Source organism: Salmo trutta, chromosome 12 (assembly GCF_901001165.1).
Source record: "Salmo trutta chromosome 12, fSalTru1.1, whole genome shotgun sequence".
NCBI classification, from domain to species: domain Eukaryota; kingdom Metazoa; phylum Chordata; class Actinopteri; order Salmoniformes; family Salmonidae; genus Salmo; species Salmo trutta.
In genome coordinates this window covers 83,084,348-83,206,243 of record NC_042968.1, presented here as the reverse complement: position 1 = coordinate 83,206,243, position 121,896 = coordinate 83,084,348, and the positions used below count along the sequence as shown (strand labels likewise).

Below are 121,896 nucleotides of genomic sequence, written 5' to 3'. Positions count from 1 at the left end.
ACTGAGCCTAGCTAGAGGAGAATAAATGAATGTATTAGTGTGTTCTGGACAAGACAGCGTGGGGGGGAACTGAGTCTAGCTAGAGGAGAATAAATTAATGTATTAGTGTGTTCTGGTCAAGACAGCATGGGGGGGATCTGAGTCTAGCTAGAGGAGAATAAATGAATGTATTAGTGTGTTCTGGTCAAGACAGCGTGGGGGGGAACTGAGTCTAGAGAATAAATGAATGTATTAGTGTGTTCTGGTCAAGACAGCATGGGGGGGAACTGAGTCTAGCTAGAGGAGAATAAATGAATGTATTAGTGTGTTCTGGTCAAGACAGCGTGGGGGGGAACTGAGCCTAGCTAGAGGAGAATAAATGAATGTATTAGTGTGTTCTGGACAAGACAGCGTGGGGGGGAACTGAGTCTAGAGGAGAATAAATGAATGTATTAGTGTGTTCTGGTCAAGACAGCGTGGGGGGGAACTGAGCCTAGCTAGAGGAGAATAAATTAATGTATTAGTGTGTTCTGGTCAAGACAGCGTGGGGGGGAACTGAGCCTAGCTAGAGGAGAATAAATGAATGTATTAGTGTGTTCTGGTCAAGACAGCGTGGGGGGGAACTGAGTCTAGCTAGAGGAGAATAAATGAATGTATTAGTGTGTTCTGGACAAGACAGCGTGGGGGGGAACTGAGTCTAGCTAAAGGAGAATAAATGAATGTATTAGTGTGTTCTGGTCAAGACAGCGTGGGGGGGATCTGAGTCTACAGGAGAATAAATGAATGTATTAGTGTGTTCTGGTCAAGACAGCGTGGGGGGGAACTGAGTCTAGCTAGAGGAGAATAAATGAATGTATTAGTGTGCTCTGGTCAAGACACAGAAAAAAATGTATGAAATTGTATGAAATGTATGCATTCACTACTGTAAGTCGCTCTGGATAAGAGCGTCTGCTAAATGACTAAAATGTAAAATGTAAGACAGCGTGGGGGGGAACTGAGCCTAGCTAGAGGAGAATAAATGAATGTATTAGTGTGTTCTGGTCAAGACAGCGTGGGGGGGAACTGAGTCTAGCTAGAGGAGAATAAATGAATGTATTAGTGTGTTCTGGTCAAGACAGCGTGGGGGGAACTGAGTCTAGAGGAGAATAAATGAATGTATTAGTGTGTTCTGGTCAAGTCAGCGTGGGGGGGAACTGAGTCTAGCTAGAGGAGAATAAATGAATGTATTAGTGTGTTCTGGTCAAGACAGCGTGGGGGGGAACTGAGTCTAGCTAGAGGAGAATAAATGAATGTATTAGTGTGTTCTGGTCAAGACAGCGTGGGGGGGAACTGAGTCTAGCTAGAGGAGAATAAATGAATGTATTAGTGTGTTCTGGTCAAGACAGCGTGGGGGGGAACTGAGTCTAGCTAGAGGAGAATAAATGAATGTATTAGTGTGTTCTGGTCAAGACAGCGTGGGGGGGACTGAGCCTAGCTAGAGGAGAATAAATGAATGTATTAGTGTGTTCTGGTCAAGACAGCGTGGGGGGGAACTGAGTCTAGAGGAGAATAAATGAATGTATTAGTGTGTTCTGGTCAAGACAGCGTGGGGGGGAACTGAGTCTAGAGGAGAATAAATGAATGTATTAGTGTGTTCTGGTCAAGACAGCGTGGGGGGGGTACTGAGTCTAGCTAGAGGAGAATAAATGAATGTATTAGTGTGTTCTGGACAAGACAGCGTGGGGGGGAACAGTCTAGCTAGAGGAGAATAAATGAATGTATTAGTGTGTTCTGGTCAAGACAGCGTGGGGGGGATCTGAGTCTACAGGAGAATAAATGAATGTATTAGTGTGTTCTGGTCAAGACAGCGTGGGGGGGGGGGGTACTGAGTCTAGCTAGAGGAGAATAAATGAATGTATTAGTGTGTTCTGGTCAAGACAGTGTGGGGGGGAACTGAGCCTAGCTAGAGGAGAATAAATGAATGTATTAGTGTGTTCTGGTCAAGACAGCGTGGGGGGGAACTGAGTCTAGCTAGAGGAGAATAAATGAATGTATTAGTGTGTTCTGGTCAAGACAGCGTGGGGGGGAACTGAGTCTAGCTAGAGGAGAATAAATGAATGTATTAGTGTGTTCTGGTCAAGACAGCGTGGGGGGGAACTGAGTCTAGAGGAGAATAAATGAATGTATTAGTGTGTTCTGGTCAAGACAGCGTGGGGGGGAACTGAGTCTAGAGAATAAATGAATGTATTAGTGTGTTCTGGTCAAGACAGCGTGGGGGGGAACTGAGTCTAGCTAGAGGAGAATAAATGAATGTATTAGTGTGTTCTGGTCAAGACAGCGTGGGGGGGAACTGAGTCTAGCTAGAGGAGAATAAATGAATGTATTAGTGTGTTCTGGTCAAGACAGCGTGGGGGGGAACTGAGTCTAGAGGAGAATAAAGGATGAAGTTCTACATTAGATATTGTTCTTCCTGGTCAAGTCCAACTGTGGAGAAGAATAGAGTAGGCTGTAGGAGAGGTTCAACATCCAGTAGAACATTACCTTATTAGGACATATGGGATATAGAGCGACAATTAGAAAAAGCTCAATCCATCACGTTAGTGTCATATGCATGCCAAGTAGCATGTGGAATATATGCTCTGGTTGTGAGGAGCAGGAAGTTGGAGAAATGTACAGATGGATACTAGACAGGCATCTCAACTGTCCTCATGTTCTCCTGGTTCTGAGTTGATGTCCTTATTGTTAGTTGTGGTCATCCTATGCTTGCCCATAATCTCCCACCTATACAATAGCTTCCATTTTCCCAACCCATGCATCGTACACACTTCTCTACCTCTTTTGCAGTACTCATTCCTCTTTAACAGATACTTGACATTGATCCTTGGTGGTAGTTTGAATCTTTGGTACAACAGGTTACCAGTTTTTAAAATAAATGAAAAAACGAGCCCACCCCCTTAGTCTTCTGAAGATAACGTGGGAAGGAAAGGTAATGGGATTGCCTCTGGTGCAAGGCTTCAACAAGAGCATGAAGTGTTTGGCTCTGAAGATATCATCCGACCCCATCCGTGTCCTCGACCCACAGTGTAAGACTCACTTGTCACCAGACACGTTTTCGACTAGTAGATACAAGGATGCATTTCATTTATTGACGTGATTAGTCATAATTCCTTGTCTTGAACTTCTTGCAAGTTTCCGTCTTGTACGCTTTAAATGATTAGACAGTCTTCCATCTCTAACAATGAGTCATCGTTAAACAATAATCCATTAGTCCAAGAAACAATAGGAAAACAAGTGTATAAGTCGTGATAATTTATTTCTTCAGGTCAAAAGGACAATTATTTTTTAAAGATTACCTCAAAATGATGGACATTTACATTTACATTTAAGTCATTTAGCAGACGCTCTTATCCAGAGCGACTTACAAATTGGACGACACCAAAGCTCCATTTCAAGCATATCAGTAACAAAAGGACATCTGCAGTGCTCACACTATAGTACATGTACCATTATAAAAATACATGTTTGCCCACCACAAGCTTTGATGTAGACAATTCTGCAAATATTTTAGATTTCTGTAGTGTTTATTTCTATGACAACCCATGCCTATATGCACACAAATTCACAAGAGTTTGGGGTTCTCACACACACGCTTGTGCCACACACACAAACACACAAAAGTATCAGTATCTCACAGAAAAAATATGAATCAATGTAGAAAGTAAGGCTTTCTGAAAACAGGTCCAACTATTAGGATCATGGCAAGAGGAAGAAGAGAAACTCCTCATCCCTCCAGTATCAAATAAATAACAGAGATTATGGCTTCTTCTTAGTGGCGTCAATCCATGTCGTCATGTAACAACTCTCCGTGGTCATGTAACAACTCTCCGTGGTCATGTAACAACTCTCCGTGGTCATGTAACAACTCTCCGTGGTCATGTAACAACTCTCCGTGGTCATGTAACAACTCTCCGTGGTCATGTAACAACTCTCCGTGGTCATGTAACAACTCTCCGTGGTCATGTAACAACTCTCCGTAGTCATGTAACAACTCTCCGTAGTCATGTAACAACTCTCCGTAGTCATGTAACAACTCTCCGTAGTCATGGAACAACTCTCCGTAGTCATGGAACAACTCTCCGTAGTCATGTAACAACTCTCCGTAGTCATGTAACAACTCTCCGTAGTCATGTAACAACTCTCCGTAGTCATGTAACAACTCTCCGTAGTCATGTAACAACTCTCCGTAGTCATGTAACGACTCTCCGTAGTCATGTAACAACTCTCCTTAGTCAATGGCTTTCTGTCCAGCGCCCTCCAGTTTAGACAGCTGATAATATGATGCCCAGGAAGAATAAGTGTCTGGCCTCCAGGTGGAGGAGGTCTTGTCTGGGTTGGCCTCCAGGTGGAGGAGGTCTTGTCTGGGTTGGCCTCCAGGTGGAGGAGGTCTTGTCTGGGTTGGCCTCCAGGTGGAGGAGGTCTTGTCTGGGTTGGCCTCCAGGTGGAGGAGGTCTTGTCTGGGTTGGCCTCCAGGTGGTGGAGGTCTTGTCTGGGTTGGCCTCCAGGTGGAGGTCTTGTCTGGGTTGGCCTCCAGGTGGAGATCTTGTCTGGGTTGGCCTCCAGGTGGAGGTCTTGTCTGGGTTGGCCTCCAGGTGGAGGTCTTGTCTGGGTTGGCCTCCAGGTGGAGGTCTTGTCTGGGTTGGCCTCCAGGTGGAGGTCTTGTCTGGGTTGGCCTCCAGGTGGAGGTCTTGTCTGGGTTGGCCTCTAGTTGGATGTCTTGTTGTAGCCAAACAGCCCCACTGGTAGGTACTTCACATGGGTGGGCCACTGGGCAGCCAGCTGGAAGAACTTGACATCAGTCCACTCCACACCGTCAACAGACACTGAAAAATAACCAATAGTTCCACGACTCCCATCTACAAGCACCTAAAAACAACCAATCATGTTGAAGCTGACTCTAGACGGGTTCAGCGTACCTTTTAGGCTGGTCTGCTGCTGCTTGGTAGAACAGATGAGTCTGGTGATGCCCTCAACCACCTGGCTTTTACAGTCTACATCCCTCTCTTTGGGCTTCTTGCCCAGGAATATGGTGGAGACTGTGGATATGGAAGAGATTAACACACAGTGGGTGGGTGGGGGGGGGGTCAAACCAAAACATTTAACAGCATGTATCAATTGCAAGGTTCTCATTGTAGTTAGTTATTACATTTTCTACACTACATAAGGTGCTGGACAAACTGCTATATTCCTTCTCCTAGTCCAGCCGTTCTCATCACCTTTCTTGTTCTTCTCCTTGGTGACCATGGTCATGGCCATGGTGTTGGCCTGGGGCGGGTTCTCAGTGGAGCCCCATCCTGGTAGCCTGCTGACCTGTAGGGAGCAGAAGGCACTCTTCAGCGTGTTCTTGGAGCCCTTGTCACACCGCTCCCCATCCTTCTTCCGCTCTGAGCATGTCGCTACCCAATAATCCACCGTCAGCCCAATGGTGTCCACCCCATGGGACATATTAGGGCTCCTGGTTGAGAGAGAGCGAGAGGCAGAGAGTGGGGAAGAGTGTAAGAAACAACTCTTGTTAAACCCACGTTTTTAGTACATTGTTGAACTGCAGGGATGGTAATGAACTGTTCATGTCTGACTGTTGTACGCTGTGGTTGTCTTACACCAGTCCGCTGCTCAGGGAGGGAGATGGGGGTGGGGTGACAGCCCCTCTGGTCATCCCTGTGGGAGATCCATGAGATTGTGGGGAGGTGGAGGGAACAGCCAAGCTAACACTAACAGCCTCCTCAGTGTCTCCACCTGTAGGCCCAAATCAATACGGTCCTTAAAACTGCCCAGGGACAGTCTGGGGAGAGAAAGTTAAACATTAACAGACATAAACTGGGTGGTTCGAGCCCTGAGTGCTGATTGGCTGACAGCTGTGGTATATCAGACTGTATACCACGGGTATGACAAAACATGTATTTTGCTCTAATTACATTGGTAACCAGTTTATAATAGCAATAAGGCACCTCGGGGGTTTGTGGTATATGGCCAATATACCACGGCTAAGGACTGTATCCAGGGACGACGCATTGTGTTGTGTGTAAGAACAGCTCTTAGCCGTGGTATATTGGCCCTCAAGCCTTTTTACTTAAATAGGTAGTCCAGAAATATGAACCCACCTGAATACGCCAGAGTCAGTTCAATCAACCCTACTTTCACCACCTGTCTCACACACAGGGACCAGTTAGTTAGTTAGTTAGTTAGTTGGTATCAGTCTAACACTCCAGGGATGACTTGGGAATAGTTTGGATATCCATTATCTGTTGCTTTACATTGCTTCAAAAAAAGAATAAATCAGGCCACAGGCATTATTTGCCAAATAGACTGTCTCACAACATCAGTATCGATGAAAACCCATCAGTACTGATTTACTTACCCCAACGAAGGGAACAAACTTCTGGTAAGAGTCTTCGTCATATCTGGTAGGGTGAAAATAATGGCCAATAAAAGATGTTATTCCTGGTTAACATTAAGGTCATTTAAATACGCAGGACAGTCCACCCACCTCTTGTACTCGCAGGTGAGCATGGCCTCAGCGATAGGCAACAGGTGTGTGACAGAGACGCTGCTGATGTACTGCCTGATCCTTGCTGCCACGTCCACTCCGCCTGCAGCTGGAGCCGACGGGAGGAGAACAGACAGTAAGGCTGAGTCAATCTGTAGGGAGAGCAAGCCTGACTGGACCTCAACTGTCCCCAAGCTAAAGGAGATATGGGGCAGCTTGCACTTGTTTTCTAGTCTAATTTATATGTTGATCAAGATCCCAAAGGCACATGCTTGAATACTACCAGCTCAGTAGGACAAGTGTTGTACACAGAGAGAGAGAGAGACAGAGAGAGAGATTTACTGGAGTGAGGGGGCTCCAGGCCGCTGAACAGATCTTTCCAGGCATTGTCCAGGAACACAGAGCTGTAGCGAGGATCCAGGGAGGCCAGGTGCTTGGCTACAGGGTGACAGCCTGGAGGCAGAGTAGAGGTAGCCACACAGTGAGTCACGGTTCATACATCCAACCCTCTCAGTACTGCAGCACTGAGCAGCCCACTGTACTGCAGCACTGAGCAGCCCACTGTACTGCAGCACTGTACTGCAGCACTGAGCAGCCCACTGTACTGCAGCACTGAGCAGCCCACTGTACTGCAGCACTGAGCAGCCCACTGTACTGCAGCACTGTACTGCAGCACTGAGCAGCCCACTGTACTGCAGCACTGAGCAGCCCACTGTACTGCAGCACTGAGCAGCCCACTGTACTGCAGCACTGAGCAGCCCACTGTACTGCAGCACTGTACTGCAGCACTGAGCAGCCCACTGTACTGCAGCACTGAGCAGCCCACTGTACTGCAGCACTGTACTGCAGCACTGAGCAGCCCACTGTACTGCAGCACTGAGCAGCCCACTGTACTGCGCTTCAGCTGCATGGGGCATAATGAGTGAAGCAACTCACTGTCAGGAGGAGTTATCAGAACATGAGAGTGGGTGTTTTTGTAAATCTTTGTTTATGCGTCAGCTGAATAGGCTTATAAATAAGCATTACATAAACATAACTCTAGATATGTACCATACGGTGTCTCACAGCAGTCACATTGTATATCTTCAAGACCCAAGCAATGTGTTAAATGGTATATATTGCTCCTCTCAGGAGATGAACACGTCTCTCTCTCTTACCAAGGGGGACAACCAGGAAGTGGATGAGGCTGAGCCAATCGGATGTTTTGTTGGCCAGCTGACTGACAAAGAAGTGTAGGATGGCCCCCAGGTAGCTCTGTCCCCCTGCCACCACCACCTTGACCGGCGGCGGCGTGGACGAGTTACAGTTACAGCTGCAGGAAGGGGTCAGGTTACTGGAGAACATGTATAGAAGAGGCTCATCATAGGTCACCATTACTACACAATGAATTCAACACACAAAAAGTGTGTTGAAATTGAACCAGCGAGTATTGATTCTTTGGCTACTCACAACTTCTGGATGCGTGTGAGGAGGGTGGTGAGGGCAGCCTGAATCTCCACCCCACAGCAGGTACACACTACTGGCTGCTTCTGGGCCAGTAGCACCTCGGACACATACTGCACACGTTTACCACAGGACACAGACATACAGACACACATTAACACACATGTGCAAGTAAATATGTCCACAGGGAGTGGAGAAGTGAGGGACAATGCTGAAGATAGAAATGAAGGAGTGAATGGAGAATACCTGTCCCTGCCAATCGCTGGTGTTGACCAGGACCAGGCTGTCTGGGAGGGCAGTGTCTGAGGAGAAGACCTGATTCAGCTGGTCATACACAGCCTTCCTGGGCACCTACCAACACACATGCACACAAGTCAAATACTGGGCGCACACATGCTTCAATGAAATAGATCAACACAACAGAATCACTATCAGTCAGAATCACCCCCTGCAAACAGAGAATCTCCATTTAAAGACTTAGCTCCAGGGTGAGTATGGGTACGGACTAGTGGACTGGCTCTGATTAGGAGTCACCTGTGGGGTGCGACTGAGCTCTGGTGACCTCTCGCTGTCAGAGCTGTTGGTGCGTTCGCTCAGTGGTTTGGACAGCGCTCGCCTCTCCTTCATTGGTGTCCCACGTCTCTGCTTGGGTGTGTGCCTACCATCCAACCTGGAACGAACACACACACACACACACACACACACACGTGAAATGCACATGAACAGTCAGTGCCCACAGACACTATGACAGAAAGTGCATGTGTGGCACTGACAGGTAGTGTGTGTGTGTCTCCACATGCTTCCCATCCAAAACAGTTTGGTGCATATATTAAGATGACATTTTGTGACGTTGTTTGTTTGTTTTGGTCTTCGGCAAGGGTTTTTTCAGTAACCAAAGTCTACGCCCCTCCATCAGTCATTGGTCAACAGTAGGGATTCTTCAATAAAGTCTTTGTTGTCATTCAACGAGAGACGACTCGTTTCCATGCACATTTTTAAGAAATACTGCACCAAACATCTTAGATGTAAAATTGTGCGACTACGATCTCCTCTGCAAAAACTTCAAAATGAATGACAGATTTCTTGATGGACAAACAGTACTATTGACACTTTTTTCACATTTTTCAAGCGAAGGTCTTTTAAGGGAGTATGCGAGCCCACTCGTTGTGTTTTAGGCGCCAGCGAACCGAAGCATGTGGAAGCTTTTAGACTGACCTGGGGGAGGGCATGGTGGTGTGGCTCTCACTGGTGCTGCTCCTCAGTTCCCTCGTCGGGGTCCTGGGCAGCTTCTCTGGGACGGAGACAGTGATGCAGGCGGTTGTCTCCAGTAACTCCTTCGGATCAATCAGCTCCTAAACAAACCAACAGACTAGTGATGGGAAGTTCGGCTCTCGTTACTGACTCAGGTCTTTTCGACTCATTTCGTTTATTTGAGTCATTAACATCCAGAGCATGTAGGACCCCTACCGGCGAACGATGAACTACGAGCCTCTCGTTCACATGTTGTTCACCATAGGGGGCTTTATCGAAGCTGTCATTTGTGACAGAGACTTTAAACAATGTACATTTGTTGATTGTAAGGCATTCAGATCAGATTATCTCTAGATGCATTTAAAACAAGGTCTAGACTCTTGGTGGAATGCAAATTGCAGCCCCCAAAAGATTTGTTCTCGTGTTCTCGTTGAGCAGAGGCTGTGTATGTTTCGGTTTTACAAAGCTGTGTCCATCATAACATTCAATAATCAATTCTTTGAAGTCATTCTTGCACCATGCGATCAATGATCAGTTCTAAACATGGATTTTTCTTCTCTATGCTCATGATCTCTTTTCCTGCGCGTCTATGACAGACAGCTGGTGGTATGAGCAGGTCTCTGGAGCCACTGCCGGAGGAGCGTGTATTAACCCTGCTGTACGACTAGAAAATCAAACTACTATAATGAAAGTCACTCCAAAAAAATGAATCATGACAAGAGTCCAGTAAAAAAATAAAAATAATAAGTTGTTTGCGAACTGCACATCACTACAACAGATAGCCAGACAGACAACCAATAGACAGACAGCCAGACAGACAACCAGCAACACATAACACTGAAATGCACAGGACACCAATGAGAGAGGGAGAATAAGAGAGCAGAGAAAAAGAGTGTGTGTGGGGGGAGTTGGAGGGTCTCACCTGGGTGTCTGTCTTAGAGTCATCCAGGTTGCGGGAGCGAGTGCGGTTCATCCTGCCTGATTGGGGCTGATCTCCCTGCTGCAAGTCAGACAGCAGGAAAACAGTGGTCAGACAGCAGGAAAACAGTGGTCAGACAGCAGGAAAACAGTGGTCAGACAGCAGGGAAACAGTGGTCAGACAGCAGGGAAACAGTGGTCAGACAGCAGGGAAACAGTGGTCAGACAGCAGGGAAACAGTGGTCAGACAGCAGGGAAACAGTGGTCAGACAGCAGGGAAACAGTGGTCAGACAGCAGGAAAACAGTGGACAGACAGCAGGAAAACAGTGGTCAGACAGCAGGAAAACAGTGGTCAGACAGCAGGAAAACAGTGGTCAGACAGCAGGAAAACAGTGGTCAGACAGCAGGAAAACAGTGGTCAGACAGCAGGAAAACAGTGGTCATTGGGAGTGGACTTAGATGGCCAGCTAACTGTACTCCACTCCAACTGTACTCTACTCTACTCGTACTCTACCTGTACTCCGCTCCAACTCTACTCTACCTGTACTCTACTCGTACTCTACCTGTACTCCAACTCTAACTGTACTCTAACTACCTGTACTCTACCCTACTCTGCTCCAACTAACTGTGCTCTACTCTACCTGTACTCTACTCTACTCGTACTCTACCTGTACTCCAACTCTAACTGTACTCTAACTACCTGTACTCTACTCTACTCGTACTCTACCTGTACTCCAACTGTACTCTAACTACCTGTACTCTACCCTACTCTGCTCCAACTAACTGTGCTCTACTCTACCTGTACTCTACTCTACTCGTACTCTACCTGTACTCCAACTCTAACTGTACTCTAACTACCTGTACTCTACTCGTACTCTACCTGTACTCCAACTCTAACTGTACTCTAACTACCTGTACTCCAACTGTGCTCTACTCTACCTGTACTCTACTCCGCTCCAACTCTACCTGTACTCTACTCTACCTGTACTCTACCCTACTCCGCTCCAACTATACTGTACTCGTGCTCCAACTGTGCTCCAACTCTACCTGTGCTCATGCTCTGCTCCAACTGTGCTCATGCTCTGCTCCAACTGTGCTCATGCTCTGCTCCAACTGTGCTCATGCTCTGCTCCAACTGTGCTCATGCTCTGCTCCAACTGTGCTCATGCTCTGCTCCAACTGTGCTCATGCTCTGCTCCAACTGTGCTCTGCTCCAACTGTGCTCATGCTCTGCTCCAACTGTGCTCATGCTCTGCTCCAACTGTGCTCATGCTCTGCTCCAACTGTGCTCCTGCTCTGCTCCAACTGTGCTCCTGCTCTGCTCCAACTGTGCTCATGCTCTGCTCCAACTGTGCTCATGCTCTGCTCCAACTGTGCTCATGCTCTGCTCCAACTGTGCTCATGCTCTGCTCCAACTGTGCTCATGCTCTGCTCCAACTGTACTCACTGGGCTCAGGGTGTCTTTGGGCAGACTGCACCTGCTGTTCAGACTGCCAAACTCGGTCTGCGAGCTGGACTGGGATATGCCCTCAAAGAAGGGCCTGGACAGTCAGAGAGAGTAGAGGTCACCAGAGTTCTGTTAGGTGGATGTTTGTGAGAACATACATCTGTTAGCTACAGATAAGTCCAGTGTATCATGACCTGAGCTTGGGTTTGGGTGTGCTGAGGATGCTGTCTGTCTCCTCCATCTCTGGGCCGCTGTCACTGGGGTTGTACATCTCTAGACTGTCATAGAGCTCATCCAGGTCCTCCTCCACATCACGGATGTGCTCTTGGGACACGTGCTTCAGGCCAAAGTCCACCTCATCAGACACTTTAAACCTCTTCAACAAGGCCACAAACTTCTGCTTGATGTTGGGCTGCCGGGTTAAAGGAACACGTAGATATGAAACGGTGTGACTAGAAGAGTGCCAGGTAGTCACATCAGCAGAGACAGACAGATCAGTAGACTGAATGCTTACATGACCTCTGGTGATGGAGGCTGCAGAGGTGAGTTTGCGTCTGTGCTTCTTCTTCCTCATGTCATCATCTTCATCGAACAGATACTGAAACAGAGGGAGGATCAACTTAGTGGTCAAACTGGACAGACCATCAAACTGGACAGACACCCCATCCAAACCCGTCCCCGCCCTCTCCTTCGCTTCCTCCTCTCCCTCCTCCTCACCTGGATGTGAGCAGGGTCATCACTCCCGTCCTGCTCTGATGAATAGCTCTCTTCCTCCGAGTAGTTGTCAATGTCAGGGGAGCGGTCTGTGAGTTACAGGGAGCCAGAGAAGAGATACGTAATGTATAGGTGTAGGATAAGGAAATGAGGGGAAGGGGGAGAGGAAGAAGGGGGGAGGAGAAAAAGGAGGAGGGGGAGGGGACGTGTATACATTATGATGAGAATAGTATGTAAACCTGGTGTTACGCGGGTAAGGCAGTGGCTGATTGGATGGTTAAACCTGGTGTTACGTGAGTAAGGCAGTGGCTGATTGGATGGTTAAACCTGGTGTTACGCGGGTAAGGCAGTGGCTGATTGGATGGTTAAACCTGGTGTTACGTGAGTAAGGCAGTGGCTGATTGGATGGTTAAACCTGGTGTTACGCGGGTAAGGCAGTGGCTGACTGGATGGTTAAACCTGGTGTTACGCGGGTAAGGCAGTGGCTGACTGGATGGTTAAACCTGGTGTTACGCGGGTAAGGCAGTGGCTGATTGGATGGTTAAACCTGGTGTTACGCGGGTAAGGCAGTGGCTGATTGGATGGTTAAACCTGGTGTTACGCGGGTAAGGCAGTGGCTGATTGGATGGTTAAACCTGGTGTTACGCGGGTAAGGCAGTGGCTGATTGGATGGTTAAACCTGGTGTTACGCGGGTAAGGCAGTGGCTGATTGGATGGTTAAACCTGGTGTTACGCGGGTAAGGCAGTGGCTGATTGGATGGTTAAACCTGGTGTTACGCGGGTAAGGCAGTGGCTGATTGGATGGTTAAACCTGGTGTTACGCGGGTAAGGCAGTGGCTGATTGGATGATTAAACCTGGTGTTACGTGGGTAAGGCAGTGGCTGATTGGATGGTTAAACCTGGTGTTACGTGGGTAAGGCAGTGGCTGATTGGATGGTTAAACCTGGTGTTACGCGGGTAAGGCAGTGGCTGATTGGATGGTTAAACCTGGTGTTACGCGGGTAAGGCAGTGGCTGATTGGATGGTTAAACCTGGTGTTACGCGGGTAAGGCAGTAGCTGATTGGATGGTTAAACCTGGTGTTACGCGGGTAAGGCAGTAGCTGATTGGATGGTTAAACCTGGTGTTACGTGGGTAAGGCAGTGGCTGATTGGATGATTCCACTGACTGTCCATGGTGTGGTACTGGTACCTACATGTTGAACTGTTCAATACACTGACATTGTGGATACAAACAATTCTATACAAGCACATTGCCCAATGTTAAAAACATCTCTGGGTCCATGTTGAAGGCCTTACTTCCCTACAGTTTGTCCCCTATGCTCTCTTTGGGTCTCCCTTACCTTACCTGACAGTTTGGCCTTGGACACCTCGTGGTCGATGGGCTGGCTGGAGAGCGAGTAGACCCTTATCTCAGCCACAGTCACAGCCGTGTCCTTCACTGTGGTGTGGAGAGCCAACACACGGGCTCCCTCACTGGGATGCTGCATCACCTGGGGAGGAGGTGGGGGGAGAAGAGAGAGAGACAATGGGGGGTAACAATTGCAAAAGAGGGGGAGAGAGGGAAACGACAGGAGATGAAAGAGACAGTGGCGTAGATGCAGGATGGCGTTTTATACAAACAAAAGCCTGAATGATCATAATCATGGCAGCTAACAGCTGGGGTGAAGCCCTCTTACCTCTGCCATGTTGATGAGGCCCAGTGCCAGTGTCTTATAGCCCAGGATGGTGCGGTTCTTGTACCTCTTCCTCCTCTGCAACATGATCTGCAGTCTGTTGGCATCTCGTTTCAAAAAATGTGGATACTGGAGGAAGTAAAGATGGTGAGGTTGACAGAATCAGAGAGGCACTGGAAATATAGTCTTTGGAAATTTTAAAAAGCATCTGCCTCTCGTCCACACACCATTTGCATAACTGTCTGTGCAAAACCCCCAGGGTAACTCACTTGCAAGGAGAACGTCAGCTGAAGATCAGTCTCAGTAAGTCCAGCCGATGCCAACAGGATCTCATTGGAACGTAAAATGCGCTTTGATCCCTAAGAGGATATTCCATACACGTTACACATCTCCTGCATATATTACCCATGGATCAACAAGTTCTGACTAGTCACTTGTGTAGAGTGATAAACACTAAAGAAAGTACTTCTGCTAAACATCCTACTACTGTACATCTATGTATACTTTGTGGAAGGAAAGGAAATGTGAAGAGCGTCACCTGGAGTTTCACTGCTATGACAACAGAGGTTAGGTCTCTGTCCAGCTCCTGAAGCATCAGCAGCTTCTTCAGGGTAACAGTGAAGAGCCTGGGTTTGGAGAAAAGGGGATATTCATCTTTATCTGTTTAGTCTGAACCAACTACATGAGGGAAGAATGTATCAGTCTTTGACAATGAAACATGTATTTTTTTACTTGGGTCCTAGGTGCAGAACTTGACCGGACTTCACACAGATTGGGATTAGATAATAGGAGCGGGTGACTTGTGCTAAAAATAGACTACGCTTTGACCCTTCATCAAAACCCTTACAGGATCTGCTGTTCCTCCCTAATTATATTTTAAATGCATTAGAAGCCCAGGCCTATCCACTCCCTAAAACATTAGAGAGAGAGACAGACGAGAGAGACAGACAGACGAGAGACAGACCGAGAGACTGGTGAGTTACCAGTGAACAGCTGATTGGGTTAGGAGATGTCTGGGTAATAATTGTTATATTAACTAAAAACTATGCCAAAGACATGGCACTAGAGGCTAAATAGAAATAGCTAAAGTGATAAGCCACCCAGGCTCCTTCTTAATTGCATTTGTACAAATAGATAACATATGATGAGGTGCATTCTCCTTTAAATTCGGACTTTACTGAGAATCAGAACTAGGGAGGAAACAAGAGTTACCCCAGCATCAAGTCAAGGCCAAAAGCCCAGCTTCAAGGTTCTATACATGAAAGAAAGAAAAACATTTCAACATACTATACAAAGTGTATGGACCACTTTAAGAGAAACAAATAATTTTCATCCAGCTCTTCTTCAAATCCACCCACATCCTCTCTCAATTTTCCCTGCCAGAGAGCAACCCCGCAGGCAGCCTTGACCCTTCAGAGGGGTCCTTCTACAATCCACACACCACCCCCACTCCTACCCCCTCTTCTCTATTGCTACAAGACAAAAAGCAGTATCAGAGAAATGTGTAGCATTGGTAACATTTAAATAATCTGTTAGACGTCGTAATGGACGCGTAGGCCCTGCTTAGCAACAGTCCGTAGGCGTATACATGTAGGCAGAAGTAATAATTAGCCAATCGTTTATGTTGCTTCTACTCAGTATGTGCTGTATAATTATTTATTCTGACAGCATGTTGTCTTCCTGTGGGGTTTAGGAGCAGCTGTCTATGGCACCCTGCCTGCCCAACTGCTCAGGGATATGTTGATTTGGAGCCTTTACATCCTGGTCAGTTACGATCTTGGACTCCTTCTTCACGGTCCTCCAAACATTGTTTTTCATTAATCAGTTGAATGTTCTCTTCCTTTAAAAAGGGTTGATCTGCCATTTCTATATACACTTCTAGCCTTTTAAATCAACGATATACAGTGCATTCAGACCCCTTGACCTTTTCCACATTTGGTTACGTTACAGCCTTACTCTAAAATGGATTACCATGCCAAAGACAAATTCTCAATCGGTTTTTTTCTCTCATCAATCTACACACAATAGCCCACAAGGACAAAGCAAAAACAGGTTTAGAAATGTTTGCTAATTTATTACAAATAAATCACATTTACATAAGTATTCAGACCATTTACTCAGTACTTTGTTGAAGCACATTTGGCAGCGATTACAGCCTCAAGTGTTCTTGGGTATTGTGGTGGATGAATCAGAATTAGTTGGGTAACATAGATAATTAAGATGTCTTATCTGCATAATATGCTTATGTGAAAAACTTGTTATTAGAATGTATCCCTTTGGACTCTGTTGTTGGCAGTTGTACTTCTTCCCTCAGCTGGGGCTCAGTCAACTGGGGCCCAGAGAGGGGAGAGGTCAGGCTTGTCTTTTACATGTCTCTGGTGCTATGCAGAATATCAGAAAGGGAAGAGGACAGGATGGAACATTGTCTTCATATGTGAATGTGTCTTTACCTATTCTTAAACCATGTGTAGGGATGGCGTGATCAATGGGAAACCAATTACTTGTCTCCACAATGTCTGTGCGCAAGTCACTCCCTCCTTTGGCATTGGGGGAAGGTGTATGGCAGTGTCTGGAACCATTGTATGTCCTCTCTGATGTTGCACTTATCCTGGGATAGTGTATGACCTACGGGCTCACTCCCCTCAGTGAGCTTGTCCAGGAGAGGGGTCAAGAAGGGGTTTTACTTGAAATGGGAGTATCTAGAGTTGACAATTTAGTTATGCCATTGGATGAGTTGGTGTTTTTGTGCTATGAAGTACAAGGAACGAGATTAGAACCTCGTCTTAGGGACCAAACTGAACGATAATTTATAGTGAATGCTATCTGGCTACGAGATACTCCTTTCTCATTTATAAAGTCTCACTTTGTGAACTGTTCCTAATATCTGTGGTTTGTTATGTCGACTAGGGGGTGGATCTTTGCTATATAAGATCTCAGTAGCCATTGTGTTGTCACTCTCAACAGATCATTAGAAAATGGTGAGTCGTTGACAAGTCATTGCTATTGTAAAGCTCTTATTATTAAAGATTTAGTTTAAGTATAACTCTGACTGGTGTGATAAGTTTGTCTCTCCTCATTTGATAATTTCTTTACTAACAACCACAGTATGAAGCTTAGAACACCTGCTTTTGGGGAGTTTCTCCCATTCTTCTCTGCAGATCCTCTCAAGTTCTGTCAGGTTGGATGGGGAGCGTCGCTGCACAGCTATTTTCAGGTCTTTCCAGAGATGTCTGGGCTAGGGTTAGGGCCACTCAAGGACATTCAGAGACTTGTCCCGAAGCCACTCCTGTGTTGTCTTGCTGTGTGCTTAGGGTCATAACTCCTATTGGAAGGTGAACCTTCACCCCAGTCTGAGGTCCTGGGCACTCTGGAGCAGATTTTCATCAAGTATCTCTCTGTACTTTGCTCCGTTCATCTTTCCCTCTATCCTGACTAGTATACCAGTCCCTCCCGCTGAAAAACATCCCCACAGCATGATGCTGCCACTACCATACTTCACAGTAGGGATGGTGCCAGGTTTCCTCCAGACGTGACACTTGGCATTCAGGCCAAAGAGTTCAATCTTGGTTTCATCCGACCAGAGAATCTTGTTTCTCATGGTCTGAGAGTCCTTTAGGTGCCTTTTGGCAAACTCCAAGCGGGCTGTCATGTGCCTTTTACTGAGGAGTGGCTTCCGTCTGACCACTCTACCATAAAGTCCTGATTGGTGGAGTGCTGCAGAGATGGTTGTCCTTCTGGAAGGTTCTCCCATCTCCACAGAGGAACTCTGGAGCTCTGTCGGAGTGACCATTGGGTTCTTGGTCACCTCCCTGACCAAGGCCTTTCTCCCCCAATTGCTCAATTTGGCCAGGCGCCAGCTCTAGGAAGAGTCTCGGTGGGTCCAAACTTCTTCCATTTAACAATGATGGAGGCTAATGTTCTTGAAGACATTAGCCTCCATCTAATGTTCTTGAAGACATTCAATGCTGCATAAATGTTTTGGTACCTTTTCCCAGATCTATGCCTTGACACAATCCTGTCTAGCATTTCCTTCGACCTCATGGCTTGGTTTTTGCTCTGACATGCACTGTCAACTGCAGGGACCTTATATAGACAGGTGTGTGCCTTTCCAAATCATATCCAATCAATTGAATTTACCACAGATGGACTCCAATCAAGTTGTAAAAACATCAAGGATGATCAATGGAAACAGGATGCACCTGAGCTCAATTTCGAGTCTCATACCAAAGGGTCTGAATACTTATGTAAGGAAGGTATTTTTTTTGTAACAAAATTTGCAAACATTTCAAAAAAATACATTTTTGCTATGTCATTATGGGGTATTGTGTGTAGATTGATAAAAAAAATCCCTCATCAATTTTAGAATAAGGCTGTAAGAGAAACAAAATGTGAAAAAAGTCAAGGGGTCTGAATACTTTCCAAATGCACTGTACAGTATATACCCATTGATTCTTGTATTGAAGAATATAACTTAAATGCCTCATGAGCTTATCTCAACTGTCATATTCTATCAGAACCCAAAATATAAGCCTGTTTATTCTATTGTTTGTAAACAATGTAATTGTGAACAAACACTGTATAGCCTCAAAACATAGTTAAACCTATAATTGTGTTCTCATGGATGATAAGTCCTTGCATCCATAGCGGTCTATGAATCCGAGCCCCATCCCTCTGCTGTTTTCCAAAACAATGGTGGGGTGTTCACTTTGTTATGGTTTCAACTTCAGATTTCCCCTTTAAAAACACTCCCTAATATTCACTACCAGCAGCCTACCACTACAGGCTAATTGTATCAATGTGACTACTACACTTTGCAGTCATTTTTATTTATCCAGGCAAGTCACCCGAATATTCATATTTACAGTCAATTGCAGCACTGCAAGTTGCATTATTCAAAAGCAAATACAGAAATAAGCCTCGGCTGTTACTTAAACTTGAATAATATTATTATTTGATGTTATTTTCATTAACTCATTAATTAGTTTTACTTGTATTCTACCTAGGTCTACATAACTTCTCTGGTGGTGGGGAAACAGGTGACCTCGTCTCACTGATTCAACAGTAAACCTAAACCTAGACTACATCTGACTGCAGAAGCCGATACTATGTAGCAACTTCTTCATAATAATGTCATCTGATTACGATTGAAAACCTTGACTGTCAGAATCAGATGTTATCAGGGCACTTCAAAACGTCAAGCCATAGTTTTTAGGCGACCATACCTGGGCACACAGCTTGGAGATGAGCGATCAATTTCCCAGGTCGCATACAGGTTCATTTGAACCGGACGGTTCGGGGAGATCGTTACTGTCTTGGACGGCTGCATATGTGGAGATGGTGTGCCCCCAGTCCGCGGGAGACCCCCTCTCTCCGACATACTGAAGGTGTTTTAGATGTGGAAGAAAAATACCTGCTTTCATTCAGCTTCCCGACTTGTGCATACCGATATTTTCAGCACACTCGGATGCTTTAAATTGCGCTTTCAAACACAGAATTCCATTACTCCTTGCTTGCTTCTCTGTTCTGCAGCCCACATTTGATGCGATTAGGTCACAAGTTCGATGTTTTTCATAGCAGGAAGCGGAAAATTGTCCTCCAGGGAGCACAACTGAATAGCTACGCCTCTCGTTAAAGATGCACTCCAGTCCTGACAACAGTTCCTCTCAAGAATAATAATGTGAGAGTTAGGGCGTCAGAGCAGGTGCAAATGGTTTGCGTGCGTGCGTTCTCTCTCTCTCACACGCCCGCACAGAGAACTATTATTGTAACGCCAGCGTCTCAGAGCAGCCACCCAAACTAGGGAAAGGAGAGGAGAGGAGGCATGATGCCAGCAGAGTCATCCCATTGGAACATCAGTGTATCCTACTCGTTAATTATAGCCTACATCTTACAATGCTCATTATGACCCCGTAGACATCTTGTTGTCTCATGTTTCATGTCATTTTAATAAAACATGGTTTCACCCAATAGACTGAATAAATATGCATACAGAAAGCTACAAATCTGATTAGGATATTTATTGGTTATAAGGTTGAGATAGCCAACATGTGATTGTGGAACTTTAAAGCAGTGGCTGTGTTAGATTAAGAAAATGAATGATCCGGAAACGCAAAACTTACTTTATCTGATCAGAATCACCTTTATTTGCCAAACACATTTGCATATATGAATTTGACTTGTTGAAATGGTGCTGCCACAATAAACAGAATATACAGATGGACGATAAACAGGATATACAGACAATAAACAGGATGTACAGATGATAAATAGGATATACAGACAGACGATAAACAAGATATACAGATGATAAACTGGATATACAGACGATAAACAGGATATACAGACGATAAACAGGATATACAGACGATAAACAGGATATACAGACGATAAATAGGATATACAGACGATAAATAGGATATACAGATGATAAATAGGATATACAGACGATAAACAGGATATACAGATGATAAACTGGATATACAGACGATAAACAGGATATACAGACGATAAACAGGATATACAGACGATAAACAGGATATACAGACGATAAACAGGATATACAGACGATAAATATGATATACAGACAGATGATAAACAGGATATACTGATGATAAACAGGATATACTGACAATAGGATGTACAGATGATAAACATGATATAAATACAGACAATAAACAGGATATACAGATGATAAAAAGGATATACAGACGATAAACAGGATATACAGACGATAAACAGGATATACAGACAGACGATAAACAGGATATGCAGACGATAAACAGGATACACAGACGATAAACAGGATATACAGACAGACGACAAATAGGATATACAGACAGATGAAAAACAGGATATACAGACGATAACAAGGATATACAGATGATAAAAAGGATATTCAGACAGACGATAAACAGGATATACAGACGATAAATAGTATACACAGACAGACGATAAACAGGATATACAGACAATAAACAGGATATACAGACAGACGATAAACAGTATATACAAACGATAAACAGGATATACCGACGATAAACAGAATATACAGACAGACGATAAACAGGATATACCGACGTTAAACAGAATATACAGACGATAAACAGGATATCCAGACGATAAACAGGATATGCAGACTGTGTGATCACGCTCTCCTCAGCCAATGTGAGTAAGACCTTTAAACAGGTCAACATTCACAAGGCCGCAGGGCCAGACAGATTACCGGGACGTGTACTGTAAGCATGCGCTGACCAACTGGCAAGTGTCTTCACTGACATTTTCAACCTCTCCCTGTCCAAGTCTGTAATACCAACATGTTTTAAGCAGACCACCATAGTCCTTGTGCCCAAGAACACTAAGGTAACCTGCCTAAATGACTACCGACCCGTAGCACCCACATCTGCTTTGAAAGGCTGGTCATGGCTCACATCAACACCATTATCCCAGAAACCCTAGACCCACTCCAATTTGCATACCGCCCTAACAGATCCACAGATGATGCAATCTCTATTGCACTCCACACTGCCCTTTCCCACCTTGACAAAAGGAACACCTACGTGAGAATGCTATTTATTGACTACAGCTCAGCATTCATCACCATTGTGCCGTCAAAACTCATCAATAAGCTAAAGACCCTGGGACTAAACACCTCCCTCTGCAACTGGATCCTGGACTTCCGGATGGGCCGCCCCCAGGTGGTAAGGGTAGGCAACCACACATCCGCCACGTGGATCCTCAACACAGGGGCCCCTCAGGGGTGCGTGCTCAGTCCCCTCCTGTACTCCCTGTTCACTCATGACTGCACAGCCAGGCATGACTCCAACACCATCATTAAGTTTGCTGATGACACAACAGTGGTAGGCCTGATCACAAACAAAGACGAGACAGCCTATAGGGAGGAGGTCAGAGACCTGGCCGTGTGGTGCCAGGACAAGAACAAAGCCTCAGCGTAATCAAGACAAAGAAGATGATTGTGGACTACAGGAAAAGGAAGACCGAGCACACCCCCATTCTCATCGACGGGCTGTAGTGGAGCAGGTTGAGAGCTTCAAGTTCGTTGGTGTCCACATCACCAACAAACTAACGTGGTCCAAGTACACCAAGACAGTCGTCAAGAGAGCACAACAAAACCTATTCCCTCTCGGGAGATTGAAAAGATTTGGCATGGATCCTCAGATCCTCAAAAGGTTCTACAGCTGCACCATTGAGAGCATCCTGCCTGGTATGGCAACTGCTCGGCCTCTGACCGCAAGGTACTACAGAAGGTAGTGCGAACGGCCCAGTACATCACTGGGGCCAAGCTTCCTGCCATCCAGGACCTCCATACCAGGCGGTGTCAGAGGAAGGCTCTAAAAATTGTCAAAGACTCCAGCCACCCTAGTCTTAGACTGTTCTCTCTGCTACTGCATGGCAAGCGGTATCGGAGCGCCAAGTCTAGATCCAAGAGGCTTCTAAACAGCTTCTACCCCCATCTAATCAAATGGCTACCCAGACTATTTGCATTACCCCCCCCCCCCCTTTTACTTTTACGCCGCTGCTACTCTCTGTTATCTAGGTAGAGTCACTTTAATAACTCTACCTACATGTACATATTACCTCAATTACCCCGACTAACCGGTGCCCCCGCACATTGACTCTGTACCGGTACCCCCTGTATATAGTCTCGCTACTGTTATTTTACTGCTGCACTTTAATTACTTGTTCCTTTAATTTGTTATTCTTATTTGTATTTTTTAAACTACATTGTTGGTTAGGGGCTTGTAAGTAAGCATTTCACTGTTGTATTCGGCGCATGTGATTAATACAATTTGAGTTGATAAACAGAATATACAGACGATAAACATGATATACAGACGATAAATAGGATATACAGACAATAAACAGAATATAAAGACGATAAACAGGATATACAGACAGACGATACATAGGATATACAGATGATAAATAGGATATACAAACGATAAATAGGATATACAGACGATAAACAGGATATACAGACAGACAATAAATAGGATATACAGACGATAAATAGGATATACAGACGATAAATAGGATAGACAGACGATAAATAGGATATACCGACGATAAATAGGATATACAGACTATAAATAGAATATACAGACGATAAAAAGAATATAATGTGAGCTAAGAACTACAAGCTTCTACAAGCACCGACAGAATAAGCTGTAGCATGTTCAGAGTGACAGGGATGAATGTGGTAGTAACCTGGATTGTAATGAACTGCCACCAAGAGTAGCCTAGCTTCTATTGAGTTACATGCCTTTTGTTCTACTTGGTTCTCATTGTGCATCCGATGATAGGTCTCTGTTACATTCAGTGTAACCTGATACTGGGAGATGCAAGAGAACACATCTGCAGACAATATGTACTGGAATGACAAACCTGATTACTCTGGGTTCCTTCAGCTATTGCTTACCTTAAACTTGTAATGGATCTTACAGTGTAGTAAGAGAGATTTAACTAGATGGTAAAGTAATCTTTAGTTTGACAGGCTAGCTATGTGACAGTCACACTAGTGTTGTTTGTAGCACTGTAGTGAATACATCAGGAGGCTTAGTAGGTATCAGCAGAGGATGTATCCCTGAGTACATCATGTCTTGGTATAGGAGGTTACACAAGGTCAAGGTTTTAGAATAGTGAATTCACCCAAATCAATACAAACTGCTATTTTAAAAAGAAGAGTAATACATTTAACAATATTCATAAATGTAACATTGCCATAATCTGTTATTCATAATGGAAGTGTAGGCCCGGCTCAGCAGCAGTCCGTACTCCGTAGGCGTACGTAGGCAGAAGTAATAATTAGCCAATCGTTTATGTTGCTTCTACTCAGTATGTGCTGTATAATTATTTATTCTGACATAGACAGCTGCTCCTAAACCTGTGGGGTTTAGGAGCAGCTGTCTATGGCACCCTGCCTGCCCAACTGCTCAGGGATATGTTGATTTGGAGCCTTTACATCCTGGTCAGTTACGATCTTGGACTCCTTCTTCATGGTCCTCCAAACATTGTTTTTCATTAATCAGTTGAATGTTCTCTTCCTATATAAGGGGCAATCTGCGATTGCTACATGCATTTTTTTACTTTTAAATTGATGATATAAACCCATTGATTCTTGAAGAATATAACTTATAACTGTTCATGAGCTTAGTTCAACTGTCATACCCCACTAGAACCCAAAATATAAGCCTGTTTGGTGCAAGCAGGTTGGCTTGTAGGTCATGTTTTTATATATTACAGAATATCAATGAATGCCAGTTTGGAAGCCTTTGCTGAGGTCTCTAACACACTTCGAGAGGCCTTAACAAAGGCTTAAAAACTGGCAGTGACTACAGGGTAAAACAGACCAAGGGACATGGCAAATACTGATCCATTAAAGGAATAGTTCACCCAAATTACAAGATGACACATTGGTTTCCTTACCCTGTAAGCAGTCTATGTACAAGGTATGACAGCAATCCATGCTTTGGTTTAGTTTCCTTGGCACTGTTTCCAAATGCTAATGTTTTAGCATTTGTTGGCACAAATCCCATTCAAGTCATGGGACCGATATTAGCATTTTCTGCACATCATGTTCAAATCATCTATAAGTTACTTTGGTGCACTTCACAATCAATTTTAGATACTTTTTGATGATTTGGAAACAGTGCCAGAGAAAGTAAACCAAAGCATGGATTGCTGTCATACCTTGTCCATAGACTGCTTACAGGATAATTGTGTAAATTGGGTGAACTATCCCTAATGGTTTGAGACTTGCTGCCACTCCAATCTGTCCCCTATACACATGTAATTGTTGTGGCACAACTACAGTACACCTACAGTAAATTGGTATAGTACTCTCAGTAATGGGTGGCACAAATGTAGCCTGTTACAACACACGCCTCAAAATATGTTAATAAGCCAGACACAACAATACCACACAATAACTAGTGTTCAAAAGGTTATTGGCACTCCAAAAATAGGGTACGGTACTGTGGGGTGGAATTACAGTATCTTTCGAAATACAGCAATTATTTCATTTTCCCACAGTGCACCATCATTTTGAGTATGCTGCAGAATAATGCTTTACAGTATTTTAGTGTTGATAAATGTACACATTTACTGTATAAATCACAATTTTCCATAACAGAGTAATATTCAGTGTAATTCGTTTTGTAAATCATATAAATAAATGGACACACCTTGTTTGGTTTGTTCACTTCAGACCTTGATGTCACTCCATCCAATCACTCAGAATGTTGAAAAAGTTGCCAGTTGCCCATCCCATAATGATGTGTGGTTACAGTAATGTACTGTACTTTCCTTTACACTTGTTGGAATTGACCTATATGGATAGGGCTAAATTGAAATATTTCTTACAGAAGAAATATTTAAAGAATATGCATAACCATGGTAGCTATTGAAAGGGAACCGTTTGGAGCTAATGGGGAAATTATTAGACCAAAGGTGAGGACACAACAGTTCACCTGACACAAGACTGAATCCAAACATTACACTGTTGTTTTTATGTTTTTATGTGCATTTACTGTACTTTTCAACACATTTATTGATAACAAAATACTCTGGATACATTCAGCAACATGATAATACTATTCCTGGAAAATATGGGGTAGGGCAACATAAGACAAAACAAATACAAGGGTTTGAGTGAGAAGACTAACGGGTGTCTCCAAGTGGTCACACACCTCTCCACAGTGTACACAGTTCCTAGGTCATTCCAATACACTTTTATGACTCAGAGAAGAGTCTTCAACTATTGGGTACTTTTACTTCTGCCTTTGAGGAACTAGAGCAAGCACACTTGGTTGTTTTGTTTGGAACTCAGCCCTGCATCCCCGCCATCACACAATTACTGTTGTTGTTAACGCAATCCAAAAACGGCCCATTATAAATCAATCTGGGTCAGGTGGGCATGCTTTTAAATGTTCTTCTATTGGCAACATCACTAGCTAAGTTATAAAATACTATCTTACAGTGTTGGGCTTTCACAAGGCAATTCAAAGAAACAAATCGTAATTATGGTGCGCACAGAAAGGAGTCATGAGTGCATTCAGGTGCGTGTGCTGCTGCAAATGTTCTTCACAATAAACAATCATAGGCTTATTTGTTCATTTGTTCATAACAACCCAGGGTGATACCATGTCGTCTTGTAACTGTGCATCAAACATAGTGATCATAAACGTTGACACTGTAAATTACATGGGTTTTATGATATGTGAAGGCTTGCTTGTATGACATCAAAGCGTTATTTACTATTCTTCAACGTCTCATCTTTCAAAATATATCAAGTCATTTTAATTTACAGCATTTCCCTCACTCAGAAAAGAAAACGTTTGCAAAAGTTGTCCAATTACCAGAAGGGATAGGAGATATCTTCTTATCACGCGCTGCTCAAATTCAGAACTGCTGTCAGTCAGTCAAAACCCACAGAGCTGTGAAACACTGCCTGAGCTCTGACGTCATTTATAGTACGTTACTGTTCAGTCACGCTGCTTGGGGAGGCAGGTAGCCTAGTGGTTAGAGCGTTGGACGATTAACCGAAAGGTTGCAAGATCGAATCCCCAAGCTGACACGGTAAAAATCTGTCGTTCCTAGGCCGTCCTTGAAAATAAGAATTTGTTCTTAACTGACTTGCCTAGTAAAATAAAAGAAATATTCCAAATCTGCCATTTTCAACCAGTAGGCCTATATGGGTAGGAGTGAACGTCTTTAGAATGTACGTTATCATTCACTATTTACGGCTAAAATCACACAGCGCAATTTACTATTAATATGGTACTTTACTGTTAGATTTATTGTGTCAACATAACAATAACATTTTACAGTGTAGGCCTACTTGGTTTTTCGTGTTACTGTATGACTGATCTATTGCCACTAGATGGAGGCATTGTTCCAGTAAAACAACTCAGCTGATGCCAGACTTTCTGTGAAGTTCTGTTGTAAACAGCAAAGAGGGGATTCACAGAAACATGTACATTAAAACGACTTCATATCTTTACATGATCCATGCTTATTCATTATTGGGTCATTTTTTTCATACGGGAGATCGGGGGAAAAAAAACACTTATTCATTATTCAGTGTCCTTAATTAGATGAATTCAACTGACAAATGCGTTTCAAATCAAGTTAGGCCACCTGCTAAATTGCACCTCATATCTTACAATATACTTGGGCTATATAATATAATTTGGTGTGTGTATGGAAAAGCACCTCTCATCAAACACGTTTTCTTTTGTTGAATTCGAAAGATATGTGCTGAGTAATGCAAAATGCTTTGCGCAGGCCTAGAGGAATCTTCCATGGGACGGTCGGTGGGAGAATCTGAGTGGCAGCCAGAAAACCAACCCAGCTTTTAGTTCAATGAAGCACGGCGAGGCATTTAACAGTGGCGGTCAAAAACTCTCGGCGTAAACACGTCTGTAAGGTATTTAAAAAATATATATTGTTTTTGTAATATATGACAAATAGGAATGGATGGATGCATTTGTGTTCGTACACTCGCAAAAATGCATTGAGTCGCTTTTGTTATCAATAATCTGATGCATTCAGTCAATAAGTGGTGAACACTTCTTTAAAGGATTTGCCTGAGATTTACCCAACGTGTTAATAAAAAAATACATGAACTATAATATGAGTATAACTGTTTTGTTACTCCCTCTCTCTGTGTGAATGTGTGTGTGTGTGTGTGTGTAAGCTGTTTGTTGAGTGGAGTTGGGGAGCAGGCTATGGAGCAGGTGAGGGAGCAGGTTATTGAACGTGTGTTTGCCTCTGGAGTGGCTGCTCGTTTGAGGAGCCAGTGGGACCGCAATGAGGGCATCGGTCAGAATGACAAGGCCCTGAAGTTCTTAGGCCAAGACTTTGAATATCTCCAGTCCCACAGTCTGCAGAGCAGACGGCTGTTTGAGGATGATGCATTCCCTGCTCAGATCTCGTCGCTGGGCTTCAAGGAGCTGGGGTCACGCTCGACAAAGACACAGGGGGTCCGGTGGATGCGCCCCACGGTGAGGGAAAGATACATCTGCAGGTTTGACTTTCTACGGCAGAGATGCTCCTATCCATCTTGATACTTGTCTCACCCGTAGAAACTCTCTCTGTGTTCCTCAGGAGTTCTGCTCTGACCCTCACTTCATCGTAGACGGAGCCACGCGCACAGACGTCTGCCAGGGAGCTCTGGGTGAGTTCAGATTGCCCACAATGTGCCCAACCTCTGCCCTACTGTGCTATGAAGCTGGGCTTTGGGACTCTTATATGCAATGGTGACGAAAGGACATGAACTGATAGATTAACAGAGAGACGGAGACTTGCATGATGACAATACCCCTACTTTTCTCAAACCATGATTTGATTATCATAGCTAAGTTATTTAGGCACACCTAAAGTAATGTCATGTGGTATATTTTGTGGGCCAGGTGACTGTTGGCTGCTGGCAGCGATTGCTTCACTCACACTGAATGAGACTCTACTACATCGGGTGGTGCCCCATGGGCAGAGCTTCCACCAACAGTATGCTGGGATCTTTCACTTCCAGGTACTTCTACACTCCTATCAGTCCTTACCACTTTTTCCTGGCTATATCTGTCCTGTCCAGAGCTACTCCTGTTTTCCTACATATTGAAATATTTGACCCATCTCCAGCTCAATATCCAGTTTGTCTGCTGTGACTTAATGGCCTTTATTTCAGTAGACAGTACACCCAAATGCACAGACCTTTACAATACACTAGCTACTGCAACTGATCTGGCCCTCCACCCTAAATTCCCCACTACCCAGCACAGTGTTGGGAGTGCCACTGCCCCACATCCCCCAACTCCTCCAGTCAGTCTTGTCCCCACAGGCTGCATGCATGCTGCTATATTTACTGCCAGTATTTATAGGTGGACGTAAAAAGCGTGTCACTCAGAAAAGCAGGGAAGGGCTGCTGAAGCACCCTGCTGCCAGATTCCTACAGGGAGCACCAGGCCAGTCCCACAGCCCACCAGCCAGCTTAGCCCTTTAGCATGCCACCCAAAGAGAGGGACAAGGGATAAAGATCTGGGGCACTCACTTAGCACCAGAGGCAATACACTCATAACTGAAAGAGCACAGCGGTTGTTTTACCTCTTTGGTTTTGGACAAACACTCTGGGGAGTCAGTTGAACTGCAATTGTCTTGCTGCCAAGCAATCTTCTCTGTTCCTGGCAACCTGACTCTGTGCACTGCAGTATGCAGAAAGTTCTGCAGCAGAGCCTCTCCCAGCATTGAATGCAGCATAATAAACACAACCATCCTTAAATCACAGAAGTTGTACATAACTTCATTTATATGGTGTGTATACCAAATAGTATTTTGTAGCAGTTTTGCTCGTTTCCCATGTGCACCTGGTGTGTAGTTCTGGCAGTTTGGGGAGTGGGTGGATGTGGTGATTGATGACAGGCTGCCAGTGAAGGATGGGAAGCTGCTGTTTCTCCACTCAGCAGAGGGGGCTGAGTTCTGGAGCGCCCTGCTGGAGAAGGCCTACGCAAAGTAAGGACAATGGACGGCGAGAGAAAGACAATTTACTGTACAGACACAACATAACAAATTGTTATAACAGAACTGTATGGCTGCTACGAGACGCAACTGTTTGTCTGTGTTGCAGGCTCAATGGCTGTTACGAGGCCCTCTCAGGGGGCAGTACATCGGAGGGGTTTGAGGACTTCACAGGGGGCGTGACAGAGATGTTTGAGCTGAAGAAGGCCCATCCAGACCTGTTCAGCATAATCAGTAGAGCAGTGGAGCGAGGTTCCCTGCTGGGATGCTCCATAGATGTTAGCAACACACCACACGCACGCACAGTATAACTAACCTTGTGGGGACACACAATTCAGTCCCATTCAAAATCCTATTTTCCCTAACCCCTAAACCTAACCCTAACCCCTAAACCTAACCCTAACCCCTAAACCTAACCCTAAACTGAAAAACTAACCTTAACCCTAGCTTCTAACCCTAACCCCTAAACCTAACCCTAAACTGAAAAACTAACCTTAACCCTAGCTTCTAACCCTAAACCTAATTCTAACCCTAATTCTAACCTTAACCCCATAGAAATAGCATTTGACCTTGTGGGGACTAACAAAATGTCCCCAGATGGTCAAATTTGTGTTTGTTTATTATTCTTGTGGGGACTTCTGATCCCCACAAGTATAGTTAAAACGCATTCACATATACTACCGTTCAAGAGTTTGGGGTCACTTAGAAATGTCCTTGTTTTTGAAAGAAAAGCCTTTTTTTTTTGTCCACTAAAATAATACCAGATTGATCAGAAATACAGTGTAGACATTGGTAATGTTGTAAATGACTATTGTAGCTGGAAACGGCAGATTTTTTATGGAATATCTACATAGGCGTACAGAGGCCCATTATCAGCAACCATCATTCCTGTGTTCCAATGGCACGTTGTGTTAGCTAATCCAAGTTTATCATTATAAAATGCTAATTGATCATTAGAAAACCCTTTTGCAATGATGTTAGCTTTAATCAAAACTGTTGTTTTGATTAAAGAAAAGAAGCAACAAAACTGGCCTTTAGACTAGTTGAGATCTGGAGCATCAGCATTTGTGGGTTTGATTACAGGCTCAAAATGGCCAGAAACAAAGAACTTTCTTCTGAAACTCGTCAGCCTATTCTTGTTCTGAGAAATGAAGGCTATTCCATGCTAGAAATTGCCAAGAAACTAAAGATCTCGTACAACGCTGCATACTACTCCCTTCACAGAACAGAGCAAACTGGCGCTAACCAGAATAGAAAGAGGAGTGGGAGGCCCTGGTACATAACTGAGCAAGAGGACAAGTACATTAGAGTGTCTAGTTTGAGAAACAGATGCCTCACAAGTCCTCAATTGGCATCTTCTTTAAATAGTACCTGCAAAACACCAGTCTCAACGTCAACAGTGACGAGGCGACTCCGGGATGCTGGCCTTCTACATAAACAGACACATACCACACAAACACACACTTTTCTTTAAGAAACAACTTGTTTGTGCGATATAGATCCTGTACAAAATAATTCTCTAATTCTTTCAGATCTCTGGTGTTTTCGAGATGGAGGCGATGACATTCAAGAAGCTGGTGAAAGGCCATGCCTACTCTGTGACAGGTGTGGAGGAGGTGAGAGAATGACCTGGCTAATTAAAGTTTTGATTAACAATACACATATAGTTTTATAACAGACAGCACCTCATGCTTATTGGCTAGGTGGAGTTTAAAGGAAGTCCCACCAAGCTCCTGCGGATCAGGAACCCCTGGGGAGAGATGGAGTGGACCGGAGCCTGGAGTGACAAGTGAGAGAAGAGGGGGAGGGAGAGATAAGAGGTGAGATAACTAGAGGGGAATGAGGTGGAGGAAAATTGGGTAAGTGTTAGTTCAGGAAAAGTTCAGTCTTGAGTCAACTTGGGCTGGTGACATGTATTTTAAAAAATGTGTCAGTCTTTCTTTGTGGTTTCAGTTCAAGAGAGTGGGCTGGAGTTGACCCATCGGTCAGAGCTAGATTGTACAACCGTAGTGAAGATGGCGAGTTCTGGTAAGTTTGTCAAGAGTTTTTAAATATTTTATATTTTTATCCTAACACAATATTAAGCTAATAGTACCCTCAAAACCAGTCTCTCTGTCTCTCCCATAAACCCTCCCACACAGGATGTCATTCCGTGACTTTCTGCGTGAGTTCAGCCGTTTGGAGATCTGTAATCTGACAGCAGACGCCCTGCAGGCCAGCCAAGTGAAGAAGTGGAGCTCAGCGCTCTACCCTGGAGAGTGGAGGAGAGGCAGCACTGCAGGGGGCTGCAGGAACTACCCAGGTACATTAGGATAATGAATTGAGAGAGAAGGGGGACAAGGAGTAATAGATTTGGGTTTTTATGTTTTCCCATCTTCTCTACAGCAACGTTCTGGCTCAACCCTCAATTCAAAGTGGCCCTTCAGCACCCAGACACAGATGGCCAATCAGGTTGCAGCTTCCTAGTGGCGCTGATGCAGAAGGATCGTCGTCGGCAACGGCGTGAGGGGAAAGACATGGAGACCATTGGATTCACCATCTATGAGGCAAGATATTTACTTCAGTAATTATTTGTATTTGGTAACAGTGAAGTTAAGAATTTGTACAAATGCTGTGACTTAAATACCTTTCTTTCTCTCTTCTAGGTTCCAGAAGAGGTATGACACATTCTGGTAATGCTAGGAGTCCATCTCTGCATGAGACCATAACAGCAATCTCTACCCACAAATATTGGTCCTCTCATTTCTGTACTATCTCCTATCATCCTCTTTCCTTCTCTCCTTTTGCTGTTCCTTTCCTCTCCTCCTCTCTCCTGGACAGTTTACAGGTCAGGCCGGGGTGCATCTAAAGAGGGACTTCTTCCTGACCCATAGCTCCAGTGCCCGGTCGGAGCTCTTCATCAACCTGAGAGAGGTCAGCACCCGCTTCTGCCTGCCCCAGGGAGAGTATATCGTCGTCCCCTCCACCTTCGAGCCCCAGAAGGACGGAGACTTTGTGCTCAGGGTGTTCTCTGAAAAGCCAGCTGACTCCCAGTGAGTGAATGGTGGTGGGGTGGGGTGGGTAGGACAGAGGGAGAGAGACATATGAAAAGCTCAAGTCAATGAAACTGGCTAAAGACTTGATCCTCTCCTAACAGGGAATTGGATGATGACATCACAGCTGATCTGCCTGAGGAGGTGAGAAATGATTTTGAACTAATTCAAACCAAGATTAATCTATTGACTAATCAGTATACCACAGTTGTAATGATGACAGAAAAGCCAAACTGTCTGTGTGTGTCTGCTGCAGGTAGAGCTGGACGAGAGCCAGATTGATGCAGGCTTCAAGGGTCTCTTCAGACAGCTCGCTGGAGCGGTGAGAGGACTACATTTTTGGCGGGATACATGGTACTTGTAGTCCTTTCTTACTTTATTTTATTCTCACAGGAAGCGGAGATCAGTGCCTCCAAGCTTCAAACCATCCTAAACAGAATCATCAGCAAGCGTGAGTCTGTTATACTGGCATCTCTTTTGGTTAAAGGGAAAAGGCATGTGAGGTAAGACTTGTATGGTGTGTTCACTGTCACTTTTTGTGTCACAGATAAGGACCTGAAGACAGACGGCTTTGGGAAGGAGGCGTGTCGTTGCATGATAACTCTCATGGATGTATCCTTAATTACACCTTCTTCATACCCACCCTGATGTGTGTCAACTATCACTGTGCTTCCTCTTTATTCCTCTGTCTGTCCTTGACATTTATTTGACAGACCACCGGCACCGGGAAGCTGGGCTTGACAGAGTTCCATGTGCTGTGGGAGAAGATCAAACGGTACCTGGTGAGTCAAACATGTCCTACTCTTCTAAATAGACCTCTGAGATTTCCAAGCTATTGTTGGGTATGATTTCCACACCATGCTTGCTGTTGCCAACATTTGTAAATAACCTCTCTCCCTCTCCTCCACCACGTCAGACTGTGTTTAGGAAGTTTGACCTGGATAAATCTGGCACCATGAGCTCTTATGAAATGCGGATGGCACTGGAATCATCTGGTACCATTTTATTCCTGTTCTAGTAGCATCCTCACAAAATGTATAAAGCACAATAATATAACCAGCGCAGAGTTTACTGTGCCTTTACTGTGAATGCAGTCTCCTCTAACGTGAGAACATTGCCTTTAAATTTCAATCAAACTAACGTTGAACTTCTGCAACACGTATTGACTAGAGGCCTTTTAAGTGCACAATAACATGACCAGCTCTGCCCCTGGTCACTTTATCCAACAAGAGACCAGTCTCTACCTAGTACTACCATGACAAGCTACCCCTTTGTGTAAGCAGGCAAAAAGCCCAAAATAGTTTTGCTGACAAGACTAGTTGTCTAGGTGAGAGATCATAAGAGCTGTTTGATGTGCTGTTCACCCACTCTCCCTTTCTCTACATCAGGCTTCAAGTTGACCAACCACTTATTCCAACTCATCATCCTACGCTACGCCAAGGAAGACCTGAACGTGGACTTTGATAACTTTGTCAACTGTCTCATCCGTCTGGAGACCATGTTCAGTGAGTGGATTTCACCTTGAATACAGCAGTGATAATGTCATAATGCTACTAACACCAGTAGACTGAACAAACCGCTCTCTGTTCACCATTCTAGAGACCTTTAAAGAAATGGACACTGATGTAGATGGGGTGGTTTCCTTCAGCTTCTTCCAGGTATGTCACCACTATCAGAAACACGGCCTTCTTCTTTTGAGGGAGAGCAGCTTGTGGAGTGTTAACATCAAACACTGCTTTTGAGCCCAGACACAACAGTTCCTTTCTTTATCAATGTTTTAGTGGTGTCATCAAAGTGTGACTACTTTAAGCTGTTAAATGTGTTGAAGTCTTTGCTCTCTTTCCTTTAGTGGATCTCCCTCACCATGTTTGCCTAGATAGATGGATGGCGCTGGCCTGCTTGTGTTGGTGGCGTCACCCCGACTCCAACTACGCATCACAACGGCCATAGAATATTGTCTTAAATGTGACTTGTTGTGGTTCTAAAACAGGTAGAGAAGAACACAAATGCTTTTGAATGTTGCCGGTGCTTGACTTTCATTTTATAAAAAAAATTAAATAAACAGTGATTAGTGATTTTTATTTTTAAACAAGTTGTTGGATTTATATTCTGACAAGTTAATAAATGTAAAGCCTTAGTTTGAAGAGAATAAAAAAACAGATATTCTAACCTCAATAACAAAAATGCCTTGAAATGTGGAGTGAAAATAAGACATTTAAAAGGTTTTATCAAGTACATTTAAAAAGTGTTTGAAAAGACCAACTCTTTCTGGATACTGCTGCACTTCTCAGGAACGTATGGATTTTTGTTATCTTTCATTTTTGAAAATAAAGTGCAATGAATGATCTGAACATCTGTCATAATCTGAACATTAACAAATTAGCAGCACATCTGTTTTTTTCCAGCAATTATTTAACTAACTTTAAAGAGCAATAAATAATGCTGATTTATATATAAATATAATGACTGTATTCATAACTACCATAATGGTCCTGACATCTCTATCCACCAAAACACAGCTTACCATTTCACTTATGTTTGGATTTTAAATCCTGTGATTGTAAACCCATTTCTCTCTATGGAGTTCCCTCTAAGGACAAATAGCCCTACTTCCTGTCCTACAGTACGTATGCTACACATGGCTTTTAACCACCTCTGGGGCCAACACAAGCTGATCCTGTTAATGTCCCAGTAACCTTGAGTCAGCCCTGCCACTAGAGGGCGCTAGAAGCACAGAGTGAGAGCATAGAGGCCAGCCCAGGGTCTAAAGATGCTGCTCGCTCTCTCTCCCTCTCAGTTGAGTGCCAGTCCCTCACTGACGGGCATGTTGATATGGGCAGTCAGCAGGGGTGCACTCTTGCCCTCTCGCAGCACAAATACCTGTAATCACACAACGTGTGTCAACAACAGCTTACCTTCTACTTTCACATAGGTTTTATGTTCAAGGAGGCACTGAAATGGCTACACAGTGAAGTCCCCTAATGGAAAAATAGAGTAACAGAGAAATAAAATGCCTACTTTAATGATGTCAGAGATTCCTTTATCACTCAGGCACTCCACAAATGTGTCAATAGGATAGTTGAGCCCAGGAACCAGTAGGGGGATCTGTGGAGAGTGAACACATTCAATAATATTCAGGCTACTAGCCATAGTGAACAAAAAACATTTTATTTATTTAACCAGGTAGGCCAGTTGAGAACAAGTTCTCATTTACAACTGCGACCTGGCCAAGAATAAAGCAAAGCAGTTCAACACATACAACAGAGTTACACATGGAATAAACAAACATACAATCAATAATACAGTAGAAAAAGTATATATACAGTGTGTGCAAATGAGGTAAGATAAGGGAGGTAAGGCAATAAATAGGCCATAGTGGCGAAATAATTACAATTTAGCAATTAAGCACTGGAGTGATAGATGTGCAGAAGATGAGTGTGCAAGTAGAGATACTGGGGTGCAAAGGAGCAAGATAAATAAATAAAGTATGGGGATGAGCTATTTACAGATGGGCTATGTACAGGAGCAGTGATCTATGAGCTGTTCTGACAGCTGGTGCTTAAAGCTAGTGAGGGAGATATGAGTCTCCAGCTTCAGTGATTTTTGCAGTTCGTTCCAGTCATTGGCAGCAGAGAACTGGAAGGAAAGGTGGCCAAAGGAGAAATTGGCTTTGGGGATGACCAGTGAGATATACCTGTATATAAAATGTATAGAAACTACCCAGCGACATTAGTGAGGTGTACAGTAAATATCACTGGTCATGTGACGATATATGATGGGTTAAAAGGAAGGTCACCTTGAAGAAGGCTGTCCTCATACTATACAGGCTCTCGTCATACAGAAAGCTGATGGCCAAGTTCATGACAGGACGGCATGCGGCTGTGTTCTGGATGTTCAGAGTTAGCTTGAAGGATGGGCCCAGGCCCTGCACCTAAAACACAGACAGGATGAGAGAGACCCAACCAGGAGTTCTGACTGTGTGCTAAACCATGGCTGTGATTCTACTCGAGACACTGACATTCCCTCAGACACCAGGACATCAGACTCACCACTGCATTCATCTTGAGAGGCTCAGACAGGCTGGAGGACATGGGTGTAAGGCTGGACTCCAGGGCTTTTACGTAGGCCCTCGCTGCAGCCAGACGCAGACGACTCAGGTCCATCTGGAAGGCCCTGTGCATTGCTGGAAAACACATGGCCCAAACCAAACATTTAAAAAAACTGACCCACAGACCCAAGACCTCAAAACTCTCTCCAAAACTGCAGAGAAACAAGCAAACCATTGTTTAGTCCGGAGGTGGTGGCCACTGGCCAGGCTAGACTACAGTTCTGGTTGGACATACGTACCCACAGCATTCTCCCGTTCCCTCATAGTTTGGTCCACGTACAGCTTGGTCTTCTTGGGGATATTGAGACGGATGCTTTGTGCCAGAGGGGGACCTGGGGCAGAGTCCCTGTCATCAAACACAGCTGTCCTCTTCAGGATCTTTACTATCAGACCACCTCCTACAAAACACAGGGACACACACTGAAATCAGGCAGGGGACTTCATTTCAACATCTGTCCATTGTACTGAGCATCCTAGACTAGAGGACTCTCTTTTAAACAAGACCTCCAATCCCAAGATTCCATCTTAAATGAACAGGTGATCTGTACCTTTGGTGGTCATTATAAGGGTTCCGTCTTCTCGTCCATATCTCCCAAAACAAATGCTGGTCACTACATCCTGGAACACAGAGGACTGACAGTCACAACTAATCATGGCAGTGGCGTACAAACCTAAATCGTCTTTCCAAAAACATGACCATATTTTTTTGTGTGTGCCAAGTCCAGACAAAACTAAAACAAGCAGGAAATAAGCATGGGAATCTGTTTCTAAAGAGTGTTTCATCAGAACCCAGTAGCTACTAACCTATTGGCCTGTCTAGCCATGGTGTCTTACCGGAGTCTTGATGGTGCTGATGAGGTTTTTGTCTCTGTAGAGGTGGACCTCACAGTTAGCCAGGCCCACTAACACTGCCTGGAAGCCCCTGGTGGGGAGGTCCATCACACCCATGGTAGTGACAGGGGCTGGCAGGCAAGCCGTCCACAGCTTCTTCCCCTGGACACAGAGGACAGGACAAGACACACACACAGGCCTCTTCCAACTATCACGTCACACAGCTGCAGTTTCTACTGAATTGACTGAGTGCAGGTGAGAGAGGGTGCTACCCACCTTCTGTGTGAAGCCCTGCAGTGTCTCCTGGGCACATCCCACCACCACACTCTTCCCCATCCTCACCAGCCCCACAGGGTGAGAAGACAGCTCAATACAGTACTTGGGCTTGGGGGAGTCCCTGCAAACACAGAGCACAACAAAATGACATCCAGCTATTTCCTCTGAAAAGAAACATTGGCTGGCAGTAATACACTCAGGCCAAATGTAATGCGTTTAAACTTCAAGTTCTTGGGGAGGACCGTCCCTATGACAGGCCAATGTGTGATTTCATCCTCAAAACATATACAACTTTCAAACCAAGACATTTTCCCACCGTTTCTTTATATCTCAAAAGTATTGTCGGTATCAAAGCAGAAACTTTTATTTCCGCAAACCGACCTAGTCATGATTGAGGTAAAGTTCTGCCTACAACTTAGTAATGCTGAGGTGGAATTGGCATGCATTACGCTCTTGAGCTCTTGATGGTTGCTAGGCAGCGCCCGTTATTACTATCCTGGCAGTTGTAAACTTTGTGAGGCATGTCACTTCACCCATCTCTTTGGATTGCCCACCGCATGCACTGTTTTCTGAACCACAACTGGATGGCTCCAGAAATAATTAGTGTGGGAATAAATATAACTGAATGACTAAAATATTGGAATAAAGTAGGCTAACCCAACGTGTGTTCAACAATTTTAGCACCGTTTTGCGTTGCTTTGAGACAAGTGTGGGGACTCTTGATAAATATTTGTCACATTTTTCTTTTCACTAAATCTCTGTCTGGATATTAGGCTACAATTAGACTGTTGAAATGTTAGCTGAGGTGAGTGCTGCTCATGATCCTCTTGTCTAGTTGACTCATTTAATAACACTGAGCAGAACATTTTGCCAGCATGTTACTGTATGTAGTTTAATTAACAAGTGGATTATTTTGCCTTTTACTTGTAGTCACTTAGTAACATAGGCCTACTCCCAAACAAAAAGCCTGTGACTTGTCTTAATCAATCAATGTGGTTTTGTTTCACTGAATCTCCATGTGTATATTTGGTTAATTCTCTGACTGGACAAATAAGTAGATGTGGTAGCTCATCTATTAGTTGGGTCATCAATCATCGATCAGAAACATTCAGCATGCAACCTAAATCAAGTGTTGATCTATCATCGATCAGAAACATTCAGCATGCAGCCTAAATCAAGTGTTGATCTATCATCGATCAGAAACATTCAGCAATACAACCCAAATCAAGTGTTGATCTATCATCGATCAGAAACATTCAGCAATACAGCCCAAATCAAGTGTTGATCTATCATCGATCAGAAACATTCAGCATGCAGCCTAAATCAAGTGTTGATCTATCACCGATCAGAAACATTCAGCATGCAACAATGCAGCCTAAATCAAGTGTAGGCCTATTATTTTGCTCGATTGCGTATAAGCAACTCCAAAAACCTGCGGAGGTTGTGAAATATGAACACAAGACTCACATGTTTTTGAAAATATATATTGCTATTATTTCTATCGGTATCATAATGAAGATACTCTAAGTGTAGGAAAAAATTATAAATGACCCGTGCTACAGACAGCTATATCCTTCCACTAATATTGGACTAGTAAAGACCCAGTGCACTACTTTTGTGAGGATTTTTTAAATGTATTGTATATATTTTATTCTCTAGATTTTTCAGGGGTGCCCGAGCACCCCTACTTCCCACATGCTCCCACTCCTAAACTTGCTGGCATGTGCACAGGATATATAAAAGGCTTATCCTGGCAAGAATGTGGTAAAATGGGACCGTATTAATTGGATTCTAAATAAAACATTGCCAGATTTATTTTTACAGGCAACATACTGTAAAGTCTGTCTGTAAAGGATAGAGACAAAGGTAATTTTTGGTCAGTGGTTGCCATACCTGCGGAGGATGTAGATATTCCCATTGCGACAGGCCACAGTGATCCGGAACTCCACATCAAACTGACCAGTCACATCCATTTGAGTGGGAGCACTAGGGACGGACATCTGTGGCAACAAGAACATGGATGTCAACAGAGGGACTTGGGAGAGTAAACCATATGAATTCAACAACATGACTGAACCTGGATAATTCAACAACAAAAAAGTTAAGTCTCATACAAATCTGCATATGGAATTGAAGCAAATGCCCCTCTTACACTAGCAACTGTCACGCTCTTCCTCCCATATCACATCGAACCAATGATTGATCGGTCATTGTAAATTCCTCTTTATGTATTGAACATACCTTGGAGAGGATGGTGAAGGCCTCAGGGTCCAGGATATAGACATCTTTACTCTCAGTGCAAATAACCAGACAGCTGACTGCATCCTCATCAGCCATGTTCTTCTTCAGGGTGCCGATGCATGTAATAACAGTCTAAGAGCACATACAAACAGTTGACTGTGTGTGTGTGTGTGTGTGTGTGTGTGTGTGTGTGTGTGTGTGTGTGTGTGTGTGTGTGTGTGTGTGTGTGTGTGTCACATTGCTCAAGCTAATGACTGCTGTGAGGAAGGCTACCTGTCTTCGTATTGGTTGCGCCTTATGAAGGTTCACAAAAGCCTCCGTGTCTTGTGGGTCCAACATGAGGAACCTTGACAAATAGAAGGGATCAATGGTGATGACACTTCAGTCTGATCCAGTATCAGAAGGCACTTCACTCACACAAACAGCCGGAGTTACTTATCTAACTGAGTTGTTACCTCAAAGATCTGACGGAGAGTGGAACATCAGCTTTGTCTCTATGAGAAGGCAGGAGAGGGTAGCACTAATTATTACCATGACCCTGATCATAATGCCATTTTGTCAGAGTAACCAGTTTTGATCGTACAGTCTTTTGAATGGTTTTATATATATATATATATATATATATATATATATCTTTGTAAGACGGTCAGATAATCAAGCATAGGCAACTAAATAAAATCAACAGTCAATTGGGAACATAACTCGACGCATGCTATTAGCAGAAACTTACCGGATACCCTCCAACATTTCCTTTAAGCTCAATGGGTCAATCATGTCCTTGTGAAAAGAGAAGGGTTAGTACAGCAGGCCAATCAGAAGAGAACCATGGTGCTCTCCCAGAAGCTTGGCTGGTGTATAAAACCCGCTAATTCAGATAAAAAAGTACAGCAAGTCAAAATTGAAAACATCTCAAAAGTTGTTGCTCTAACAGTGTAGGGGGAAATTATATATTTTTTATTTGCTGAAATCTTTGCAGCTCCACTCACCTCCCTTGCCTGGTTCCAGACGTCCTGTTCCAGGGCATTGACCTCTAACGGAGGGAGAGTGAACTTGAAATAGGGCCGCAGGTTTTTATAGACATAGATGAAGGGGCCAGAAGCCACAGCGATGGCAGGCGTGCGTGGCTCATGCTGGTCCATGAGGAAAGAAACCAAGCCAGTGGGCAGATCGAGCAATGTGTTCTCACTCATCAGGCCAGTTCCACGGTACACCTTCAGCTTCATGTTGCATGAACCAGTTCCCAGGTCCCCCACCACCAACTAGAACAGAAAGAAGGAGAATGTTAATCTTGTACACAGAAATCAAAGGCATACTAATCAAACACCACACGTACACGCACCCATAGAACAAAAGGAGTCAACCAAAAAACATGCAAAAACAAGAGCTTCTTCCTATGAGAAAAAGGATTAGTGGCAGATTAAGAAATCGCTGGTAGCAAGTGTAGCAACATTATTCTTACCTTATTCTCACCATCCCCATGCAGGTCTGCAAGAGCTGTAAAATAAATATACAGGCCCGGGTAAATTCATTGTCTCAGGAAATAGACAATTTATTTATAGACATTAATAAATATATATCCACAAAACTTGAGCAAATGTACATTTAACAAGGCTAGTGACAGAAATTAGAAATTGGTGGTAACTAAGGTGAAATCTTACCAATGCAAGATGAAAAAGTATAGAGATTGGCCACTGGATCGTAGTGTGCATCTAACCATTTACTGGTCTCAGAACTGTTAAGAGACAGAGTAACGTTATTTGTTTTGAAGCAAGGCAACAATTTTTACTCCATAATTTAGCCTAGCTAACGTTAGTGTTGCTGGGCTTATGTAGAAAATCTGTCGAATAACGTTAGTTAACTTACTTTTATTTTTATTTTATTTATTTCACCTTTATTTAACCAGGTAGGCAAGTTGAGAACAAGTTCTCATTTACAATTGCGACCTGGCCAAGATAAAGCAAAGCAGTTCGACAACATACAAAAACACAGAGTTACACATGGAGTAAAACAACATACAATCAATGATGCAGTAGAAAAAAAAAATAAGACTATATACAATGTGAGCAAATGATGTGAGATAATGGAGGTAAAGGCAAAAAAATGCCATGGTGGCAGAGTAAATAAAGTATGGCAAGAAAAACACTGGAATGGTAGATTTGTAGTTTGAAGAAAGTTAAAAGTTAAAATATAAATAATATGGTGCAAAGGAGCAAAATAAATAAAATAAATAAATACAGTAGGGGAAAAGGTAGTAGTTTGGGCTCTTACCCACTGGGCACAGACGTCATTTCAACGTCTAACTTAGTGTCGATTTACATTTCGTTGAATTGTCAACTAATGTGAATTCGACAAAACAGGTCACTAACGTTATATCATAGGATTTAGGTAAAAGTTGGGTGAAAAAAAAACCCTTAAATGTTAGACTTTTTGCAAATCTAATCAGTTTTCTACGTTGATTCAACCTCATTACATATATTTTTTGTTGTTGAAATGATGTGGAAACGACATTGATTCAAACAGTTTTTTTAGCTAATGCGATTAGCTAGCTAGAGATAGCAAAGTTGGCCTGCTTGATATCCTGCTAACGTTTGCTAGCTGGCTTGCTTGATTGCTAGACGTAACGTTAGCTAGTTAACGAAACGTCAACTGAAAGGTTTGCATTCCTGTAGCTAGCTAATGGAACTTACTTTTCTTTCATCTGTGAGACTGAAGACATGTCCAATATGATATTCCTCAATTAATATTGCAAGGATATCCTGTGATGCAATTTTTTTTGTGTGCCACTGAGGTAGCTAGCTGGTTAACTTTAGCTTGCCTGCTTGTTTACGTTAGCAGATCGGCTTTCCCGTTTCTATGGCAGCAAGGAAGGCGCAACAGAGAAAAGATTCCTCAATAAATAGTTCCGCTTATTAAACGGCCACTGTGACGTCTCGGTCTTTGATCGTATTCACTGAGTGTACAAAACATTAGGAACACCTGCTCTTTCCATGACAAACTGACCAGGTGAAAGCTATGATCCCTTATTGATATCACTTGTTAAATCCACTTCAATCAGTGTAGATGAAGGGGAGGAGACATGGATTGTCTAGGTGTGCATTCAGAGGGTGAATGGGCAAGACAAAAATATTTAAGTGCCTTGGTTTGAGTGTCAAGAACTGAAACACTGCTGGGATTTCACACTCAGTAACATTCAGCCAATTTGACACAAGTGTGGGAAGCAATTGGAGTCAACATTGGTCAACAACCCTGTGGAACGCCTTCGACACCTTGTAGAGTCCATGCCCCGATGAATTGAAGCTGTTCTGACGACAAAGGGTCATGTAACTAACTCAATATTAGGAAAGTGTTCCTAAGGTTTTGTACACTAAGTGTAATTCTGGCCTATATCCTCCCGAGACCCAGCAATTCATTTTTGTTCTCTCTAGTAGACATCAGTCCTTGGTCCATATCTCTGAGGCCATACAAGTCACTGTATTAAGTCCTGTTTTCCCTTTGAGGGGATAGTCTGGCCTTTTAAATTATATCACGTGTGGGGGTGTGACTTTGACAACTTTATCTTCCTAGTAAAAAAAAAATGTCTGCTGTCAAAATTAGCACATTTTGTGGAAATTTGAAAAGTAGTGTGTGTAACTTAATTACATTTTTTTTTTTGATATTCAAATTTTTCTATTAAGTGTGTATCTTAGAAATAAGTGAGTTGTCAGGACTGTGTAATATTTTTTTCACATTAAATAAGAGCTAAATAAGAGCTTATCAAGAATTGTCCTCTGTAGTGGATACCTGGATGCCAAAACTGTTTTTCACCTACTGTACCAATTGACTGTAATGTACATTTTATTTCATATTAATGTCTTAATGAACACTACAGGGGACAATTTTGCACTTATAATAAAATATACATTTCAGTCAATTGGTACAGTAGGTGAAAAACAGTTTTGGCATCCAGGTATCCACTACAGAGGACAATTCTTGATAAGCTCTTATTTAGCTCTTATTTAATGTGAAAAAAATATTACAATGTACATTTTATTTCATATTAATGTCTTAATGAACACTACAGGGGACAATTTTGCACTTATAATAAAATATACATTTCAATATTTTTTCCCAAAACAATCTTGTAAGATGTTTGTTCATACCAAATGTTTTTGGGGGGGTCTCAGGAGGATATACTTAATCTGTCATACAGTGCATTCGGAAACTATTCAGACCCATTGACTTTTTCCTCACATTGTTACGTGACAGCCTTATTCTAAAATGGATTAAATAAATACAAAATCTCATCAATCTACACACAATACCCCATAAGGACAAAGCAAAAACAGGTTTTTAGATTTTTTTGCAAATGTGTGGTATATATACATATACAAAAAACAGATACGTTATTTACTTAAGTATTCAGACCCTTTGCTGTGAGACTCAAAACTGAGCTCAGGTGCATCCTCTTTCCATTGATCATCCTTGAGATGTTTCTACAAATTGATTGGAGTCCAGCTGTGGAGTCCAGCTATTTACAATGACGGCCTACCAAAGGGCAAAAGGCCTCCTGCGGTGATGGAGGCTAGGATAAAAAATAAAGAAAAATAATAATTATATAGGACAAAACACATCACGACAAAAGAGACAACACTACATAAAGAGAGAAGGGTGGATCCCCAAAAATGTGTAAAGTGTTAAAACCGAATTAAGTTAGTTGTGCAAGACATTCTACATACAAAAGGATACGTAGCATATTGTTTTTAAATGTGCGCATGCTTTTCTCCTCTGACAATATAACAGCTGATTCAAAGGGGGGTATGGCAGATATCAAAACTATTCTGTGATAGAATACACTTCATTGCCCAAAGGAGGCTATCGGGGATTGAAGGCCCATCTTCCGTTTGCCTAATAACGAATTTACACACTCCTCGACCATTCAACAACTGATTGGTTTCTGGGTCATGGAGGAGAGAGGACGGACATTTGCCCAAACGAGAAAAGGCCTCATACTACTCAAACACTGATTGGTTTCTGGGTCATGGAGGAGAGAGGACAGAAGAGAGAGAGGGTGGAGGACAGACTTTTTTCCCAAATGATAAAAGACCAAGAGGCTTTAAAACCAGGCATTATACATGGATGGACTACAGAAAGGAAATGCTTGATGTTCAGGTAATGAGTTTATTAATTATCGTTAGTTAAGAACACACTTTCATTGATAACTAGAGTTCGATTCAACAACCTATTTTGGTAAGACGTGTCTGTTCAGTGCAGTAGATACATGATTGTAAATCAACTTTTGTTAAGACATCTTTATCACTGTCTCTATTTCTAAAACGCTATATACATATTTTTCACATTTGTGTTTTTTTCACTATAAATTATTGCTTATGGGTACTTTCATGTGTGTGTAAAATATTACTGTTCTCAGATTTTTTTATGAATAGATTGTAGATGTGTATTAAAATGTGGTGTTTTGCAAAAAAGCTACAGTATATATTGTGAGATTTGGCCCTGCATAATGGGGTGTTAAAGTTTAACCTATACCTTTAAGCTAATAAGTATTGTTGGGTTTTATTTCACTTATTAGATATGATGCATTACCATTTACAGTAGATGTAGGCCTAAGTATGAACGGACTGTAATGCACTAAGAGGTTTATATTGTATTAACATAGATTGAGCAACATATAATAGACGTGACTAACTGGAGGGTTGCTGGCTACTAGTAGTGTAGGCTGAGTAGACTCGTGACACACACACACAATGCCTGGTTGTGGGGCCGCTCAAGGACAGGTGTACGGGAGGGGCTGGTAGAATGGAAGCAGAAACTGTCCTAACTGTAGCATAAAAACAGGCACTGTCCTTGGGTGTCTGACTCTCGGGTACACACATGAAGATAAGAAGACAACTATGGTTGGCAACAAAGATGCGTCTAGAGGCTGGGACCAGCCTGCACGCCAACGATAGGATGAGTAAGTTTAAACCACACTCATCCTCCCTCTGACAGGCCAGCAGTGAGCTGGAACTATCTCTGTCAGAGTATTTAATGAAGAACTTATGTCATTTTCAGTTCTCTGTTTGCCTGTGAGGTGTTACAGTGAACCCGTATATACGGAAATTGCATTTGCCATTTATTAACTGCTGAATAAATATTGACATTAATATAGAATATAATTGACTCTTTGTTCCTATATCAGATTCGAACACATGCAGCCTTAACAATATCCATTGTTTAGTTGGAATGGAATGTTTGTTTACGCAATATTTGACTATGCTATGTGGTTGTCTCACCTAGCTATCCTAAGATGACTGTGAGTCACTACGCTATGTGGTTGTCTCACCTAGCTATCTTAAGATGACTGTGAGTCACTACGCTATGTGGTTGTCTCACCTAGTTTTCTTAAGATGACTGTGAGTCACTACGCTATGTGGTTGTCTCACCTAGATATCTTAAGATGACTGAGTCACTACGCTATGTGGTTGTCTCACCTAGCTATCTTAAGATGACTGTGAGTCACTACGCTATGTGGTTGTCTCACCTAGATATCTTAAGATGACTGTGAGTCACTACGCTATGTGGTTGTCTCACCTAGCTATCTTAAGATGACTGTGAGTCACTACGCTATGTGGTTGTCTCACCTAGCTATCTTAAGATGACTGTGAGTCACTACGCTATGTGGTTGTCTCACCTAGCTATCTTAAGATGACTGTGAGTCACTACGCTATGTGGTTGTCTCACCTAGCTATCTTAAGATGACTGTCACTATGGATATGAGCATCCACTAAATGTCAAATGTAAATGTTTTACATATAGATCTCATATTACTGTATTGAATCTTTTTTTAAAATGTTTATATTGATGTTACAAATGTTTTATTTGTACAGTTGTGTTACATTTGACTGTGTAAAAAAACAGTGTTTTGCCAAAAAAACATGATAATTCGTCTCTCTGAAATGAAACCATCAAGTGATAGATTTGAAACAAATACATCTGTCATTGAATAACCCCATGCCATAATTAGAGAGTGAAAAAACACACCAATCTCTTGTATAAGTTCTTTAAACAATAAAAGCTACTTAACCAACATTTCTGAAAATAGAGCGTTTTGGAATGAAACTCTTCAATTCTCTAAAAACTCAAGAGGTTGAAAATCACTTGTCTCATTCCCCAAATACTTCTTCAGAAACGGCACAACTTTAAAGAGGTTGATGTGGAAATCTCTGGAGTTTTCGCTAGACTCCTGTTTGACATCACTGTTACCACCAGGGCACAGGTCATTGGTTCCCCAGCTGATCACTCCAACCTATGAAGAATGGAAGAGGTGTCAGTACAGCACTAATTACCTGTAGATTACGAAGACCCCAGATGTTTGCAAATACATTTTACAGAAATAAATATGGAATATTGATTGAAGAAAAAAGGAAAGAGCAAAAAGTATGAGGAAATTAGATAGAAAGTTGCCACTTTGCTAGAGCCTGTTTATCTGCTGTATGTACTGTAGATATGGTCAGAATGTCTCACCTGGATGGTGCGGTATTCATCATAATCCTTAAACACAGCTCCACCGGAGTCACCTGCACACACGCGCATGCACACACACACGTAAACACACATAAAAGTGCACACATGCAAACAAATGAAAAGGTAAGACAAAGTAATAGAGACCCTTTTCATCTTTAACAAGTGTACAATACTTCTATTACAATAATACTCATTCAAATCATAAGGTTCGCATTACATTGAGAATAGATATAAACAAACAGTGAATGCCTCATCTAATGTTCCATGAACTGTTAACATACCTTTGCAGGCAACATTATCTCTAGTAGGTTGTTTCCCACCCGTGCACAGGAAGTTATCAGTCACAACATCCTTTAGATTAAGTGGTGTTATGCCTTCTACCTGAGTAGCAGCCAATCCGATACAATTGTCCCTCAACTAAAGAGAAAAATATATGAGAGGCGCAATATGGGCATCATCCATTGATGTGTGTGTGTGTGTGTGTGTGTGTGTGTGTGTGTGTGTGTGTGTGTGGTCAGACATCATACAAGCACTCACCTGATGCTGAAGCTTTAGTTTGGCATCGCTACGTTGATCCATTTGTTCCTTCTTATCATATGAAATGAAACTGACTTCTTCTAAAGAATTTTTGAACAATATCTGTTCTGCAAGGAGAACAATATATGAGGCAAGGCAACATGGAGTGCCTAGATGAACCTTGTGTATCTTGGTGAATAGGCTATGTGTGCTGTAACTGTACCTTGTTGCTTGCAGGTGATAGCCTCTCCTACCAGTCTTAAAGCGGCACTTGTTTCCTTGGTGCAAGGGATGCAAATTGGTCTGAGGAACACAGTAAAGCAAGAATGCGTAAAGGAAACAGCGTGTCCTTCACACGTTACTACAGAGATGATTTAGATTCAGATCTGAAGGGCTGTGTCATTGTATTCATTCTGGTAACCTTCAGCATAATGTCAGAAGTCTTACCTTATGTTGATAGAGATATCTACATCTTCCTTCAGTTGGATGAGAGCTACATCGTAATCATAGAACTCCTTTATCCCGTCATTCTTTTTACCGTTGATATTATAATCAGGATGTAATATTATACGTGATGCTCCTTTTACAACTGTTAAGAGGCAGGACCAGAGTGTAATTCAACAAACCTATTGCTTACAATTTACAATATCACCAGATTCCTTGTTCAAGTAAATGTGGCATCCGGACAGATTTCCTTGTAATGATGATAATCACTTGAAAAAACAAGATTATATATTTAAAAAAATGTTTAGGTGTAAGTGCAAATGTTTTTGAAGGGGGGGCTGGTTATACCTTGATTTTTCCCAATCGTAACACGGATTTTGTCTGCTTTGTCTTCAAACTTGAAGCAGTGAGCAGCAGTCAAGATGAAGCGGCGAGTGACCAGAGACCCCATGCATTTACTAGCTGTTCCATCCTCATGCTATGGTATCAGGAGAGAGAGGTTGAACATACATACAGTAAATGACAACAGGAACGCATTTGCATCAATATCGCATTTAAATGTCAACCAGATTTCAATTTCTTTCATGCACTGGGATGAGGTAGAGTATGGGAGGTGTGTGTCAGCCATTTATCACTCCCATAGCACAACCTGAAACATTGCATTGCAGAAACACACTATGAGTGATGATTGAATTCAGGACTTAAATGTCAGGCGAGGTCTGCTGTATACTGTTAGCGATCAAATCAAATTCTAACTTTAAATATTGTCATTTAAACTAAATCGAATCAATTATAAGTTAGTATATCTGTCATGTATTGGTAATGACAGTGCACACTAAATCAAATCTGAACATGAAGAAAGGCCACTGGGTCATTGATGAAATAATCAAGCGTGAAAATCAGGCATGAGTAATTACTGTGTTGTCAATCCGTGCCATCCAGGGGTATCTCTGACGTATGGTGTCTGCGGTACCACTATCATAGTTTCTATGGAGTCCGCATAAACCCACAATCTTGCTTTCATCTATTGGACGAGAGAGGTGACTCAACACACTGATAAAGACACTAAAATACAGAATAATATCCATGCAGAGACGCATAGAAATCTACACATTCTTCTATATTGTTGTTTAAATTAGGACTCTTACCAATTATTTCATCAAAGGTTTTTTCCAATTCAATAGCATTCTTTACTTTAAAGTAATGCCTCTCGTCGTTCCGTTTTGTCACTAGTGGCACGATATCTTCATCAAAAATTTCACTTCCGACACCAAAAACATAAACATCTAAAAAACAAAAAACAAGACGAAGTGCCAAAAACATTAGGCATGAGATGAATCAAGAACGTTAATATACTTGAGACGATAGTTGGCTTGAATTTGAATATTGTACTGTGCCGAGTGCCACAAATCATTGTTCAGAAATGGTTGATCATTATTCCTGAGCAAACTGTTGTGTGCGTGTTTTAGGCCTTGCTCAGTCTACAGTTAGAAAGTCACCAGGGATGGGCAACTTTATTGGGGGTGGGCTAATTGACTGACTATCAGTGACTGACATAACAAGAGAAACTGCTGATGCACAAACAAATTCCACCTTGCGTATTCTACAATTTTAACTTGCAACAGTAAGTTAAGATCCCAACAGTTCCTAAAATATTTTTGGAGTAAATTGATCCGAGGGTCTTCAAAACGGGGAGAATAGTTGAGAGTAGAATGTCAGGTTGTTGTTAAATGTTAAGACCACACAAAAGTTTTGACCTCACCAAGATATTTATCCCGTTCTTCCTTGTTATTCATGTGCACCGCTTCCCTAATTTTGGCCACTGTGTTTTCGGGGCTACCCCCCATGTTGTAAGCACCTGCAAGTAAAGAGATTCAAGGGATTATTACTGAGCTGACCATAGTGAACAAAAGCTTTAAAAAAAAAAACTAAAAAAACAAGCTACGAACTGCAATACATTCAAACACTTTCCATACAAATATACATGAGTAATAGCAATACAGTACCATCTGTGAAAAAGATGAGGACATGGTGGACCTCCATGAATAGCATTTCATTTCGTTGTTTTTGGATAGCCATGCGTTCCAGGATGGTTTTAAAGGCAAGGTTGAGATTGGTCCCAACATTATCTCTAGCTGTGAAAAAGTGCACGTGCACACACACAAACACACTGTTTGTCACATTACATTTGACCTAGCCACTGGATAAGTGTATTGTTTGGGCAATGATGATGTAAGTACATATATGGTAAATGTTTTGCTTACCATCATATTTAAATTTGTCCAAGACATCCAAGACTTCCTCAAGTGGTTTTCTTTTATCTCCAGAAAAATCTATTATGTTGACAACCTCTAATACGTCAGAAGCGAAGAAAATGATTTCATAATTTGGGCTGACTGAAAAGGAGCTAACCTGTGAAAGGTGAAGACACAAAACAGGATAATGTTTAATGATCTGTCAAAGAATGTGAGAGGAATACTGTGGTAAACCAATAACTGATTCCATATTGTCAGACATTTCTATCAGCTACATAACATACTTTGTGAGTGACTTGTGACATACCTTTATGATAAGTTTCTTGACAGCATTTCTTGCTTTGTCAAACTCTTCCTCCGCAATGCTGTCAGATATGTCCATAGCAATGTATATGTTAAGCTTTCCAGCTTTATCTATTGTGATCTTCTTTCCTTCCTGATCTGTGTCATCTGAAAGGCACCAGCAGCATATCTTACTTTGACAATCACAGGTGGAAAAGGAGGATATTTGAGGATATGTGAAAGGTTTGGCAAATACAGTGCATTCGGAATGTATTCAGACCCCTTCCCTTTTTTTCACATTTTGTTACGTTACAGCCTCATTCTAAAACGGATTAAATAAAAACAGTTCCTCATCAATCTACACAAATAATAACAAAGCGAAAACAGATTTTTAGAAATGTTTGCAAATGTATTAAAAATAAAAAACAGAAATACCTTATTTTCAGTTGAAGTCGGAAGTTTACATACACTTAGCCAAATACATTTAAACGCAGTTTTTCACAATTCCTGACATTTAATCAGAGTAAAAATTCCCTGTCTTAGGTCAGTTCAGATCACCACTTTATTTTAAGAATGTGAAATGTCAGAATAATAGTAAAGAGAATGATTTATTTCAGCTTTTATTTATTTCATCACATTCCCAGTGGGTCAGAAGTTTACATACACTCAATTAGTATTTGGTAGCATTGCCTTTAAATTGTTTAACTTGGGTCAAACGTTTCAGGTAGCCTTCCACAAGCTTCTCACAATAAGTTGAGTGAATTTTGGCCTATTCCTCCTGACAGAGCTGGTGTAACTGAGTCAGGTTTGTAGGCCTCCTTGCTCGCACACGCTTTTTCAGTTCTGCCCACACATTTTCTATGGGATTGAGGTCAGGGCTTTGTTATGGCCACTCCAATACCTTGACTTTGTTGTCCTTAAGCCATTTTGCCACAACTTTGGAAGTATGCTTGGGGTCATTGTCCATTTGGAAGACCCATTTGCGACCAAGCTTTAACTTCCTGACTGATGTCTTGAGATGTTGCTTCAATATAGCCACATAATTTCCCTGCCTCATGATGCCATCTATTTTGTGAAGTGCACCAGTCCCTCCTGCAGCAAAGCACACCCACAATATGATGCTGCCACCCCCGTGCTTCACGGTTGGGGTGGTGTTCTTCAGCTTGCAAGCATCCCACTCTTTCCTCCAAACATAACGATGGCCATTATGGCCAAACAGTTCTATTTTTGTTACATCAGACCAGACGGCACTTCTCCAAAAAGTACAATCTTTGTCCCCATGTGCAGTTGCTAACCGTAGTCTGGCTTTTTTATGGCAGTTTTGGAGCAGTGGCTTCTTCCTTGCTGAGCGGCCTTTCAGGTTATGTCGATATAGGACTTGTTTTACTATGGATATAGATACTTTTATACCTGTTTCCTCCAGCATCTTCACAAGGTCCTTTGCTGTTGTTCTGGGATTGATTTGCACTTTTCGCACCAAAGTACGTTAATCTCTAGGAGACAGAACGCGTCTCCTTCCTGAGCGGTTGTCACGTCCTGACCAGAAAAGGGGTCATTTTGTGATTGTTGTTGGTCAGGACGTGGCAGGGGTGTGTTTGTTTTGTGTGTTTCGGGGATTTTTGGGTTATGATCTATGTAAATATATTTCTATCTTTGTTCTAGTTCTTATATTTCTATGTTTAGTTTATTGGGCTGACCTTCAATTGGAGGCAGCTGTTCCTCGTTGCCTCTAATTGAAGGTCCTATTTAGTAGGGGTGTTTTTCCATGGGTTTTGTGGGTAGTTGTTCCTTGTATAGTCAGACCACCTTACAGGACTGTTTTTTCATCGTTGTTTTTGTAATAGTGTTTTGTTTTGGTTTCCATCTAATAAAAGAAGATGAGTATTCATATCCCCGCTGCGTTTTGGTCCACGTCTTATGACGCATATGACAGAACTACCCACCAACAACGGACCAAGCAGCGGAGGAAGGAGCAGCAGAGGTATTTGGAGTCGTGGACATGGGAGGACATTTTGGACGGGGCAGGACCTTGGCACCAGGCTGGGGAGTACCAACGCCCTAAGGAGGAGCTGGAGGCAGCCAAGGCGGAGCGGCGCCATTACGAGGCGTTATATACACGGATTGGCGAGTGCGAGAGGCAGCCCCCCCCAAAAAAAAATGGGGGGGGGGGCACACGGGTAGTATGTCTAAGTCAGGTCGTAGACCTGAGCCAACTCCCCGTGCTTATTATGGGGAGCAACGGATCATGAAAGCACCGAGCTATGCAGAAATGCGCACTATATTGCCCAGAAGCATTCAAAGGCCGGTGCGATTGGTTAAAGCGCCTCAGTATAGTCAGGCGAAGTTGAGCACTCAGCCAGGAAGGGTTGTGCAGGCTGTATGCTCCAGACCTCCAGTGCGTCTCCAGGGTCCAGTTTACCCTGTTCCTGCTCCTCGCACTAGCCTTGAGGTGCATGTTACCAGTCCGGTGCCTCCAAAGCCAGCCCCACGCACCAGGCCTGTAGTGCGTCAGCCCAGTCCAGTACATCCTTTTCTTGCTCCTCGCACTAGCCTTGAGGTGCGTGTCTCCAGTCTGGTACCTCCAGTACCAGCCCCACGCACTAGGCCTTCAGTGCGTCAGCCCAGTCCAGTTCGTCCTGCTCCTCGCACTGGCCTTGGGGTGCGTGTTACCAGGCTGGCGCCTCCAAAGCCAGCCCCACGCACTAGGCCTGTAGTGTGCCTGTCCAGTCCAGAGCTTCCGGAGACAGTTCCCCGTCCAGAGCTTCCGGAGACATTTCCCCGTCCAGAGGTTCCGGAGACAGTTCCCCGTCCAGAGCTTCCGGCGACAGTTCCCCGTCCAGAGCTTCCGGCGACAGTTTCCCGTCCAGTGCTTCCGGCGACGTCCTCTAGTCCAGAGCCTGCAAAGACGGCCCACAGTCCAGAACAGACAGAGACGGCCCAGAGTCCGGAACCGACAGAGACGGCCCACAGTCCGGAACCGACAGAGACGGCCCACAGTCCGGAACCTGCAGAGACGGCCCACAGTCCGGAACCTGCAGAGACGGCCCACAGTCCGGAACCTGCAAAGACGGCCCACAGTCCGGAACCTGCAGAGACAGCCCACAGTCCGGAGCCTGCAGAGACGACCTACAGTTCGGAACCGGCACAGCCAGAGTCGCCCTACAGTCCGGAACCGGCGCAGCCAGAGTCGCCCTACAGTCCGGAACCGGTGCAGCCAGAGTCGCCCTCCAGTCCGGAGCTCCCAGAGTCGCCCTCCAGTCCGGAGCTCCCAGAGACGCGCATCAGCCCGAGGTCTCCAGCGACGCGCATCAGCCCGAGGTCTCTAGCGATGCGCCTTAGCCCTGAGCCTTCAGCGGGGGTGGACAGGTTAGGTTGGGGACTAAGGCCAGAGCCTGAGCCACCTCCATAGTAGGAGGATGGGGGAGGGGCGGGTGCAGCACAAGAACCGACGGTGACGGTGGCCACCCTCCCTTCCCTCCCTTTAGTTTGGGATTATTTTTGTTTTGGGGTTTAATTTTGTGTTTATTTTTGTGGTTTTTTTTGTTTGAGGTGCATCCGGGGTCTGCACCTTTGGGGGGGGGGGGGGGGGGTACTGTCACGTCCTGACCAGTAAAGAGGTTATTTGTTATTGTAGTTTGGTCAGGGCGTGGCAGGGGGTGTTTGTTTTATGTGTTTCGGGTTTTTTGGGTTAAAGTTCTATGTTAGTCTATTTCTATGTCTGTGTCTAGTTATTCTATTTCTATGTTTAGTTTATTGGGTTGACCTTCAATTGGAGGCAGCTGTTCCTCGTTGCCTCTAATTGAAGGTCCTATTTAGTAGGGGTGTTTTTTCATGGGTTTTTGTGGGTAGTTGTTCCGTAAGTGTAGCTGTGTGCCTAACAGGACTGTTTTCTCGTCGGTTGTTTTCGTTTAAGTGTTTGTTTTGGTTTTCTTCTGTAATAAAAGAAGATGAGAATTCACATTCCCGCTGCGCCTTGGTCCCATCTTTACGACGAGCGTGACACAAGGGGTCTGAATACTTTCTGAATGCACTGTATACTGATACAGTTATGGTGATAATGAAAATGGAATAAAGACTTCAACAAATAAACAATTGATGACATATTAGTTGTCATGAAGACCTACCAATGGGCGCTGCCAGCTGAAGGCTCTCTCTGATAGCACTGCCGAAGGCCTCCGTGATCTCCAGTGCAGTGTCATACGTGTGTTTGTCTGCAACAAGAACAAAAGAACCAGACAACCACAGGATAAATCTCTATTTTTCACAGTCTATGACATTGGACTGTACTATGACAATCTTTTGGCATCTTTGAGCAATGGATTAGTCATGACTGCGTTGTGTTGCTTGGAAAACTGTTATTGTTTTGGGTGTCTTTCTGGGGCCTTACAGTAACATTTAGGCTCAGTCCCAGTCCATTGGCCACTCTCTTGACATACACGCGCCTTTGACCCCAACAAATGTAAGCCCTCGTCACAGCGGTAAGACAATTTGTCGTCAATGCCAAAACTGGAACCAGACCTCCTAGCACCTGCTGGAATCCCAGGGTCAGCACAGCGATCTTCACTTCCTGCTGTAAGAGAACGGTGGGAGAAAGTCAGAGAGAAATGGAGAGGGAGGGTGTCAGGGAGGCAGGGAGAGTATAGCATGCTGCATTGTATAGGCTGTGGCACTGAACGAAATGTATGTGTCATTCTGACCAGAGAGGGTCCTGAGGAGGAAGACGAAGAGACAGATGACAGTTTGCTACTCACAGTCACGGCTGCATATGGGTGTGCCCCCACTCCACTTCCCATTGGCTTGGCACACACGGGAGGCTGAACCGCGCAGTGAGTATCCCGAATAACACTCATACGTGGTCTTATTGTTGACAAAATATTGCATTTGTACAGGCAAGACAGAACCACTTTCCAAAACCAAAGGGTTGGGGCATTCGACCACTAAAGAAGAAGAAAACAAAATTGATGGTCCTGTTTCAGTAGCATTTCTCTTATTTCAAATACTGTCTTCGTGGAAGATATCAGGCATCGTCACTTACTTTTGCACTGTTGAAGAGGTCTTCTTCGTGGTGCTGGCTTCCAAGTTCCGCTTTTCAGGCACAAGCGAGTTAAAGCAGGATATGGATAGTACCCTTCTGGACAGTGGTATATCATAATGCTGCCATACTCAAGCTTCTTAGTGAGAGTGTAATTACCTCCTTCCATGTCCATTCTCTCCTCATTACAGGTGACTTCACACAGAACACCTACACCTGTGGGGTCAGTGTGGGAAAATTTCTATTTATTTTATGCATGCCTGTATGAATGGCCTGGGCCATGTTGGGATTCTGGCTAGAATACCAGAACACATCGGAGTTTTACCAAACCAGAATTCTTAATAGTATACAGAACCCTAATGGATGGTGTCAAAGCTGAACATGTGTGTATAGGTACACAAGTGAATTTTAAGACCCTAATTATAATTTATGTTGAATATTATGATATTCAACAATATTAATATAATCACCCCAAACGTAAAGTCCCACTTTGATGAAGACCCAGTCAAAAAGTACTGACAGTGAATCCTATCAAAAACAACACACGTTGAGTACATACATTTTATTTTCCATCCATTGTTATACTATCCAGAATACAGGAGCATATGGGACAAATGTTTCTAAAAGGTAAGAAAAGCCAACAACAGCAGTTTGAATGTAAGGCACTCAAGGCACTCACCCATATAAAGAGGACATATCAGCAGTGCTACAGACAAACTCCAGAGAACAGAAAACTCCATGGTGGCTCACAGGTCCAAAAGTAAAACAATCTGCAGAAAGGTGCATGTTTATATGGAGAAGGTAGGAGGGACAAGGGGAAGGTATGACTAAAAGCTTGCCGTCACTGGTTAACCTAAAGTCAAATAAAAGAAGATCAATGACCTACAATGAGAAACAAACACACACTCACAAAATGTCCAAAAGCTTGCCATATTTCTACTTTTTATATATATATATATATATATATATATATATATATATATATACGGTTTTTAAATCCGAGCCTGTGACTGAGAATTATCTATCAGCTTTATTATATGAAAATGATTTATACTTTGATAAACCACTCGTAGCTAGTACAGCTTATTTTGCAACAGTTTAGACCAAAAAGGTCAACGATCTTAGTGTGTATTCTAGTAAGTAAACCTAGCCTCAGCTCTCTGTTTGTGGGTAATTCCAGTAAATACAACTTCGAAAAAAACACCCCCCAGCGTAAAAATATTTTCACATGACCCTCCCCTTGTACTGTAAAATAATTTACACACCCTCCCCCCTTGTAAAATTAACTCAAAAAATATTTATTACCACCATAAATAACAATAACTGTAGCAAACATGTGGTTATAAACGTGGACATCGACATTTCCACTAACACATGGTTTTGTGGCACTGGCTACAGACAATGACCAGCTAGCGGGAAATCAGATTTTTACAGTTTTGACACAAAATGTATAACTATATAAATGTATGTGACGAATTTTCCACCATGTTTTTGTGCCAATGAACCATACACAACCAATAAGCAACGCATAACTGCATATCGATTACTTTGAGCGTTTATCATCATGGTTTACCTTTTCAACGCCACAATCAAGTAGAGTATGTCAATCTCGCCAAACAGAAAATACATCCCTCCACACTTAGTATCGAAGGCTTGGTTTGACAATTCCCGAATGTCATTGAACTTGTTGGTGTTGTGTAACAGATGTCCCTTTCCATTAATGTAATGGCCGTTGCGCTGTTTGGATTCTGGAATTATATTACATTGGAGTGGATGAACATGTGCAGGTAGCCTACAGGAGACGAAGTAGCCTGATCAGATTAACATTGTGACTAGTTGTGTTTATGCCACACATGCCCAGAGTAGAGCCACAACTGATCCAAATGGAATCATTCAAATAACAGGGCTTTTGCGATAATTTGATTTTCCCTGAACAAGATCAATTGGAGTGCTTTTTGAGATGCGTGTCTTCACTGTTCTTTCATGCGTAATGACGCACCGGCCTCTCCGCTGCCCATCAGCTATTCCTCTATCATTGTGGATTTATATAGAAAGTTGGCGCAGATTTGAATGATATTATGTGTGGTTTGATTGCTAGTTAACGTATTGCACATCTGGACAAACGATCCAACTACTACTATTGTCACCATGGATAGAGGGCAGGATAGACAGTTTGACTGGTAAAATCTAGTGCATGAGGGAAGTACCAAAACACCTTGATAGGGGAAGCACATTCAAGCAGATGAGGAAATGTGCAGGGGTGTAAAGTTCTTAAGTAAAAATACTTTAAAGTACTACTTAAGTCGTTTTTTGGGGTATCTGTACTTTACTTTACTATTTATATTTTTGGCAACTTTTACTTTTACTTCACTACATTCCTAAAGAAGATAATGTACTTTTTACTCCATACATTTTCCCTGACACCCAAAAGTACTCGTTATATTTTGACAAGAAAATGAATGGTCCAATTCACACTTATCAAGAGAACATCCTTGGTCATCCCTACTGCCTCTTATCTGGCAGACTCACTAAACACAAATGCTTCAGTTTGTAAATTATGTCTGAGTGTGCCCCTGGCTATCCGTCAATAAAAAAAAAAGTATGATTGTGCCATCTGGTTTGCCTAATATAAGGAACTTGAAATGATTTATACTTTTGATACTTAAGTATATTTAAAACCAAATACTTTTAGACTTTTACTCAAGTAGTATTTTACTGGGTGACTTTCGCTTTTACTTGAGTCATTTTATATTAAGGTATCTTTACTTTTACTCATGTATGACAATTGAGTACTTTTTCCACCTCTGGAAATGTGGCTGTATGGAAGACATTATATAGTAAAACCTGCAAAATGGCAAATGTAAATCATGAACAAAAATGTGTCCATATAAAAACACACACTACCCTCCCTGTGTCCATATAAAAACACACACTACCCTCCCTGTGTCCATATAAAAACACACACTACCCTCCCTGTGTCCATATAAAAACACACACTACCCTCCCTGTGCCCATATAAAAACACACACTACCCTCCCTGTGCCCATATAAAAACACACACTACTACATAATTAATTATGTTAATCATCTGTAAATTCAGTCTGATGTATAGTTGATAAGGGATTATCTCTCTCTCAAACTTCTGACACAGTATTGCACATCTGCAACTGGGACAGTAGGAAAGCCATAGTTACTAAATTGGAAAGATTGCCCAGAATATTGGAGGTTATAATGTGCTACAGTTTTGTAACAACCAAGAAATGGAACTCCCTTCAGAATCACTTTCATTTGCTAAGTACATTTAGGCATACCCAGAATTTAACTCTGTGATTGGTGCTGCCAGTAATAGACAATGTACAAACAGAATACAGACAGAGGAATTTACACAAAGTCTACATACAATATATACAATAATTCCAACACACAGCTGGGGTAGTCGGATGAGGACAGAATTTCAGGACAAAAAAAGACCCAGCTATATACAGCAGCTCATTCTTAACAGATATTCCAAGGGCTTTCGCTAGATGATGTCACACCTACTCTAGCTTTCACCGAACACACCACTATTCTATGACAGGTCAGTTTAGGGTCACTATTAATCATCTCACGTTATCATAGGCTAAAAGGCCTCCTGCCATGTCAAAACAACATAGATGAATAAAAGGGATTTTTGGGGGGGGCATTCCCCTTCAAGGTAAACAACAAGTCGTGCCCTGTAAATTGACAGACAAGGCTAGTGTAAACAAGCCAGAGTACACATAGGCTACTTCATCATTTCCTGTAATTCATTGGCGCTCCATCCAAAGTGTAATGATTAATTGATGATTTGCGTTTATGCAGTGATTTTTTTCCTTCTAAGACTCAAAGTACTTTACATTGCATGAGGCTAACTCACCCCAATCACCACCAATAGGCCTATGCGTCTATTGGATCAATAATTCCTCTGTTAAACTGCAGTTGAATTCATACAAGTAACCTACATGCAGATATATGATCTACATTTGATCACCCTGTTGCAGGAGAACTTTCCTACAATGCAGGAAATGTAAAACTTGTAAGGTATTTGAGGTTTGAAAAGGCTTCTTGAACAATAGTAACGGGCTGATCTGGGAGGACCCATGTAGACGGGCACTAGTAGAGCTATTAGGCACTAGTAGAGCTATTAGGTGCCAATGGATAGGGTTCAGCCACCACAGGTCTGTCCAGCAAGAACAAGATATCTCAAATCAATCAAATACAACTTTATTTGTCACATGCATCAAATAAAACAGGTGCAGACTTTAACATGAAATGCTTACTTACGAGCCCTTTCCCAACGATGCTAAGTTAAAAAGTAAGAAACATTTGATTAAAAAAATATATAATTTTTTAAATAATCAATAAAAAAAAAGGAAATAGTAACTAAATAAAACAACAATATCAATAACGAGGCTTTGTACAAGGAGTACCGGTATCGAGTCAATCAATGTGCAGGGGTACGAGGTAGTTGATGTAATTGAGGTAATATGTACATGTTGATACGGGTAAAAGTGACTAGGCAGTCAGGATATATAATAAAAACAGTAGCAGCAGCGTATGTGAAGAGTGTAAACGTGTGTCTATATGTGAGTGTGTGTGTGTGGTGTCATAATGTTGTTATGTTATTGTTTGACCACCACGTGTTATGGGTATTATGACTCATACTGTGGTACTCTATAAAATCTGAAAATAAGGTCAGAGGTTAACACAGGCTTATGATATCTTATACATTTGTTCTATGAGATAATATCAGACAGTTAAACAAGACTTTATGTGCATCGTTTTTTATTACAAAGATGCATCAAAATTCACAAAAAGTGACGTTCGCTGATGAAGATATTCTCATAGAACAAAATATATAAGATCTGTGTTTACCTGTGTTTACCACAGACCATATTTTCTGTGTTTATCCAAAAACCCTACAAAAACTCCATTAATTTACTCATAGGCTTTGTCCAACGAGTTAGTGCCTGCAAGAATACACTATTACTATTGGTCTCTATAGCCACAACAGTCTCAAAGTAGTACCATAACTATGGCTGAAATATGCCAGTATATACAGAATAGTCACAGAGTTTCTAAACTCAGAGGCGCAACATCGGAAGACTTTTGGGGAACGAAACAGACCAGGACGGAAGTTGGAGTTTGAGAAGTCAATGAGAGAAGTGGAAAATTATTCCTTAGTTGTTAATTTTCTCAAAATCTAATGTTATAAAGTAATTCAGTGTTTTTATAAAAAAGTGTAATAGACTACTGAGATGGTATTGAAGAAAATATGTTATTTCATCATCTTGTGATGTTGTGGTTCTAAATATTTTTATGTGCAACCTAATCCAGTGATTGTCATGCATTGTGTGGGTAGACAATTATGCTATTGTTGTTATATTTTACTGTTAAAATAGGGCTCCTGAATTATTATTTTTTATTAATTTTTTCAATAGAAAGGAATTTACCTGCATCTTTATGTGATCTAACATCATAGGATGTATATATTTGTGGCTATTTCAGCACCTGAGTAAGTGAACATTGCAGTTGTAGCATACCTTCCAATGAGGCCCATGCACTCACAATGGCCAATGCACATTTTGCTCGGTGCATATCTCAAATCCATATGAACTATCTTTGTATAATAGCTGCTATTGAGCTCATAACTGAGAGTTGCGAAATAAAAGGTAAAGCTACAGAAAGCTGAGAACATCCTCTCTCCATCTGTGACAAGAGGAAAGCTGTGTTTTCCCAGCAATTGGATTTTAAAATATTATACAATCAGAACACTTTTCTTTCTCCCAGAGCATTTTTTTCCCAGGGATAGGAGAGAGAGAGTCAACACAGCAGTAGGCCCTAGCAAATCAGGTACAAGGGCAGGCAAGCAGACACGTTCATTAAAGGAATCATGAGGATAATGTACTTTACTGTTTGACCAAATTATGGTTTTAGTCTCCTAAAAAATAGTAGGTTTTTAGTGAGGTGAATGAATTTCCCTGCACACCAATGCAAGCAATATATTTTTTTACTCCCACAGCCAGATGTCAAAGGGTCGCAAAATACGTCTATAGCCCTGCCTTATTGACGTTTCACTATAGGCATACTCTCAAACTTTTGTTTTACTTCAATGAAAAAGACCTCCATCTTTGCAATCAACAGTAGCCTAGGCTAAGGCTCCTCTCTTGCTTTCTCTCCTCAGCAGCAGGGCAGCCCCAGAAAATGTGGCCTGCTACACAATTTTATTTATTGGCTTTTTATTTATTTAAGCAATTACCAGTTAAAGGAAACCCTGCGCCCCAGTGGCTTCGCATAGCCCCCTTACACACACTGCAGAGCGCTCTGTCCATTGTGCTGATGCAGTGCAGTGGAGATATGGACTACAGATTTTGTACCAACCTGTCACTTAATCATTTCAACTTATTTTTCTATACGGACATAAAATTAAAAGTAGGAGGTACAAGTTTCAACTGATGGGGCAAAGCCCCTTTTGCCCCCTACTGGAGGTGGCTACATGTCAGCTGTGCACCTCACTATGCAATCTCACTCATTCTGACTAGAAAGGGGGAGGCTGTGATTGGCTGAGAAAGTGGGATGACTTGTAGGTACCACTAAGGTGAAAAAAACAAGGGGTGTCGGGCAAGTACAACTAACTAATCGTTCAGGGGTTCTGAAACTGCTAACAAAGGGCTGGTCTTTTTAACACTTCTGAAGTTTGTAATTTCCACTTTGACATTTCAGACTTGAACCACTACAAACATTTCCATTAATTATAGTACTTCACATTTCCTGTTGCTGCAGGATTATTTTCTTGGAGTAGCAAAGTGGCTCAAATTAAGATCCTACATCTGTATTTCAGATTTTTGTTTTTGAACATGGTCATTGCATGGCCTTTGAAGTGTTTTGGTCACAGGCCAGTTCACTCTTTGTGAACCCATATTCTCCTTCTTGATAAGTGGTATTAGCATATACAAAACACGAATGGAGCCGGTGCTTCTAATAAGGAACGAGAGCTTGCTGGTTAGAATAGTATATGTTGAATGATGCAGGACAAGCCAAAATCATGCATCTTGTATGGGAAATTCCATGCTACAAATACACACTGGTTCTTGGGACTTTGTCTTGAAAACTGTGGGCCTATATGCCATGTTGGACTGCTGTGGAAATTGTGCTGTTATTTACTGCTTTGTTTACCTAGAATACCACACCTCAGTCCCCACTGGGATAAATAAACCTATTATATAATAACATTACAGCATGTATTTCCAGTCAAACGACCAGACAGCCCCCTTGTGTCCATGATATTCAGGTGCGCCATCAAATATGAATTTGTCTCCCTGTCTTTATTATCATGAAATAGGCTAAATTGACCTCTCGTCGTTCAATAACGTAAACTTTGAAGTTTGACCAAATTGACTTGAAATCAATCCTGTATTATAGCAACAATGTGTTGCCTTTGAAAAGCCTATTGTCATGGCGTCATATAGGCTGCAATAGATTGCTATGTTCCGCGCGCCAAACCGCTCCCAGCCAATAGGCGCTCTCTGGGCAGCCTAGCAACGAGAACTGGCTTTTAGGAACAGGTATATTCGTTCTGTGAGCCTCGCTTTTGACAAAGGAGATAGCCTACTATATATAAACTGCTACACAATTCGACTAACTGGGTGAGTTTAATGTTCAAAACAAATTGCTATTATTTAGTGTATTTCTTTTCTGTGGATTTGTTTTTGCATGGTGATGTGCATTAGCCTAAACTGAAAGCACAGCTCACACATCTTAACTACTGGCTACTCAGAAATATTTCAAATAGCTTCGTGTGAGTCAGAAATGAATAGTAGTTTTTTTTTTTTTTTTTTTTTTTTATCGTCTCGCTTCAGGGCACTTATTCTATGACCGTCTCTTCAGCTGCTAGCCTGTTGCTTGACTTTTAAAGAAGATAGTCCACATTTCAATTCCCTAACATTAGCTGTATTGTTGAATGTGTTACATGTTTTAACATCTGTTCAATAGAGTGACAGTAAATGACGTGCCTATAACTACCGGAAGAAGGAAGTGACAGTAAGAAGGACGTGTCAGGTGTAGCCACGTGCAAACGAGTCCGATCCTCACGGTGCTGTCTGTTCTACGATCAGAGACACCTGTCCAAGGATTTAGAAATACACATCAATATATAAATACGATCAACTAGAATTTCAATTTGAAGCAGAAGGCAGGTGAGTGTGAGCGACAGGTGTGAGTACCCCGTGGTTTAGTACATCGGGAATCAGATTATTATTATTATCACCATGTTTAGTAGAGGGGATTTGTAGTTTTTTTTATCAGTTATCAACATAGATGAAGTGAGATGAAAGAGTGCAAACTCGCCTTCAAAACATCCTGAATCAACACACCATTATTTCAAGGAGAGACACGTTCTGAAGCAATCATCTGTCCCTTGTTTGTATACAGACCCAAGAGTACCAGGATGACAACCCAGAAGAGTGCCCCAGTGGACCGGTGAGTTACTCACTTTTCATTGGTTGGATCATCTGAGACAAAAACCTGTAGGAAGCAGCTTTCACAAACTTCCTCACTCACTTTCCCTATTATCTGAGCACTGGATGCCGATCAGAGAAGAAATGACATGGTATATTGGTAATTACTCAGTAATAAGAACCTAGGAATTACTTGTTTAATATGGCGATTAGCAATTAACTTTCATAAGGTGTATTACCACCACCGACCTCCATTCATCTTCCAGTCACCCACGTGGGTATAACTCATGAGGAGATAGCACGTGGGCAATTGCTTCTAAAAGCCAATGAGGAGATGGGAGAGGCAGGACTTGCAGCGCGATCTGCGTCAGAAATAGAAGCAACTTCTATTTTAGCGCCTGGCAACGCAGACGCCCGTTGGCACGCGCGAGCAGTGTGGGTGCAATGATGGAATAACATGTATGTGTACATTTATTTTGTGTGCGCGAGCGGTGTGGTCAACATGTAAGGCACTGCATCGCAGTGCTAGACACGTCACTACAGATCCGGGTTTGATCCTGGGCTGTGTTGCAGCCGGCCGCGACCGGGGGACCCATGAGGCGGCGCACAATTGGCCCAGCGTCGTCTGGGTTAGGGTAGGGTTTGACCGGCCGGGATGTCCTTGTCCCATCGCGCTCTAGCGACTGTACGGTGTTTCCGGGTTAAGCGAGCAGTGTGTCAAGAAGCAGTGCGGCTTGGCAGGGTCGTGTTTTGGAGGACGCATGGCTCTTGACCTTAGCCTCTCCCAAGTTCGTACTGAAGTTGCAGCGATGTGACAAGACTGTAACTACCAATTGGATATCATGAAATTCGGGAGAAAAAAGGGGTAAAAAAATAATACAAATAAATGATTAACAAATACCATATACCTTATAGAGGAACTATTAATAATTCATTCATTTATGTGCAGTGATTTTCCTTAACTAAGTACTGACTATTTTCTCACTTCCTCTGAAAGACAAAGAAAAATTAGCGTTGGTCAATGGCGACCTAAATGGCTTCAACAATAAACCCATAATAACCAATGGGGATTTTGAGGCCAGTGGGACCAAAGAAGCCCTGTTCATGATGGAGCAGACTGACAGTCACACCAGGTCATCTGTCCTGGCAGTCTTCAAAAAGGTGCCTTGTCCTCCCTTTATCCCACTGTCATTCAAATCTCAATTCAAATACCATTCTTTTCTCAAACATTTCCCTAACATTTTGTTTGTTACTGTTGTACAGATTTGGGTGATGGCCCTTTGTGTGACATGTGTGCTGCTCGTCACACTGTCAGTTTTTCCTGCTGTCACAGTAAAAGTGAAGAGTGTGTATGGAAACAAGGAGTGGGGTGAGCAAACAGTTGGGATAATAATAATAGCCTAGTTATGTCCAGTTAAGACAGTTGTGGTTAAATAAACCAGAGAGGGTGTGGGATTTAACTTTTTTAGCACGGCCGTGCTGCAGTCGTAAGCCGATTGGCAGTTTGCTATGCTGAACAAACTGGATTACGGCTGTATGTCTGTCTTTCAGACCAATACTTTCTCTGTGTCTGCTGCTTCATCGTCTTTAACGTCATGGACCTGATTGGCCGCAGTGTCACCTCTATGGTTCAGTGGGTGAGTGACGTCTGTCCCCTTCCTTAACTACCAGTAACTGCAATAAATAGCTGCTCCAATACCTCAAACATGTTTCTCCTGCCTAACAGTCTCTGTCTTTATCCATCCACAGCCCTCAAAGAGAAGCGGTCTGTTCCCTGTGCTCGTGGTCTCCCGTGTGGTCTTCATCCCTCTCATCATGCTGTGCAACATTGACAACCGCCAGTACCTGCCAGTCCTGTTCTCCCATGACATTGCCTTCCTTGTTATCATGACATTATTTGCCTTGTCCAATGGATATTTCATCTGTCTCTGCATGTCTTACGCACCTCAGTGAGTCACCAAATTGATATCTACCTGAATTTATTTAACAGTTTAGTCAAATTGTTCCTTCTGCTGTTTTTGTTTAATTCAATGTAACTTGTTATTACGTTGTAGTAAGAATTTGGGCAGTTTGTTCCACAGTATCTGACCTGTCCTCTGTTCTCTTCCCCGGGTTGGTGAGGACTAAAGACTGTGAGTCAGCGGGGGCCTTGATGACCTTCTTCCTGGCTCTGGGTCTGTCTCTAGGGGCAGCGCTCTCTTTCCTCCTGAGGAACCTGCTCTAGAGGCAACTGGCCCCTCACAAAAATCTTTTATGAAGATTTCTGATTTACTCACTGAAGGGAAATAGATGAGATATCTTCCATAATGCCGACGCAAAAGTATATGGATATTTAAAATGAAGTAAGGTTATTGTACACTGATCTACACTGAACAAAAATATCAACGCAACATGCAACAATTTCAAAGATATTACTGAGTTACAGTTCATATGAGGAAATCATTAGGCCCTAATCTATAGATTTCATATGACTGGGAATACAGATTTGCATCAGTTGGTCACAGATACCTCAGCAAAAAAGATGTGGGCATGGATCAGAAAACCAGTCAGTATCTGGTGTGACCACCATTTGCTTCATGCAGCCTGACACATCTCCTTTGCATAGAGTTGATCAGGCTGTTGATTGTGGAATGTTGTCCCGCTCCTCTTCAATGTGCGAAGTTGCTGGATATTGACAGGAACTGGAACATGCTATTGTACACATCGATCCAGAGCATCCCAAGAATGCTCAATGGGTGACATGTCTGGTGAGTATGCAGGCCATGGAAGAACTGGGACATTTTCAGCTTCCAGGAATTATGTTCAGATCCTTTTGACATGGGGCAGTGCATTATCATGCTGAAACATGAGGTGATGGCGGCGGATGAATGGCATGACAATGGGCCTCAGGATTTTGTCACGGTATCTGTGCATTCAAATTGCCATCAATAAAATGCAATTGTTCATTGTCCGTAGCTTATGCCTGCACATACCATAACCCCACCACCATCATGGGGCAGGCACTCTGTTCACAACGTTGACATCTGCAAACCGCTCGCCAACACGATGTCGTACACACTGTCTGCCATCTGCCCAGTACAGTCGAATCCGGAATTCATCCGTGAATAGCACACTTCTCCAGCGTGCCAGTAGCCATCGAAGGTGAGCTTTTGCCCAGGACAATGAGCACACAGACAGTTTGTGCAGAAATTCTTTGGTCGTGCCAACCAACAGTTTCATCAGCTGTCCGGGTGGCTAGTCTTGGACGATCCCTTAGGTGAAGAAGCCGGATGTGGAAGTCCTGGGCCTGTGTGGTTGTGAGGCCGATGGACGTACTGCCAAATTCTCTAAAATGATGTTGGAGAGAAATGAACATGCAATTCGCTGGCAACAGCTCTGGTGGACATTCCTGCAGCCAGCATGACAATTGCATGCTCCCCTCAAATTTGAGGCATCTGTGGCATTGTATTGTGTGACAAAACTTCACATTTTAAAGTGGCCTTTTACTGTCCCCAGCAGAAGGTGCACCTGTGTAATGATCATGCTGTTTAATCAGCTTCTTCATATGCCACACCTGTCAGGTGGATGGATTATCTTGGCAAAGGAGAAATGCTCACTAACAGGGATGTAAACAAATCAGTGCACATCATTTTTGCGAAATAAGCTTTTTGTGCATATGGAATATTTCTGGGATCTTTTATTTCAGCTCATGAAGCATGGGACCAACACGTTACATGTTGTACATTATATGTATATACATTATATCTATATATAAGGTACAGTATCAGTCAAAAGTTGACACCTACTCATTCATGGGTTTTCTTTATTTTTACTATTTTCTACATTGTAGAATAATAGTGAAGACATCAAAACTATGAAATAACACATATGGCATCATGTAGTAACCAAAAAAGTGTTAAACAAATCAAAATGTATTTTAGATTCTTCAAAGTAGCCACCCTTTGCCATGATGACAGCTTTACACACTCTTGGCATTCTCTCAACCAGCTTCATGAGGAATGTTTTTCCAACAGTCTTGAAGGAGTTCCCACATATACTGAGCACTTGTTGGCTGCTATTCCTTCACTCTGCGGTCCAACTCATCCCAAACCATCTCAATTGGTATGAGGTCAGGTGATTGTGGAGGCCGGGTCATCTGATGCAGCACTCCATCACGCTCCTTGGTCAAATAGCCTTTACACAGATGTAGGTGTGTTGGGTCATTGTCCTGTTGAAAAATAAATAATAGTCCCACTAAGCACAAACCAGATGGAATGGCGTATCGCTGCAGAATGCTGTGGTAGCCATGCTGGTTAAGTGTGCCTTGAATTCTAAATAAATCACAGACAGTCTCACCAGGAAAGCACCATCACACCTCCTCCATGATTCACGGTGGGTTTTTACGTCAGCACTTGAAGAAACTTTCAAAGTTCTTGACATTTTCCGGATTGACTAACCTTTGTCTTAAAGTAATGATGGACTGTTATTTCTCTTTAATTATTTGAGCTGTTCTTGCCATAATATGGACTTGGTCTTTAACCAAATAGAGCTATCTTCTGTATACAACCCCTACCCTGTCACAACACAACTTATCGGCTCAAACACATTAAGAAGGAAAGAAATTCCACAAATTAACAAGGCACACCTGTTAATTGAAATACATTCCAGGTGACTACCTCATGAAGCTGGTTGAGAGAATGCCAAGAGCGTGCAAAGCTGTCAAGGCAAAGGGTGGCTACTATGAAGAATCTTAAATATAAATTATATTTCTATTTGTTTAACACTTTTTTGGTTACTACATGATGCCATACAGTGGGTGGGGGGGAAGTATTTGATGATTTTGTACGTTTGCCCACTGACAAAGAAAGGATCAGTCTATAATTTTAATGGTAGGTTTATTTCAACAGTGAGAGACAGAATAACAACAAAAATATCCAGAAAAACGCATGTCAGAAATGTTATAAATTGATTTGCATTTTAATGAGGGAAATAAGTATTTGACCCCCTCACAATCAGAAAGATTTCTGGCTCACAGGTGTCTTTTATACAGGTAACGAGCTGAGATTAGGAGCACACTCTTAAAGGGAGTGCTCCTAACCGCAGCTTGTTACCTTTAAAAAAGACACCTGTCCACAGAAGCAATCAATCAGATTCCAAACTCTCCACCATGGCCAAGACCAAAGAGCTCTCCAAGGATGTCAGGGACAAGATTGTAGACCTACATAAGGCTGGAATGGGCTACAAGACCATCGCCAAGCAGCTTGGTGAGAAGGTGACAACATTTGGTGCAATTATTCGCAAATGGAAGAAACACAAAAGAACTGTCAATATCCCTCAGCCTGGGGCTCCATGCAAGATCTCACCTCGTGGAGTTGCAATGATCATGAGAACGGTGAGGAATCAGCCCAGAACTACACGGGAGGATCTTGTCAATGATCTCAAGGCAGCTGGGACCATAGTCACCAAGACAACAATTGGTAACACACTACGCCGTGAAGGACTGAAATCCTGCAGCGCCCGCAAGGCCCCCCTGCTCAAGAATACATATACATGCCCGTCTGAAGTTTGCCAATGAACATCTGAATGACTCAGGACAACTGGTGAAAGTGTTGTGGTCTGATGAGACCAAAATGGAGCTCTTTGACATCAACTCAACTCACCGTGTTTGGAGGAGGAGGAATGCTGCCTATGACCCCAAGAACACAATCTCCACCGTCAAACATGGAGGTGGAAACATTATGCTTTGGGGGTGTTTTTCTGCTAAGGAGACAGGACAACTTCACCGCATCAAAGGGACAATGGACGGGGCCATGTACCGTCAAATCTTGGGTGAGAACATCCTTCCCTCAGCCAGGGCATTGAAAATGGGTCGTGGATGGGTATTCCAGCATGACAATGACCCAAAACACACGGCAAGGCAACAAAGGAGTGGCTCAAGAAGAAGCACATTAAGGTCCTGGAGTGGCCTAGCCAGTCTCCAGACCTTAATCCCATAGAAAATCTGTGGAAGGAGCTGAAGGTTCGAGTTGCCAAACGTCAGCCTCGAAACCTTAATGACTTGGAGAAGATCTGCAAAGAGGAGTGGAACAAAATCCTTCCTGAGATGTGTGCAAACCTACTATTTATAACATTTATGACATGCATTTTTCTGTCTCATGTGTCTTATTCTGTCTCTCACTGTTCAAATAAACCTACTATTAAAATTATAGACTGATCATTTCTTTGTAAGTGGACAAATGTACAAAATCAGCAGGGGATCAAATACTTTTTCCCCCCACTGTATGTGTTATTTCATAGTGTTGATGTGTTCACTATTATTGTACAATGTAGAAAATAGTAAAAATAAAGAAAGACCCCGGAATGAGTAGGTGTGTCCAAACTTTTGACTGTTATTGTATATATTTTTTTATGGAAGTCTTTTGTTCTGGTTGAGGATTTTACTTTTGTATTTTTATACTGTATTTATTATTTTCCTTTTCACTATATTGTTATTGCATCTCATGATCATTTAAAGGTTTTCATACACAATATTTCAGCCTTTGTCGAGACCATTTTTACAGGAAAAGTCTGGGGTCTATGGCACATAGACATCATGTATTCCATTCATTTTTTGTCACCGTCTCTGTGACATTTCAATGGTTTAAAATTTTTCATAAAAAAAGTTTGCAGAAAGACAGAATGTTTTTTCTCTGTCTCTCTTCCATGTCTGTTAGCTAATGCAGGCAGCAGGGGAGTGTTGGATTCGGGGTAAACTTTGAACATTGAGATATTAAAGACATGATAGATCAGACGCGTAGTATATAAAGGAGTGAGAAGGTAATGGTTCTCTGTCGTAAGACAACTAAGCTTGGAATGTGCCGAGTGCAGGGAAAACAATTGCATGTGACAGTACTGATAAGGGGAGAAACCATTGAAGGCTCATATCACTTAGTTCCCTGCTTAGCAAGGATGCAATGTTTAGAGATAAGGGGCGACTCCACCTAAAGTGGGGTATGAATACCACCACGGGGGAAGCCATGTCTTTTGTCTGAATACAGCTGTATCTACCCTTTGGGAAGAATTAAACTTGGTTAAGCTTCTCTAGTGTTCGTGAGTTATTTACTCTGATAGAACATAACAGGAGTAAATATGGTAGCTAATATCAAACTCCATGTGTTCTTATCCTAGGAGCCATTACATGCTTGTCCTGACGAGAGGACAGTTAAACGTGTATCGAAAGCGTAACTTCTCAAATCATGCACTAATATAGGATGGTAAAGAGATGCAAAAAATACCATTTGAATGTGATCAAACACTTGTGTCATTTAACACAGTAGTAAAACCATGTTGTCTTTGTCAGGGTTCCTCCCATAGAGTTATGCCACCTCAGAGGAGTCTGCAGGTTCCTCGTAGAGATCAGTATCCTCCCAGGCCTCCTGTGTGTCCTCTAGCTGTAAGTTCTGTTCCTGGAGCATAGCCTTGCTCCACAGCAGAACCTTGTCCAGCCCAGCCTGTTCCAGGACCAGGGAGAAACACCGCTCTGCCTCCCTCCGGGCCTGACACAGGACACACAACACAATTACCCTTTATCATCTCCACTTCCTGAGACCGGGCACTGACATTATACAGTTGTAGGTACCTGACTTTAGATGTGCTTAACTCTGGCTGAATAGTGATTACTGGTAAGAAGGGATATCAGCAGAGTTGCTAGTCTATGCTGAACTCTGACCTGCCAGTGGTACGGGAGCAGCAGTGGTCTGCTGTTGACTTTCTCCATCACCTCTGCCAGCTCAGATTGATACTCAGCACTATGCACCCTCATCTCCTTCTTAAGTCACACAAAAGGAGGGCTGAATATTGTTCAGCACAGTATTCTCCCCCCCCCCCCCCGCGGTCTTAAGATACAGTTACACCTGTAGTTGTTGTTGCCACTGTGCCCTGGCAGTGCTGTGCTGTGTCTTGACGTTGAGCTACTCGGACACCTCTTTCTGAACCCTACACCTGGCTACTTCTGCTGCTCTGCTCTCAGGGTCTTCTCGCTCGTTGCTTGTAATCAGAGAAGAATATGTTATCATTAGTCTAGATAAATACATTTTAACTGTGGAAGGTGTCTAAGTGAAGTTAAGAATTTATCAGGAACTCACTTACTTCACTGCCTTCTCTCGTAACAGTGCAGGTAAGTCTTTGTGAGCTGGACATAATTCTAGCTAGGTCCCACTTCACCAGCGGATATGGGGCCTTCTTGACATTCTTCAGGGTTTCCTTAGATGTACTGACAGCCTGATCCCCTGCAGCATTCACCTGGAAACTAAAAGGCTATGACAGTGGAATTCATTCCCTGCAACCTCCCTAAGTCGGATGTAGTCCGGTTGACGATAGGATGGAATGTGAGCTTCCACTCTCGTTGGAAGGGGGCGATGAGTAGCCAGCTGGGCACATCTACCTCTTATCACTCCATTATCGCCGCTTGGAACAACTTGTTATTCTGAGAAACAGAACACACAGAACACCGCCTGGCACGCCCTTTCACATGGAACAACTTGTTATTCTGAGAAATAGAACACACAGACCACCGCCTGGCACGCTATTTCACATGGGACAACTTGTTATTCTGAGAAATAGAACACACAGACCACCGCCTGGCACGCTATTTCACATGGGACAAACAATTTCAAATGATTTTTAGCTATCGCATAATTTGTACCATTCATCTACAAGAGCAAAATATCTGTGAAAGCATTGGACTTTTTCTCAATTGTATCGCATTGAAATGAATATCCTCAGCCAGCCTTCTATTCATGTCTACTTATGTTTAATGTGTTGGCGTCTGGTACCAGATTGTGTTGATTCTCTCGACTGAATATGAAATCCTAATCGTAAGTACTAAGTTTAAAAGACATATGACACTTTTTTGTTTGTTTATTGTAACGGTTTTGACTTGAGGTTATCATTTATCGGGGTGCCAGGTAGGGTGTGCCTACCAGAGAAAATTGTTTGAATGTTAAATGACGAGACAGAGGCATTGATGCGAGTAACCAGTCTTGCTCAGTATATTGCAATACATCCGGGTATTTCAAGCACACCGGTAAAACACTGGAGTTGCAGTAATTAACATTTACCAACAGATGGCATCACTGTGCCATCTTACACCCATAACATCTTTCCTTTTATAAAATAGGACAGGAGCTGTCAATTCACTAACAAAACAAACCTAGAAATAATTTCCAACATGAACAGTTTAGTAGTTTTTTTCCCTTTTTTTTTTCTTCAGGTAACAACTTAACACATTTTGATACTCTCTTCACTTTTATCTCTGTCTGTCAACAATCCCTAATGGGAAACCTACAGATTAAGTCTTTTTGGTGGCTGGGACAGACGCCCACAGCGTGAAAAGACAGGGGGCTTGTCTGCGGGTTCCCGCACAGGCGTGTCACCTGACTGTCTAAGGGGAGTATTGATGGGCGAGGGAGCGGCCGACCTGTGATCCCCTGGCTCTTCGCCCAGTGCCTCAGGCCCCATGTGACTTGCTGGGGTTCTGTCTTTTGTCATGCGACCCCTTTGACCATCAGGGTTCTGAGTAGGTGCTGGCTCAGCAATCCGAAGGTCAACCCTGTTACAACGGTACCGTGATCCATTCACCTCGACCAAGTAGGAGCGTGGTGCCACTTTCTGTACACAGGATCCGAGTCTCCAGAGGCCAGTCCGGTCCCCTGGTAGTGGCTTCATCCGCACCGTTTCACCCACCCTGAGCTCAGGTAAGTCTTTTGCTGATTTGTCATAGATGAACTTGGAAACCTGTCTTCTGTGACGTAGCTTCACCAGCACGTCTGTCACCACACATGGCTCCAGGAGAGTGCTGGCTACTGGCAGAGCTGCTTTTAAGCGCCGTGCCATGAGGCGCTGGGCCGGGCTGCTATCCATGCCTTCTGTCGGGGTATTGCGCCACTGCAGGATTGCTTTCCAGGCATCTTTGCCCTCTCGCAGAGCTTTTTTGCAGAGGTTCTTTGCGATTTTGACTGCGGACTCCGCCTTCCCATTAGCTTTTGGGTGTCGTGGTGATGAAGTGGCGTGCTCGAATTCCCAATCTGCAGCAAATTTTTCGGAACTCAACTCCGGAGAATTGGGGTCCATTGTCTGAAATTACCCTATCTGGCTGGCCATAGCGGGCAAACTGAGCCTTGCAGCGTTTGATTGTTGTCTCTGCTGAGAGGTCGGGGAGGAGGTCAATCTCCCAGAAGTCTGAGTAATGATCGACTACCAGCAGAAAGTCTTTGCCACTGTGCTGGAAGAGATCTAGACTTACTATCTGCCAGAGGCGCATCGGTAGCTCGTGGGACATCATCGTCTCTCTCTGTTGCTCAGTGGCATATTCATTGCAGATTGTGCATTTACTGACATAGTCTTTGATTTCACTCTGCATTCCTGGCCAATACAGTGTGTCACGTGCTTGTCTGTAACAGGCCTCACCTCCTATGTGACTTGAGTGCACGCGCGCCAACATCTCAGGGCGCAGAGACCGGGGAATAACGACTCTCTGACCCTTGAATATTACTCCGTTTTGAACACTGAGCTCCTCTTTGACTGGCCAATAATCTCTGACGGCTAAAGCAGTTTCTTCCTTGCAGTCGGGCCAGCCCATCAGAATCACAGACCTCAATGCCTGGAGTTGCTCGTCCCTGTCTGTGTGCTGTCTGATTTGTATAAGGCGCTGGTCCGTGACATTGAGGTAGTCAGCCTGGTTGATGTGTTCAACATCCACTTGCTCTGTTTGTAAGCTGCACACTGCGTGTCGTTCATGCATGGAGCGTGTGTGAGTGCCTGATGCAGTAGCCCTGCTGAGCGTGTCACTCACATACATCTCTGGCCCTGGCTTATATACCACCTTGAGGTTGTAGTTTTGTAGGGCCAGTAGCATGCTCTGCAGTCGTTTCGGGGCATTCAGGAGAGGCTTGCTGAATATAGCAATAATGGGCTTGTGATCTGTCTCTGCGGTAATATTGTCGCGCCCGTACAGATAGTGGTGGAAGCGTTGGCATGCAAACACAATGCTGAGGCACTCCTTCTCTATCTGGGCATAGTTCTGCTCTGTTGGGGTGAGTGCCCTAGAGGCGAATGCCACAGGCTGGCCCTCCTGCATGAGGCAACAGCCAAGTCCATACTGGCTTGAGTCACTCTGAATCGTGACAGGTTTTGACACATCGTAGTATCGCAGTACAGGTGTCTGGGTGACCAGTTGTTTTATTTCCCTCACCGCTGCGTCATGTTTTGGAAGCCAATGCCAGATGGTGTCCTTGTCCATGAGCCTCCTTAGTGGCTCACACACTTCAGAGAGCCGCGGTAGGAACTTGGCCAGGTAGGTGACGAATCCGACGAAGCGCTGCACTGCCTTCACGTCAGATGGGTGGGGCATTTCCAAGACAGCCTTCACTTTTTCAGGATCCGCCTTCAATCCAGTGGAGGACAAGACGTGCCCATGAAAGCGGACCTCTGGCACTTTAAACTGAAGCTTTTTTATGCTTAGCCTTAGCTTGACCTGTCTGCATCTGACCATCAGGGCCAGCAGCTTGGCGTCATGGTCACATTCTGCCTCCTCATCACTGTCCCCACAGCCCACTACGAGGATGTCATCTGCTATGGGTTCCACGCCACTGAGTCCCATCAACAGCTCATGCTGTTTCCGCTGATACACCTCTGGAGCCACGGAGACACCAAACGGGAGCTTCAACCACCTCTTCCTGCCCCAGGGTGTCCAAAAGGTGGTCATGTAGCTGCTGGGCTCGTCGAGCTTGCACTGCAGGAAGGCATCTCTGGCGTCCACGAGCGTGAAGACTCTGGCCTTTGGGAGCTTGTAAAGAACATCCTCCAACGTGGGCATAATGTAATGTGAGCGTCTCAGAGCCCGGTTGAGGTGTTTAGGATCAATGCATATCCGTAGCTTGTCTGGTTTCTTGACGATGACCATATTACTTATCCAGTCTGTAGGCTCGGTGACGGATATCATGTGGCCATCTGCTTCGTATTTGTCAAGCTGAGCCTTTGTAGCTGCTTTCATGGCCACTGGTACATTGCGGGGTGCACACTGGACAGGCTGGATTGCTGCGTCCAACTCAAAGTGGACTTCGCCGGGAACTGACTCGACCGGTGCATTGAAGACATCATGGTACTTGCTCAGGAGTGTCTCCTTGCTCAGGGGCCCAGCCTGGACATTGTCTATAATGTTAAGATCAGCTGGGATGGTGAAGTTAATAAGTCCAAGGCGCTCGCATGTAGAACCTGACAGTAATGGCTGTTGACTAGCCTCAACTATTTCAAACTCAAGGGTGTGTTTCTGGCCACGTAAAACACACTCTGTCACAAACAGGCCTAGAGGTCATGAACTGTCCTGAATACAGTTTCAGCTTGGTGCTACTCTGTGTGAGTTTGTCTCTGGGCGCGAGCCTCCTTTTGTCTTTAAGGCTCATAACGTTACATGTGGCCCCTGAATCTAGCTGGCATTGCTGTGGTTTATTATTAAGTAGCAAAGTGACAAACCACTTTTGTCCTTTTGCCCTCACTGCCCCTATGCACTCGCTAGCATATACATCCTCTGTGCTGTTATTCCCTTCATCTGTATGTTTCAATGGAGTGCACTTTACCCTCCTTTCTCTTGCTTTTCATGCAGACCCTTGCGAAGTGATTAGCTGGACCACAGGATTTGCATATTTTTCCATAGGCTGGGCAGTATTCTTTTCCTCGTCCATGAGAAATGCCACAATATCTGCACGTATTGGGGTTGTCTGCTGCAGAGTTGGCTGTAGTATTAGCATTAGCTGTGGCAAAGGGGAATTTCCTTACTGGCTGCCTGAATGTAGCATTGACATTGTCCATATGTTGTCTTTCTAGTTCCATGGACCTTATCCGTATATCAGTAAGCTCTGCTGTACGGCATGTCTCCACTGCCAAGACCAGCGTCAGGTCACGTTCTCTCAGCAAACGTCTGCGGGTGCCCTCATCAGTTATGCCAAGCACTAGCTTATCTCTGATCAGTTCATCTCTTAAAGCACCATAGTCACATGTAGCTGCCTTTTCCCTTAGCCTAGTGACAAAGCTGTCAATGGACTCCCCGTCCTCCTGTTTGCAACAACCTAAAACATAACGCTCGTAGATAACGTTCTTTGCTGGCTTGAAGTAATGTTCAAGAGCATCAAGAATAGCTGTAGCGTTACCTTGCTGAGCTGCTGTTAGGTTCAGGTTGTGTTTGTATACGCGTCGGCATTCTGTTCCCATTATAGTCCTCAAAGTGGCAGCCACTACCTCATCGTCCTTTTCCTGAAGTCCCGTTGCTAGTGCATAGTCCTCCCATTCACCTCTAAACGTATCCCAGTTTGTGCTCCAGTCTCCGCTAAGCTTCATAACGGCGGGAGGGGGAATGTTCGCTGCCATGTCTAATCGGTGCTAACAACACTGAAGCTAACTAGCAAACTCACTCTAGCTAAGGACAATTCCGGCGTCAGGCGAAGTTTTACTCAAATAAGCATTTTTCAGGGGGTAAACCAGAACAGGTGGCTCTAATTTGCGGAAAGCATGGTTAGTTATCCGACTCTGACACCATGTTTGAATGTTAAATGACGAGAGAGGCATGGATGCGAGTAACCAGTCTTGCTCAGTATATTGCAATACATCCGGGTATTTCAAGCACACCGGTAAAAAACACTGGAGTTGCAGTAATTAACTTTTACCAACAGATGGCATCACTGTGCCATCTTACACCCATAACAAAAATATTGGTTTCTCCTTTTAGTTTGGGAGGGAATGAGTCTACACCAATACAAAGGACTCATGTAAGTCAGGATGGAAATACACTTTTCATAAACCCTTAAAACATTGGAAAGAACTTACAAAACAACTGAATTCTTTTGCGTGGTTGTATTACTAACATGATCACCCACACACATAATATACAATAATGAGCTTTAAACAGCTCTAGTTCCTCCAGAAATGTCCTGTACCTCGGGCCTAAAAAGAGTCCAGCCCGGTAAACAAGTTCAGGGAACTCAACTGACCTTAGTCATGCAATGTTTGTCCGTTCATACAGTGTAGCGTAAACCCAGTGTCAATCATACAATCAAAATTACAAATATTTTACTATAAAGCGTATCACATCTTAATAAATCCTCAACTACAACTAACTACATAAATCATCACGGTATACATCACCCCAAAACAAATGAAATACCGTATACATAAGGTTGTAGTCAGTCAGTCAGTCAGTCAGACAAGCCAATCCGCAGACAGATCTCCAGCGGAGAAAGGCCACGAAAAACAACGGAGAGGTGTAGTCCACGGATGCAAAGGAGTGGATCCGATCCTGGGTAGATTTGCTATTAGGCTACACAAAGCACACTTTTAAAGCAACACAACAAATGGAAGAGAGAAGCTTCAGAACTGAGGGTTGAACACATCCTCATTCACGTCTCCATCACAACCCCACTTTTGCGCAGCTGATGCTGGCTATTTAATTGGGAATTAAAGGGGAAGCGCCCTATTGGAAGGAGAAGCACTATTTAATTGGGAATTAAAGGGGAAGCGCCCTATTGGAAGGAGAAGCACTATTTAATTGGGAATTAAAGGGAAAGTGCCCTATTGGAAGGAGAAGCACTGAGACGGTTCAGGAAAATTCAGGGCCGTCACAGTATGTGAAAGAGTGAGCGAGAGTGAGTGAGTGAGTGAGTGAGTGCAGGGGTTGGGGGAATTAGACACTCAACATATGAATTATGTTTGCCCAGTCAATGCTTCTGCAAGTGAACCTAGCAGAACGGTAGGCTACTGACACTGCTTTTATATGATGGACCGAGAGTAGGAAACGTTTCTTCCTCTCAGACATGGGCTACACTGGAGGGTGGCTGGTCTGGGTTGTGTGCCTGGTGTGGTCTGGGTTGTGTGCCTGGTGTGGTCTGGGTTGTGTGCCTGGTGTCTCCCCCCTTGGAGTATGGTGAGTTGAGCCGTGGGATTAATAGGAACAATGGAACTGTAAAATATACAAAACCAAACCTGATTTTATGTTTTGTTGCCTCTCAGTAGACTATCATTTCACTGGTGCATGATTATCATTTGCTATGCTAATTATGTTCTTTTTTTAGAAGTGTAAGGATGTTGAAGGAATTTTATATCTTTGATGATAACAATCAATAATCAATTCGCCTTGACTAATGCCCAAGGTTTGTAAGACAATGGGTTAAAATAATTAGGCAAGGACTCAGCTTTCTGCAAAAGGTTTCTGTAGCTTTATTCAGAGAACGTTCTGGCGTCAGGATAACAAAACAGTCATTATATAGTTCTTGCTTACTTACGCACATGCATTTACACACAATCTGTTGGTGACCTGCAACCCACAAACTTCTCACGCTGTTTATCACCTTCTGGCTCAGCCTGTTCCTTTCCTTCAAGGTTAGGAACTCTCTGAAGTTTTACTCCCTTGACCATCTGCTTCTGTAGCTCTCTATACTAATTGCATACACACATTTCTTTCCCTCTCCAGTGGTTCCTGGACTTTCTGGAACTAATCAGACCAATCGATCCCGACATTGATCATTACATTGATTATTCATTAACCATGCTGTATGACTAATAATTCATCATGGTTTATTGATTCATTTACCTTTATTAGATAATTATCTTATCAAAGGATAATTTGTTTTTCTTAAGTTGGCTAAATGTTTTATGACTATGTGTAACCATTCATTACTCATTACGTAATGACATAGCCCCCAAAAATCTGTTAAAGAGAAGATGCTTAAATTACCATGTTCATAAATTAATTTAATCTTTAAAACAAAATACTATCCAATTGACAAAAATCAGAATTAAAATAGAAGTTATAGCCTGCTTCTGAGGATGGCAGGCATTTGATATGGCAGAGGTTTTTTTTTAAAGACAAATCAAAATGTTTAAATTGGATTAGTAGTGGGTTTTCACTACATGGTGAGTAAGACTTGTTTTACCCACATCTGTCAGTAATGGGTGTTTGGCTGCTTGGTCTAAGCTATCAACAGTAATTAGTGCCCAGTATCCACACTAGTTTCCCACACATACAAAGGGCCTGGGGATGCCTCAGTGATGGGGGAGGTGCATTATTCCAGTAATGAGAGAAGGGGAGGGAGGGAGGCCCGGGCTGGTCTGGGACTGCCTGCTAGACCAGAGGTTAGGAGAGTGCATTGGACAAATAATTGTACCGTTTAAACATTTTTTAAAGAAACGCGAGAAATTGTATTTGTTGTGTTATCGTTGTTTTTATTGAACTGTTAAACAACAAAACCCAGTGCTGCAGTGTCTCATTCATGCCAATGTATTACCTTGTAATAACCATAGGATATCTCACATGTGAGGAATTTGAGTAGAGGAATGTGCCTGCTTGGCCCAGTGATAGGAGTTTTTGCCCTATGCTCTTCCACTGTGCAGGTGCAGTGAGGGTGACCCTGAGAGACCAGTCTGGAGGTGGGTCACGGAGACTCTGTGACCCTGCTCTGCTCTGCTCCTTCTTCACCATGATTCCCCTGTCCAGACTCAAAATCATCTGGACCTTCGCACCCTTCTCTGACCCAGACTCCCCCACACAGGTCTGTTTCAAACCCCATCAGTAGCTATGCTAAAGGATCTGAATACTTATGTACAGTTGATAAGTATTTTTATTTTATTATTTTGGCAAAAAAATTCAAAAACCTGTTTTTGCTTTGTCGTTATGGGGCATTGTGTGTAAATGAGGGGGAAAAAACAAGTTAATCCATTTTAGAATAAGGCTGTAACGTAACAAAATGTGGAAAAAGTCAAGGGGTCTGAATACTTCCCGAATGCACTGTATACTGATAAAGTTATAATATGCTGCCTGATGTGTCAGAAAGGTTCTGTGTCTGTCCTACCGCTCAGGTAAGTGTTGGACCACGGCCAGGTGATTGAGAACCCCTCCCTGACGGGCAGGGCGGGTTTCGCCGGCAAAAAAAGTAGGTTCTGGGCTGATGAAACATACCTGAAAACAGGAAGGCCAGCACACTGAATATGCTTCTAATTAGCATCTTCATTGACAACGTTTCAAAGGATCTTCTTCAGGTTAGGCCTGGATCAAAACGTTGTGGAAATTGGGAGCATATGTGTGGGCCTTGCGGTTCTTTTAGTGCCCCAGACACATCAACAACATGCTGCAGGTGCAGTAGAGCCTGTCTAATGGAACCTCATTCCCAGGCTCAACTGCTACGGCATAGAGAGAGCCGGCTGGTGGACCAGTTAGTCTTAAGTATAGTTTCAGCTACAGCAGAGCAATCAGAAAAAGACAGTTTGTCACTCACACTATTTTGACGTCACATGTTTAATTTAGGAATCAAAACAGTACTGTATGGTAGTAAATACAAACCAATGGTTGTATCCAATAACCTCTGTTGTTCTGACAGGGGACCTATCAGGCTCTGTCCAGATAGTCAACATCTCATCTGGGATCTCTGGTCTGTAACGCTGCACCAACCTCCTGGCCACCCACAACTGTTCCGTCAACCTGTCCACATACAGCTGTGGTCCACATGCGTCAACGTCAACCTGTCCATATACAGCTGTGGTCCACATGTGTCAACGTCAACCTGTCCATATACAGCTGTGGTCCACATGCGTCAACCTGTCCATATACAGCTGTGGTCCACATGCATCAATGTCAACTTGTCCATATACAGCTGTGGTCCACATGCGTCAACCTGTCCATATACAGCTGTGGTCCACATGCGTCAACCTGTCCATATACAGCTGTGGTCCACATGCGTCAACCTGTCCATATACAGCTGTGGTCCACATGCGTCAACCTGTCCATATACAGCTGTGACCCACATGCGCTAACCTGTCCATATACAGCTGTGACCCACATGCGTCAACCTGTCCATATACAGCTGTGACCCACATGCGTCAACCTGTCCATATACAGCTGTGACCCACATGCGTCAACCTGTCCATATACAGCTGTGACCCACATGCGTCAACCTGTCCATATACAGCTGTGACCCACATGCGTCAACCTGTCCATATACAGCTGTGACCCACATGCGTCAACCTGTCCATATACAGCTGTGGCCCACATGCGTCAACCTGTCCATATACAGCTGTGGTCCACATGCGTCAACCTGTCCATATACAGCTGTGGTCCACATGCGTCAACCTGTCCATATACAGCTGTGGTCCACATGCGTCAACCTGGCCATATACAGCTGTGGTCCACATGCGTCAACCTGTCCATATACAGCTGTGGTCCACATGCGTCAACGTCAACCTGTCCATATACAGCTGTGAGTCCCTGCATGGTCCACATGCTCTTCAGTTCTCTTACCTACAAATTACTTATCAAATCCTACGCATTCATAAAGATTTTGGGATGTTGATTAAACCTGTCAGAGCTACTGTAACTACTGCGTTGGGTGCGCTGTGTGTTTGGAGTCTGAGTACCGCTCACTCGCTGTGCTCTTGCTGCAGCTCCAGACAGTTCCCCTGAGATTCTCCAGGTCCATGGCCCTGGTGCTGCTGTGGCTCCACCGCTCTGGCCAGGAGAAGAAGGAAGAGGAGTTTTATAACGAGGTAAGGTACACTCCCTCTCTGATCAAACGCTCCTTTGTTTGATCCCTCAATCCAAGGAAGACAAACACCCGTACACATTCTACAAAAAATAAAACTCATTGACATTGTACAAAAACTCATTGAACTGAACGTTTGTTTCATTAAGTATTAAGAATGAACAAGCATTCCATTGGTTACCTCATTGTGCCCTGCAGGTAGACATTAGCTCCCACTTCACTCCATTTTTTTGAGGCAGGCAATCACATAGAAGCTGTTGAAACATTTCCAGCATAGAATACCTGATAACTGTACAATTTGTTTAATACATCATTCTGAAACAAATGTTCAATGTCTCATTGGAATCAAATGTGTTTGGGTTTCTGTTCAAGACCAGTTCGTTGCTAAGTTCTGAATGATAACATTGCCTGACAAAGGTTGAGGAAAGGTAAATGAAAGCACTCACAGCATTTAATTTGCAAATGATTCAACAAAAATCTTTAATTTAAATAGGGGGTGGGAAAAAAAAAAAATTCACAAAAAATAAAAAAAAAACTGTAGAGAACTTTAAATGTCGACTGACAGTTTAAATAAAACATCCCCCCAAATGACTAAAATAATAACAGTAAAAAACATGTGGGATGGTGTACAGCATTAGTGCAAAGTAAGTATTAAATAAATTCTCCCCAAACTGCATGATTCAATGTGAAGAGTGCCCTTCCACCCAGGAGCCTGAGCTCTTCTGAGGGGTAAACATAAGAGAACCCCCTCTAAGACTCAATATAGTGTCTTCCATGAAAAATAACCACAAATGCACTAATAATAAAATCGATTTTTATATATATTTTAAAGTATATTTATATACAAAACATGCTGTACATAAATGGCAGAGATTAAGAAATCCCTTTTAATATTTTTATTTTACCTTTATTTAACTAGGCAAGCCAGTTAAGAACAAATTCTTATTTTCAAGGACGGCCTTGTTCAGGGGCAGAACGACAGATTTGTACCTTGTCAGCTCGGGGATTCGAACTTGCAGTTACTAGTCCAACGCTCTAACCACTAGGCTACGCTGCCGCCCCGATATTGACACCCAGGTCTGTCCAGTGCTTCCTTTCTCCCAGTAATAAAAGTACTCCCTGTTGCTTTGGATATTACACTGAGAATGAGAAGAGAACCAGAAAAGGGCCCTGATCAGAATGGCTCTGCTTTTCCTAAGCCTAGGGTGGACACATGTTAACATCTGGAAGGTGCCAGCTCCTCCTCAACAATCCCCATGACAGCCATGGAGTTAGATCCAATGATCTGACAAACAAAGAGACTAGATCTACATTAGCACAGTGCTTGTTCCAAGTCCTTAAGATGTGTTTCAGGATGGTTCTAAGCCTGAATGGAATCACCTTGACTGCAGAGGAGGCTGGTGAGAGGAGCTATAGGATGGGCTCATTGTAATGGCATGAACGGAATGGAGTCAAACATGTGGTTTCCCTGTGTTTGATACGGTTCCATTCCAGCCATTACAATGTGCCTGTCCTCCTATAGCTCCTCCCAGCAGCCTCCACTACTTGACTGGTACTTTGAGTAGTGACCCATGAGTTCAACCATGAGGCTCAGACTTCCAATATCCAGACTAAAGTAACTTTGCTACTGCATAATTACCCATAGTCTAATGTATCTAGATACCATCTAACCTTGCGCTGGAGAACTCATCCTTTTGTGTCTGTCCCCTTATAGACACAGTAAGATTAGTACATGGCAGAGAATTGCCATTCTTTCCCAATGGGAGACCCTGTGAATGCCTTTTTCCACCTATTAGTTGTCATTCACCCTGTAAGGACAGATCTAAGAGAACGTTTAGTAGACAGTTCAGTCTAACTAAAAGGTGACAACTAAGATGGTTAGGGGAGAAAAGGAGCATACAAGGCAGTCTTCTATGTCCAGCTTTACACCATGGCACAAGGTTATTCCAGATAGCTCTACCATTGATATAAAAGACTTGTCACAACTGGCCAGGGGACAAACATGTGGATTACTGTAGTGCTGTAAGACCCTATAGCTCTCGGGACAGAACAGAGTTGGACAGCCAGCTTGTCTGATATGTGCTCTGGGTATAGAGAGAAAATCATGGGAGCAGGACTCTACTCAGAAGTACATCAGTGCCTTAATTTGACCCTTAAAGCAGGGTATGGCAAATGCAGGAGTGGGAGCAAACATTTTAAAGTGACTTCTCAGGAATACTTCCAGTTATATTACACACCTTAGAAGAGAAACCTTGGTGAAACGTGTCAAATGATGCCAAACGTGTGGCAAAAAATTACAATTAAGAGCCAAGTCCAATCTCCACATTTCTATATCACATCAGCATGTCAAATAGACAAACCCTTTTAAAAAACAGTCTTCCAGACGTTATCAAGATATCCAATAAATATGCCATCTTTGTTTTTCAGTATTTATTTAACTTGGTTTCCAACTAAAACGCTGGAGGTATGTGTAGCACAAACAGTATTTGTATGTGTAGTAGTAGTAGCAGGAGGGTTTAGTAGTAGGAGGAGCTGCCTGGAGCCAAGGAAAGCAGAAGGGCCTCTTGCTGGTGGCTATTCCACACAGAGCTGTCTGAGCCCCTCCCACTGCAGAGTCCACAGCTGATTGGATCGGGTCAGGGAGGGAGCGTTTGGTCACTAGGGCAACTCAGTGGGCTGGCCTATAGCCACTGAGGAAGTTGTGGTTCTTCAAGTAAAGTAAAAAGACATTCCAATCACCCCAACAATAGGACACAAAAATCTAAAAGGCTTTAGAAAGAAGATTCCCAGTTTAGAATCCTGTGGTCTGAACAATGTCCCTGCCTGGTGAGCATCTCTTCTCCTTTCATGCTCTCTGTCCTGGTCCATCAGCTGTCCAGAGTCACCCCCCACCCCATCTCATTAGACCTCCCCAAATTCAGAACTTTTGTCCAGGCCTGACAGGACTGTAAACTCCACTGGGAAAAAGCACCAAATGTTGGGAAAGGGAGGAGTAGGCGGGAGTCTTATCCCTGAAACAAGCTCTTTGACAAAACACTTGATTGTTGATTGTGGTCAAGTGCCTCTAATAAATATCCAAATGAGTATGAGGATGTTTTTACAGGGAGGGGTGTTGGATTAGTTTTGGAATGTGTGTGTTATGCTAGTGAGGTGGGGAGTTGATATTGACTGGTCATATGACAGGGGTAAGCAACTAGATTCAGCCACGGGCTGATTTTTGTCAGAGAGAATGGCAGATAATAATTATAATAATTTGTACACTGCAAATTGACCAAAACTAAGCCCAAAAAGAGATTGTATTTGAAAATAATGTCATACAAAATTACATACAGGCACGATCATGTCTCTTTTTATTTGTGGGAATACTTGGGAAAAGATTTCCTAAATATTTTTTATATTTTTTGCTGAATTCCTGGTGATTTTACAGTCTTTTGACCCAAAACTATATCTATCTATCTATATATATTTTGCTAATAAAAAAAATGTAAATCTGCCTGTTGCCAACCCCTGTCATATTGTAGCTGTTCAAGTCATTTGATGTGACCTGTGCAGTTTCAGAGTGGATATCCCCACAGTGGTGAACGTGAACTAGTTCTACAGTGGAGCAGCAGGTTGGAGCAGCAGGTTGGTGCAGCAGGTTGGTGCAGCATGGATGGGCAGTGTGAGTAAAGAACAAGGCTTGTTATGGTAGTAACTCTGGCTTCACCTGTACATACAGCAACAGGGATATTAGAGTTCCCTTTTCTGAGTCATTATGCTGTTGCTGGTAGGTCTCAGGTGAAAGAGAAGACAAACAAACTAAACTAATAAAAAAAAACCTAAACATTACATAAGGAAAAACCTCCCTTACAATTGCACTGGCTTTTTGGCCTGCTAGGGTTACCATTGTTACAGAAACTCTTGAGGGCCTATCAAATAGAGCTCCTGTTTCAAGTCCTAGGAGGCGGATGGTGGGATGGGTGCATACATTTAGTTTTGACATGCATCCTTGTGGTTCACTGAGGAGAAGAGGAACATATTTAGACCTCTAGATCCATCCAGCATGGCAAAGGCTTGAAAAAAAAATGTACACTAAAACATGTTGAGATGTTGTGATTTGCCATCAGAGACGTAACAGACCTCAGAGTCCAGTCTCTTTGAGAGAGAGAAGAACATTGGAATGACTCTGGGAAGCTGGAATAGGTCCGGTCGGAGCCGGTCAGGCCCACTCTAGAACTGGCCATGCTGGTGCAGTGCTTTGGCTGCAGGGGTTCTCATGGGTTCTCCAGGACAGACTCAGCCCAGGTGCTCAAGTAACGGCAGCTCGGTGGACTCCTCCCCGGGGGCGGGGCTGGGGGGCGTGGTCTCAGTGGACTGGGTGACCCCCAGGGGGTCCTGTGTTGGGCTGGCCCCAGGCGGCAGTGCAGGAGGAGTAGACTGAAACACAGATGTAAATATCCGCAACTAATGAAACCTCTGCGTTTCCATCGCAACAAACAACCATCATTAAGTTGATCTGAAAGCCATAACATCCTGTTGTAAGAGGTCATGTCCTGTAGCTACATTATTCTCATGCTGTTGACAGCATACTCCACCTTCCCACAGACTATATGTTCTACCTTCCAATACACTATATATTGAGTGTACAAAACATAAAGGACACCTTCCTAATTTTGAGTTGTGCCCGCCCCTCCCCTTTTTCCCCTCAGAACAGCCTCGATTTGTCAGGGCATGGACTCTACAAGGTGTCGAAATGTTCCACAGGGCTGCTGGCCCATGTTGACAATACTTCCCACAGTTGTGTCAAGTTGGTTGGATGTCCTTTGGGTGGTGGACCACCCTTGATACACACGGGAAAGTGTTGAGCGTGAAAATCCCAGCAGTGTTGCAGTTCTTGGCACAAACTGGTACGCCTGGCACCTACTACCATACCTCATTGAAAAGGCAAATATTTTGTCTCAATTTCTTCAAAGCTTAAAAATCCTTCTTTAACCTGTCTCCTCCCCTTCATCTACAGTGTTTGAAGTGGATCCATAAGGGATCATAGCTTTCACCTGGATTCACCTGGTCATGTTTTGTACACTCAGTGTCTGTTCTACCTTCAATATGTTACACCGTTTCACCATCCTCACCTGTGTCCGTATGAACTGAGAAGCTCCACCGTCACTCTCAGCTGCGGCTGGCCCGTTGAAGCCCTTCCTGCCTGACATGCTCCACTTCCCGTAGAGACCCTCGTAGGGCAGGCCATGTCCCAGTCCTGCCCGCCCGGACCCTTTGTGCCCTCCGTCCAGGAAGCTGCCTGGGCCAGGCAGGGGAGCCATGACCACAGAGCTGCTGAACGACAGCTGGGAGCTGGACAGGTGCTGACCCAGGAGACCCTGGATGGACGAGGTCCGGTGGAGGGAAGTAACTAGCCCAGAGTCCATCCTGCCCTCTGACTGGCTGAGCAGAGCCAAGGGGAGGGGCTGAGGGTGGTGGGGCCAGGTGGGGGTGGGGCCCACAGGGTTGTCAGTTCCTACAGAGACAAAGCAAGTTATTTCATTCACTTCATAAAAAAAATGTAATCATTATACAAACATTGCTGTGTTATCAGCATACTGTCAGTATTGATATTATAATAATAGCTAGCTGCAGCTAAACAGTGGACATCAGAGGTTGTAGTTGAGTGGTGGGGTCCTGGGCTCACCCATGGGGGGGTGGATGAAGGTGAAGTGGGGCTGGGGAAGGCTGGAGGCCGGGGTGCTCTGGGTGGTGTGAGCCGATGGGTTGTTGGAGATGGATGTGGAGCCGCCGCCGCAGTCAGAGTCCTCGATGTTTCCCCCACTGTTACAGCCAGCTCCACAACCCTTCTGTAACCTGCAGGAGAAACACAGGGATTTGAACAGTCTTATCACACACGGTCAGTGTGTGTTGTATGTACAGTGCATTTGGAAAGTATTCAGACCCCTTCATTTTTTCACGTTAAAGCCTTATTCTAAAATGGATTAAATGGTTGTTTTTTTCCTCATCAATCTACACACTCTCTCATAATGACGAAGCAAAAACAGGTTTTTAGAAATGTTTGCAAGTATAAAACAAAAATCGTAAATATGACATACAAAAGCATTCAGACCCTTTGCTTCAACAAAGTACTGAGTACCTTTGGCAGCGATTACAGCCTCAAAAGTCCTTGGGTATGAAGCTTGACACACCTGTATTTGGGGAGTTTCCCCCCATTCTTCTCTGCAGATCCTCTCAAGCTCTGTCAGGTTGGATGGGGAGCGTCGCTGCATAGCTATTTTCATGTCTCTCCACAGATGTTCGATCGGGTTCAAGTCCAGGCTCTGGCTGGGCCACTCAAGGACATTCAGAGACTTGTCCCGAAGCCACTCCTGCGTTGTCTTGGCTGAGTGCTTAGGGTCGTTGTCCTGTTGGAAGGTGAACCTTTGCCCCAGTCTGAGGTCGTGAGCGCTCTGGATCAGGTTTCCATCAAGGATCTCTGTATTTTGCTCCGTTCATCTTTGCCTGGATTCTGACTAGTCTCCCAGTCCCTGCCGCCAAAAAACATCCCCACAGCATGATGCTGCCACCCCCATGCTTCACCGTAGGGATGGTGCCTGGTTTCCTTCTGACATGACGCTTGGCATTCAGGCCAGAGAGTTCAGTCTGTTCAGGCTGTCATGTGCCTTTTACTGAAGAGTGGTTTCTGTCTGGCCACTCTACCATAAAGGCTTGATTGATAGTGTTGCAGAGGTGGTTGTTCTTCTGGAAGGTTCTCCCATCTCCACAGAGGAACTCTGGAGCTCTTTCAGAGTGACCATCGGGTTCTTGGTCACCTCCCTGACTAAGGCCCTTCTCCCTCGATTGCTCAGTTTGGCTGGGCGGCCAGCTCTAGGAAGAGTCTTGGTGGTTACAATCTTCTATTTAAGAATGATGGAGGCCATTGTGTTTTTGGGGACCTTCAATGCTGCAAAAATGTTATGGTACCCTTCCCCAAATATGTCCCTCGACACAATCCTGTCTTGTAGCTCTACAGCCAATTCCTTTGACCTCATGGCTTGGTTTTTGCTCTGACATGCACTGGTCTACCGTGGCACCTTTATATAGACAGTAGTGTGCCTTTCTAAATCATGTCCAATATATTGAATTTACCATAGGAGGACTCTAATCAAGTTGTAAAAACATCAAGGATGATCAATGCAAACAGGATGCACCTGATATCAATTTCGAGTCTCATAGCAAAGGGTCTGAATACTTTTTACATTTGTCATTATGGGGTATTGCGTGAATATTGATGAGGGAAAACATGTATTTAATCAATTTTAGAATAAGGCTGTAACGTAACAAAATGTGGAAAAAGTCAAGAGGTCTGAATACTTTCTGAATGCACTGTGTGTGTGAGCGAGAGTGTGTGAGAGTGAGAGAGTGAGAGAGAGCAGTGGCATGTGTGTGATATGTGCAGTTTGCAGGAATACCTGACTCTGTGTGTTTGTGTGTCACACACACACGTAATTAATATATATATATACACACACACACACACACACATAGTTGAAGTCGGAAGTTTACATACACTTAGGTTGGAGTCATTAAAACTTGTTTTTCAACCACTCCACAAATTTCTTGTTAACAAACTATAGTTTTGGCAAGTTGGTTAGGTCATCTACTTTGTGCATGACACAAGTCATTTTTCCAACAATTGTTTACAGACAGATTATTTCACTTATAATTCACTGCATAACAATTCCAGTGGGTCAGAAGTTTACACTAAGTTGACTGTGCCTTTAACCTGTTAGGGTATAGGGGGCAGTATTTTCACGGCTGGATAAAAAAATGTACCTGATTTAATCTGGTTACTAATCCTACCCAGTAACTACAATATGCATATAATTATATATGGATAGAAAACACCCTAAAGTTTCTAAAACTGTTTGAATGGTGTCTGTGAATATAACAGAACTCATTTGGCAGGCAAAACCCTGAGACAGATTCTGACAGGAAGTGGATACCTGATGTGTTGAATTGACTTTAAGCCTATACCATTGAAAAACAAAGGGGCTGAGGAATGTTTTGGCACTTCCTATTGCTTCCACAAGATGTCCCCAGCCTTTACAAAGTGTTTTGAGTCTTCTACTCTGAGATCTGACTGAAGAAGAGCCTTGGAACGGTGATGGCCCATTAGACACCTGGCGTGCGAGTTCATGTTGGGTACTCTCATTCCGAAACGTTTTAAAAGAGAACCCAATGGTCCGCCTTGAATTTTATTCATGTTCTGGTTAAAAAAGGCCCTAATGATTTATGCGATACAACGTTTGACATGTTTGAACGAACGTAAATATATTTTTTCCGTTCGTGAAGTGAAGTCCGGCTGGCTTAGATCGTGTGCTAACAACACGGAGCTTTTTGGACATAAATGATGAGCTTTTTTGAACAAAACTACATTCGTTATGGACCTGGGATTCTTTGTAAGTGACATCTGATGAAGAGAATCAAAGGTAATGGATTATTTACATAGTATTTTCGATTTTAGATCTCTCCAACATGGCGGTTCGTCTGTATCGCAATGCGTATTTTTCTGGGCGCAGTGCTCAGATTATTGCAAAGTGTGATTTCCCAGTAAGGTTAATTTTAAATCTGGCAAGTCGATTGCGTTCAAGAGATGTAAATCTATAATTCTTTGAATGACAATATAATATTTTACCAATGTTTTCTAATATTAATTAATTATTTTCTTGTGATGACTTGACTGCCGGTATTGGAGGAAAACGATTTCCTGAACATCAACGCCATAGTAAAATGCTGTTTTTAGATATAAATATGAACTTGATAGAACTAAAAATGCATGCATTGTCTAACATAATGTCCTAGGAGTGTCATCTGATGGAGATTGTAAAAGGTTAGTGCATAATTTTAGCTGATTTTATGGTTTTGGTGACGCCTGTCTTTGAATCGACAATACATTACACACAGCTAGTCAATGTACTCTCCTAACATAACCTAACTTTATGCTTTCCCCGTAAAACCTTTTTGAAATCGGACAACATGGTTAGATTAAGGAGATGTTTATCTTTCAAAGGGTGTAAGTTAGTTGTATGTTTGAGAAATTTGAATTTTGACATTTATTTGGTTTCAAATTTGCCGCTCTTGAAATGCACCTGCTGTTGATAGGGTGCGCCACGGGTGGCACGCTAACGTCCCACATAGCCCCAAGAAGTTAAACAGCTTGGAGAATTCCAAAAAATGATGTCATGGCTTTAGAAGCTTCTGATTGGCTAATTGACATCATTTCAGTCAATTGGAGGTGTATCTGTGGATGTATTTCAAGGCCTACCTTCAAACTCAGTGCCTCTTTGCTTGACATCATGGGAAAATCAAAAGAAATCAGCCAAGACCCCAGAAAAAAAAATTGTAGACCTCCACAAGTCTGGTTCATCCTTGGGTGCAATTTCCAAACGCCTGAATGTACCACGTTCATCTGTACAAACAACAGTACGCAAGTATAAACACCATGGGACCACGCAGCTGTCATTCCGCTCAGGAAGGAGACGTGTTCTGTCTCCTAGAGATGAACGTACTTTGGTGCAAAAAGTGCAAATCAATCCCAGAACAACAGCAAAGGACCTTGTGAAGATGCTGGAGGAAACAGGTACAAAAGTATCTATATCCACAGTAAAACGAGTCCTACATCGACATAACCTGAAAGGCCGCTCAGCAAGGAAGAAGCCACTGCTCCAAAACCGCCATTAAAAAGCCAGACTACGGTTTGCAACTGCACATGTGGACAAAGATTGTACTTTTTGTTCTCTGGTTTGATGAAAAAAAAATAGCAGTTTGGCCATAATGACCATCGTTATGTTTGGAGGAAAGAGGGGGAGGCTTGCAAGCAGAAGAACACCATCCCAACCGTGAAGCACGGGGTGGCAGCATCATTTTATGTGGGTGCTTTGCTGCAGGAGGGACTGGTGCACATCACAAAATAGATGGCATCATGAGGAAAGAAAATTATGTGGATATATTGAAGCAACATCTCAAGACATCAGTCAGGAAGTTAAAGCTTGGTCGGAAATGGTCTTCCAAACGGACAATGACCCCAAGCATACTTCCAAAGTTGTGGCTAAATGGCTTAAGGACAACAAAGTCAAGGTATTGGAGTGGCCATCACAAAGCCCTGACCTCAATCCTATAGAAAATTTGTGGGCAGAACTGAAAATGGAAAGTGAGCAAAGAGACCTAGAAACCTGACTCAGTTACACCATTTGTCAGGAGAAAATGGGCCAAAATTCACCTAACTTGTTGTGGGAAGCTTTTGGAAGGCTACCCTAAACGTTTGACCCAAGTTAAACAATTTAAAGGCAATGCTACCGAATACTAATTGAGTGTATGTAAACTTCTGACCCACTGGGAATGTGATGAAAGAAATAAAAGCTGAAATTAATCACTCTTATTCTGACATTTCACATTCTTAAAATAAAGTGGTGATTCTAACTGACCTAAAACAGGGAATTTTTACTAGGATTAAATGTCAGGAATTGTGAAAAACTGAGTTTAAATGTATTTGGCTAATATATATATATATATATATATATATATATCTCACACAGCCTTAGCATGACTACTGCAGGCTGTGTAGTGTAAGTGTACCTGTCCCAGCTGCTGATGAGCCAGGTGTAGATGTTATGGGGGCTGACAGGCCCCCCCCAGACTGAGCGGAGCTGGGTGTGCCCGCCTGCGAAGGAGGTGGTGAGGGGCGACACGTAGATGGGGTAGCCGATGGGCTGGTCACATGACGAGTTGATCATGTTCCTCAGGGCCTGCTTGGCGTTCTGTATGCTGCCGCGCTCCGGGTTCCGGTTACGCAGGAACACCAGCTCCTGCTGCTGGCCAGCCCACAGCCCGCGGACACACTCCCTGTTCACCTGCAGGGGGCAGGACAGTGTGGGTCAGCAGTGGTGAGGAGAACAAGAAGTCACAAATATGCAAATAACCTCTGCTACTGCACGGCAAACGGTACCAGAGCGCCAAGTCTAGGACCAAAAGGCTCCTTAACAGCTTCTACCCCCAAACCATAAGACTGCTGAACAATTAATCAAATGGCTACCAGGACTATTTGCATTGAGCCCCCCCTCTTTGTTTTTACCCTGCTGCTACTTGCTGTTTATTATCTATGTATAGTCACTTTAGCCCTACCTACATGTACAAATTACCTCAACACCTCCTGTACCCCCGCACACTGACTCGGTACCGGTACCCCCTGTATATAGCCTCATTGTTATTTATTTTTTTACTTTCATTTATTTAGTAAATATTTTCTTAACTATATTTTCTTAAAACTGCATTGTTTGTTAAGGGCTTATTAGTAAGCATTTCACAGTAAGGGTACGCCTGTTGTATTCGGCGCATGTGACAAATACAATTTGATTTGACCCAGAGCTGGTGACACACAACTAGAGATAGAAGCAGAGTTAACAATAGAGCACTAGAACATTCCTGGCAAATATCTACTGATATTAAATCAGTCTCAATGTGATCCATGGTCCTTCTACAGCAATGCCTCCATTGTCCTCCTGTTCATTTCAGTGCACACCACTGACAAGCTGTGACGGTGGGAGTCTCAACAGTAGCTGCGGCTGACCTTGATGACCCTGAAGCTGAGGAACCTCTTGTTGAGCATGATGATCTTGTACTCGTCGCTGCCGTCGTCCATGACGTGGCGCAGGGCCAGCAGCGAGGGCATGTTGGCCAGAATGGCGCCGCGCCACACCGGGTCGCCCTCGTGGCTGATCACCATCTTCTCTTCGTTGGCTGTGATGGCGTCGTACAGAACCACCGGGTCCTCGTACTCATCTGGAGACGTGAAGTGGTCCTGTTGGGGGGGGGGCAGAGCGATGAGCGTAGTGTGGGTGATGTCATCATTAAGCTTCTTAGTCTTAGCTCTGTCCACCATACAGTCTCTAAAATCAGTCAATTCTTTACATTGAGGTCATTGAGCTGGTTACTATAGTGTTTGTAATGAGTCATGCCAGTATGTCTAACCTGGTGCAGTTTGAGGGACATGCGCACCCCGGGGGCCACCACCCTGTTCAGCAGGTCCATGTCTGCAAACACCCACTCATCCCTGGGAGAGGTGATGCGGAAGTCCCCCTTGAAGAGGGCGTGGAGGCCGTACAGGAAAGGCTCCAAGCTGAAAGTCAGGGCACAAACACAGTCACCTTTGGTATACAGTATCACAGAGGCAGACATACTCCCTCCAGTTAGAGTGCAGTGTTTAGTCCTGGGTCTTACCTGGCAGACATACTCCCTCCAGTTAGAGAGCAGTGTTTAGTCCTGGGTCTTACCTGGCAGACATGCTCCCTCCAGTTAGAGAGCAGTGTTTAGTCCTGGGTCTTACCTGGCAGACATACTCCCTCCAGTTAGAGAGCAGTGTTTAGTCCTGGGTCTTACCTGGCAGACATACTCCCTCCAGTTAGAGAGCAGAGTGCTTAGTCCTGGGTCTTACCTGGCAGACATACTCCCTCCAGTTAGAGAGCAGTGTTTAGTCCTGGGTCTTACCTGGCAGACATACTCCCTCCAGTTAGAGAGCAGTGTTTAGTCCTGGGTCTTACCTGGCAGACATGCTGTGGGAGGCTGTGCCCAGAGCCCTTCTCCCCAGGACACACAGGCCAAAACACAGGGTGACCAGAGGAGAGTCTCTCTTGCTCTCCTCCACCGGCTACAACAGAAAACACACATGAAGCACGTTGTGAAGTTAGTCTGCTGAAGACATTACATATGGGAAGTAATGGTCAAATCAACATGTCACCTTTTCAACAGTAACATGACAAGGGACACTGACCGTCTGGCGTCTGCTATTACAGTACTGGATCCAGTCCAGGTAGACTATACAGAAGGAGCTGGGGGTGACGCCAGAGGCCCTGTGGTCGTAGTCTTCGTCTATGTTCAGGTTGAAGGTCGGGTCACTGTCCACGTAGGCGGGGCCTAGGCAGGGCCGCAGGGCCTCCTGCACCATCTCATTGGCCAGCCACTCCTCCAGTTTAGGAGATCGACTGACGTAGTAGACGATGCTCTGTGGTAGAGGAAACACGTGTTACAGACCAGGCCACCTACTGTTCAAATAAACTGCTATTGGATCTCATGTTATAGTTAACTAAGTTCAGTGTGGATCATACCTTGACGTAGTAGGTGATGAGGATCTTGCGCAGGTCGAACACCTGCAGCATGGAGGCGGCGTTGTTGTCGCTGATGCTGTAGCCCTCCAGGACGTACTTGGTGGCGGCCACCTCCCAGGCCAGCCAGCGCTGGCCGAACGCTGCGTTAAAAGAGAGCATGTGAGGCAGGTGGCCTGGCTCACAGCAGCAGCAGCCCTCGTCCTCCTCCACCCCCTCGGTGATGGCCTCCACCTCCCGCTGCTGGCAGTAAGTACCTGAGGGAGAGACAGGGAGAGGGGGATGAGAGAGAGAGAGAGAGAGAGAGAGAGAGAGAGAGGGAGATGAGAGAGAGAGAGACAGGGAGAAGGAGATGAGACAGAAAAAGAATATCATTCAGACAAGTCCAAAACACTCATGTTCAAACCATCAAAGCTTACCACACTGAACTCAGTTCCATAAAAGTTCCTTCTACCCCAAACCCCTTCCCTCCCTACCTCTCCCACCACCTCCCCCTCACTCCATGCTCACCCCTGAACTCCAACCCCCTCAGCTGGAAGGTGACCAGGCCGTTGCCGATCTCGATAATGTGCACCAGGGCGTTGAGGTAGTCGGAGGCCAGGATGAAGCAGTCTCCTGTGGTGTAGTTTCCCCAGCGGCCCAGCAGCAGATCACCACACAGGCTGTGCTGCAATGAGCGAGTCAGGTGTTCATAGAAGATAGAGTTCAGGTTGTTGTCGTCAGCACCTGGAAGAGAGAAGAGGAGAGGAGACCACAGACATGAGAACAGAGTCCTTTTAAAGAATGATGAGTTGTGTTAGATGAGGAAGGTTGTGGTGGTAGCAGCTGACCTGGGTTGCGGTCCAGCTGGGTGGCCAGTCGAGTGTTGGAGTGATCAACCCGCTTGGTGCTGGAAAGACAGACATGATGTTAACTGGGTGACAGAGGCTCTAGCAACTCCTATACAGTACCGTAAATTCCGGACTATAAGCCGCAACTTTTTTCCCACGCTTTGAACCTCGCGGCTTAAACAATGACGCGGCTAATATATGGATTTTTTCCGCTTTCAATTTTCCCCCCAAAAAAAACACATTCTGTGACGTGCTCAGTTATTTGGCGGCAGGAAGCTTTCATTAGACCAATGAAATTGCCGAACGGGTTAAGGTCAAATAACTTTTTGGTTTACTGTTTAGATTAAATCGAGCGCTCTCAAACTTCATCATTCTGATTACGGTAGTCATTTTGTCACCCTCATCATGGCAAAGACACGGAGAAATGCATATGATGCAGCTTTCAAGTTGAAGGCGATTGATCTGGCTGTTGGAAAAGGAAATAGAGCTGCTGCACGGGAGCTTGGTCTTAATGAGTCGATGATAAGACGTTGGAAACAGCAGCGTGAGGAATTGACTCAGTGCAAAAAGACAACTAAAGCTTACTGCTAATTATTAATTTTTTGTTACAAGCCGTGTTTCGTTAAAGCCTATTTATTTTTGTTACAAGCCGTGTTTCGTTAAAGCCTGTGTAAAGTTAATTTGTTTCAATGTACCGGTAGGTACCTGCGGCTTATAGACATGTGCGGCTTATTTATGTTCAAAATCTTTTTTTATTCAGTGGGTGCGCCTTATATTCAGGTGCGCGTAATAGTCCGTAAAAATTACGGTATTTGAATTTATTATGGATCCCCCATTAGTTGCTGCCAAGGCACTCTTCCTAAAGTCCAGCAAAATTAAGGCAGTTATACATTTTAAAAACATTACAATACATTCATAACAGATTAAGTGTGTGCCCTCAGGCCCTACTCCCACATATCTATAATACAAAATCTATGTGTACATGTGTGTATAGTGCGTATGTTATTGTGTGTTTGTATGCATGTGTCTGTTTGTGTTGCTTCACAGGCCCCGCTGCTCCATAAGGTGTATTTTTATCTGTTTTTTTTTAATCTAATTTAACTGCTGGCATGTGTTACTTAATGTGGAATAAAGTTCCTTGTAGTCATGGCTCTATGTAGTACTGTGCACTTCCCATAGTCTGTTCTGGGGACAGTAGAGACCTCTGGTGGAATGTCTTGTGGGGTATGCATGGGTGTCTGAGTTGTGTGCCAGTAGTTCAAACAGACAGCTCGGTGCTTCAACACATCTCACAAATACAAGTAGTGATGAACTCAATCTCTCCTCCACTTTGCCATGCATATTATGACATGCACATTAATGTTAGCTCTCTGTGTACATCCAAGGGCCAGCCATGCTGCCCTGTTCTGAGCCCATTGCAATTTTCCTAAGTCCTTGTGTCACCTGACCACACGACTGAACAGTATTCCAGGTATTACAAAACTAGGGCCTGTAAGACCTGCCTTGTTGATAGGGTTGTTAAGAATGCAGAGCAGACCTCTCCCCATCTTAGCTACTGTTGTATCAATATGTTTTAACTATGACAGTTTACAATCCAGTGTTACTCCAAGCTGTTTAGTCTCCTCTACTTGCTCAATTTCCACATTATTCATTACAAGATTTAGTTGAAGTTTAGGGTTGAGTGAATTATTTGCCCCAAATACAATGCTTTTAGTTTTTGAAATGTTTAGGACTAACTTATTCCTTGCCACCCATTCTGAAACTAACTGCAGCTTTTTATTAAGTGTTGCAGTCATTTCAGTTGCTGTAATAGCTGACGTGTATAGTGTTGAGTCATCCACATACATAGACACACTGGCATTCCTCAAAGCCAGTGGCATGTCATTAGTAAAGATTGAAAAAAGTCAGGGGCCTAGACAGCTGCCCTGGGGAATTCCTGATTCTACCTGGATTATGTTGGAGAGGCTTCCATTAAAGAACACCCTCTGTCTTCTGTTAGACAGGTAACTCTTTATCCATAATATAGCAGGGGGTGTAAAGCCACAACACATATATTTTTCCAGCAACAGATTATGATCGATAAAGTCAAAAGCCGAACTGATGTCTAACAAAACAGCCAATCATCCCCCCAATCTTTTTTTCCCCCCATCAATCATTTGTCTAAGTGCTGTGCTTGTTGAATGTCCTTCCCTACAAGCGTGCTGAAAGTCTGTTGTCAATTTGTTTTCTGTATAATAGCATTGTATAGCAAAAATAGCAAACGTTTTGGTAACAGGCTGATTGGACGGCTATTTGAGCCAGTTAAGGGGGCTTTACTATTTTTATGTAGGGGAATAACTTTTGCTTCCCTCCAGGCCTGAGGGCACACACTTTCTATTAGGCTTAAATTGGAAATATGGCAAATAGTAGTGGCAATATCGTCTGCTATTATCCTCATGAATTTTCCCTCCAAGTTGTCAGACCCCAGTGGCTTGTCATTGTTGATAGACAACAATCCTTTTTTCACCTCTTCCACACTTTACAGAATTCAAAATACAATGCTTTTCTTTCATAATTTGGTCAGATATACTTGGAAGTGTAGCGTCAGCGTTTGTTGTACTAGTCATGAGACAGGTGACGGCTGTGTATAAGGATAATGCAGTCAGCTAGCTATCACTGCAACAGATGGATTTAGACATGGCATTCATCTCCTTCATCTGGTTAACACTAACCTCTTAACTGCAAAAAAACACCCCATCAAAAAGCTGGTGTCGTGGACAGCCTGAGGTTACATCTCTACATCTCCCTGACTCCTGGAAAAGGGAAGAACTCACTTGTAGTCTCTCTCCCAGAACTTGACAGGCCTGGTGTAGGAGGTGATGAACACAGCACTGCCCAGGACAGGGTTGAGGGGGGTGGAGAAGAGAGCAGAGAACACAGCCTGGACAAACAGCATGGCTGAGTCTGAGGAGTAGAGGGGGTTAAGGAGTTCTGACAGACACCACTAACACAGTGCAGCCAATGGACACAGCATTTACTGTTATTATACACTTTGTTCCACTGGCAAATGAGCAAGTGGTAGTGCAGAAAGACTACATCCTTGTTAAGTTCAAAAAGTTTTCTACAGATCACAGTGCCAGGGTAGAGGGATACGGGGCACAGCGAAGGGCTGGGCGAAGGCGTGGAAGGCGGAGCCCCAGGTGATCTGCCAGGGAGCGATGTAGGTGAGAACAAAACGCAGCTTGTAGAGCAGGTCCCAGAGCTATCAAGAGAAACCATACAATCCAATGTCAGCAATCCAGCACAGCCAGAAATGACTTGAGGTCAGTGCATAGTTCAGTATGTGCAGATGAATTCATTTGGTTGAATGTGTGCTAAAACAAAGTCCCAGGGAGGAGTACGCGGAGCTAGGCGGTGGCAGGTACCTTGCTGAAGAGGATAGACATGAGGTAATAGTCGAGCAGGAAGGTCTCTGAGAAGTGTGGGTAGTCGAAGAGGAAGAATAGGGCGGTAAAGCACAGCGTGACGTACTGCAGGGACGGGGCACAGAACGACGAACGCAGCAGCTTCATCCCTGCCAGAGAGATGAACAGAGCACGGCCACTGGAGGAGGGAACAGAGAGAGAGAGGGGAAGTGTGAGAGAGGAGAAGGGAGAGAGAGAGAAGGGAAAAACAGAGAGGAGGGGAAGACATTAAAATACATATGATGCAAATACAAAGCGTGTTCTCACTGAACTCTGATTAGACGGATGGATGGGATTCAGAAGAGGAGGGTGTATGTACGGTGAGGAGGTTGGTATGGGATGGCTGGGTTGCTTACTAGATGTTCAGTTTCATTGGGTTCTGGCTGACAAGCTGGGCTTCTGTAGTGAGGGAGTTGAGCACCACCGCCGGGTAGATTAAATACTTCTCCAAACACTGCAACCACGCATACAGCTTCTCAAACCACATCAGCTGGGCGGCATCTGGGAGGAACAGGGCACAGCAAAAAATCTATGACAAACCTGAGGCCTTGACACAATTCTTACGGATGTGTGAGTGAGTTTAGAGGTGGGTGGGTTGCTACTCACCGCGGACCTCAAACTGGCTGTACTCTCGAGAACGGAGGACAGGGTGGGCCAGGCAGAACCAGGGCAGCTGCTTGCGGAGCTGAGGCAGCAGGTAGTGTGTGAGGAAGCCCACCCCCCCGGCCACCATGTACAGGATGTAACTTAGAGCAGGCTGGAGGGGAGAGGAGAAACAGGAGGTCTCAGAGAACACACACTCACACTGCGGAGTGCCATAACCAATCAGAAAGACTCCCTCTATACATTGAAACATCCCATTTCTTCCATATCTGGTCGACCAGGTGTTGACTGACCTGCAGAGCGATGAAGACAGTGCTGGCACTGACGGCAAACGTGATGACAGCCATGAGGGGACACATGACTAGGTCAGAGTGGAAAATCTCTTTCTGTAAAACACAGACAGAGAGACGAGTTTTAAGACCTCAGAACACCAACAGCAGAGAGGGATGTCTTGGTATGCATCCCAAATGGACCTTGGTCAATAGTAGTGCACTATATAGTGAATATGGAGCCATTTAGGACGCAACTTACCACAGAGTTGCGTAGTTTCTCAGGCAGGGGGTCTTTGATCTCCAGAGGAGGCTCCTCAGGGGTCCGACCCAGCAGCTCAGGAAAGAACTTGGAGCGGACCAGAGACCTAGAGCAAAACACATACAGGGAGATGTTGAACATGAGAGAAGAGGGATGGAGAGGTTGTTCAAATGACAGCTAGGATCTGGGAATGTTAGCTACATGTACGACAAGGTACCACTAGGTATATACAGGTAGTAGAGGTACACAGACCACAGGATGATGGGGTCGCTGCTTTGGCGGCTCAGGTGGTAGGAAAAGGCCAGGAGCAGACCGCAGAACACAGAGAACAGTACTGGCACATGGGGATGTTCCCAGGGAGCAATGATAGCACCAAGACAGAACCCATAGAGCAGCGCGGTCACCAACACACTGCGTAACAGGCTGTACAGAGACGACAGGGGGCTGGTGGTGGCTGTGGAGGAACACACACAACAAGGTCAACAGGCATCACTCAACAATGACAGTATGTTGTGTGTAACTGTGAATTACAGTGAATGTTATGGACCCGTCTTACCCGTTCCCCCAAAAATGTGCATGTCGACCTGCTCCAGAAGACACATGAGGAAGGTGTTGACCTGAGGTACAAGCCCAAACAGGAAAATGATGGGGAAACACAAGGTGAACACTGGGGGGAAGAAAGAGATAGAGAAAGTGTGTGAGTGGGTCTGTTGGTCATAATACATCTGCAAAAGCGCACAGCTAGAAGAGTCTAACTCGGACTGACCTATGAGCACGTCCCTGGCACAGAGCAGGAAGTGAGTGGAGAAGAAGGTGACGCCGTAGAGGGAGAAGGGCTGCAGGTGGCCCGAGCGCCCAGCCAGGTCGAACACCCAGACGTGAGCACAGCACAGGCAGAAGTAGACGGGCCGACTGTACACGATGACCCAGTTATGGCCCTGATGGGTTAGACCAGACAGTCATCAGGTTGTGTCATCAAAACAAGAATCAACAATGGAACGGTTCCAAAGTGGATAATGACCAAGACAGATGTTTGGATGACATCTACCTACATGCATTGGGGAGGCTGCATCTGGTTGAACACTCTGAGGAAAGAGACCAAAGTGTCAGTTCAGACACTTTAACACATTACTTCACTTCAAGTTAACGCTGGTTTATAACAGTTTAAACAACTAAAATGCATTGGCAGTTGATGAATAGGACCAGATACCTGTATTAATAAAAAAGGGAATAGGAATTGAATAGGGACTTGATTCCTTACAACTTGTGTTGCGTACCTTTAGTAGTGAGTACTGACAGCTGGCGATGACCAGGCAGAACTGGAAGACCCAGATGTCCCTGAAGAAACCCTGCAAGAGGAGCAGGAACCCCAGGAAGGCCACCATGCTGGCCAGCACCACCGCAAACACATTCTCTCCTACACCACGGTTCCTACAGGTGACACACAATGGAAGATACAGTAGGAGGTCGTTTATACTGTTTAGGGTTGCAAAATTCCAGTAACTTTACCAAATTCCCAAGTTTTGAAACCCTAACAATGTCTCTCCACAGTATAGACCTCTAACAGAACTATGGCTTTCTCCTCAATAACGATGACAAACATTGGGTGATTTTACCACTGAGATAAACTAGCTAGCTGCTGTGGTTCATTGGGTGATTTTACCACTGAGATAAACTAGCTAGCTGCTGTGGTTCATTGGGTGATATTAACACTGAGATAAACTAGCTAGCTGCTGTGGTTCACTGGGTGATATTACCAGAGATAAACTAGCTAGCTGCTGTGGTTCATTGGGTAATATTACCACTGAGATAAACTAGCTAGCTGCTGTGGTTCATTGGGTGATATTACCACTGAGATAAACTAGCTTGCTGCTGTGGTTCATTGGGTGATATTACCACTGAGATAAACTAGCTAGCTGCTGTGGTTCATTGGGTGATATTAACACTGAGATAAACTAGCTAGCTGCTGTGGTTCATTGGGTGATATTACCACTGAGATAAACTAGCTAGCTGCTGTGCCTCACCTGTCCAGTAGTGCCAGCAGGGCCAGGCGGTCGTAACGCACCCTCAGCCACTTGCCTGGCAGCACCCAGAAGCGGTAGTAGTGTTTGGGCTTGGCCTTCTCTTCGATCATCAGCGTGTTCTCCTGGGACTCATGCAGAGATTCATGGTCCAGGTCAAACTAGACACAGGGGTGTGGGTTTGAGACAAATATCATGCATATTCTACAAAAACCAAAGCCATATACAAGAAATGTCCAGCAGGTTGATTTGTCAAAAATACATGATACGCTGCTGAAACAAATTCTAACGGTGTCTCACCTCTGGCATATCTGACATCTCCAGGGGCACCCTGCGCACCTGCATGCCCTGCAGAACCACAGGCCTGGGCTGGAGCACTGTGAGCACCGGTGCCCCATCCTGGACATCATTGGAGGTGAAGCTGGAGGACTGGGATTGTCTTTCCCGCTCCCTAAGAGGAGAAAAAGAGGGAGGGGCTAAGACATTATATCAACATCAGTTTCAAACAAAGAGTCTGAGGCTCATCAGAGAGACACTTACGCCACTGGGTCCTCATAACCGCCTCCAGCAGGTCCAAACGTGTACGATCTCTTCACTCCTGAAAAAACAAACAGCAATGAATGGAGAGGATCCACTACAGTGTGAACTGGGACAGAATCACCCCTGAAGAATCTAACTCTTCCCTTTCCTAAAGCTAGCCCCAGTCTAACATCCCCACACTCACCACCCTCGTCATAGAAGTAGTGTCTAAAATCCCCACACTCACCACCCTCGTCATAGAAGTAGTGTCTAAAATCCCCACACTCACCACCCTCGTCATAGAAGTAGTGTCTAACATCCCCACACTCACCACCCTCGTCATAGAAGTAGTGTCTAACATCCCCACACTCACCACCCTCGTCATAGAAGTAGTGTCTAACATCCCCACACTCACCACCCTCGTCATAGAAGTAGTGTCTAACATCCCCACACTCACCACCCTCGTCATAGAAGTAGTGTCTAACATCCCCACACTCACCACCCTCGTCATAGAAGTAGTGTCTAACATCCCCACACTCACCACCCTCGTCATAGAAGTAGTGTCTAACATCCCCACACTCACCACCCTCATCATAGAAGTAGTGTCTGACATCACAACACTCACCACCCTCATCATAGAAGTAGTGCACAGCCCCCTCTGTGGTGTCGTCGAAGGTAGAGGCCTCGTGGACCCCCGCGCGGGGCAGCAGTAGTGAGGTGGCAAATTGTAAGGCAGAGGGCAGGGTCCGGGTCCGTGAGTGTGAGGAGGTACGGGCACGCTGGAGGTCCTGGAGACTACAGGAAGACACAGGAGATGGCCTTTATGTAGCATGGACATACAGAGGTGATTGGCATAAGGGACATGGCTAGAGCGGATGGTGTGGAAGTGTTACACTAGACCAACCTGGGTGGGGAGCCCATGGTAGAGGGGGGTGGTGTGGGGTTGCTCCCCGCGTTGTGTCGCCTGCGGATGGCCTGGGTCCTCTTCACACTGCTCACTGAGTCCCGCTTGCCCCCCTCCTCTGGGGCCAGGGCTGAGGCAGCAGATACTCACATTAGTACCAGGATGTACATTTCAGATGTTAAGTTCTACAAATACCAATCTGGCCCTTATTAATCTAGTAAATACAGCAAACAATCAATCTTTCAATGACACTTGAGTCATTTAGCAGACGCTCTTATCCAGAGCAATTTACAGTTAGTGCATTTATCTTAAGATCGCTAGGTGAGACAAACACATACAGTCGTAGTAAGTACATTTCTCCTCAATAAGGTAGTTATCAGCAAAGCCAGTGCTTGTAGGTAAATTAAAGTTTGAGTGTTATTTGTTGCCATTTTTTTTGTTGAGTTTCACATTTTAGAGCTTTCCATCTTGAATGGGACAGAGTGGGAATCAGAGTAGGAGTGCTAATCTAGAATCAGTTTTGCCTTTTAGATTATAATGAATGGACACGGAGGACCTGTTCCTAGATCAGCACACTTTATGAATACAGGGCCAAAGTTAGCGTGAATAGTATGTGTCTCACCTCCCCCCACAGCTCCCTCCTCCACCAGTTCCCCGGCCCTCCAGCCCGTCTGGTTGCCAGCCCAGGAGCCTCCCAGAGAGTCCAGGCGATGGTGGTGAGTTCCAGGGAAGCCGTCTGTGTGGCTAGTCCGGGCCTCCAGGTCTGACTTGGAGATGGTGAGGGGTCGTGGGGCAGGGGTGGAGGAGGTCAGCATGGTGGAGGGCAGGACCACAGTGTTAGTGTGGCCCCCACCGGCCTCGTCCATACTGAGCACCCTGGCATGAGTCTTAGCACTAGCCGTGCTGGCTGACCTCTGTGGCCTCTGGGAGAGGATGGGGCCAGACGTCTCGGACAACGTTCCTTCCCTGGGGATGGGCAGCTGGGTGGAGGGGGGCGGGTTCGTAACGCCAGCGTTAGCGAGGTCGGGGGAGTAGCAGGAGGTAGAGGAGCTGGAATCATCATCGTCAGAGCTGTAGTGTCTCTGGGAGCCCAGACTGGAGCCGTCATCCTCGTCACTGGAGTCCTCAAAGAGGTTCTCGCTGTAGGTCTTAGCCCCCAACCGACTGCGCACTGGGATGTAGTCTCTGTGCTGTCCGTGGTGCCTCCTGTAGGAGCCACAGTCAAAGCTGCTGCTTCCCCCTCCACCTCGCTTGCGAGGGGCTTTCCTGCGGCCAGGCTGGTGGCCAACACAACCACCACTGGTCCGCAGCAGCTTCAAGTCTTTGGGGCGCACCACCTGCTGGGCCAGCAGAAAGGGCTGCTCAGAGGGCAGGAAGGGGATAGAGGAGACAGGATGATCAGGTTCAGAAGACACTAGACCCAGGGCCAGCCCTGACGGCAACGAGCTAGCCTGCCGCGGAGGGGGGAGGGGGGGGACGGGGACCGTCCTGTCCAGATCACATGCCTCTGAGTGCCCACTACTGGAGGGAGACAAGTCCTGGAGGGAGGGGGGCTGTGTAATATCTGAGGGGACAGGTGGCAAATCTTCCCCTTCCACTAGTGTCTTATCAAGCCCCTGGCCCAGAGAGAGCTCTTTGGAAGGGGAGCGCAGTAGTTCGCTGTCCGACAGATCATCAGTATCACTGCCCCCCTGCAGTACAGGCTCCTCTGCTGGCTCTAGGGTACTGGTGCCCAGGGCGGGGGCAGAGGTTGGCGCCCCTGAGTCTATGTTATGTGGCAGGCTGAGTGAAGGGCTCTCCAGCTGGGTGGAGTCAGTCTTCTCACTGCGGTAGCTGCTGACTGTGCTGAGGGTCTCACGGTCCGTGGTCGCTCCGCCCCCGCTGAAGCAGCTGTCTGTGGAGCCGGCAGTCATGGCCACCCCACTGCGGCTGCCTGGGTGCTCTGTTCCCGGGGCGAAGGCCACGGGGTCAAGGCCCAGCCCAAGCAGGTTCTCACTTAGCTCCTCACTCAGACTGCTCTTTATGAGAGGGCTGATGGGAGCATCCCCCAGGCTCTCTGACTCACCAGAGGGGCCCAAGGGGGAGTAGGGCTCCTCAGGACTCTGCTGGGACAGCTGCTCCAGCATGCCCTCAATCTCCTCCAATGGGGCCTTATCTCCTCCGTCTTCCTGACTGGAGGGGGACGGGGGGATAGAGATGCACATCCCAGGTTGGAAGCTACCAAATCCCCCTGCTATCCCCGTTCCCACTCCCCTTAGATCAGGGAACTCTCCCCCTACAGCAGCAGCCAAGCAGGACGGGACCATGTTGGCAACATCTGTAAGTGAAAGCCCAAACTTAGTACACACATGCCAAAGAAAAGACTAACATGGACAAAATACGAGATGTCTATTTGCAGTGTAATCCTTACGGATGGGGTCCTGGGAGCTGTGGCAGAAGATCTCCCGGCGAGCTGACGTGACAATCAAGTTATTGCTGCATTGCTCTCGCATCAGATCCTTGATATCTGAGAAGAGAAGAAGCAGTCCCTAAATTAGACTGCTAACCATGTTGGACAAAAAAATGATCATCCGTCAGTCAGATCAGCTTTACCCAACCACAACAGTGAGGTTAGAGTGGGGTTAGATTAGATATACTATACCCTTGGAGCCTCTACTGTCATCAAGCTGGGGCAAAAACTCCTGAGGAAAAAAACAAACATTTGTTAGATTAAGAATGAATATCATAGGAATATAAATCATTTGCAGGGGAATACAAGCTAACATGCTATTATTTTAAGATGGTCATACCAAGGATCATTTAGCTAATTCATTTTCAAGACCCCTTAAGGTATAAAAAAGATATAATGTATAAAGAAAATATTGTATGAAAAACTGAATTTGGCATTACTGCTATTTGCCAATAGAAATGCATTGAATAACAGATTCACAGCATGGACCAACAGATGGTCCAAAAATAAATCAAAAGGAAGTTTGTTCTTAAGTGTCTGTCCTATATCTGAGAGAAATAAGGAAGATCAGGAAACACATGTTTTTTTTGTTATACATGTATTTATCCCTTATTTAGGCACTAAATTATCTCCATATACGCTTCCATAAAACATGTTTGCTGGTACCAGGGACCTTCAGACGAGTCTTGTGAGTGTCAGAGCAAAATCGTGTTTGTCCACAGAGGGGTTATATTAGTGTGTAGCCCAAACAGTTTGGACGCTACAGACAGAAGTTGGCAGAAGAGGCTGTACCGACTTCAGAGTATTGAGAGTGTTCTAGAGCAAAACCGAGAACACCATCACGTTTGTGAGAGTCTCATCTTTCAATAGAGTGGCCAAACTGGTCGAAGACCGATTTTCAGGATGTCTCATGGTCTGACAAACACCGCTCTAGCTCTGCCACCTTTCACTGCAGGTGTGGAACGGCGATATCAGCGTATTGAGACGCAGCTTATGCAAAAAAACATCTCTATCTTAAACAGACCAATTTTGATGGGGATTTTTTATTATGTTAATTTGATTCCGCGGGGGCGCAGAAATTGTAGAGTAATGGTTAAGAGAGAGTACGTTTGTGTGTTGTGTAAATGCAAGTCAGTTCTCACCGACACCTGGTTGAGTCCAAACAGAGAGTGCTGGGAGCTGCAGCGAACTGGAGGTGTTGAGTTGACCTTTCTGAACACAGTCATCTCCACACCAACATTGCTGTCCCTGAGAGGGGAGCATACATACCAGCATGAAAAAACACAACTCAAAATCTGTCCACAATCATGTGAAATAATAGCCCTCAAAGCATCAACACAAATGAGCCTCTTCACTCAGATGTACATCGAATAACATCTTGTATTTTTACAAAGTTTGACAAAAAAATTCTTCCATTATGATATGGAAATCTCCGTCAGTACCTATGCTGGTTCCCATCGTGGCCTCCTGACCCATCATCCCCCTCTTCTAGCCGTGGGGCGTCGGTTATGTGCGAGACCTGCCTCTTCTCCACCATCTCCCCCAGGTCGAACATGGCATGGAGGTGGAAGTTCACTGCCTTTATGGCTGTGAAGAAGGCTGCCACCACAGCACAGTAAACAGCTGCCACAACAAGGCTGGGGGGGAGAGACTGGACAGGATGACCAGAGGAGAGAAAAAAAGAGTGAGTCAGAGCTAGGAATACAAAGTAGGCTAGCCCATGATAAGGGTACAGGAACAACACCCTGTCCTCAATACTAGTAAATGAACCATAACACAAACGCTTCCCCTAGATAGGCAAGCACGTGGAAATATTGGACATATTACAGACTAGGAAGGACCACTCCACAAAGATTACAGCCACGACAGCTTGAGAGGACATAACAGGCCTGGTTTCCAGGCAGCACTCTTCACTAGAGCAAATACTAACGCGTAAACAAAAGCTCAAACAATAAGGTAAAGAGAAGCAATAGGACACCAAGTGTGGAAGAAAATACAGTTTTGAATTAATACTGAGGGGAAAATGGTACTCTCCTACTCTGTCCCACTTTGTTACCAACATGGTTCTGCTCCTCCGTTCTATGATAAAACCAGTTCTCATTTGATCTGAATAATGGCCATCTGATATCCATTTATTAGTGCAGTATGTAAAAAGTGCCTGACTAACTTGACATCCAGTTTAAAGAGAATTCCTAGAGAACAGGAATTCTTCCATCTATAGAAATAACCAAATTGTCACCTCCAAGAATCCTCACCATGTATAGCAGGAAAGGGAAGGCCAGGAGAAAGATCCAGAGGTACAGGTGGAAGCAGTTGGAGAACGTGCTCTGGTGGGGGTCCACATACCAGCCTCCTGTGATTGAAGCCCACACCCCCTGCCGCAGTATCTGAAGAGCTTGGGAACCCATTGTCCCCCTAAGAGCAGCCAACCCAGGATTGCAAGGCTTCCTCTAAGGCTGGAGCTCCTAATGGCACAGTTGTAGCCACCCTGTCACGTGTCTACAATGGCACTTCCATTGAGGATAACAAGTTAATAACACAGTTCTCTTCACTTTCGGGTTTATAATCCTTAGTGTATCTCAAGGGAGTCCGTGCATGCTCTTTTTCAGGGATGGGCTGCTTTGCGGTGCAGTTCTTGCAAAAAAGTAACCCTTGCGTTGTTATCTGGAGATTTACTTTTTGGCACACTGGTGGTAACCCACTGACTAAATAACAACATTCATTTGAAAGAAAAATCACAACTGCTTTGGTTGGTTTCTTCACACATTTCGAGTCACACTTCAGTAAATTTAAAGTGGTTTCTGATAACATCATTCAGAGCAAGACGCTGTAGTACACCTGTCTAACGTCACAGAGAATCTTAATAATGCTCCTCATCTCCAACTCACATGGTGCTGTAACTGTGTTGGACTGTTCCAACTTCAGTGGCCAAGTGTAAATTCTTCAGATATGTATTTGGAGTGCTCAACCTCATGAGATCTGAATCTTTATGCATCCTGATAGATTTTCAGAATAAACATCTGCAAAAATACTCCATAGATATGTATACTAGCAACTAACATAATCTGTCTGAATATGCCAATGCAGAAAGCTAGTTACCCATTAGTTAGGTCTATTAACTTGTTTATAACCCAGCTAGATAGGAATCCTGTTTTTCATGAATCCCTCTGTATAGTTTCAAGGCCAACCCTACTTCCACTATCCTGTCACCTAGTTAGTGATTGATAGACAATCCAACGTAACGTTACTGTTTTCTACAGTTAGCTGGCTGGCTAGGTCATGCTAGCTAGCAGTTGTCTACATGTTATTCTAGCTAGCCACCACAATTTCCTTCAGACGTCATTTGCCAACCAATGCACTTCACCAGCAGACATAAATTAGCAAACTAACGTTACTTATCTAGCTGATTTGGTAACAGAAAAACTTGGCAGTTTGTATCTTATAAATCATCTACGTTAGTTAACTAGCTATAGCTATTTGTCTATCTGCGAAACATTGCTACTTAACCAACTTAGCTAGCTACTAACGTTATGCTTCCAAAACAAGACAAACGTGTAATTTCGAGATAATAACACTTACAAACAACGCATTATAATGTGTTGGATTAAACCAAATCGCTGACAGTTTTGGTAGCAATCACATCATGAAAGATCCCCACTAACGTTACTAACAGAAATGGGTTACTAGTACTTCAGTTTACAAACAGGAACGCTCGATTAGCATGCTAGCTAGGCCACATAAAAATAAAACAGCCAACGCTATCTATCAGAATTGGGACGGAGTGTGGCTAGATAGCAAGCTAAAAAAAAGTTGGTAACCTATCGTGATAGCTATATTAAATTGATTGTAAACTATTCTAAATCAACGCTGCCCAGATTTGCCTCTTCTCTTCCGTGTTGAGCAGTTCTGTAAACGTTCGCTAAAGAATCTATGCTTTTTCCTTACCACCGCGGGTTGCTAGCTTACCACAGTTGGCTAACAATATTGTTTTTCAGATGATTATGGTCTTTCTTCTTTTGAAAGACACAGTGAATATATATTTGTTGGTTAAGAGAAACTGGCAGTTGGTACATATTTGCGTCATTGCCCGTATCATGTGTCCGCTGGTTAGCTAGCTTTAAGAAATCTCCTTCTCGTTAGCGCGACTGCTTACAATCACTCGTTTATCCACACGCGAAGCAAAAAAACAACATTCCACAGTCAAAGATGGTGGGTAAATGAAGATAGTTCACTCAGGTCGTTTACCATTGAAAACATTTTAAGTTCCGGTCTACCTAAAGGGGTGGGTTTCATATAGTTAAGAGAGTCGCCCCAAGAGGGAAGTTTTATTGGCATTCACTAATTGGAAGTAGATTGGAAAAAAGCATGGTTAATACATTAAAGGTTTTGTATACCAAACAAGGTTAGAGGTCCATCATTCTGAAGGGATTTCATATTAATATAGATATATATCCAACAAATGCCTTTATTACGAAGTTCACGGATGTGGATGAGAATGGCTCTTTTTGAGGTAATAAATCTGAGTCATTGGGTCATCTTTTTAATGAATGTAATGTAATATCCAAATGCTGGGATGATCTTGTTGTATATTTCTCAAATAAATGTATTTATAACTTTACCTAGGAAAAAAAAACTATAACATTTTGATAACAATAAGTCAGATTTCATTGTGAATGTCTTAATACTAATGAGTAATTTCACAAGTGTACATTTTCAAAGACCCTCAGATTTCAAGCCTTAATGTAATAATAATAATAATTCATTAAACTTCTATAGTGTGAGTGAACGTTTAGCTTGATTAAATTCCCTCAAATTACATAGTAAAAGTATCTGTACAGTAGAATATTATAATGCAAATGTTGATGATGAAATGTGATCTGTCTCTTAGTTATATTATATCTGTGTATCGTGGGTTTTGATATATTTATTCTTGCCTGATTTGTATATTATTGCTTCTCAACAACAAAAAAAGGTCTGGAAGTTCTGGAAGTTAGCGGGAAAAGGTTATTGTTGATTTATTCTCACATTACTGAGCTGTGAACACATACACATAGAACACGTATAGGCTTTATATCTATGACTGAGCACATGACACATTTAATTCTGAAGTGATATTCACAGGAAAATAATAGTATATAGAATGTAAATAGAATGCTGGTCCTTTCATCCCCATTTTTCTTTCCCCTGTTCTGCGACTATACCTTTGAAACAGGCCTACTAGGCTTCCTATGTTACAATGAACCCTGCAACGTATGCCTAAATATCATGGGCAATGTTGTTAGTTGATTTAGGAAATTATATTGAAAGTAAATTGAGCTGATGATTCTCTGAAATATATTCTGTAGTGTCTGTACAATTGCAGCAACATTTAAAAATGAGGTATAAATGCATTGATCATGGTTATGTTAGAACATAACTGATTAGGTGGAGATTGTCTTTACTGAGAAGCCTCACTTCAAGAAGTTGACAATAGATTGGAGCAGACTGGCAAACATGCCATCTGGTGAGAGACTAGTGAGAGACGATGAACCTACAGTTTTGGGCTGCAGATGGCACTGTTCCCATTCCAATATGCCACTGGCTGTGATGTGTATCTAGACATAAAGCAGGCTCAACTAGTCCTGTAATAAGTATAATGTGCTAATTGATTACATCCTGAGAAGCAGGGGAAATGGATCCACTCCCAAACCATTCATAGTTTTAATGCAATCAGAGAAACTTCAGTAGGTTGCCCTCTTCCAACCCTATAGGCCTGAGCCCTTACACAATTCAGTGGAAGAGGTGATGAAACTCAGATGCAATGGCTTATATCTGCACAGTGGTACATCTGTTAGTTTGTAAAGACCAGAGAGTTCTATTTTAAAGGTAAATGGTCTTGTAACTAACCTGCTGGTCACCCTGATAGTCACCCTGCTAGTCACTTTGCCCACTGCCCGCTAGTAACCCTGCTAGTCACCCTGCCTGCTAGTCACCCTGCTAGTAACCCACCCTTCCCGCTAGCCACCCTGCTAGTCACCCTGCTAGTCACCCTGCCTGCTAGTCACCCTGCTAGTCACCCACCCTTCCCGCTAGCGACCCTGCTAGTCACCCTGCTAGTCACTCTGGCCGCTAGTCACCCTGCCTGCTAGTCACCCTGCTAGTCACCCACCCTTCCCGCTAGTCACCCTGCTAGTCACCCTGCTGAGGGGCCCCATTTTATTTTTTACTTTAGTTTATTTCGTAAATATTTTCTTAACTCCATTTCCTGAACTGCATTGTTGGTTAAGGGCTTGTATGTAAGCATTTCACGGTAAGGTCTACCTGTTGTAATCGGCTCATGTGACAAATAACCTTTGATTTGATTTGATTAGTCACTCATAAGCTGACGGCAGTTTATGAAATGACTCAACACAACCTTAGTTGACACGGGATGTTACATTGTCACGTGACAGTTCAGTTTAGCTAGTTTGATAGACAAATTAGATTGCCTCTACCGTTATTCACTTACTTTCAAAAGCTGCTAAGGAGGAAATAGTTACAGCTTTTGTTTTATCTTTATTTATTTTATTGCTGTCATAACAGAGATACTGTATACAGTCATGGCCAAAGGTTTTGAGAATAACACAAATATTAATTTTCACAAAGTCTGCTGCCTCAGTGTCTTTAGATATTTTTGTCAGATGTTACTATGGAATACTGAAGTATAATTACAAGCATTTCATAAGTGTCAAAGGCTTTTATTGACAATTACATGAAGTTGATGCAAAGAGTCAATATTTGCAGTGTTGACCCTTCTTTTTCAAGACCTCTGTAATCTACCCTGGCATGCTGTCAATTAACTCCTGGGCCACATCCTGACTGATGGCAACCCATTCTTGCATAATCAATGCTTGGAGTTTGTCAGAATTTGTGGGTTTTTGTTTGTCCACCCACCTCTTGAGGATTGACCACAAGTTCTCAATGGGATTAAGTATCAATGTTTTGTTCCCCGAACCACTAAGTTATCACTTTTGCCTTATGGCAAGGTGCTCCATCATGCTGGAAAAGGCATTGTTCGTCACCAAACTGTTCCTGGATGGTTGGGAGAAGTTGCTCTCGGAGGATGTGTTGGTACCATTCTTTATTCATGGCTGTGTTCTTAGGCAAAATTGTGAGTGAGCCCACTCCCTTGGCTGAGAAGCAACCCCACACATGAATGGTCTCAGGATGCTTTACTGTTGGCATGACACAGGACTGATGGTAGCGCTCACCTTGTCTTCTCCAGACAAGCTTTTTTCCGGATGCCCCAAACAATCCGAAAGGGGATTCATCAGAAAAAATGACTTTACCCCATTCATCAGCAGTCCAATCCCTGTACCTTTTGCAGAATATCAGTCTGTCCCTGATGTTTTTCCTGGAGAGAAGTGGCTTCTTTGCTGTCCTTCTTGACACCAGGCCATCCTCCAAAAGTCTTCGCCTCACTGTGAATGCAGATGCACTCACACTTGCCTGCTGCCATTCCTGAGCAAGCTGAGCAAGCTCTGTACTGGTGCTGCCCCAATCCCGTAGCTGAATCAACTTTAGGAGACGGTCCTGGCGCTTGCTGGACTTTCTGGGGCGCCCTGAAGCCTTCTTCACAACAATTGAACCGCTCTCCTTGAAGTTCTTGATGATCCGATAAATGGTTGATTTAGGGGCAATCTTACTGCCTGTGAAGCCCTTTTTGTGCAAAGCAATGATGACGGCATGTGTTTCCTTGCAGGTAACCATGGTTGACAGAGGAAGAACAATGATTCCAAGCACCACCCTCCTTTTGAAGCTTCCAGTCTGTTATTCAAACTCAATCAGCATGACAGAGTGATCTCCAGCCTTGTCCTCATCAACACTCACACCTGTGTTAATGAGAGAATCCCTGACATGATGTTAGCTGGTCCTTTTGTGGCACGGCTGAAATGCAGTGGAAATGTTTTTGGGGGATTCAGTTCATTTGCATGGCAAAGAGGGACTTTGCAATTAATTGCAATTCATCTGAACACTTCATAACATTCTGGAGTATATGCAAATTACCATCATACAAACTGAGGCAGCAGACTTTGTGAAAATTAATATTTGTGTCATTCTCAAAACATTTGGCCACGACTGTATATAGATATAACTACAAGATGTGTATAATCAGTTCATACCAATGTTTACGCTGACACAGTTGCCAGGTGTACGGTGAATCCTCCAACACATTGGTGCGGCTGGCTTCCGGGTTAAGTGGGCATTGTGTCAAGAAGCTGTGTGGCTTGGTTGGGTTGTGTTTCGGAGGATGCACGGCTCTCAACCTTCGCCTCTCCCGAGTCTGTATGGGAGTTGCAGCGATGAGACAAGACTGTAACAATCAATTGGATACCACGAAATTAGTGAGAAAAAGGGGTAAAAAAAATAATTATAATAAAAATAATGATGGGATATTATAATCCCCTCCTGTCTCAGCCTCCAGTATCTATGCTGCAATATTTTGTGTCGTGGGGCTAGGGTCAGTCTGTTATATCTGGTGTAATTCTCCTGTCTTATCCGGTGTCCAGTGTGAATTTAAGTATGCTCCCTCTAATTCTCTCTTTCTCCCTCTCCCTCCCGAGGACCTGAGCCCTAGGACCATGCCTCAGGACAACCTGGCCTGATGACTCGTCGCTGTCCCCAGTCCACCTGGTCGTGCTGCTGCTCCAGTTTCAACTGTTCTCCCTGACCTATTCACCGGACGTGCTACCTTGTCCCAGACCTGCTGTTTTCTACTCTTTCTCTCTACCGCACCTGCTGTCTCGAACTCTGAATACTCGGCTCTGAAAAGCCAACTGACATTTACTCCTGAGGTACTGACATGTTGCACCCTCTACAACCACTGTGATTATTATTTGACCCTGCTGGTCATCTATGAACATTTGAACATCTTGGCCATGTACTGTTATAATCCCCACCCGGCACAGCCAGAAGAGGACTGGCCACCCCTCAGAGCCTGGTTCCTCTCTAGGTTTCTTCCTAGGTGACTGTCTTTCTAGGGAGTTTTTCCTAGCCACCGTGCTTCTACACCTGCATTGCTTGCTGTTTGGGGTTTCAGGCTGGATTTCTGTATAGCACTTTGTGACATCTGCTGATGTAAAAAGGGCTTTATAAATACATTTGATTGATTGATTGATTGACTTTTGTCATCTTCATCCTAGGGTGCGTTCGTAAATTGCATCCAGTGTGTCAGAGTGCGCTCTGGGTCATTAGTGAATTCAGAGCGTTGTCAGATTGTCCTTTTGTAAATTCAGAGAACACACTGGACGCTCTGGTAGAGGAGTAGGGTTGAACCAAGCATTGTGAATGGCAGTCAAGCACTCAGGCTAAAGTTTGCTAGGTTGCAAGCTACTTCCAGACACAAATGAGAACACCTCACTCTGACCATTTTTCTCACCCTAGCAGAGCTGGTTAGGCTGTTTTCATGTTATCCAGACCGTTGGTGACTGTAACTGTGCTGCTGGAAACAATTTTTTTTTTGCCTACGTTCATGGACACTACTCATATTCAAACGGGTGTTGTGCATTCATAAATTCATCAGTTATTCTGCGCTCAGGCACACTCAGATGAGGGTGCTCTGAAATCAGAGTAGATAGTCAGAGTGAATTTACGAAAGCACCCTTAGACACCCACACAATCAAACTGAGCATTTCAAGGGCCTAAGGAGGAGTTATTTTTATAAAATATTAGACATACAATGATGATTTAAAAATACTAATAAAAAGACTGCATGGGGGCTTTAAGTCAAGTCAAGTTTATTTGTCATATGCAGAGAATACACATCATGGTACACAGTACAATGAAATGGTTACTTGCAGGTTCACTCTAGGAAATACTGCATTCTAAGAATAGGACTAAAGACTACACCACATTATTTTCAAGTCTATTCTTTGCTAAAATACCACAGCCATTATTTTTCTGTAAAGAAAAACATGTTCACAGGGCCCTATTGGCGAATTTTACAGATACAGATACATGACATAGATACAGATGATTCTTTTTTATGTTTTTATGTTTTTTGTTGTTGTATTTTTAGTGTATTTCATTTTTTATTTTTGTATTTAACCTTTATTTAACTAGGCAAGTCAGTTAAGAACAGATTCTTATTTACATTGACGGCCTACACCGGCCAAACTCGGACGACGCTGGGCCAATTGTGCGCCGCCCTATGGGACTGATACAATCTTGATAGATACATTACATAGATACAGATACATTACATAGATACAGATGCATTACATAGATACAGATACATGACATAGATACAGATACATGACATAGATACAGATACATTACATATATAGATACAGATTCATTACATATATACAGATACATTACATATGTAAAAACTATTGGTCACTAAATCCGGAGAAATGACGGACCATGTCATGTAAAAAACTGTTGGTCACTAAATCCGGCTAGAAGGACCATGTAAAAACGGTTGTCTGGTATGCCCTCACCCGTCTGAGCGGTCGGCTGTGAATGCCCTCACCCGCTATATACTTATAACTGATTGGTTTGGTTCTGTCCTCTATAGTGCTGTCTGGTTAGAACATGATGTTGAGTCCCATCACTGTACTCTTGATAGTCACCACCACACACACACACACACACAGACACGTACATGTGTTTCCATTTGAGGATGTTTATATGATTCTGGTAATCTGAATGATTTGGAATCTTATTGTTGTGGTTCTATAAGACAAAGATATGCACACATGTAAACAGTATTTGTTAAGGATTATAACTATGTACATTAATAAATGGAAAATGGCATTACATTTAAAACATGTCTATAAAGGGCTATTAACACAGCATCAATATAAACATAAACTTTATTTACCTCTTGGAGAGAGAGAGAGAGAGAAACTAATTACTTGGATTGACAAAAGGGTTAAGATTTATGGCACCCTCTCTCACCAGCGTTGTGTGAGAATCTGCCAGGCTGAGACCAGATCTGCCATGGCGCCGCAGGGTCGTAAATTACGCTGCGCATGAGCAAGTTCCAAGAACTGTCTGGTATGACTCTAGAATCTCGCCCATGACGTCGCAATAAAACACCTTAATAAAGACCACTACGTAAAACGCTGTGGTAGCGTGTGCATGCAAAAGACTATGTCTACCAATACAACAATTAAACCACTTCTGCAAAAGTATTTGTGAAACCAATGCAATAATACAGAATAATGCTACATACGATAAACAATACGCAAAGCAGTATTGGCAACTCTAACATTAAAGATTGTTATTAATAGCCATACAGTAGAACATATGGCTGAAACTTATCAAAGTAACGTGAAGTAATTCGTGGTAATTACTTATTATTACACAGCATGTAAAACCCCCAATACCCCCCGCAACTTACATTTCGATCCATGCACAACATTCAGACATTTGTGTCGACAATGAAAAAGTCCTCAGAAACATGCGTCTTCTCCAATCGAACGACGATAACACTCTGACCTGAGTGGACGGGTGCAGTGTCCAGATGGATATTTACAAGGACTCTGATTGGTTGGGAATGGCATGGCTATGATGAGTGAGGGATAACTAAGGTAGGCTGAGCAGCCAAACTAACGGGACTTAATAAGGGAAACTGAAGAACCGTGAGGGGCAGCCTTTTTTACAACATAGATACATACAGACATTAACAATTGTTATATTGTTTGATCATTAGCCAGCTTTTGATATTCTTATCAAATTAATTTATAGTTGGTATGGCTTTGAGTTGCTGTGGTAGTTTGTTCCACTCTACAGCGCCATAGGCTATATAGAAAAAGGTGTTCTTACCAGATTGACTCTTACATTTAAAACATACAATATCCATCTCTGGTGTTGTATTGGTGGACATCTATAATATACACTACCGGTCAAAAGATTTAGAACACCTACTCATTTAAGGTTTTTTCTTTATTTTTACTATTTTCTACAGTGTAGAATAATATTGACGATATCAAAACATATGAAGTAACACATATGGAATCACGTAGTAACCAAAAAAGTCTTAAACAAATCAAAATATATTCTATATTCTTCAAAGTAGCCACCCTTTGCCATGATTACAGCTTTGCATACTCTTGGCATTTTCACAACCAGCTTCACCTGGAATACTTTTCCAACAGTCTTGAAGGAGTTCCCACATGTGCTGAGCACTTGTTGGCTGCTTTTTCTTCACTCTGCGGTCAATTTGGTTGAGGTCGGGGGATTGTGGAGGCCAGGTCATCTGATGCAGCACTCCATCACTCTCCTTCTTGGTAAAATAGCCCTTACACAGCCTGGAGGTGTGTTGGGTCATTGTCCTGTTGAAAAATAAATGATAGTCCAAACCAGATGGTATGGCGTATCACTGCAGAATGCTGTGGTAGCCATGCTGGTTAAGTGTGCCTTGAATTCTAAATAAATCACAGGCACTGGCACCAGCAAAGCACCCCCACACCATCACACCTCCTCCTCCATGCTTTACGGTGGGAAATCCACATGCAGAGATCATCCATTCACCCACACCGCGTCTCACAAAGACACGGCGGTTGGAACCAAAAATCTCCAATTTGGACTCCAGACCAAAGGACAAATTTCCACTGGTCTAATGTCCATTGCTCGTGGTTCTTGGCCCAAGCAAGTCTCTTATTCTTATTGGTGTCCTTTAGTAGTGGTTTCTTTGCAGAAATTCGACCATGAAGGCCTGGTTCACACAGTCTCCTCTGAACAGTTGATGTTGAGATGTGTCTGTTACTTGAACTCTGTGAAACATTTATTTGGGCTGCAATTTCAGAGGCTGGTAACTAATGAACCTATTCTCTGCAGCAGAGGCAACCATGGGTTTTCCATTCCTGTGGCGGTCCTCATGAGAGCCAGTTTCATCATATCGTTTGATGGTTTTTGCGACTGCACTTGAAGAAACTTTCAAAGTTCTTGACATTTTCCAGATTAACTGACCTTCATGTCTTAAAGTAATGATGGACTGTTGTTTCTCTTTGCTTATTTGAGCTGTTCTTGCCATAACATGGACTTGGGCTTTAACCAAATAGGGCTATCTTCCATATACCCCCCCCCCCCCCCCACCCCCCCCCACCTTGTCACAACACAACTGATTGGCTCAAACGCATTAAGAAGGAAAGAAATTCCACAAATTAACTTTTAACAAGACACACCTGCTAATTTAAATGCATTCCAGGTGACTACCTCATGAAGCTGGTTGAGAGAATGCCAAGAGTGTGCAAAGCTGTCATCAAGGCAAAGGGAGGCTATTTGAAGAATCTCAAATATAAAATATATTTGTATTTGTTTAACACTTTTTTGCTTACTACATAATTCGATATGTGTTATTTCATAGTTTTGATGTCTTCACTATTATTTTGCAATGTAGAAAATAGTAAAAAAAGAAAAATCCTTGAATGAGTAGGTGTTCTAAAACTTTTGACCGGTAGTGTACGTAAAATAATTTGATAGGGGGCTGAGTCAGTAATAATTCTGTGGACCAGACCAAGTTAGATATTTTTCTTGAATTTTGCAGAAAACATTAGACCTGGAACATAAACAACCCTTCTTCTTGTGTATTTTTTGTCCCTTTCAAATCATCATATAATTACTTGAAATGTGTTTATAATGTGTATACTGTGTTCAAATTAGGGGACGTGTCGAGTTCTCATAAAAGACTGGTTTTCTGTCTGTGAAAGTAGAACATGTTCAACTTCAAATCAAGATGAGTATTCAGTCTGCCCTCGCAATGAAAAATAGCACACCACGCTGAAACCTATAGTTAGATTTGAATACACAGCACAAACTTAAAAATGTGGTCAGGTACATTTCTCAGCGTAAGAGATCATATCCAAGTTAAGTCCATGTTCAAGGTTGTATACACAGTTGAAGTCAAAAGTTTACATACACTTAGGTTGGAGTCATTAACCTCGTTTTTCAACCACTCCACAAATTTCTTGTTAACAAACTATAGTTTTGGCAAGTCGGTTAGGACATCTACTTTGTGTATGACACGAGTCATTTTTCCAACCATTGTTTACAGACAGATTATTTCACTTATAATTCACTGTATCACAAATCCAGTGGGTCAGAAGTTTACATACACTAAGTTGACTGTGCCTGTAAACAGCTTGGAAAATTCCAGAAAATTATGTCATGGCTTTGGAAGCTTCTGATAGGCAAATTGACATCATTTGAGTCAATTGGAAGTATTTGTATTTCAAGGCCTACCTTCAAACTCAGTGCCACTTTGCTTGACATCATGGGAAAATCAAAAGAAATCAGCCAAACCTCAGAAAAAAAATTGTATACCTCCACAAGTCTGGTTCATCCTGGGGAGCAATTTCCAAACACCTGAAGGTACCACGTTCATTTGTACAAACAATGGTACACAAGTATAAACACCATGGGACCACGCAGCCGTCATACCGCTCAGGAAGGAGACGCGTTCTGTCTCCTAGTGATGAATGTACTTTGGTGCAAAAAGTGAAAA

At 43.7% G+C, this 121,896-nt stretch overlaps 6 protein-coding genes across 10 annotated transcripts; 2 read left to right on the top strand and 4 right to left on the bottom strand.

The window, feature by feature from the left end:
• Window positions 1–3,254: 3,254 nt before the first annotated feature.
• On the bottom strand, window positions 3,255–19,698 carry LOC115204452 (phosphofurin acidic cluster sorting protein 1-like). The gene is made up of 23 exons (XM_029770037.1): window positions 19,173–19,698; window positions 14,489–14,576; window positions 14,220–14,309; window positions 13,954–14,079; window positions 13,623–13,767; window positions 12,280–12,365; window positions 12,077–12,160; window positions 11,757–11,974; window positions 11,563–11,656; window positions 10,119–10,196; window positions 9,161–9,297; window positions 8,480–8,615; window positions 8,192–8,296; window positions 7,952–8,058; window positions 7,660–7,814; window positions 6,845–6,955; window positions 6,503–6,611; window positions 6,374–6,416; window positions 6,117–6,159; window positions 5,616–5,751; window positions 5,232–5,470; window positions 4,932–5,051; window positions 3,255–4,838 (listed from the first exon to the last, which is right to left on the bottom strand). The coding sequence occupies exons 1-23, from the start codon at window positions 19,325–19,327 to the stop codon at window positions 4,720–4,722; spliced, it is 2,724 nt and encodes a 907-aa protein (XP_029625897.1). The 5' UTR covers window positions 19,328–19,698; the 3' UTR covers window positions 3,255–4,719.
• Window positions 19,699–27,189: 7,491 nt separating this feature from the next.
• si:dkeyp-50d11.2 (calpain-1 catalytic subunit) lies at window positions 27,190–34,861 on the top strand. Of its 3 annotated transcripts, none has more exons than XM_029770033.1 (22): window positions 27,190–27,389; window positions 27,665–27,971; window positions 28,075–28,144; window positions 28,380–28,498; window positions 29,339–29,472; window positions 29,588–29,756; window positions 31,011–31,094; window positions 31,182–31,267; window positions 31,432–31,506; window positions 31,620–31,780; window positions 31,864–32,024; window positions 32,124–32,135; window positions 32,299–32,510; window positions 32,615–32,654; window positions 32,767–32,832; window positions 32,904–32,961; window positions 33,058–33,122; window positions 33,224–33,292; window positions 33,427–33,505; window positions 33,899–34,015; window positions 34,110–34,168; window positions 34,360–34,861. In XM_029770033.1, exons 2-22 carry the CDS (start codon window positions 27,696–27,698, stop codon window positions 34,384–34,386), a joined length of 2,139 nt encoding a protein of 712 aa, XP_029625893.1. In that variant the 5' UTR covers window positions 27,190–27,389; window positions 27,665–27,695; the 3' UTR covers window positions 34,387–34,861. The 3 variants fall into 3 exon arrangements, with proteins under 3 accessions (XP_029625893.1, XP_029625892.1, XP_029625894.1); XM_029770032.1 differs by having other exon boundaries at window positions 27,192–27,394; XM_029770034.1 differs by lacking the exons at window positions 29,339–29,472; window positions 29,588–29,756 and having other exon boundaries at window positions 27,192–27,394.
• bbs1 (Bardet-Biedl syndrome 1) lies at window positions 34,574–42,922 on the bottom strand. Of its 2 annotated transcripts, none has more exons than XM_029770036.1 (17): window positions 42,654–42,922; window positions 41,625–41,698; window positions 41,426–41,460; window positions 40,953–41,225; window positions 40,697–40,743; window positions 40,422–40,460; window positions 40,240–40,312; window positions 39,967–40,098; window positions 39,619–39,725; window positions 37,726–37,846; window positions 37,453–37,611; window positions 37,167–37,236; window positions 36,858–37,016; window positions 36,560–36,693; window positions 36,307–36,435; window positions 35,529–35,615; window positions 34,574–35,390 (listed from the first exon to the last, which is right to left on the bottom strand). In XM_029770036.1, exons 1-17 carry the CDS (start codon window positions 42,680–42,682, stop codon window positions 35,304–35,306), a joined length of 1,755 nt encoding a protein of 584 aa, XP_029625896.1. In that variant the 5' UTR covers window positions 42,683–42,922; the 3' UTR covers window positions 34,574–35,303. The 2 variants fall into 2 exon arrangements, with proteins under 2 accessions (XP_029625896.1, XP_029625895.1); XM_029770035.1 differs by having other exon boundaries at window positions 36,307–36,441; window positions 42,654–42,919.
• Window positions 42,923–46,894: 3,972 nt separating this feature from the next.
• On the bottom strand, window positions 46,895–56,780 carry LOC115204449 (complement factor B). The gene is made up of 18 exons (XM_029770031.1): window positions 56,675–56,780; window positions 55,999–56,211; window positions 55,715–55,900; window positions 55,351–55,533; window positions 55,088–55,174; window positions 50,989–51,131; window positions 50,691–50,838; window positions 50,433–50,561; window positions 50,189–50,284; window positions 49,575–49,712; window positions 49,344–49,450; window positions 48,775–48,904; window positions 48,430–48,571; window positions 48,206–48,285; window positions 48,004–48,110; window positions 47,748–47,883; window positions 47,467–47,519; window positions 46,895–47,248 (listed from the first exon to the last, which is right to left on the bottom strand). Exons 1-18 carry the CDS (start codon window positions 56,733–56,735, stop codon window positions 47,066–47,068), a joined length of 2,322 nt encoding a protein of 773 aa, XP_029625891.1. The 5' UTR covers window positions 56,736–56,780; the 3' UTR covers window positions 46,895–47,065.
• A 6,555-nt stretch (window positions 56,781–63,335) lies between these two features.
• Window positions 63,336–66,716, top strand: LOC115204448 (equilibrative nucleoside transporter 2). 2 transcript variants are annotated; one of them, XR_003880367.1, is made up of 7 exons: window positions 63,336–63,659; window positions 64,006–64,208; window positions 64,444–64,491; window positions 65,467–65,630; window positions 65,733–65,838; window positions 66,021–66,106; window positions 66,219–66,716. XR_003880367.1 is itself a non-coding variant. In XM_029770029.1 (6 exons), the coding sequence occupies exons 3-6, from the start codon at window positions 65,574–65,576 to the stop codon at window positions 66,420–66,422; spliced, it is 453 nt and encodes a 150-aa protein (XP_029625889.1). In that variant the 5' UTR covers window positions 63,339–64,208; window positions 64,444–64,491; window positions 65,467–65,573; the 3' UTR covers window positions 66,423–66,716. The 2 variants fall into 2 exon arrangements, 1 of the variants encoding a protein (XP_029625889.1); XM_029770029.1 differs by having other exon boundaries at window positions 63,339–64,208.
• An 18,704-nt stretch (window positions 66,717–85,420) lies between these two features.
• Window positions 85,421–111,648, bottom strand: LOC115204447 (pecanex-like protein 3). The gene is made up of 34 exons (XM_029770028.1): window positions 109,682–111,648; window positions 108,869–109,077; window positions 108,569–108,674; window positions 107,619–107,658; window positions 107,388–107,483; window positions 105,600–107,294; window positions 104,978–105,107; window positions 104,699–104,868; window positions 104,095–104,152; window positions 103,855–104,005; window positions 103,558–103,715; window positions 102,811–102,964; window positions 102,586–102,618; window positions 102,300–102,471; window positions 102,090–102,200; window positions 101,786–101,987; window positions 101,534–101,639; window positions 101,296–101,388; window positions 101,006–101,156; window positions 100,756–100,900; window positions 100,361–100,538; window positions 100,089–100,197; window positions 99,770–99,899; window positions 96,957–97,015; window positions 96,637–96,852; window positions 96,130–96,383; window positions 95,796–96,026; window positions 95,566–95,672; window positions 94,997–95,144; window positions 94,596–94,826; window positions 93,605–93,879; window positions 88,671–88,840; window positions 88,117–88,499; window positions 85,421–87,421 (listed from the first exon to the last, which is right to left on the bottom strand). The coding sequence occupies exons 1-34, from the start codon at window positions 109,832–109,834 to the stop codon at window positions 87,281–87,283; spliced, it is 6,765 nt and encodes a 2,254-aa protein (XP_029625888.1). The 5' UTR covers window positions 109,835–111,648; the 3' UTR covers window positions 85,421–87,280.
• Window positions 111,649–121,896: the final 10,248 nt, after the last annotated feature.

Coding starts and splice junctions, on each gene's coding strand:
- si:dkeyp-50d11.2 (XM_029770033.1), top strand. CDS start 27,696: ATGGAGCAGGTGAGGGAGCAGGTTATTGAACGTGTGTTTGCCTCTGGA. Junction 31,781..31,863: donor GGGCTGCAGGAACTACCCAG/GTACATTAGGAT, acceptor TCTTCTCTACAG/CAACGTTCTGGCTCAACCCT. Junction 32,655..32,766: donor CAGCTGATCTGCCTGAGGAG/GTGAGAAATGAT, acceptor TGTCTGCTGCAG/GTAGAGCTGGACGAGAGCCA.
- LOC115204452 (XM_029770037.1), bottom strand. CDS start 19,327: ATGTCGGAGAGAGGGGGTCTCCCGCGGACTGGGGGCACACCATCTCCA. Junction 12,366..13,622: donor GTCCAAGGCCAAACTGTCAG/GTAAGGTAAGGG, acceptor TGTAACTCACAG/ACCGCTCCCCTGACATTGAC. Junction 5,471..5,615: donor TCCCTGAGCAGCGGACTGGT/GTAAGACAACCA, acceptor TCTCTCAACCAG/GAGCCCTAATATGTCCCATG.
- LOC115204449 (XM_029770031.1), bottom strand. CDS start 56,735: ATGGAGTTTTCTGTTCTCTGGAGTTTGTCTGTAGCACTGCTGATATGT. Junction 55,175..55,350: donor GACTGAGCCTAAATGTTACT/GTAAGGCCCCAG, acceptor TTCTTGTTGCAG/ACAAACACACGTATGACACT. Junction 48,905..49,343: donor TGGCACGGATTGACAACACA/GTAATTACTCAT, acceptor CTGATACCATAG/CATGAGGATGGAACAGCTAG.
- LOC115204447 (XM_029770028.1), bottom strand. CDS start 109,834: ATGGGTTCCCAAGCTCTTCAGATACTGCGGCAGGGGGTGTGGGCTTCA. Junction 104,869..104,977: donor ACCATGGGCTCCCCACCCAG/GTTGGTCTAGTG, acceptor GTCTTCCTGTAG/TCTCCAGGACCTCCAGCGTG. Junction 102,201..102,299: donor TGCCAGGGACGTGCTCATAG/GTCAGTCCGAGT, acceptor TCTTCCCCCCAG/TGTTCACCTTGTGTTTCCCC.
- LOC115204448 (XM_029770029.1), top strand. CDS start 65,574: ATGATGGAGCAGACTGACAGTCACACCAGGTCATCTGTCCTGGCAGTC. Junction 65,631..65,732: donor TCCTGGCAGTCTTCAAAAAG/GTGCCTTGTCCT, acceptor ACTGTTGTACAG/ATTTGGGTGATGGCCCTTTG. Junction 65,839..66,020: donor GTATGGAAACAAGGAGTGGG/GTGAGCAAACAG, acceptor TCTGTCTTTCAG/ACCAATACTTTCTCTGTGTC.
- bbs1 (XM_029770035.1), bottom strand. CDS start 42,682: ATGTCTTCAGTCTCACAGATGAAAGAAAA. Junction 41,699..42,653: donor GTCTCACAGATGAAAGAAAA/GTAAGTTCCATT, acceptor GTCTCTTAACAG/TTCTGAGACCAGTAAATGGT. Junction 37,237..37,452: donor TCAGCACCATCAAGACTCCG/GTAAGACACCAT, acceptor TCTGTGTTCCAG/GATGTAGTGACCAGCATTTG.